Raw genomic sequence first — 125052 nt, 5'->3', positions numbered from 1 at the left:
GGAATTTAATCTGCCCAAGATCTGTCCTGCATCCAGCGTTCTTTTGGAACGTACATTTAGTGATGCTGGAGGCTTTGTAACCGATCACAGGGTGCGCCTGTCCACCGAATCGGTCAATCGGCTGACCTTCATAAAAATGAATCAGTTTTGGATCACCAGCCACCAAGCACCTGATGCTGAGTGACTATCCTGTTATGCTGAGTGACAATCCTCTTCCTCCTCAATTTTCATGCTGATAGCTTGTAAGAACATTTTTGGTTCTGGGCACCGCCACCAGTGGCCAAGGCCCAATTTTCTGCCCCTGTTTAACAGGGGCGTGTAATTACAATTTTTGATGCAATACTTTGCAGCAGGGCTCATTCCTGCACTCCAACTAGAGTATCTGTGAGGGGTTGCAGTGTTGTGGCACCAGCACCAGTGCCCAAGGCCCACATTTTCAGCCCCTGTTTAACAGGGGCATATAATTACAATTTTTGATGCAATACTTTGCAGCAGGGCTCATTTCTGCGCTCCAACTATAACATCTGTGAGGGGTTGCAGTGTTGTGGCACCAGTGCCTAAGGCCCAATTTTTCTGCCCCTGTTCAATGGAGACATGTAATTACAATTCTTGATCTAATCTTTCACAGCAGGGCCCATTGCTGTGCCCCCAAGAGTAACTGTGAGGGCTTACAGTGTTGTGGCAACACCACCACCACCGCCACCACCAAAGCCCCAATTTTTCTGCCCCTGTTTAACAAGTGCATGTAATTACAATTCTTGATATAATATTTAACAGCAGGGCCCATTCCTGCGCTCACCAAGAGTAACTGTGAGGGCTTACAGTGTTGTGGCAACACCAACACCTAAGGCCCCAATTTCTGCAGAGTATATAGGGCAGGCCCCTTATTTCAAATATCCAACTTACAAACGACTCCTAGTTGCAAACTGAAGGAGACAACAGGAAGTGAGATGAAATCTACCCCTAGGAAGGGAAATTCTCTCCTGTAAGAGTTAATATAGGAAAAACGTGTCTCCTCTTCACTGATGCTTTATCACCAATCCTTGCTTCACTAAAAACCCCAAATTTTCAAAAAACATTTGTCATTGGGACAGAAAGTGAGGTGAAATCTTCTGAAGAGGTGCACAGACAGCAAAACAAATGTTACAGGGGTGATAACCCTTCCCTATGTTTTCCAAAAAGCTTAAAAATAGATTTTTTGGCTGGAGCTACACTTTAAAAATGTACCAGTTCAAAATTACAAACAGTTTCTATTTAACAACAAACTTACAGTCCTTGTCTTGTTTGCTCCGCCTGTATACTGCTGTTCAGAGTATATAGGGCCTGGGGGCCCCATGCCTTTCCTTTTTCTAATTTGGGTGCAGGGCTCCTCTTAATATCCATACAAAACCCAAAGGGCCTGGTAATGGACTGGGGGGGGGGGGGTACCCATGCCGTTTGTCTCACTGATTTTCATCCATATTGCCGAGACCCGACATTACATTAAAGCCGCAAGCTGTTTTAAATGACTTTTATTCCTTTAAAAATGTCATTTTGTGAAGGGACTGTTTTAAGCAAAGGAAACACGCGCCACTTTACAGGCATACTATATACACCCCCCAGGTACGATATTTAAAGGAATATTTCACTTTTTTTTTCACTTTAAGCATCATTAAAATCACTGCTCCCGAAAAAACGGCCGTTTTTAAAACTTTTTTTTGCATTGATACATGTCCCCTGGGGCAGGAGACCCGGGTCCCCAAACCCTTTTTAGGACAATAACTTGCATATTAGCCTTTAAAATTAGCACTTTTGATTTTGAACGTTCGAGTCCCATAGACTTTAATGGGGTTCTAAAGTTCGGTCTGTTCGCAGGTTCTGGTGCGAATGGACCGAACTTTAGAACCCCATTAAAGTCTATGGGACTCAAACGTTCAAAATCGAAAGTGCTAATTTTAAAGGCTATTATGCAAGTTCGGTGTTCGGCTCATCCCTAGTGGTCAGTGATATAGTTCCCCTGGCATTGGCGTACGTATGAGTGCCTCAACATTAGGATTAGTAATGTAGAGTGCAAGCTATCTGAAAATTTTCAATAATATGGTACAAAAAAATTCAGCAGACTTTGGGGGCCTTGGCACTCCCCATTCATCAAGACCTGGAAATCGTGTGGACTTGAAATATGTGGAAATAAGTGATAAACATTATAATATAAATCACATACTTCAGAAGCTATGACTTTGTAATAAATTGCAAAGCAGAAGCTGCACCACAGGCATTCGACCAGTGTGATGACTCGAATGCCTGTTTCCCCCCCCGGGTGGTGGGGGTAGCGGGAATTCACACAGCCAAAAATGTTGAATACTTATGGTGGTTGTGAAACAGCATTACAATGGTGTTTCAATACACAGACCACCAGAAAGATATATATTGCTAGTTCTCCCGGTGCTTGGGTGGGTTTCTTCCATACTCCAAAGGCATGGTATGTTAACGGTTTCTTGACTAAATTGGCTCTAGTTTAAACCCTCTCCTTCAGCTTTCTGACCTGTTCGATGTGTGGAGATGCTAGCACGGCTCCGAACTATACTTATTTTTCTCCAGCCCAGCAATCCTACTCCCGCATAGACTTCTTCCTGGTCAACAGATGGACTCTGATTTATCACACGGTCAGACCATGCCCCTATCTCCATAACCAAAAACCAGGACCTCCAAGAATCTGGCATCTTATTTTTTCTCTACTGACAGAAACTGCAGTTCAACAAGAAATAGAACTAGAGCACCAAACCTTCTTTGAACTGAACAAGACCCAGGAGTCCGACAGGTTCACTGTGTGGTCAACCTACAAAGCCTATCCTCATGGGATATTTATCAAATTGAGTAAAATACTATGCCTCTCTGTTTAATCTAAAAAAATACCCTCTCACACCCCAACCCACCGAGGCCACTATTCAAAACTTCCTATCTTCTGTGACTCTGCCCTCTCTCACACCTACACGCTTTATGCTTTATCCCAATCCTTTACCGTAGAAGAGGTTCTCTCTGCGCTTAAAACCCTGCCGCTACATAAATCCCCTGGGAAAGATGGATTCTTCAACACCTTCTACAAAAAAATTTGGGAATATTCTAGCCCCAAAACTGGCTGACCTTTTCAATACTGCTGGGTCCTCTGTCTTCCTACCTACCGATATGCTACGCTCTTTGATAACCACTATGCCCAAACATGAAAAAGACCCCACTCTGGCCTCCAATTATAGACCTACAGTATTTCGCTCTTGAACATGGATAAAAAGCTGTTTGCCAAAGTGATTGCCAAAAGGTTAGTAGAACATATCCCCTCCTTGATCCATCCAGACCAGGTCAACTTCATCCCCGGTAGGCGAGCCCTGATGCTACAAGAAGGGTCATCAATCTTATCCATTCAGTTACCCACCGTTGAACACCTTCTCTGCTGCTGTTCCTAGATGCGCAGAAGGCTCTTAAAGTGGCGGCAATTGATGGGCACAGTGGCGGCAATTGATGGGCACAGTGGCAGCATTTGATGGCACAGTGGCAGCATTTGATGGGCACAATGGCAGCATTTGATGGGCACAGTGGCTGCGTTTGATGGGCACAGTGGCGGCAATTGATAGGCACAGTGGCGGCAATTGAAGGGCACAGTGGCTGCCTTTGATGGTACAGTGAGGCTGCAATTGATGAATTTTTTTTCAGAATTTTTCAGTTTGTTTGCGCCCCCCCCAAAAATTTTGATGAACCATTCGCCATTGCCTTGCCTTGTAAAGAAACTGTTGCTACACTTACTTGAAGTTTAAGAAGCTGCACCACAGCCAAATTACTTATTTCTTCTCAATAAGAAGAAAAAAGTGCATTGCAAACAATGCTGCCCATTAGACCCTACACCTCCTTCTATAACATGTTTCACCCTGGAAGAGGAGAGGCTATACTTACCAAGCATATAGTTTCTGCTCTTTTAAAATTTGGAGAGCACATTTGATATCGTCACTGAGGTCATCATCGTCAAATTCTAAAACAAACAAAAAAACACACATAACTCAACAGACAGCCATTAATGTCTAAACCCCTGGCAATAAAAGTGAGTACACCCCTAAGTGAAAATGTCCAAATTGGGCCCAATTAGCCATTTTCCCTCCCAGGTGTCATGTGACTCATTAGTGTTACAAGGTCTCAGGTGTAAATGGGGAGCAGGTGTCTTAAATTTGGTGTTATCGCTCTCACTCTCTCATACTGGTCACTGGAAGTTCAACATGGCACCTCATAGCAAAGAACTCTCTGAGGATCTGAAAAAAAGAATTTTTGCTGTACATAAAGATGGCCTAGGCTATAGGATTGCCAAGACCCTGAAACTGAGCTGCAGCACGGTGGCCAAGACCATACAGAGGTTTAACAGGACAATTTTCACTCAAAACAGCCCTCACCATGGTTGACCAAAGCAGTTGAGTGCACGTGCTCAGTGTCATATCCAGAGGTTGTCTTTGGAAAATAGACATATGAGTGCTGCAGGCATTTCTGCAGAGGTTGAAGGGGTCAAACTGTCAGTGCTCAGACCATACGCCGCACACTGCATCAAATTAGTCTGCATAGCTGTCGTCCCAGAGGAAGCCTTTTCTAAAGATGATGCACAAGAAAGCCCGCAAACAATGTGCTGAAGACAAGCAGACTAAGGACATGGATTAGTGGAACCGTGTCCTGTGGTCTGATGAGACTAGACATGTGCATTTCGTTTTGTTCTGAATCGAAATTCGGACTAATATTTCAATGATCAGAAATTCGGTTGCATCCGAATTTCCGAATTATAATAGTAACGAATTTAAACAAATCTGAAATAAAGATTCAAATCAAAAATAAGTGAACGAAATTCGAATTGACTCGAATTCAAAAACACATTAGAATCGAATTCGAAAAAAATAGAGATCAATTTTCTAAAAATAATACAATAAAATAGAATATAAAATAATAAAGCAATGGAATAAAAATAAAAGAATAGTAGAATAGAATAGAATTTAATAGAATGTAATAAAATAAAATAGAACATGACCGTCTTCTGAAATTCGAATTTCGAATAGTATAAATTCGAATTTAGATTGGAAAATAATTCAAACCAATGGAAACTAAAATAATAGAAAAGAATAGAAAAACAATAAAACAGAATAGAATAAAATATAATTTATATTATATTTTATTCTATTTTGTTCTATTATTGGGAAGTTAGGGTATTGTGAAACAATTAAGTCAGAGATGCTGTACTGAACAGTAAAGCATATGTGCAAAAACCATAAGTGAAGTGAAATGAACAAACACAGTATAAAGTGTCCACATATGGTAAATGGATGATTCCAAACTCAAATTAATAAGAGGAACTGGTATGAACCAAAAAAAATGATGAGAGACTGGAAATTAAAGTCAATAGTGCAGGATGTGGATCTGTAACTATGAGTCAACAACGGGGTACAGAACTTCCGTAGCTGTAAACCAACATCTCGATATGGGGCATCAGAATGAAAACATTATTCAATTCAATATATTGATTATTTGTAATAGATTACCTAACAGCCATGTTAATATTTTTATAATTTTTTCTTTCATTGCTATGTATATTTTGTATGTACTGGTATAGATCTATTTGGGACATCTAGTGTCCGATTTAGGTAATGCTGCTTAGTATTGTTCAGTAATGCTTTTTTTCTGTTTTGGTTTATCACCACTTGCTAGCACTATTTCACTTTAGTGCTGCCATCTAGTGTTTGCCATTATTATTGTTTATTTTCACATTGATGTCTTTAGCCATGTGACAGCACCAGATCCGATCATGTGATCGGGACTTGAGCTGAGGAGATTCGGTTTCCGTGACTACCCTCTCCCATCCTGTGCACCTTTTGGTGGTTGTTGATTGGGTCATGGAGCCGGGACACCACCCCTTCACACCACATCACATGTCTATGAAGTGATGTTCACTATTGTTTGCCATGCGGTGGGGAGGTCTCCAGGCGTCAGTCTCACTATTAGACTGCGCTATTGGGTCCTACACTCACCGGCTGTTTTATTCATGATTCTGATTGGTCTAGCGATCAACAGGATCCAGTTCCTGATTACTTGACCTTTGTAGCTCCACTGTGATTGGCTATAGGGGTTATCTTATTTGATTAGATATTTATATATAGGAGCAGCGTGAAGGGGGAAGCTCATGCCCCTGTTGAAGACCCTCTTGGTCGAAACGCGTCAGTCTATCTCCCCTTCCTTACGCTGCTTAGATTTTATTTCAATTGTGATCACTTTTATCCATTTTTTGTATGGTGTTTTTAGTAATAATAGTCCCTGGTTTACCTGCACTATCCAGAAGCTTTTTATTTTTTATTTGCATATTATCCCAATGCAAGAAACTGCCTTCCAGTAGCCCTACTTCCATCACGGGGTCTGGATCAAATCTGTCCCCGGCTTCTCCTTGGAACACATCCTTGAGGTCTATTGGCTGATATCCAGTTGGCGGCCCTTCCTGATGTTTCTTCACCCCACCAGAGAAGTTGAGAAGTGAGACAGAGGTTCCACCGTTCTGGATATCGTTTTCCAGCCTAGGTTTGGCCCCATGCACCATTGACTCCATGTCATACGACAGTGGAGTCCACGTCATCTGGTAAGAGTACCCATCTTATCTTACTTCCTTATGTTTTCATTCTGATGCCCCATATCGAGATGTTGGTTTACAGCTACGGAAGTTCTGTACCCCATTGTTGACTCATAGTTACAGATCCACATTGTGCACTATTGACTTTAATTTCCAGTCTCACATCATTTTTATTGGTTCATACCAGTTCCTCTTATTAATTTGAGTTTGGAATCATCCATTTACCATATGTGGACACTTTATACTGTGTTTGTTCATTTCACTTCACTTTTTTGCACATATGCTTTACTGTTCAGTACAGCATCTCTGACTTAATTGTTTCACTACACCCTAACTTCCCAATATTTCTTAGCGCTGCAATTTTTCCCTAGTTACCAGTTATTGTTTGTCACAATGTATGCAGCTGCTGGCTCACATATTATTTATTTTTGCTATTAGAGCACAGTGTTTTCATATTCTCCTCTATTCTGTTCTATTGCTTTTCTTTTCTATTCTTTTTTATTCTATTCTAATCTTTTCTATTTGAATTTGAATTCATTCAATCCGAAATTCAAATTTCGTATAGAATGAAATTGAAATTGAATTTGAATAGAAAAGATTAGAATAGATTTGTTTCGTATTCGAAAAATTTTTGACCGAATTCGAAAAAATTTTATCAAATTTGTAAAAATGTGATCAAATTTGAAAAAAATCAACTGCATTTAAAAAAATTTGACCGCGTTTGAAAAAAATCTACCGAATTTGAAAAAACGATTAAAACTTAACGATATATAACCGTTTTCCGAAATTCCAATTTCATATATAATGAAATCGAATTTGAATAGAAAAGATTAGAATAGAATAGAAAATTATGGAAAAGAATAAACTAGAAAAACAATAGAATAGAATAGAATAAAATATAATATATATTATTTTTTATTCTATTTTGTTCTATTGTTTTTATAGTCCATTATTTTCTATTATTTTCTATTTGAATCTTCTCTATTCAAATTCAAATTCATTCTATATGAAATTCAAATTTCTGAACATGGTTATGTATATGAATGGAATGAAATAGAATGAAATCAAATTCAAATAGAAAAGACTAGAATAGAAAAAACAATAGAAAATAGCATAGAAAACAACAAAACAGAAAAAAAATCTTATCTATCTATCTATCTATCTATCTATCTATCTATCTATCTATCTATCTATCTATCTATCTATCTATCTATCTATCTATCTATCTATCTATCTATCTATCTATCTATCTATCTATCTATCTATCTATCTAGCTGTATCTCTATCTATCTATCTATCTATCTATCTATCTATCTATCTATCTATCTATCTATCTATCTATCTATCTATCTATCTATCTATCTATCTATCTATCTATCTATCTATAAAACACCTTCTGAAATTTGAATTTCGTATAGAATGAAATCGAATTTGAATAGAAAAGATTAGAATAGAGTAGAAAAGAATAGCATAAAAAAACAATAAGGCAGAACAGAAAAAACTATATGTATATATCTATATAGATATATATCTATATGAATATATACAGTCAGGTCCAAAAATATTGGGACAGCAACACAATTCTAATCTTTTTGGCTCTATACACCACCACAATGGATTTGAAATGAAACGAACAAGATGTGCTTTAACTGCAGACTTCCAGCTTTAATTTGAGGTTATTTACATCCAAATCAGGTGAACGGTGTAGGAATTACAACAGTTTAGATATGTGCCTCCCACTTTTTAAGGGGCCAAAAGTAATGGGACAGATTAACAATCATCCATCAAACTTTCACTTTTTATAACTTGATGGCAAATCCTTTGCAGTCAATTACAGCCTGAAGTCTGGAACGCATAGACATCACCAGACGCTGGGTTTCATCCCTGGTGATGCTCTGCCAGGCCTCTACTGCAACTGTCTTCAGTTCCTGCTTGTTCTTGGGGCATTTTCCCTTCAGTTTTGTCTTCAGCAAGTGAAATGCATGCTCAATCGGATTCAGGTCAGGTGATTGATTTGGCCATTGCATAACATTCCACTTCTTTCCCTTAAAAACTATTTGGTTGCTTTCGCAGTATGCTTCGGGTCATTGTCCATCTGCACTGTGAAGCGCCTTCCAATGCGTTCTGAAGCATTTTGCTGAATATGAGCATATAATATTGTCCGAAACACTTCAGAATTCATCCTGCTGCTTTTGTCAGCAGTCACATCATCAATAAATACAAGAGAACCAGTTCCATTGGCAGCCATACATGCCCACGCCATGACACCACCACCACCATGCTTCACTGATGAGGTGGTATGCTTTGGATCATGAGCAGTTCCTTTCCTTCTCCATACTCTTCTCTTTCCATCACTCTTGTACAAGTTGCTCTTAGTCTCATCTGTCCATAGGATGTTGTTCCAGAACTGTGAAGGCTTTTTTAGATGTTGTTTGGCAAACTCTAATCTGGCCTTCCTGTTTTTGAGGCTCACCAATGGTTTACATCTTGTGGTGAACCCTCTGTATTCACTCTGGTAAAGTTTTCTCTTGAGTGTTCTTGATCTAGCCAACTGTTGTGAAGGGTGTTTTCTTCACCAGGGAAGAAAACACCTGGTCATCCACCACAGTTGTTTTCTGTGGTCTTCTGGGTCTTTTGGTGTTGCTGAGCTCACCGGTGCGTTCTCTCTTTTTAAGGATGATCGAAACAGTTGATTTGGCCACACCTAATGTTTTTGCTATCTCTCTGATGGGTTTGTTTTGTTTTTTCAGCCTAACAATGGCTTGCTTAACTGATAGTGACAGCTCTTTGGATCTCATATTGAGAGTTGACAGCAACAGATTCCAAATGCAAATCGCACACTTGAAATTAATTCTGAACCTTTTATCTGCTCCTTGTAAATGGGATAATGAGGGAATAACACACACCTGGCCATGGAACAGCTGAGCAGCCAATTGTCCCATTACTTTTGGTCCCTTAAAAAGTGGGAGGCACATATACAAACTGTTGTAATTCCTACACCGTTCACCTGATTTGGGTGCAAATACCCTCCAATTGAAGCTGAGAGTCTGCAGTTAAAGCACATCTTGTTATTTGTTATAGAGCCAAAAAGATTAGAATTGTGTCAATGCCCCAATATTTATGGACCTGAATATATTTAAAACCATCTTCCGTAATTCGAATTTCATATAGAATGAATTTGAATACAAAAGATTCGAATAGAATATAAAATAATAGAAAAGAATACTAGACTAGAAAAACATATTTTATATTTTATTCTATTATTTTCTATTCTAGTCTAATCTTTTCTATTCAAAATCATTCCATACGAAAATCGAATTTCAGAAAATGGTTATATATATATAAATATTATATATATTACCATTTTCCAAAATTTGAATTTCATATAGAATGAAATCAAATTCAAATAGAATTGAAAATGATAGAAAATAGAAAAGAATAGACTGGAAAAGCAATAGTTCTATTCTAATTCAAATTCATTCTATACAAAATTGGAATTTCAGAAGCCATCTAGCGAAATTGAAATTTCGTATAAAATGAATTTGATTAGAAAATATTAAAATAGAATAGAAAATAATAGAAAAGAATAGCATAGAAAAACAATAGAACAGAATAGAATAAAATATAATATATATTATATTTTTTTCTATTCCGTTCTATTGTTTTTCTATTCTATTCTTTTCTGTTATGTTTTATTTTATTCTAAACTTTTCTATTCTAATTTAAATTCATTCTATACGAAATTCGAATTTCGGAAGTTGGCTTCTGAAATTCAAATGTCTTTGAAACACTTTAGAAGACAATAGGTTTGGTTATATCAGTTTTGGCAAGCAACCTTTTTAGCACATTAATTATGGTGTTTATACCTTTAGAGATTGAACTAACCGATCACATTGGTTTTTTGTTTTTCTAAATCAAATAATTTTTATTTTTATTATTAAACATACATACAGATATGTCACGTTAATCCATGAAGTATCAAAAATAGGAAAACACATAATAAAAATAAACCTTGCACCTCTCGGACTAAAGTAGCTTAGCATATAGTAAATAAAACATTATAGAGACATAGATACATTTTATACAACAGGTTGGTCAATTTCAATCTTTAAATTATGGCAGATTCCTTTATACAGCATCAAGTTATATTTCTATCACGCACTAATTTAGTCTCTTCTACACCTCACTCCTGTACATTTACTATTTGCCCCCATCTATTTCTCCTACCTACTCCTCTCCACTAGGTAAACCATCATATAGTTGATTACTAGGATATATTTTACCAAACCTTTGGAGTGTACCTCTATGCTTATATGTTAATTTTTCTCTTTTGAGTGTGTAACTAAGTTTCTCAACCCATTGTTTATGGGTTGGAGGATCAGCAGATGACCATTTTGTAAAATAACTTTACGTGCTAAATATAGGGATCTTATCCACATGTGTACTTGTCTACTGGCAACGTTCCCTCAAGAATTATTCCCAGTAGTGCAAGTTTAGGTTTTCCTATTATCTCAGTGAAGCATAATAAATTAAAGGTTGCAAAAATTTTTTCCCAGTAACGATGAAGCTTTGGACATCACCAAAGCATGTGGATAAGAGAGCCATTAAATAATGAGCATCTCGGACATAATGGTGTTGTGTATTTTCCCCAAGCATAGAGTTTTTGTGGGGTATAATGAGCCCTATGTATAATAAAAAGTTGGGATAGCCTTTGGGAGGGTGAGAGGGATGTCCTGGGAAGTGTTTCCAGGGCACATGTCCAGTCCTCCTCATCCAGATCGAGAGGAGAGGGAAAGAAAGCGGCGCCTTCTAAGCGTAGTATATTAAAAATTTAATGGATTCAATGTAAAAAAATAGCGAATCCACTCACAAACAGATGAGAGAGACAGGCATGTATAATGGGTGTCATCCGCACTTATCCAGAGGATGCAGGGCTGGGACTGGTGTGTACTGAGAAGCCCTCTTCGGTAGCGAATGCAGTGGTGGAGTCCACTGCCTTCAGTATCCAGGGGAAGGGATCCGTGAACACCGGAACATCCCGCTGCAATGTCGTCACTACCAGATTAAAGTTCAGCGGGAGGGTGCGTGCGTTCGAAGCATGCATGCTTCTTCCTCAGGCTCTGATGGGGCCGTCTTAGAAGTGGTATATATTATGCTCCCAGTCACATGATAAGCCAGAGATAAACCACACTGAGCACTAACGGAGATCTGTGGGCACTGATAGGTGGCACTGTGGGCACTGATGGGTGGCACTGTGGGCACTGATGGTTGGCACTGTGGGCACTGATGGGTGGCGCTGGTGGACACTGGTAGGCGGCACTGCTGCCTATTGCTTGGTGGCACTGCCAGGGGGCACAGGTGGGCACTGAGGATCTTTAGCAGCTTGCTGTGATCGGGACTAATGTCCCTCTCACGGCCGCCGGTGAAGGACTTTTTTTTCCTCCTCACACTGTCAGTGCGAGGAGAAAAAATAGCCGATTACTGGCTCTGTTGACATCACATGATCAGCTGTCATTGGCTGACAGCTGATCATGTGGTAAGGGGTCAGGATCTACCCCTTACTCCAATCTGTGATCAAGCGAGTCTCATAGACTCACTGATCACAGAGCGTGCCACGCCACGATCACAGAGCGCTCAGGCCGCTCATGCACGGGACGATGTAAATGGACGTAGTCCCGGCAAAGCAGGTCTACGCTGTAGCCGTCATTCGGCTATAGCGCGGATCTCAGGTGGTTAATCTGGTAGTGACGACATCGCAGCAGGACGTTCCGGTGTTCACAGATCCCTTCCCCTGGATACTGAAGGCATTGGACTCCACCACTGCGTTCGCTACCGAGGACGGCTTCTCAGTACACACTGGTCCCAGCCCTGGATCCTCTGGATAAGTGCGGATGACACCCATTATACGTGCCTGTCTCTCTCATCTGTTTGTGAGTGTATTCGCTATTTTTTTACATTGAATCCATTAAATTTTTAATATACTACGCTTAGAAGGCGCTGCTTTCTTTCTCTCACTTCATTTCAGATCAACTTCTATCTGCAAGCAGGCAGCCTTCCTTCCTACTAGTTTTTATTGCTTTTATGAACATTGCCAAATGGACTTTATTTAAATCATTTATGTGCTGGTTTATCAGCTGCATCCTCACCCAGAGTGCGCTCAATCCACCTCACTTTGTCTCCTCATCCAGATCCTCTATGTCTCTTTGCCACCTTGCAAAACTAATTTCATGTTTTTCAGAGTTCTCTATTTGTAAATTAGAATAAATATCACCTATTAATCCTCGTTTTGTGCAAGAAACTAAAGTTGCAGTTGATAATATTTTAGAGTATTTATACTGTAGTTGGATTTTCGAGTTCTGAATTTGTAAAGCATGGTGTATTTGAAGATATTGGTAGAAGTTTTTGTTCGTTAACTGATAGTGGTCTTTTAATATATCAAAAGGAAGTAAAACGTCCCCTTCATATAACTGATACAGAAATATTGTACCCCCTTTTTTCCAGTCCGAAAATTCTGAAAGTTTATTCAGTTCATAGAGGTAGTAGTTGTCACATATAGGCATATGTTTCGTATAGCCCTTATGTTGAGTAGTAGTTCGGACTTCTCCCCATACCCTATGAATGAAATAAAAAGAAGGGAATTTTCTTTTATTATAAAAGTGGTGAGCTACTATTAGTTGAACTAAAGGGTGTTTTTTAACCACTTCCCGACCGGCACACACCGATGTACGTCGGCAGAATGGCACGGCTGGGCAAATGGGCGTACCTGTAAGTCCCATTGAATTCCCCTCCGTTCCATTGCGTGCGCGCCACCGGCGGCACGCGCGCGCAGGCTGGGAGCTCCATGAGTCGGGTCGTGGGTCCCGTGGACTCAATCACCGTGGGGATACCCGCAATCGCCTCACAGAGAGGATAAACGGGGAGATGCTGATGTGAACAAGCATCTCCCCATTCTGCCTAGTGACAGTGTCACTGATCTCTGCTCCCTGTCATCGGGAGCAGAGACCAGTGACGTGTCACAGCTAGTTCATTCCCCCTACAGTTAGAAATCACTCCCTAGTACTGACTTAACCCCTCCCCGCCCCCTAGTGGTTAACCCCTTCACTGCCAGTGTCATTTACACAGGAATCAGTGCATTTTTATAGCACTGATTGCTGTATAAATGACAATGGTCCCAAATATGTGTCAAAAATGTCCGATGTGTCCACCATAATGTCGCAGTCACAATAAAAATTGCTGATTGCCGCCATTACTAGTAAAAAATAAAAATATTGGGGCGTGGCCAGATGTGAAGAGGAGAAGACGTGCTGAGGCTGAGCTCCGCTCTCACATCGATCCTGTCAGCAAATCCTAGCTCTAAAAACTCACTTTTTTCTCTCCAATCCGGCATCCTTGGGTCCAAGAGGTCTTACGGCACCAAGCGGAGCCGTCACCTGGTAAGACCCGTTCATCATCTGCGGCCTGTACACGCTCCTCTTCGGCCGCCATCTTGCCCACGAGGCCCCCTATCCCTACCATGTCGGCCGGCACACAGACTCAGACTCAAACCCTGTCTGAGTTATCAGCAGCCCAGGCGGCATCTCATGCGGAACTACTGGCAGCCATAAAAGCAGGAAATGATTCTGTCATGGTTAAGATAGATCATCTAGTGACGGATGTCAGCCTAATAAGACATGACATGGATAAATTTAGGTCCCGGTTTGCAGAGGCGGAAGGCCGCATCTCTCAGCTTGAACATGACACCAGAGCTGACTCCCGGGACCTTCGGGCCTTGCAATTACAGGTAAAAGCCCTGCAAGAGAAATCCATTGACACAGAAAACAGACTGAGGAGGAATAATATCCGTGTCATAGGCCTCCCTGAGTGTGCAGAGGGCTCCAAGCCAGCAGAGTTTGCAGAATCCTTCCTTCTGTCCCTGCTGAATATTCCTGCTATGCCTCCCACATACGTAGTGGAGAGGGCACACAGGGTCCCCCCCACTCCCCCGGTTCCTGGAGCCCCTCCGCGACCCTTTCGCCTCAGACTTCTGAACTACAGGGACCGTGACAAGTTACTTGCAGCAGCCAGAGAAAAACAAGATTTACGCTTCAATAATGCCAAAATAATGCTTTTCCCTGACTATTCCCCGGAGATACAGCAAAGACGAAGATCGTTTACAGAGGCAAGACGTCGCCTAAGAGAAAAGGGATTGAAATTCAGTCTACTATACCCTAGCAAGCTTTGTGTGACAGATGGGGAACGAACACATTTTTTTCTGGATCCTGAGGCAGCACTTTCATGGCTGGACGGTCGTGGCTAATATGCAGTTTTGTGTCTTCAGGTACTGAGACTCTGAGGTTTTTTCACTGCTACTGGCTCAAGCTTCCATTTTTTTTTTCCTCTCTTCTTTTCTTTTTCAAACTTTCATATATAATTTTTTTTTTTTTTTTTTTGTGTCACACCATTTGATGCATGGCAAACTTATGCAATCCAATTAACCTATGACGACACGGAACAGGAGTATAACAGTACTACCAGCAGTCCCCTCACTTTTATATTTTTTTTCTGCCCCATTTGCCTTTCTCCTTACAGTTATCATGGCTTTACTGTGCACCCCGTATGAGTCAATGAGCATTATATAGAGAGCAGGACTTCTCACCTCTTGGTGAGCGCACGATACAGCTAAAGTCTACAGGAGCTCTACGAAACAACAGCTTCACCACCCCCTGTTACCCCCTCCACTTTGCTCCCCATTCGGAAGCGATCCCCTATCCCACAAAGTGGGTGTCCAAGTTACTAACGGCCACCTATATGGGACCCTGCTTTAAATAGCAAAAGGACCAATATACACAGACTGGTCCCTAGCAAGGTGTAGAGTGGGACAATAACGTGATATCCCCATATAGGGGTTTATCTTCAGTTACTAGTTTGGTTTTTTGGGTAAAACTATTCCCAACTCTCCTCCCCGGTTTTTTCTTTTTCTTTTCGGTGAGGAGATGGGAACTAGTAGGATAAGCACTCAGTGCTTGGGTCTATTTTGTTTAAGTTTGTTGTTTTTAACTTTAGGTTGTATAGGGTTGCTGCAGTGGTTAATCGTTGCTGTTACACGATGGTATGGCTCAGTGATTCTGCTGCCTGTGAGCTGACCTTTAACACGCCCTGTACACTTTTCCATTTTGATGCTGTTTTCTAAATTCACATGGCTACCTCCCTAACTGAGACGTTTACTGTCCTCTTGTGGAATGTTAGAGGTCTAAATTCCAAATTCAAACGAGCACTGTTGACTAGATGTCTGAAACTGCACTCCCCTCACCTTATTCTTCTCCAAGAAACGCACCACACAGGCAGCAAGGTTCTGACTTTAAAAAAACCCTGGATACAGAGGTCCATACACGCCACGTACTCCTCATATGCAAGGGGGGTCTCAATATTAATATCTAAGAAATTCCCATGTATAATTGAGGAGGTTTGCACGGACCCCCAGGGCAAATTTGCTATAGTGGTGTTTACACACTGGTCTCAAAGATACATTATTATTAATGTCTATGTGCCCCCACCTTTTTCATCAGACCTATTGTATAAGATTCTAGAAAAAGCTGCTCCCTTCTGCCCAGGGAAATTATTAATAATTGGAGACTTTAATGCCATTATCTCCCCAGACCTGGATAGACCTGCCCCCCCTAAGAATTACAGTACTGATTTATTTACCTGGGCTCAGACCATGGGGCTAGAGGAGATATGGAGATGGAGACACCCCGCTGTTAGGGCATATTCATGCTTCTCAGCCTCCCATAAGACAGCCTCAAGAATCGATCTAGCTTTCTCCAACCCCGCATTATTGGCGGATGTGGTGGAGGCTACATACTTACCTAGTGATTTGTCCGACCATAGCCCGTTGGTTATAGAGTTCCGCTCTCCTGCATACCGGGATGCAGCATTATGGAGACTGGGAGCACAGTGGATTTCCCACCCTGAGGTAGCAGACATTATTCCACCCAGACTGGCAGAATTTTGGGACCATAATAAGAGCTCTTCATCCCCACAAGTGGTGTGGGACGCCTTTAAGGCCTATACGAGAGGGCAATACATCTCCACCATAGCTAGTATCAAGAAGCAGCAGAGCCAACAATCTCAGGCACTACAGCAGTCAGTGGTTGATCATGCCGCGCTATACAGTGCTGACCCCACACCGACTCAATTTGACTTGCTAAATGCAGCCCAGCACACTTTAAATCTACATCTATCAGAGGTCACAAGGCTGGACATGCATAAAGGGAGACAACGTTTTTTTGAGCAGGGGGACAAAAACGGTCGCTTCTTGGCCATGCTGGCACAACATGAACACCCCCTCACAGTAGTCTCTAGTCTGCGTTCCACAGATGGAGACACAGTGACATCCCAGTCTGGAATACTAGAAATGTTCAATGCCTTCTACGACAAGCTATATACTTCCACTCTCCCTTCCGATTTTCAGCCTGAGTTACTACAAGATCTTTTGGATCCTCTGGCACTTGGTTGGCTCTCGGACAAGGAGAGGGAATCACTAGTCCAACCGTTCACGGCATTGGAGGTTCTAAATTTCATCCGGTCCTTTCCCACCGGTAAGGCTCCAGGACCGGATGGATTACCAATAGATTTTTACCGCACTCACAGTGAATTTTTGGCACCCATATTGCCCCAATTGTACACTGTTTGTTTGTCTAAAGGAGATTTGGCCCCATCAATGCACCAGGCTTACCTGACCCTAATACATCTAGCCCCCAAGGACCCAAAGCTGTGTGCATCCTATAGACCAATTGCCTTATTAAATAATGATCTTAAAATTCTAACCAAACTGTTAGCTTCCCGCCTTTACCCCCTATTGCCCTCGGTGATAGATCCCGACCAGACAGGATTCATGCCCAAGAGGTCCACGGATGTCAATCTTAGAAGACTCTTCACTAATATTCACGCTCAGCATCTTAATTCCGGGACAAGGGCCATAGCCTTGCTAGACATAGAGAAGGCTTTTGATACAGTTGAATGGCCCTTCTTATGGGAGACACTGCGTAGGATGGGCTTCCCACTAAAATTTATCTCATGGTTGCAAATTATATATAAATGTCCCACCTCATCGATACGCCTGGGCTCTGGGTTGTCATCTCCCTTCAGACTGTCCAGGGGAACCAGGCAGGGCTGCCTTATTTGCTATCGCTATTGAGCCAGTTACCGAGGCCTTACGTACTTCGCCCCATATTAAGGGGCTCCGTATTGGCTTGTTGGAGTAGAGGGTAGCCCTGTACGCGGATGATATGGTCCTCTTTCTGGGTGATGCTGGCCCATCATTACAGGGTGCTCTGTCAGTCCTAAACAAGTTCTCTGAGGTAACGGGCCTCCGGGTCAACTGGTCCAAACCTACATTATTCCCAATAGATCAGGCGGCAAAAACCACTTCCCCCCTGATAGTCCGCTACAATGGGTCGACACATTCAAATACCTGGGGGTCCAGGTCTCTGCCCAGGCCCAGGATTTCCTTAAACAAAATATTGATCCGATCCGGTGGTAGTAGATATGAAAGCTAGATTTAAAGCATGGAGCAATCTGCCCCTCTCTGTTTGGGGTAGAGTCAATCTCCTCAAAATGAAAATTATTCCAAAATTTACTTACCTTTTCCGTCACTCTCCGCAGTGGATTCCCAAATCATTTTTCACCAAACTCAACCAAAAATTCTCAGATTTTCTATGGAGTCCCGCCCCGCCTAGATATAAACTGTCGACCCTGATGAGGCCAACGTCTCAGGGTGGCATGGCATTCCCAGACTGTTACAAATATTTCCTGGCCACTCAGTTGGTAACGGTGGTTTGGTGGTTAAATCCCGACAAAACCAATGCAGCTTCAGCATTAGAGGCTATGGTGGTAGGTTCCTGGGAGACCCTTCAATTTTTAATATATAGGGGCCCACGCGCCACACACCCACTAACCCCCTCTATGCTTACTACCTTGCGAGCTTGGCGCATGGGTCTAAACATCGGTAAACATAAACAATCAGAAATTTCTCCTAATGCCCCTTTATGGCTAAACCCATATCTATCACATATCAACAAACTCACAGATCCCCGGGCATGGACCAAGTACGGGGTTAAATTGGTCTCACAAGTTGTATCACAGTCATCCCTGCTCTCATTCTCCCAGCTCTCCTCATTATATAATCTACCGAAACATTATCAGTTCCATTATTTCCAACTAGCACATGCATTCTCGGCCCAATTTCCGCACTCTTCTTGTATCCTGATTCAATCCGAGCTGGAGAAGATGCTTAGGTCTGGCTGCGCTGAGAAACCTACATCACGCCTTTACGCGCATCTGATCTTTGTGTCTTTACCACCTCTGGATAGGCTCTGGTCCCATTGGCAGCGAGATATCCCAGTGTTGGATAACGACGATTGGGACGATGTCTGGGATTTTCCTTTCAGATCACTGGTGTCCATACGTGACAAATTAGTACAATTCAAAATTGTGCATAGGGCATATTTTACCCCGCACAGGCTACATATGATGAACCCTAACCATACCTCAGATTGTTGAAGATGTGGTGTCTCACCAGGAGACTTCTCACACATTTTCTGGCACTGCCCAGGGATTCAACAGTACTGGAGGGAGGTGCTTAATCTAACGAACAAAGTTGCTTCCACCAACTTACCATTGTCAATGGAAATATGCATACTAGGATTAATAGAAAATGTTGTTCCATCAATAGCCAAACGCACCATGATTGGGCTATTATTATTTTATGCTAGGAAAAACATTGCAATGCAGTGGAAAAGACCCAACCCTCCTTCCAGTAAACAGTGGAAAGGCCTGGTCAACAGCAGCCTTCCGCTTTATAAAGATACGTACGCAAATAGAGGTTGCCCTTTGAAATTTGACAAAGTCTGGAGCAAGTGGTTGAAAACAATGAACATTGCACAGTGATAAATAGCTATAATAGGAATCAGGTTTCGATGACTGAATAATGGTGCACCCGCTATAGCCCACCAAATTGTTACTTTGGGCCTCTAACAGTTGCTAGATTTATTTGTATAACACAACTAGAGGAGGACAGACTTAAGAATCTTAAGCTATTCTATGTTTGGGTAACCTCACAGACCGCTACATTTATATTACTGTCGTGGTATAGATAACCTGTATACAACCAAGTGTTTTTGTACTGTTTGCTAAAAACCTGAAATAAAAAGAAATAAAAAAAAAAAAAAAAAAATATTAATAAAAATGCCATAAAACTATCCCCTATTTTGTAAAAGCTATAACTTTTGCGCAAACCAATCAATAAACCCTTATTGTGATTTTTTTTACCAAAAATATGTAGAAGAATACGTATCGGCCTAAACTGAGGAAAAAAAATGTTTTTTTAATTATTTTTTGGGGATAATTAGTATAGCAAAAAGTAAAAAATAATGCATTTTTTTCAAAATTGTTGCTATTTTTTTGTTTATAGCGCAAAAAATAAAAACCACAGAGGTGATCAAATACCACCAAAAGAAAGCTCTATTTGTGGGGAAAAAAGGACGTCAATTTTGTTTGGGAGCCACGTCGCACGACCGCGCAGTTGTCAGTTAAAGCGATGCAGTGCCGAATCGCAAAAAGTGCTCTGGTCAGGAAGGGGGTAAATTCTTCCGGGGCTGAAGCGGTTAAATTGTGATATTATTATCTTCTGTACAGGATCCTGCATGTCCACTACCTCCCAGCCATGCCAGGGTTGTAATTGTGATGCAATAAAAAATAATCTTGGATTGGGTATTGCAACTCCCCCCTTATCTATGGGCTCTTTTAATGTTTCTAATCTAATTCTAGGTTTTCCACCCCTCCACACAAAGTCCCTAAAAACTGAATCAATAGTCCTAAATAATCGCAACGTCAACCATATGGGGGAGTTGTATAATACATATAGCATCTGGGGCATCTACACCATCTTCACCAAGTTCGTCCTTCCTACCATGGACAACAGGAATTTACTCTATGTTTTGCTTAGTTGTCTAAATTTGACAATAAGAGGGAGTATATTCCTATCTGTGTATTCTGTGATATCTGATGTAATTACCACTCCCAATATATAAATGATGTAACCAGGGCTATCCGTTGAACCTGGCGTGGGTGCTCAATACGCACAGGGTCCAAAAGCAGCATTACGGATTTGTCCCAATTGATATTAAATCCTGAAAAGGATCCATATGATTCTATTAAAGACATAACTGCAACAGGGATGGGCCTGTATCCCCCAGAAACATTAATGCCGCGTACACACGGGCGGACTTTTCGACCGGACTGGTCCGACGGACATTTCGACAGACTTTCCGGCGGACTTTCCGGTGGACTTTCGAACAAACGGATCTTGCCTACACATGATCAACCAAAGTCCGACAGCTTCGTACGTGATCACGTACGACCAGACTAAAATAAGGAAGTTGATAGCCAGTAGCCAATAGCTGCCCTAGCGTCGTTTTTTGTCCGTCGGACTAGCATACAGACGAGCACATTTTTCAACCAGACTCAAGTCCGACGGAAAGATTTGAAACATGTTTTATTTCTAGGTCCATCGGACTTTTGGGAAAAAAAAGTTCGCTGGAGCCCACACACGATCGAATTGTCCGATGGAGTACGGTCCGCTGGACCAAGTCTGCCGGAAAGTCCGCTCGTGTGTACGCGGCATTAAGTGTCATCCGCATAGAGTGCTATCTTATCTTCACCTGTAGATCTACGGAATCCAGCAATATTTGTGGAGGAGCGGATAGCCTCAGCCAATGGCTCAATGGCCAGAGCAAAGAGAAGCAGGGATAGAGGACAAACCTGCCTTGTCCCTCTGGTCAATGAGAAAGAGGCCGATACACATTCGTTCACCTGTACCCTTGCACTTGGGGAGTCATACAAAAGTTGTATCCATTTGATAAATCTGGGGCCAAACCCATATCTTTTTAGACAATTGCACAAGAAGACCCACTCTATACTGTTTTGAATGCTTTAGCAGTATCAAGTGACAGTATAGCTCTATTTCCCATATTATCTGTTGGGAGTTGTAGATTTAAAAATAGACGACGGATATTGTTGGCTGTGGATCTATTAGGAATAAAACCTGATTGGTCACAATGGATTAAATTCGAAATGCATTTTGATAATCTTATCGCCAATGCCTTTGCCAGCAACTTGATATCCGTCGATAACACGATATTGGGCGATATGAGTCAGGATTACTTGGATCCTTACCAGATTTCAACAAAACAATGATTACTGCTTCAGTCATAGAGGGGGGTAATGAGCCCACCTCCATGGCATAATTAAAGACATCAAGCAAATCAGGTAACAAAATATCCCCATATTTTTTATATACTTCCCCTGGAAGGCCGTCTGGTCCTGGTGCTTTATTATTAGGTAAATTAGATAATGCTTCTCTTAACTCATCCAATGTTAATGGGGGCTCCAAAGCCACCCTTTCATCATTTGAAATACTTGGTGTCAAAAAATCTACTCAGGGACTCCTCCGGATAAGATGCCCTGCTTTTATATAGTGCCTGATAGAATTCCCTGAATACCTCCAATATCTCTGGAGTAGTATCAACCCTCTTATTTAAAGATGATTGTATTTCCACTATGTATGTTGCCAGCCTCTGAGCTTTAACAATAGTTGCCAATAGATGTCCTGTCCCCTCACCCTCCTCAAAATATGGTTGTCGTAAAATCTTTTATTTTCTGCTTTCTTCTTAGCCACTGTTGCGTAATGTAGTTGGCTATAAAGCCATTATTTTTTAGTGTCTTCTTTTGGATTAGTTATATATTGGAGTTCAGCCTTCATCATATTGTCAGCTAAAGTTTTTTCCCATTGTCTAGATTGTTACTTAATTTTTGATATCTGTGCAATAAGGAGACCTCGAAGATATGCTTTCATTGCATCCCAATATGTTAGAAGTGAAACTGAGGATCTGTTTATATTCTGATATGTAATTAATCCAGTCACAATTCTTTTGGATGAAGGAAAAAGTGACAGCCAATATGGGTTCACCTTCCATAGGACAGGAAGAGGAAGAGGCATAGACTCCCGTGGGAGGCTATGCCAGAAGTGGGTGCAAATACCTGTCTTATGCCCCGTAAACACGGTCGGACATTGATCGGACATTCCGACAACAAAATCCATGGATTTTTTCCGACGGATGTTGGCTCAAACTTGTTCTGCGTACACACGGTCGCACAAAGTTGTCGGAATTTCCGATCGCCAAGAACGCGGTCACGTACACTACGTATGACGAGACTATAAAAGGGCAGTTCAGAACCAAGCGCGGCACCCTTTGGGCTCCTTTTGCTAATCTCGTGTTAGTAAAAGTTTGCTGAGAGACGATTCGCGCTCTTTCAGACTCGTGGTTTTCAGATCGTTTTCTGCTGTTCAGTTTGCACTTGTGGGTTTGTATCTGCTCTTCAGTGCATGCAGTCAGTTCGTATTGTACTATTCATTGCGATCTTGTCCTCTCGTTACTGTTTTTCATTTCGCTCTTCATAGACCTTGCTGTTCTTCAGTGCGTTCTGTTACTTCGTTCTGAGCAGCCGACCGTTTTCTAGCCATATTTCATATACGTACTCCTCATAGAGTTCGTGCTGTGCGGGGGCTTGGTGTTGGGGTCCTGACCTTGACACAAGTCCAGTCCATGAACAGGGTGGGGAGGAGTTCATGGACCAAGAATTGGTTGCTTCAGCGTGACCAGTTCTGTCATATGCCTTTGCTCCGCGAGATCCGTGAGAATAATCCTGATGATTTCAGGAACTTTCTCCGGATGACGGACCCCGTATTTCACCGTTTGTTGGCTTTGCTGACCCCTTATATTAGCAGGCAGGATACCTGCATGAGGCAAGCCATCACTCCGGAGCAGAGGTTAGTCGCCACCCTGAGGTACTTGGCGACGGGGAGAAGCCTGGAGGACCTCAAGTTCTCAATAGGCATCTCCCCCCAGGCTCTGGGTATCATTATCCCAGAGACCTGTTCTGCCATCATCCAGGTCCTGCAGAAGGAGTATATTAAGGTAAGATTTTTATCCTTTAATATCACATTTTATTGTATTTAATGTTTGATAATATATTGTATTTCTTTCCTCATTCCCTAATTACCATGATTGTAGTATGCTGTGAATGTCCCCTTTGTCCTCATGCATGCTGGATTTTTAGGTAATTTTTTTTTGCTCCTTCATGCATATTTGCCTTCACTTACCTCCCCAGCATGCTCTCCTGGCCCTATATTCACCTCATGTAGTCACTAACAATGTATTTTAGCAGCTCCATAGTAGTGCTTTACCCCAAACACCCCTAAAATGTTTTTACATGTGATTTTTGCTTTAAATTCAGGCAGAGTGCCAGAGGCTTTTTTTGGGTGTCCCCAAATCATTTGGAACCCTCCCTCCCCCCAACTGCTAAGTCAGCTGATACCAATTCTCTATCTATCCTCAATCATCTATCTGCTGACTTTGCCAAACCCATACACACTATACCCATCTCTTTTGTGGTCAGGTTTATGGATGAATTCCCCAAAGCATGTAGTGCAAGGGCCTGCCTGTATACTTTCAAATGGTACTGTTTAAATTTTGTGTATACTATTATTATCTTGATAGGTAATAGCAGAATGTACAAATGTGCTCAAATGTGTACAATGTGTATTTATATCTTTGTATTATGACACTTCTTACCTGTCCAGTGGGCTGTCAATAATGTAATTAAGGATGGTCTGTTCAAAGTAATACACATTATATAGGCATTCATCTCTCAATGAAGTGGAGAGGGTTACCTGTCCAAGAGTCCCCCCCTATAATGTTAGAAATGGCCCATGAGAGGGGGGAGGGGGAATCTGATAGGTGTACCTTATACTTTGGTCTTTAAAATTCCCAAAAATAAATGGTATCTTGATGTTGGCCAAGAATGTTTGTGTCTATTCTGCTTTCCATGTTTATGTGCAAAAAGACTAATTTTTTTTTGTTTTACTCCACAGTTTCCTTCCACGCCACAGGAATGGCAGACTGTGGCCTCCCACTTTGCCCAGCGGTGGGACTTTCCTAACTGCGGAGGGGCAATTGATGGGAAACACGTCTACATCGTCCCACCACCCAACTCGTGGTTGTACTATTACAACTATAAGGGGTTCAATAGTATTGTGATGTTGGCGGTGGTGTCGGCTACTTATGAGTTCCTGTATGTGGACGTGGGGAAGAATGGCCGGATGTCCGATGGTGGAGTCATCGCCCAGACGGAGTTCTACAGGTGTCTCCAGAATGGCAGCTTGGACTTGCCACCCCCAGAAGACAATGTGGAAGGACTCCCATTCGTCTTCGTTGCGGAAGAAGCATTTGCGCTGGGGGACCATCTTATGCGGCCATTCCCGATGAGGACCCTCACCCCGGACCAGAGGGTTTTTAATTACCGGCTGGCCAGAGCCAGAAGAGTGGTGGAGAACAGTTGGGCCTGAGGCTGGAATTCAAAATAAAAAAACCCTGAAGGCGCTTGAAATTGTCCATCCTGGCTTGCCCCCCTAGTGCCCGTGATGTCCGGCTAAGATACCTTGAATTCTTTGCGGGTAGGGGGGCTATCAATATGCCAGACAATGTCTAAAACCTTTTTCAAAAAAAAAAAAAAAAAAAGAAAAACAATCTTTGGTGACGTTTACTGCTTGTGTTTGTTTTAGCTGACCCTGAGAGAAATGTGGTGAGTCCTGAAAATGGCATGATTGTGTAACATTACAAAGCAATGTTGGGTGTTATTTACTAAAGGCAAAGACACTTTGCACTACAAGTGCACTTGAAAATGCACTTGTAGTGCAAAGTGAATTTGCCCTTAGGAAATAACACCCATTGTCACTGAAAACAGCAATTCGAGCCCCACAAAAGTGTTGTAGCGTTGAGACAATAAGCCACACAATCTTGATTAACAATCTTTTTAATACCAGCACAATCACATGTGCATTTCTAAAAGGTTTTTAAAACAAGCCAACATGTTTGTTGTATAACAATTTTTGGGCTCACATTAGAAAAAGTAGAAATGTCCATTTGAGATAAAACAGGCAATTTTCAATCCAACTAGAAAGACACAAATCTTGAACTTACAAAGTTCACATTTGGTAGAAATTGAAGGCAATATCAGACATGAGTATTTACAAACTGTGTTTGATATTGCGTTCAGATGGGGTGAAGTCACCCCAGGAAAAGCCAAATTTTAAAGATGCACACAAATAGCCGAATGTCAACATGTGCTAGCTGACATCATGGGGGATCAAGGGACGTGTTTTGGGGGTGCAGCCCCTTCCTCACAGCTACTTTATTATTGAGGAAGGGGTTGCACCCCCAAAACGCGTCCATTGATCTCCTGTGATGGCAGATAGCACATGTTGACACACTGTGTGCATCTTCAAAATTTCGCTTTTCTACAATTTGTCAAAAATAGTTAAAAAATTGTAGCACACCAAAAACAAAGGGATTTGGAGGGCTTTTAAACTCTCCCTAAAACATCAATGATGTTCTTATTTTTTTGAAGAACATCATTGATGTTTTTCTTTATGTTTTCCAAGTCCCTATTACACCCCATGATCTCCCCGATCAGGATCTGTGCACTTTCCGAGGTGAAATGCCCTGGATCCACAACATCATGATCACCTAAAAAGATAGAAACCAAAAAACACCATGTATTATAAATATGCCAGCATCCATCTCTTACCTGAGCCTGTGGTCGCAGACACTCACCTGTTGTGGTGACAATTTCCACCACATCTCCTTCCTCTTCCTGCTCTGCTTGGCTTTGGGGGATTTCTCCTTCTTCCAGAGGTGGGGGGTCTGTGGTCTCCTTGGATGAGGGGTGTCCTCCAAGTCTTTTATCCCCTATGTAGAAAAAAATAGGTATACTTAGCACACAGATATTTGATGTCAGAACTATAACATTGCTTGGAAGTGGGGTACAATTTTTTTTGTGGGCAGAGTTCCAAGATGTAGCATTTTTCTTGTCCTTTGTCAAGCTTCAATACTTTACCTGTTTTGTACAAGCTTCACAGATGGAGACCCCCCTATAGTATACACTGGAGCACCTGTGTGGGTCCCCTAATACAAAAGGGTGTTCTTGTGTCCCACATTAGTGCTCCAGTGTCCAGATGTGTAAACTGCTGCTGAGTGTCCTCTCCTTACACAGAATCTAGTTTGCATTTCATTCTAGTTACAAACCCATCTACACAACCAAATATTTGTCAGACAAGTAGGCCCTAAAAAATGTGGAGAAATGCATATGGCCAAAACAATGGTATTTTCTAGGCCGAATGAAAAATGTTTGATACGAATGAACAATGTGCCCATGAACATGAAAGTTGACATTTTAAACTGGATAACAGTTAAGAAAAGCACATGGAGCAGCACAAACGTAATAAACATAAAGAATAGGAACACAGCACAACTACTTACTTTTTTGCAGCACTCTCCGGATCTTTCTGTACTGCTCATGCTCTCTTAATTTCAGGTCCGACCACCGCTTCCTGAGCTGATCTTTCGATCGTCGTACCCCGAAATTCTTCTGCAGACTCTTCACCACTTTTGCCATGATCTTGGCCTTTCTGACATTGGGGTTGGGGTAAGGTCCATACTTTCCATCATAGTCGTCCCTCTTCATTATGTCGACCATCTCCAACATCTCCCCAAAGGACATATTTGATGCCTTATATCGTCTCCTTCTGGATCGGGACGTTTCAGGCTCCACCATGTGCTCTTCCCCCACTGCGACGAATGAGAAGGGGCGTGGAATAGACTCGAAAGAACATCAGGGGCGGGCGGAGTTTGACGCATGCGCAGTGTCTATAAAGCGTAACAGGCGTGCGTAGTACGTACGATCTGTGAGCGGAGGAAGGAGTAACGGAGGCGCCGATCGTCATTGCGAAGGTAAGATTTAACATTGGGCCTATACTGCTTCTAGATTGAGGCCTGCATTTGCACAAGTTTAGTAGACTTTAGGCTGACATTAGGGTTTGTCTTGTGTTGTGTCTTGCAGTGAAAATGGATCTATTTAAAGATTAGGAATTTATGCCCATATTCATTGATATGTTCGGGGAGCTTCCTTGTCTATGGGAGATAAACCACCCTGAATATAAGAACCAAACATAGAGGAAGGCAGCGCTGGATAATTTGTTGGAATTTGTGAAGCAGGTGATCCCCATGGCAGACATCACCTATTTGAAGATCCTAATTGGTGGCCTGAGGAGCACTTATCTAAGAGAGCGCAAGAAGGTCCAGGATTCGGGATGAGCCAAACACCCCCCGGTTCGGTTCGCACCAGAACCTGCGAACGGACTGAAAATTCGCACGAACGTTTGAACCCCATTGACGTCTATGGAACTCGAATGTTCGAAATCAAAAGTGCTCATTTTAAAGGCTAATTTGCATGGTATTGTCCTAAAAAGGGTTTGGGGACCCGGGTCCTACCCCAGGGGACTTGTATCGATGCAAAAAAAACTTTTAAAAACGGACGTTTTTTCGGGAGCAGTGATTTTAATGATACTTAAAGTAAAAAAAAAAAAAGTGAAATATTCCTTTAAATATCGTACCTGGGGTGTGTCTATAGTATGCCTATAAAGTGGCGCGTGTTTCCCGTGTTTAGAACAGTCCCTGCACAAAATGTCATTTTTAAAGGAAAAAATCTCATTTAAAACTGCTTGCGAGTTTAATGTAATGTCGGGTCCTGGCAATATGGATGAAAATCAGTGAGACAAACGGCATGGGTACCCCCCCAGTCCATTACTAGGCCCTTTGGGTGTTGTCTTTTATCCCCTATGTAGAAAAAAATAGGTATACTTAGCACACAGATATTTGATGTCAGAACTATAACATTGCTTGGAAGTGGGGTACAATTTTTTTTGTGGGCAGAGTTCCAAGATGTAGCATTTTTCTTGTCCTTTGTCAAGCTTCAATACTTTACCTGTTTTGTACAAGCTTCACAGATGGAGACCCCCCTATAGTATACACTGGAGCACCTGTGTGGGTCCCCTAATACAAAAGGGTGTTCTTGTGTCCCACATTAGTGCTCCAGTGTCCAGATGTGTAAACTGCTGCTGAGTGTCCTCTCCTTACACAGAATCTAGTTTGCATTTCATTCTAGTTACAAACCCATCTACACAACCAAATATTTGTCAGACAAGTAGGCCCTAAAAAATGTGGAGAAATGCATATGGCCAAAACAATGGTATTTTCTAGGCCGAATGAAAAATGTTTGATACGAATGAACAATGTGCCCATGAACATGAAAGTTGACATTTTAAACTGGATAACAGTTAAGAAAAGCACATGGAGCAGCACAAACGTAATAAACATAAAGAATAGGAACACAGCACAACTACTTACTTTTTTGCAGCACTCTCCGGATCTTTCTGTACTGCTCATGCTCTCTTAATTTCAGGTCCGACCACCGCTTCCTGAGCTGATCTTTCGATCGTCGTACCCCGAAATTCTTCTGCAGACTCTTCACCACTTTTGCCATGATCTTGGCCTTTCTGACATTGGGGTTGGGGTAAGGTCCATACTTTCCATCATAGTCGTCCCTCTTCATTATGTCGACCATCTCCAACATCTCCCCAAAGGACATATTTGATGCCTTATATCGTCTCCTTCTGGATCGGGACGTTTCAGGCTCCACCATGTGCTCTTCCCCCACTGCGACGAATGAGAAGGGGCGTGGAATAGACTCGAAAGAACATCAGGGGCGGGCGGAGTTTGACGCATGCGCAGTGTCTATAAAGCGTAACAGGCGTGCGTAGTACGTACGATCTGTGAGCGGAGGAAGGAGTAACGGAGGCGCCGATCGTCATTGCGAAGGTAAGATTTAACATTGGGCCTATACTGCTTCTAGATTGAGGCCTGCATTTGCACAAGTTTAGTAGACTTTAGGCTGACATTAGGGTTTGTCTTGTGTTGTGTCTTGCAGTGAAAATGGATCTATTTAAAGATTAGGAATTTATGCCCATATTCATTGATATGTTCGGGGAGCTTCCTTGTCTATGGGAGATAAACCACCCTGAATATAAGAACCAAACATAGAGGAAGGCAGCGCTGGATAATTTGTTGGAATTTGTGAAGCAGGTGATCCCCATGGCAGACATCACCTATTTGAAGATCCTAATTGGTGGCCTGAGGAGCACTTATCTAAGAGAGCGCAAGAAGGTCCAGGATTCGGGATGAGCCAAACACCCCCCGGTTCGGTTCGCACCAGAACCTGCGAACGGACTGAAAATTCGCACGAACGTTTGAACCCCATTGACGTCTATGGAACTCGAATGTTCGAAATCAAAAGTGCTCATTTTAAAGGCTAATTTGCATGGTATTGTCCTAAAAAGGGTTTGGGGACCCGGGTCCTACCCCAGGGGACTTGTATCGATGCAAAAAAAACTTTTAAAAACGGACGTTTTTTCGGGAGCAGTGATTTTAATGATACTTAAAGTAAAAAAAAAAAAAGTGAAATATTCCTTTAAATATCGTACCTGGGGTGTGTCTATAGTATGCCTATAAAGTGGCGCGTGTTTCCCGTGTTTAGAACAGTCCCTGCACAAAATGTCATTTTTAAAGGAAAAAATCTCATTTAAAACTGCTTGCGAGTTTAATGTAATGTCGGGTCCTGGCAATATGGATGAAAATCAGTGAGACAAACGGCATGGGTACCCCCCCAGTCCATTACTAGGCCCTTTGGGTGTTGTATGGATATTAAGGGGAACCCCGCACCCAAATTAAAATAAGGAAAGGTGTGGGGCCACCAGACCCTTTATACTCTGAACAGCAGTATACAGGCGGTGCAAACAAGACAGGGACTGTAGGTTTGTTGTTAAGTAGAATTGTAATTTTTAACAGGTACATTTTTAACGGGTACATTTTTAACGTGTTTAGCTCCAGCCAAAAAATCTTTTTTAAGCTTTTTGGAAAACATAGGGAAGGGTTATCACCCCTGTGACATTTGTTTTGCTGTCTTTCCTCCTCTTCAGAAGATTTCACCTCACTTTTTGTCCCAATGACAAATGTTTTTTGAAAATTTGGGGTTTTTTGTGGAACAAGGATTGGAAAGCATCAGTGGAAAGGAGAAATATTTTTCCCATATTAACTCTTACAGGAGAGAATTTCCCTTCCTAGGGGTAGATTTCATCTCACTTCCTGTTGTCTCCTTCTGTTTGCAATTAGGAGTCGTTTGTAAGTTAGATGTTTGAAAGTAGGGGCCTGCCCTATATACTGAGCAGAAATTTGGGCCTTAGGTGTTGTTGTGGCCACAACACTGTAAGCCCTCACAGGGCCCTGCTGTGAAATATTAGATCAAGAATTGTAATTACATGCCCCTGTTGAACAAGGGCAGAAAAATTGGGCCTTTGGTGGTGGTGGTGCTGGTGCCACAACACTGTAAGTCCTCACTCGCTGTTGGTGGGTGCTGAAATGGACCCTGCTGTGAAATATTAGATCAAGAATTGTAATTACATGCCCCTGTTGAACAAGGGCAGAAAAATTGGGCCTTTGGTGGTGGTGGTGCCACAACACTGTAAGTCCTCACTCGCTCTTGGTGGGTGCAGAAATGGGCCCTGCTGTGAAATATTAGATCAAGAAATGTAATTACATGCTCCTGTTGAACAGGGGCTGAAAAATTAGGCCTTAGGCACTGGTGCTGGTGCCACAACACTGCAACCCCTCACAGATACTCTAGTTGGAACGCAGAAATGAGCCCTGCTGCAAAGTATTGCATCAAAAATTGTAATAACACGCCCCTGTTAAACAGGGGCTGAAAAATTGGGCCTTAGGCACTGGTGCTGGTGCCACAACACTGAACCCCTCACAGATACTCTAGTTGTAACGCAGAAATGAGCCCTGCTGCAAAGTATTACATCAAAAATTGTAATTACACGCCCCTGTTAAACAGGGGCTGAAAAATTGGGCCTTAGGCACTGGTGGTGGCGCCCAGAACCAAAAATGTTCTTACAAGCTATCAGCGTGATGATTGAGGAGGAAGAGGATAATTACTCAGGGATAGTCACTCAGCATCAGCATAGGCAGTCTTTGAAGGGATCTGAGATTTCAAAAAAAATTATTCGGTTACATTAGCATCAGGTGCTTGGTAGCTGGTGGTGATCCAAGACTGATTCATCTTTATGAAGGTCAGTCGATCGACCGAGTCAGTGGACAGACGCACCCTGTGATCGGTTACAAAGCCTCCAGCAGCACTGAATGTGCGTTCCGAAAGAACGCTGGATGCAGGACAGGCCAGTAGCTCAACTCATACTGTGCAAGCTCTGGCCAGTGATCCATCCTCCACACCCAGTAACCCAGAGGATTTTCGGTGGGAAAGGTGTCCAAGTCAAATCTTGCCCCTAGGTATTCCTGCACCATGTAAAACAGACGCTGGCGATGGTTGCTGGAACCGATCATACCTTGGGGCTGCAGACCAAAAAATTGTCTGAACGCATCGGTCAGACGGCCACCTTCTCCACCGCTCCTTCTTTGACTGACCGAAGCCTCAGCAACACGTTGTCCAGAAACAGGAGTTTGTAACCTCCCAGTCTCTGGGAACGCGTTGCACAGACCTTTCTGCAAGGCCTCCCGAAGATGTTTCATCCTCTGCTCCCTCTGCGATGGCAAGATAAGGTCCGCAACCTTACCCTTGTAACGTTGATCAAGGAGGGTTGCCAGCCAGTATTGGTCCTTCTCCTTGATACCACGAATACAAGGATCCTTATGCAGGCTTTGCAGGATCAGGGAGGCCATGCAGCGTAGGTTTGCTGAGGCATTCAGTCCGGAGTCCTCTGGGTCACTAAGGACGACATGGTCCGCAGCCACCTCCTCCCAGCCACGTACAAGTCCATGTGTTTCTTGGGACTGATCCCTTAAAGACTGCTGCTGATGCTGAGTGCCAGGCTCCACCTCCATACTGACACAATCTTCCTCCTCCTCCTCCTCCTCCTCCTCTTCCTGTGTGATCGGCGGGCACGCAGGAACACTGTCTAGATAAAGGGGGCCTTGAGAGCTAAGGAAGTCCTCCTCTTCCTGCCTCTGTTCTGCCTCAAGTGCCCTGTCCATTATTCCACGCAGCGTGTGCTCCAACAGGTGGACAAGGGGGACAGTGTCACTTATGCATGCACTGTCACTGCTCACCATCCTCGTGGCCTCCTCAAATGGTGACAGGACAGTGCATGCATCCCTGATCATGGCCCACTGGCGTGGGGAAAAAAAACAAGCTCCCCTGACCCTGTCCTGGTGCCATAGTCGCACAGGTACTCATTGATGGCCCTGTGCTGCGTGTGCAGCTGCTGCAGCATGGCCAACGTTAAGTTCCACCTGGTGGGCATGTCACAGATTAGGCGGTTCTGGGGCAGGTTAAACTCCTTTTGGAGGTCCGTCAGCCAAGCACTGGCATTATATGACCGGCAGAAATGCACACAGACTTTCCTGGCCTGCCTCAGGACATCCTGCAATCCCTGGTACCTGCCCAAGAACCACTGCACCACCAAGTTAAGGACGTGAGCCAAACAGGGCACATGGGTCATTTGTCCCTGTCGGAGGGCAGAGAGGAGGTTGGTGCCATTGTCACAAACCACCATTCCTGCCTTAAGTTGGCGTGGCGTCAACCACCTCTGAACCTGCCCCTGCAGAGCTGACAGAACATCTACCCCAGTGTGGCTCCTGTCCCCCAAGCACACCAGCTCAAGCACCGCATGGCATCTTTTGGCCTGCGTACTTGCGTAGCCCCTTGAACGGCTACGGAGAACCGCTGGTTCCAAGGACAAAGCACAGGAAGAGGCCATGGAGGAAGAAGAAGAGGAGGGGGTGGAGGAGAGAGGTGTGTCACAATCATTAGCATTTTGGAGGCGTGGTGGCGGAAAAACCTCCAACACTACTGCACCTTGTCCTGCATCCTTCCCAGCTGCCAGCAGTCACCCAATGCGCCGTAAAACTTAGGTAACGTCCCTGTCCATGCCTGCTGGACCATGAGTCAGCGGTAATATGCACCTTACCGCTGATCACCCTGTCCAGCGAGGCATGGACATTGCCTTCCACATGCCGGTAGAGAGCCGGAATTGCCTTCCATGAGAAAAAGTGGCGTTTGGGTACCTGCCACTGAGGAACCGCACATTCCACAAACTCACGGAAGGGGGCAGAGTCTACCAACTGAAAAGGCAGCAGTTGAAGTGCTAGCAATTTTGCCAAGCTAGCATTCAACCGCTGGGCATGTGGATGGCTGGGAGCAAACTTCTTTCGGCTGTGCAGCAGCTGGGGCAGGGAAATTTGCCTGGTACAATCTGATGTCGGTGTACCAAAAGCAGATTGCCCACAAGTACTTGGCTGTGACACACCTAATTCTACACCTTCATTCCTCTCAGTGCAGGTCTCAGAGAGGACTGAAGGTATAGTGGGGTTGGAGATCTCAGCTAATGAGGAGTAAGGAGAGGTCCTCTTTGTTCTTTGGTGTGGGTCTTTTAGATACGCTTGCCAACGAACTGCATGGCAGGTCAACATATGTCTGCTCAAGCATGTGGTACCCAAGCGGGAGATGTTTTGGCCACGCGAGATACGCTTGAGACATATGTTGCAAATAGCAGCGGTGTGATCTGATGCACTCGTCTCAAAAAAGGCCCACACCAAAGAACTTTTTGAATAACGCGCAGAGACTGCAGCGCCCTGCACATGTGGAGCTTTGGGGTGTGATGCAGTCAAGGTGCTGCCCTTAGGCTGGCCCCTGGAGGGCATCCTGCCTCTCTCCTATCAGGCACCCACGTTGAGTCAGTGACCTCATCATCCCCTCCCTCCTCATCACTGGAGCAAACCTGGCAGTATGCTGCAGCAGGGGGAGCATGACTGCCAGATTGCTGTCCTTCTTGGGCACCCCCTCTGTCCGTGCTCACGTTACTGCCTTCATCAAGCTCAGTATCATCATCAGAGCCTTCCAAACGCTGGGCATCCTCTTGGAGCATGTACCCAACACTGTGGTCAAACAGTTCGAGGGACTCCTCAGGAGGACATGGTGGGGCTAGGGAAGGAGTCACTGATGACATTGAGCCAAGGGAAGAGGCCGCTGCTTTGCCAGACAAAGTACCCTGGGCATGGGTGAGAGAGGATGAGGAGGATGAGGATGGCTTGGTCATCCACTCGACCAAGTCTTCCGCATGTTGCGGCTCAACACGGCCAGCTGCCGAAAAAAGGCCAAGCGTGTCCCACGACCACGTGCTGATGAGCATGCACCGTCTCTACGACCAGCACTAGACACAGAGCCTGCTTGCCCTCTCTTATTGGCTTGTGACTGTCTGCCTCTCCTTCTTGGCCTTCCAGACATACTAATGGCCTGTAGCTGCACTAAGCTGGGATATATATATATATATATATATATATATATATATATATATATACTGATACTGCAGCTAGCAAAATCAACTGCCTGCCTGTAGTATGAGAACACCACCAACCTTCTACGGGTAGCTTTAGCTGAACACTGTGCAGAGCTCGCAAAAAAATAACTTGTAGCTTTTTTAGCTGCCTGCGGTAGTGATAGGATCAGGAAAACACCACCAACCTTCTACAGGTAGCTTTAGCTGAACACTGTGCAGAGCTCGCAAAAAAATAACTTGTAGGTTTAGCTGGACACTGTGAGGAGGACGCACCACACTAACTTGTAGTTTTAGCTGAACACTGTGAGCAGGACGCACAGCACTAACTTGTAGTTTTAGCTGTACACTGTGAGCAGGCACTCCGCACTAACTTGTAGGTTTAGCTGAACACTGTGAGGTAGACGCACCACACTAACTTGTAGTTTTAGCTGAACACTGTGAGGTGGACGCACCGCACTAACTTGTAGGTTTAGCTGAACACTGTGAGGTGGACACACCCCACTAACTTGTAGGTTTAGCTGAACATTGTGAGCAGGACGCACCCCACTAACTTGTAGTTTTAGCTGAACACTGTGAGCAGGACGCACCGCACTAACTTGTAGGTTTAGCTGAACACTGTGAGGTGGATGCACCACACTAACTTGTAGTTTTAGCTGAACACTGTGAGCAGGACACACTGCACTAACTGTAAATAGTCTAGCTGCCTGTCTGTGGTACTAATAGGATCAAAAGAACACCAGCAATTTTCTTCAGGTAGCTGTAAATACTGTATCAAGACAAGCCTGCCTGTCAGTAAGAAGATAACAGGAACGGATCTAGCTGAACACTGTGAGCAGGACGCACTGCACTAACTTGTAGCTTTAGATGAACACTGTGCAGAGGTCTCACTATGCTAACTTGTAGGTTTAGCTGAACACTGTGAGGAGGACGCACAGCACTAACTTGTAGTTTTAGCTGAATACTGTGAGCAGGACGCACCGCACTAACTTCTAGGTTTAGCTGAACACTGTGAGGTGGACGCACCGCACTAACTTGTAGGCTTAGCTGAACACTGTGAGCAGGACGCACCACACTAACTTGTAGTTTTAGCTGAACACTGTGAGCAGGACGCACTGCACTAACTGTAAATAGTCTAGCTGCCTGACTGTGGTACTAATAGGATCAAAAGAAGACCAGCAATTTTCTTCAGGTAGCTGTAAATACTGTAACAAGACAAGCCTGCCTGTCAGTAAGAAGATAACAGGAACGGATCTAGCTGAACACTGTGAGCAGGACGCACTGCACTAACTTGTAGCTTTAGATGAACACTGTGCAGAGGTCTCACTACGCTAACTTGTAGGTTTAGCTGAACACTGTGAGGTGGACGCACCGCACTAACTTGTAGGTTTAGCTGAACACTGTGAGCAGGACGCACCACACTAACTTGTAGTTTTAGCTGAACACTGTGAGCAGGACGCACTGCACTAACTGTAAATAGTCTAGCTGCCTGACTGTGGTACTAATAGGATCAAAAGAAGACCAGCAATTTTCTTCAGGTAGCTGTAAATACTGTAACAAGACAAGCCTGCCTGTCAGTAAGAAGATAACAGGAACGGATCTAGCTGAACACTGTGAGCAGGACGCACTGCACTAACTTGTAGCTTTAGATGAACACTGTGCAGAGGTCTCACTACGCTAACTTGTAGGTTTAGCTGAACACTGTGAGGAGGACGCACAGCACTAACTTGTAGTTTTAGCTGAACACTGTGAGCAGGACGCACCGCACTAACTTCTAGGTTTAGCTGAACACTGTGAGGTGGACGCACCACACTAACTTGTAGTTTTAGCTGAACACTGTGAGCAGGACGCACCGCACTAACTTGTAGGTTTAGCTGAACACTGTGAGGTGGACGCACCACACTAACTTGTAGGTTTAGCTGAACACTGTGAGCAGGACGCACCCCACTAACTTGTAGTTTTAGCTGAACACTGTGAGCAGGACGCACTGCACTAACTGTAAATAGTCTAGCTGCCTGACTGTGGTACTAATAGGATCAAAAGAACACCAGCAATTTTCTTCAGGTAGCTGTAAATACTGTATCAAGACAAGCCTGCCTGTTAGTAAGAAGATAACAGGAACGGATCTAGCTGAACACTGTGAGCAGGACGCACTGCACTAACTTGTAGCTTTAGATGAACACTGTGCAGAGGTCTCACTACGCTAACTTGTAGGTTTAGCTGAACACTGTGAGGAGGACGCACAGCACTAACTTGTAGTTTTAGCTGAACACTGTGAGGAGGACGCACAGCACTAACTTGTAGTTTTAGCTGAACACTGTGAGCAGGACGCACCGCACTAACTTCTAGGTTTAGCTGAACACTGTGAGGTGGACGCACAGCACTAACTTGTAGTTTTAGCTGAACACTGTGAGCAGGACGCACCGCACCAACTTGTAGGTTTAGCTGAACACTGTGAGGTGGACGCACCACACTAACTTGTAGGTTTAGCTGAACACTGTGAGCAGGACGCACCCCACTAACTTGTAGTTTTAGCTGAACACTGTGAGCAGGACGCACTGCACTAACTGTAAATAGTCTAGCTGCCTGACTGTGGTACTAATAGGATCAAAAGAACACCAGCAATTTTCTTCAGGTAGCTGTAAATACTGTATCAAGACAAGCCTGCCTGTCAGTAAGAAGATAACAGGAACGGATCTAGCTGAACACTGTGAGCAGGACGCACTGCACTAACTTGTAGCTTTAGATGAACACTGTGCAGAGGTCTCACTACGCTAACTTGTAGGTTTAGCTGAACACTGTGAGGAGGACGCACAGCACTAACTTGTAGTTTTAGCTGAACACTGTGAGCAGGACGCACCGCACTAACTTCTAGGTTTAGCTGAACACTGTGAGGTGGACGCACCGCACTAACTTGTAGTTCTAGCTGAACACTGTGAGCAGGACGCACCGCACTAACTTTTAGGTTTAGCTGAACACTGTGAGGTGGACGCACCCCACTAACTTGTAGGTTTAGCTGAACACTGTGAGCAGGACGCACCACACTAACTTGTAGTTTTAGCTGAACACTGTGAGCAGGACGCACTGCACTAACTGTAAATAGTCTAGCTGCCTGACTGTGGTACTAATAGGATCAAAAGAAGACCAGCAATTTTCTTCAGGTAGCTGTAAATACTGTAACAAGACAAGCCTGCCTGTCAGTAAGAAGATAACAGGAACAGATCTAGCTGAACACTGTGAGCAGGACGCACTACACTAACTTGTAGCTTTAGATGAACACTGTGCAGAGGTCTCACTACGCTAACTTGTAGGTTTAGCTGAACACTGTGAGGAGGACGCACAGCACTAACTTGTAGTTTTAGCTGAACACTGTGAGGTGGACGCACCACACTAACTTGTAGTTTTAGCTGAACACTGTGAGGTGGACGCACCACACTAACTTGTAGGTTTAGCTGAACACTGTGAGCAGGACACACCCCACTAACTTGTAGTTTTAGATGAACACTGTGAGCAGGACGCACCGCACTAACTTGTAGGTTTAGCTGAACACTGTGAGGTGCACGCACCCCACTAACTTGTAGGTTTAGCTGAACACTGTGAGCAGGACGCACCCCACTAACTTGTAGTTTTAGCTGAACACTGTGAGCAGGACGCACTGCACTAACTGTAAATAGTCTAGCTGCCTGACTGTGGTACTAATAGGATCAAAAGAACACCAGCAATTTTCTTCAGGTAGCTGTAAATACTGTAACAAGACAAGCCTGCCTGTCAGTAAGAAGATAACAGGAACGGATCTAGCTAAACTGAATACAGTGTATATATATATATATATATATATATGCAACACCTGGGATGCATATATATACACAATACACTGTAAGTGCAGCTAACTGACTGACTGTTCTGCTTAATCTATCTAACTCAAATCAAATGACACTGTCTGTCTCTCTCTCTCTCTATCTATGAACGCCGGAACACACACTACACAGGGCCGCCGTCCAGGCGGCCTTATATAGTGTGGGGCGTGTGCTAAATCCCCTGAGCCATAATTGGCCAAAGCCTCCTTGGCTTTGGCCAATTATGGCTCTCTGGTCAGACGGCGCTGTGATTGGCCAAGCATGCGGGTCATAGTGCATGCTTGGCCAATCATCAGCCAGCAATGCACTGCGATGCCGCAGTGAATTATGGGCCGTGACGCGCCACACGAATTTGGCGCGAATGGCCCATATCGTTCGCAATTCGGCGAACGGGCGAACAGACGATGTTCGAGTCGAACATGGGTTCGACTCGAACACGAAGCTCATCCCTATCCAGGATTCCCAGAGATCCGGAGCTGCAGATGACATCTATGTCCCCAGGCTGTGGTACTATGACAGGCTGCATTTTCTGGCAGGTCAGACTGAACCAGGGCCAGCACTCTCCAGTCTTCCTTCCATGCTTCCTTCCCCCCCAGCTGAGGCTTCTGATACCCAACTTGGGCCTTCCAGGCAGCAACATGTGGAAGAGCCCAGATTGAGCCAGGTATAGCATTCTTCTAAATATTTCAGGTTGTCCAATCAATGATGTTAACTAGATGTTAGTTTGGAGTACTAATTTCTGATTGTGATTGATGAAGCAAAAACTAAAACCATGTCCCTTTTTCATACACAGGGAAGTCTCAGCCAGGAGGTGGCCGGGCCAAGCAGGCTGCCTGATATCCAGGTCCCTCCCCTACACCTGCAAAGACAAAGTGGCAGGAAGAGGAGTAACCTGGAGGAGGCTGCCATAGGTCTCTTTTTGGAAGGCTACAGAGGCCCTGAGAACCCCCCACACTGTGGAGGAGGACTTTGCTGGCAGTTCCTAATTTTGGAAGCTCTCAATAAGGGGTTGAGGGGTGAAATAACACGTGCTACACACATTTGTGACCTCACACATAGTCCTCCTCCTCCTCCTCCAGGTCCTACTCCTCCTCCTCCAGGTCCTACTCCTCCTCCTGCCACACCTCCAACACCAGAGCCACAGCGTGGAAGGAAGCATCTAAGGAAGACCAGAGAGTGATGGCCTGGGTTCAGTCTGGTCTGGCAAAAGATGCAGCATCTTGTAGTACCACAGCCTGGGGACAATACATGTCATCTGCTTTCCAGATCTCTGGGACTTCTGGACCAGACTGCACTCCCTTATATATGGACTTCTCAGGCCACCAATTTTGCTGGAAAAGAATTGATGTGTGCCCTGTGGGTCCAAGGCTTTGCTAATCTCAGCTGTTTCTCCAGCGTTGCCTCCCTCTTTGTTTGGTTCTGAGCCCTTAATAAAGGATTTTTGTTTTCAATTATACTCGCCTATGTGTGTTTTCCTTCAAAAATGACTGTTTGTGAGGAGGCAGGTACATTTCAAAAATACAATGTGAAATTAACAAGAGACTTGAAACAAATAAATAACACAAAAAAAGACAAAAACAGCATAGAATAAAACAAAAAATATTTAAAAACAACACAAAAAATATTAGGTCAGATGTGACAAATCTAAATATATTGAGGGAATCCCAATAAATAATAAAGAAATAAGTTTGTGAGAAGTCTGTGTGATTATGAGCATCAAAACTACTTCATTCTTCTCACATCTATAAAGAAGAAGAGAGTGCGCTGTATTAAACTATTTGAAACATTGCAGCGTGACGAAAGTGCTGTATCCATTCCGAACGCTAATTTTACCAGACCGAGCTATTCCGTCTCGGAATTTCTTCTGAGCATGCGTGGCACTTTGTGCGTCGGAACTGGCCACACACGGTCGGAATTGATGCGATCAGATTTTGTTGTCGGAAAATTTTATAGCCTGCTCTCAAACTTTGTGTGTCGGAAAATCCGATGGAAAATGTCCGATTGAGCCCACACACGGTCGGAATGTCCGACAACACGCTCCGATCGGACATTTTCCATCGGAAAATCCGACCGTGTGTACGGGGCATTAGACAGGTATCTGCACCCCCTCCCCCCTGAAAGGTGCCAAATGTGACACCGGAGGGGGGAGGGTTCTGAAAAACGGAGGTTCAATTTTTGTGTGAACCTCCGCTTTAATATCATGAAGATATGGAAGCAAGGAGTATGCTCCCAGTGCTAAGTCCATTCTAGAAAGGGTTTTATAACTACTGGAAAAACATGAAAATTGCCTTTTTGTTGGATTACGCTGTCTCCAGAGATCTATCAGTCCCAGTTCTGCTACATATCTAGCAAAGGCCGTAGGTCCCAATGAAATTTGCTTGTCCAATATGTTGTATTTATCCAATGTAGAATCCATATAGTTATTAAAGTCACCAACCAATAGGCATGCACAAAGACTACCTTTGAGTATGGCGGAGGAATACATATTTCCAATCACGTATGGTCCTCCTGATAATGTACAATACAGAAAAATAAATTGACCTTTACTAGCCTTCTTAATTTGTCTACATTTAAAATCAACTTCATTAAAAAGTATAGACACTCCTCTGGAGTATGATGTATATGTAGAGTGATACTGAGTGTTAAACTGGTTCCGTTTTAAATAGTGCAGCGTTTCAGAATTTAAATGGGTCTCCTGAAGACATATTATTGAGGGTGAGAATCTCCCTAGTGAGGTAAAAACTGCTTGCCGTTTAGAAGGGCTACCAAGTCCCCTGACATTCCATGAAATTAGCACTTCACTCAAAGGAGCCATGTCAAGATGATCTCAGATGAACTGACCAAGATCCAAAGTTTTTCATTCCAATCCATGTCTCCCCGCCCCCCTGCCAGTTCACCACCCTCATCATCGATCCCCCATAGGGGGGATCACATTTGGTTTTTAGTGCTACAAGTGTGCGGCTCTGTGTTCAGTACCAGTACTAATGAATACAATTTTTCCTCTGTTTGGCCAAGGTGGAGATTGTGACTTTATCTGCTCGCTCCTGCACCTTGGCCAATCAGAGGAAGCTTTGTATTTATTAAAAAATTCAAACACTTTGAGTGTGCCTCGGTGGGGTTGAAATAACAATCTACAGTATACCACAGTTTTAAAACAATGTAGAAAAACTTTATTCACCATCCACGGATGTAAACCTTAATAACAGCTTACAGTCAGAAATAGAATACAGTTTATTGTTTCTTTTGGTCCAGGGTGTGCAGATCCTGATAGAGAATGTCAGAAGTGTTCCCTACACGTTTTGCGGGAAACCCCGCTTCGTCAGGGCCTTTAAAGTAGCACAAAAAGCATATAAGTATTAAAAAATAACCTAGAGATACAGTACCAACAACATTATGGAATAATATTTAGTGAAAATTGACATTACATATACCACATATAAGAAAACTCTTTTTATATATCATAGAAGCATTGTGGCAATTGTGGAGCATTTATAATTGCCCACTAGTAAAATTCCAACACATCAGCCTAGAGCTTTAACAAAGAACGTGCAGTTACATAGCATTCTGTCTGATGTTCAGCAGTGTCTCACAAACCCAAGAATAATTGAGGGAATAGAGTAGACTAAATATACACCTAAATAGTAAATTCATTTATCTTGAGTAATAAAATTCATCCATGATTTACCTTCAGACTGTGCGGTTGGTGTGTCGATACAGGAGGAGCGAAAAGCCTGGGGAGCCCGTGGGGATAACCTCCCGAGCCTCACTGGAGATAGCGGGGTGGACCTTTATATGTGAATGGTGATATTGTAAATATTTGAATTCACACTATACTAATAAAGATGCTTAAGGGAGGAGAAACGAGTGGGCAGGGAGGGGAGAGGGAAAGAAGGGGAAGGAAAGCAGTGGGGAGGGGGAAGGGGAAAGGGGACGGGGAAAGAAAAAGGAGGGAGGAGGGAGTAGGGAAGGAAGAAGGAGTGGAGGGGGAGGGGGGAAAAAGAAAAAGGGAGAGATGGGGGGATTTGGAGGAAGAAAAAGGGGGGGGGGATGGGAGGGGGAGAGGGAAAGGGAGAACCCGAGATGGAGAGTCAGTTTAAAAAACCTCTTACCTAGTTTATAATATGGGAATGCACATACAAGTGTTTGGTGTGAATATGGGTTACCAACGCATTCAGGGTTGTATTCGATGACAAGTGATGTATGACTAAACACTATGTTTTTGAGATTCCAGGCTGGACTCAACAAGGCACTGTGCACCAAAACTCAATAAGGTTAGGTCCAAGAGCCCTAGAAAGCGCATAAGTAAACAGGGGGAAAAGGAAAAAGTGAGATTCCTTCCTTTAGAGTGGAGTGAAGTAAATAAAAGCTATAATTCAATATATAGTGAAGGGTGGAAAGTCTCACCTGTTTCCCTGTGTGTTTTTTGTCTCCCTCCAGCGTCTCCAATGTAAGGAGATGGACTGCTGAGGGCAGACTGCTGATAAGTGTGGTATTTATAGGGTGGGGGTTCTGCCATGATCTGTCTGGGTGGGCGGAGTGGCGGGATCCCTGAGGCCGCTCGCCTCGCCCGGATCGTGGATCCAGTATGGATCTAAAGGATCCAGAGGGACGGGCTCATCTGCCCACTGACGAGCCGTAGGGGAACACACGCTAGTAATCCTGCGTGTATATCTCTGGGATCCACTCCCTGGTCCTGAAGAGTTCCGGTGGGCGTGGGAGGCGGTCCCCAATCCCTCAGCTAGGAGTAGCGGCTGTAGGGAGATAGGGGCTGAGCAGAGGAGAGGGGGTGGATTTAAATTGGCGTAGTGCCGGAAGTAACGCACACGTAGTGTGCGTCATAGGCGCTGCGTTCCATCCAAGCAGGCCTGGGGGAACCGGAAGTGAGGTGACCCAGATCACTGTTTCTAGATGGAGGAAGGCCGCTTGTGGGACGCCTCTGTGGGATTCCAGTAGTAGAAAAAGGAAGGGGTTTTGGAGGTACTGCTGTGGAGATGGATAAAACCACAGGCACGGGCAGGGGCAGGGCTGAGGATCCTCAAAACCGAACACCAATCCCGCAGTTAACATCTGAAAATAATAAAGCACATATAATTACAATGAAAAAACAGTAAACATAATAAAATGGGAAAAATATAAATGGACAAAGATAACCGTAGGTTAAATTATTAATATTCTTGCGTATGAGTCACAGCTGGACATTCACATAATATATATGAGCATCAGATACATGTTTATAGATTGTATAGCAAAGTGGGTACATGATCTATTGCATGCACCCCCAAAAAAACTTGTTATAAAGGTTGTTATTAAAGTATGAGCTAATGCATTTTCAAGGGCAAGGAGTGGAAGAGGGGAAGAGGATATGAAAAAATGGCAGGGGGGAGAAAGAAGGGGGAAAGAAAGGGGGGACATGTTTATAAGAAGGGGATATAACTAAGGGCGTCGTTCAGCCCTGGTGGTTGAGTCTCGCCCTAAGCTTAAATATCCATTTAGCTTCAATTTGTAGTATTTTTTGATCAAAATTACCACCTCGAGCTGGAGGACGCACCCTGGCAAGTACCTGGAATTTTAAAGAATCTGTCTTGTAGTTGTGAAACTGCAAAATCTCTGGGTATAGGTTTTACGGTGATTCCTATTTGTATGTCTGTGATATGTTCCTTAATACGTCTCCAGAAGTTCCATTTAGTTTTGCCCACATAGTAAATTTATCCCTGTTTGGATAAATTTGCAAAAATCACATTTGCCACATTGAAAGGTGTAGAAAACCACAGGGGTCCTTATTTTAGAGGAGAAATGTTTTGACACCAAGATGTCTCGTAAAGATTGGTTACGTTTAAATACCCAATGTGGCTCAGGTTCTATGAACAATTTCAAGGCGGGATCATCATGTAACAAATGCCAATGGGTGTTTAAGATGTTTTTTATAGCCTGATGTTGGTTGTTGTACTTAATAATTGGACTTACAGTCAGGTCCATAAATATCAGGACATTGACTCAATTCTAATCTTTTTGGCTCTATACACCACCACAATGGATTTGAAATGAAACGAACAAGATGTGCTTCAACTGCAGACTTTCAGCTTTAATTTGAGGGTATTTACATCCAAATCAGGTGAACGGTGTAGGAATTACAACAGTTTGGATATGTGCCTCCCACTTTTTAAGGGACCAAAAGTAATGGGACAGATTAACAATCATCCATCAAACTTTCACCTTTTAACACTTGGTTGCAAATCCTTTGCAGTCAATAAGGCCCCTTTCACACTGGGGCGGTTTGCAGGAGGTATTGCGCTAAAAATACCGCCTGCAAACCGCCCCTAAACAGCCTCCGCTGTTTGTTCAGTGTGAAAGCCCGAGGGGGTTAAAACCGCACCGCTAGCGGCTGAATACAGCTGCAAAAACTACGGTAAAACAGCGCTAAAAATAGCGCTGTTTTACCGCCGACGCCCCCACCGCCCCAGTGTGAAAGGGGCCTTAGACCCCTTTCACACCAAGGCGTTTTTGCAGCGTTTTAGCGCTAAAAATAACGCTCATAATATGCTCCCCATGCATCTCAATGGACCCTTTCACACTGAGGCGTTGCGCTGGCGGGGCGTTGAGAAAAGTCCTGCAAGCAGCATCTTTGGAGCAGCTTTTGGGCGTTGAAAAAAGCACTTCAAAAACGACCCTCTCCATTGAAATTAATTGAAAACGCCTGAAAAACGCCTGAAAAACACCTGAAAAACGCCTATAATCCACCCTGAGCTGTAGAAAAGTCACATGATCTCACAAAAAGGTAAACATTGCAAGCAGAAATGAGAGCATCTACAACAACAGGACTGAAATTGTGGGAAGGTCAGAATGATTAAACAGACCGTCAAAGGGATTTGGGACTAGTGGGAGCGGGATTAGGGTTCTGGTTTTGGGACTAGTGGAAGTGGGGGTTAGGGTTAGGGATTTGGGACTAGTGGGAGCAGGATTAGGGTTAGGGATTTGGGACTAGTGGGAGCGGGATTAAGGTTAGGGATTTGGGACTAGTGGGAGCGGGATTAGGGACTAGTGGGAGTGGGATTAGGATATAGATACTTACGTTGCAATGCTCATCCGAGTATAATTTTTGAACTTGTCTGGGTGCACTCTCAAGTCCTTGTATAGCAATGCAAATTGTCCAATTGAGGTGTGCGCTTGGAGGATGGGATGAACCCAATAGCGACGGTGCTGCCTCTGTTGGTGGATATGCTCCCAATAGAGTAGCACAAATAACAAAAACAGCTCCATGAACTCCATCTTCTTTATTTACCCTCTTTCACCTCAACGAGATACCAGGAAGTACACAGGAAGTGATGTAGGGAGGTGGAGTTGTTCTTTGACGTCGATGCTTCAATAACGCTTGAAAAACGCTGTTAAAACGCCTGCAGCGTTGCGTTAATTTTACCGCTAACACCTCTAAAACGCTGTAAAAATGCGGTAATAATGCTATGGCGTTTTTAGGGCGTTTTTGAAGCACCTTGGTGTGAAAGGGGTCTGAAAGCCTGAAGTCTGGAACACAGACATCAACAAACGCTGGGTTTCATCACTGGTGATGCTCTGCCAGGCCTCTACTGCAACTGTCTTCAGTTCCTGCTTGTTCTTGGGGCATTTTCCCTTCAGTTTTGTCTTCAGCAAGTGAAATGCATGCTCATTCTAATTCAGGTCAGGTGATTGACTGGCCATTGCATAACATTCCACTTCTTTCCCTTAAAAAAACTCTTTGGTTGCTTTCGCAGTATGCTTCGGGTCATTGTCCATCTGCACTGTGAAGCACTATCCAATGAGTTCTGAAGCATTTTGCTGAATATGAGCAGATAATATTGCCCGAAACACTTCAGAATTCATCCTGCTGCTTTTGTCAGCAGTCACATCATCAATAAATATAAGAGAACCAGTTCCATTGGCAGCCATACATGCCCACGCCATGACACTACCACCACCATGCTTCACTGATGAGATGGTATGCTTTGGATCATGAGCAGTTCCTTTCCTTCTCCATACTCTTCTCTTCCCATCACTCTGGTACAAGTTGATCTTGGTCTCATCTGTCTTCTCTTGATTGTTGACTTTGACACACATACACCTACCTCCTGGAGAGTGTTCTTGATCTGGCCAACTGTTGTGAAGGGTGTTTTCTTCACCAGGGAAAGAATTCTTCAGTCATCCACCACAGTTGTTTTCCGTGGTCTTCTGGGTCTTTTGGTGTTGCTGAGTTCACCAGTGTGTTCTTTCTTTTTAAGGATATCCCAAACAGTTGATTTGGCCACACCTAATGTTTTTGCTATCTCTCTGATGGGTTTGTTTTGCTTTTTCTCTTTGGATCTCATATTGAGAGTTGACAGCAACAGATTCCAAATGCAAATAGCACACTTGAAATGAACTCTGGACCTTTTATCTGCTCCCTGTAAATGGGATAATGAGGGAATAACACACACCTGGCTATGGAACAGCTGAGCAGCCAATTGTCCAATTACTTTTGGTCCCCTAAAAAGTGGGAGGCACATATACAAACTGTTGTAATTCCTACACCGTTTACCTGATTTGGATGTAAATACCCTCAAATTAAAGCTGAAAATCTGCAGTTAAAGCATATCTTGTTCTTTTCAAATCCATTGTGGTAGTGTATAGAGCCAAAAAGATTAGAATTGTGTCAATGTCCCAATATTTATGGACCTGACTGTATACCCTGTGGGTTGGAGGGTGCCGATGCTTTGCCCTGAAACAATAATAGGTCTCGTGGTTTTTCTTTTGCATTTTTAAAGGCCCTTTTGAGGGATTTTTTTGCTATACCCTCGATTTAAAGTCCTCCTCACTGTAATTTAAAGTCCTCCTCACTGCTGCAGTTGAGTTTTGCCCGTAGATATTGTCCCTTAGGAATGGAATTTATCAAATGGGATGGGTGGGCACTCGTAAAGTGCAGCAAGGAATTCCCCTCTGTATCCTTTCAATGGTGGTGCAGGTACGAGTAATCCTCCGACGCAAACACCTCCTGCTCTCACCCCCCCCAGGTACAGGTTTGCATACGATGGGGCACACTTAGTCCCCATCGCTAAACCCTGTACCTGGAGGTAGTGGGAGCTGTCGAAGGTAAAAGCATTGTGAGTCAAAATGAAGTGTAGCATTTCAGTAACAAACATATTGTATGGTATGGTGTCAAGGTCTCTCTCGTTCAAGAAGAGTGATGTCATTGCGTGGGGTATGCTTGAGTAGAGGGCCTCTATATCAATGGAGGCCAGAATGGTATTGGTGGGGACCGATAGACCCTCCAACACAGTAAGCACATGAATAGTGTCTTTTAAATAAGTAGGTAGGCTCTCCACATGGGGTGTAGGTAATCGTCAATAAGGGAGCTAACCTGTTGAGTGAGGGAGCCTATTCCCAAAAGTCTTCCGGGTGGTTTATGAAGGGATTTGTGGGTTTTGGGTAGGGCACAGAAGGTGGGAGTGATGGGATGATGAACTTTCAGAAAGTCCCGTGTATTTTCTAATATCAGATTTCTAGAGAAGGCTCCATTGATGATCCTGAAGAACTCCTGTTGGTAGTCGCGGATACTGGTAACAGAGATCCTGCGATACCAAGAGGGATTCTCCAGGATCCTATAGCACATGGTCATGTAATCCTCTGTAGTTTATATAACAAGGTTGCCTCCCTTGTCAGAGGATTTAATTATTATGTCCTGTCTCTTTCATTTGATTGAGGGCTGCTCTTTGGGTGGAAGTTAAATTTGATTTTTTAGATCTAGGGTGCAATTTACGAATATCCTGAGTTGTACGATCCACAAATAATTTAAGATTGGAGTTGGAGAATGACGGGAAATTCTGGGATTTTTTCTTGTATTCAGGAGGTATAAAGGAGGAGATTTCTGGGTCCTCCGTGTTGGTTAAAACTTGATACATTTCCTTAGGATCATCCCAGACCCCCCCCCCTCCTTCTCCAACTGATCCAATATTTTTAGCATTCTGTAGTCCATATGGGACCATTTCATATCCGGATTTGCTTCACCTTTGGTGGTTTGGTTATGCCAAAACGTTCCGAAATTAAGTTTTCTAGCGAATAAATTAATGTCCTTAACAACTTCAGAAGTTGAGTCCTAACCCTAGGACTTCAAGTTCTGTCTGGGTGAATGTGTGTGGTGTAAGATTGGTGACATCAAAGGTGCATGATTGTGCTAGGTTGGGCGAACTACAAATTGATCTATGTGACTTTCTGCTGTGTTGTGTGATGGTCTTGGGGTCATTGGCATTTTGTCTTTTGAGGCTGGTGAACGAAGCTTTGACTGTCTGGGTTGTTTGGGAGTGGGGCCAGATGCAGCTCCACTTGGGTGGTGTCTGCCCCGTGTGTTTGTGGGGATGGATGCCACGTCTTCCCCATCAGAAGGTGGGAGTGTTTTACATTTTTGTGCTTGAGTGCGATTAGTATCTATATCTTCCTGTGAATTTGCAGTTTGGCCCATGGGGTGGGTGTGAGGTGTAGCAGGGTACTGGTATCCCTGGCGTGTGCGATTACTCTGGGATCTATAAGAGGATGTGGTTGAAATATTAGAGGCAATGCCATCATTGTTTTTTCTAAATCTATTAAAGTTCCCACATTTGTCATATTCCCATTTTAAATGCCACTGAGTCCTTTGCAAATTTCTTGTCTTTGTTCTGTATTAGTTGTTTATTGTACTCATCTACATAGGATTTCATTTCCTCTTCTGACGAGATGAAAATATCAGTCTCTCGGAAGGGGTGGAGTTTGTTTTGTATCCCCTGGATTTCAGCATCCAACTTTTTATTTTCTAGATCGTAGTGATCTTTTAGCATTTTCATCATATTTAATGAACATATTGTGAGGTTTTCTTCCCACTCAGTACGGAGTGGGTTAGGTGGATTTTTTAGTGTAGGAAAAATGTGGACTCTCAAGCCAATAGGGACTACTTTATTGTTAATGTAGGATTGAAAAAAATGGCTATGCCAATAGAATCTAGATTTATGTTCCAGTAGTTTTTTAAGATGGGCAAAGAGAGCTACAATTTCATTGGTTTCAATGTTATCACCTAACCCAGTTGTTTTAATTTTATTCATTTGATCAACCCATGCACTACCACAGTAGTCAGCCATTTTTAAGGAGAAAGTTACAAAGTAAAGGGAGAAGGACTGGTAGTGGGACCTTTGAGTAGAAAGGCTAATCCCCAGGGAAAGGGAATGGAGAGACAAGGGGAGGAAGCAAAAAATGTGCTTATATCGGATATCTAATCTCGATTTCTAATACAAAATGCCTACTTCATGCAACTACACAAATAATTTATTCAGCCCAAGGAGGGGTTGATCGACTGTTAATTTAATTATATTGTTAATACAAAAAAGGTATCTCACAGGTACCGCTAAAAGGAAGAGAGAGTGTATTCAAACACCTAAAAGTTACTATATGGGGGTGGGGGTAAGCATGAGAGAATTCTAACTCCACAGAGGTACTGTCCCTGAGAAATGCAAAATTCAATGTAAAGCAGCTTTTCGCTCCTCCTGGACCGACACACCAACCACGCAGTCTGAAGGTCAATCATGGATGAATTTTATGACTTAAGATAAATGAATTTACTATTTAGGTGTATACAGATGCGTAACTATAACCTTCAGGGCCCCAGTGCAAGAAACCATGAAGGGCCCCTGATCCGCAGTATGATGGGGGGTATTGTGAAAGGATGAGGGGCAGTATGATGGGGTATTTTGACAGGAGGGAGGCAGTGTGACCAAAGAAGGGTATCTGGAAAGTGTGACCAGAGGGGGGAGTGTGATAAGAGGGGGCACTGTGAAAGAAGGGGGGCAGTGTGACAAGAAGGGGCAGTACGATGGGGGCAGTGTGACAGGAGGGGGCAGTATTACGGGGGGCAGTGTGACAGGGGGATATTGTGACAAGAGGGGTGCAGTGTGACAGGAAAAGGATACCTGGGAAGTATTACAAGAGGGGCAGTGTAATGAGGGAGCACTGTGAAAGGAGGGGGGCTGTTTAACAAGAGGGGGTAGTGTGACAGGAGGGGGGTAAATATGACAGAAGGGGGCAGTGTGACGAGGGGGCAGAATGATGGAGGGGCAGTGTTACAGGAGGGGGCAGTATGACAGGAGGGTATTGTGCCAAGGGGGCAGTGTAACAAGGGACAGTGAGACATGTGGGGGCAGTATGACAGGTGGGGGGCAGTGTGATGGGGAGATAGTTTGATGTGGGCAGTGTGATAAAAGAGGGGCTATGTGGCAGGTGGGGGGGCAGTATCACAGGTGGGGGGCCAGTGTCACAGTTGACAGGTCGGGAGGCAGTGTCACAGGTGGGGGGTCAGTGTCACAGGTGGTGGGCCAGTGTCACAAGTGGGGAGGCAGTGTGACAGGTGGGGGCCAGTGTGACAGGTGACGGATGGGGGGGCCAGTGTTACAGCTGACAGGTGGGGGGCCAGTGTCACAGGAGACAGGTGGGGGGGCAGTGTCACAGGTGGAGGCAGTGTAGTGAGGGAGCACTGTGAAAGGAGGGGGCTGTGTATTAAGAGGGGGGTAAATATGACAGAAGGGGGCAGTGTGACGGGCATCATGATGGAGGGGCAGTATGACTGGAGGGTATTGTGCCAAGGGGGTAGTGTGACAGGGGACAGTGAGACAGGTGGGGGCAGTATGACAGGTGAGGGGCAGTGTGATGGGGAAATAGTATGACGTAGGCAGTGTGATAAAAGAGGGGCTATGCGGCAGGTGGGGGGCCAGAGTTGCAGGTGACAGGTCGGGAGGCAGTGTCACAGGTGGTGGGCCAGTGTCACAGGTGGGGAGGCAGTGTGACAGGTGGGGGCCAGTGTCACAGGAGACAGGTGGGGGGGCTAGTGTCACAGGTGGGGGGCCAGTGTCACAGTAGACAGGTGGGGGGGACAGTGTCACAGGTGGGGGGCCAGTGTCACAGGAGACAGGTGGGGGGCCAGTGTCACAGGAGACAGGTGGGGGGCCAGTGTCACAGGAGACAGGTGGGGGGCCAGTGTCACAGGAGACAGGTGGGGGGCCAGTGTCACAGGAGACAGGTGGGGGCCAGTGTCACAGGAGACAGGTGGGGGGGCAGTGTGACAGGAGACAGGTGGGGGGGCAGTGTGACAGGAGACAGGTGGGGGGCAGTGTGACGGGAGAGGCCACACTTCTGACATTCTCTACCAGGATCTGCACACCCTGGATCAAAAGAAACAGTAAACTGTATTCTATTTCAGACTGTAATCTGTTCTTAAGGTTTCCATCCATGGTTGGTGAATAAAGTTTTTCTACATTGTTTTAAAACTGTGGAATAGATTGTTATTTCAACCCCACCGAGGCACACTCAAAGTCCCACTCTTCTTTATTTTTAGTTTGAATTTTGCATTTCTCAGGGACTATGCCTTTGTGGAGTTATAATTCTCTCATGCTTACCCCCACCCCCATATTTGTATTTATTGGGTCCAACTTGTTCTGTATGTGCAAACTTCCAACAATACTTCATAAATACAGGTTAGATACCTGTAAGAGTCATGAAGTGTTTTCAGAGAATAGAACAATACACAATAGATAGTGAGCTTTGTATTTGACAAACATAAATATTTTACATTCTATTAGCTTTGTTTTATATTACTGAAAAATAATAACTAACAGGATAAAGTAAAAGTGAATAATTAATATTAAAGACACCTTTGATGTATACATACAGTCAGCATTTTACCATTTTTAGTTAAATTGAGGCTCCATGCACATTAGCGTTTTTTTTAAGCTCCTAGAAGCTGTTATTAGCATTTTTTCTGCTCCTAAAAGCTAAATAGTGTTATCCTATGTGTCCATGCACATTACATTAGGCTATTAGTGTTTTTCGGTGCATTTTTCCAGAAGAAAAAAATGTTGAATGCTTCAAAATGCTACTAAACACTTCTAAATGCTACTAAAATGCCAACAGATTTTTGGGAGTTTTTTTCTTTTTTTTCCTTCATGCACTGTAAAAATGCTAAGTCTAGGTTCACATCTATGCGGCTGCGCTTGATGCATTTTTCAGGCACGTTTTGCAGTGCATTTTTAAACCAGCCTTTTTTATACGTTTTGCATGCAGTTTTCATGTATTATTCATTTAACTTTTTTTGTTTTTGATGAGGTCAAGGGCCTCTTCCCAACAACCCTGGTCGGTGGTTGTCAGGGTCTGCAGGCGGGGGGCTTATCGGAATTTGAGTGGGTAACCAGCGGCGATGAAGAAGACAGCAGCAGCAAGGAGGAAGGAGAAGACGACGGTGGCAAGGAAGAAGACGACACCAGGAGATGACAGCTCGGGGGGAGAAGACAGCCCCAGGGAGAAGACGGCTAGGGAAGAATACGACAGCACCAAGAGAGACGGCGCTGCGAGAAGACAGCTCAGAGTTATTTTATTAATAAAGGACTTGTCAAAAAAAGTTTATTTTTTTATTTTTTACATTTCACTGCTTTTTCATGTGAAAGGGTAGGGATATGATGTACCCAATACCTATTCACATAGGGGGACTGGGATCTGGGGGGCCCCTTCTTAAAGGGGGGTTTCCAGATTACGATAAGCCCCTTGCCCGCAGACCCAAACAACCACTCGCCAGGGTTGTTGGGAAGAGGCCCTTGTCCTCATCAACATGAGGGCAAGGTGCTTTGGGGTGGGGTGGAGCAGAGCCCCTGCTGCCCCAAGCACCCACCTCCCCATATTGAGGGCATGTGGCCTGGTATGGTTTAGGAGGGGGGGTGCTCGCTCGTCCCTTTCCTGACCTTTCAGGCGGCATGCTCAGATAAGGGTCTGGTATGGATTTTGGGGGGACCCCCACTCCATTTTTTTTTTTAATTTGGGGGGACCCCACACCGTTTTTTTCGTAATTTTTTTCTGCCGCCAACTTTTTCTTTTTTTACGTTCAGCTGTCAGCAGGGAACCCTGCTGACAGCTGAAGACTCATCGGTTGTTAAGGACATGGCCAGCTTCCCGGCCCCCCTGCTTAGCAACCAGCTATATACAGTGTTAAATTAAAATTCGCAAAATACATAAAAAATCGCATCACAAACACGACACTTGTGTTTCTGGTGCATTGAAGTCTATTACCCGCAAATTGTGGGAAAAAAGTCCCCGACCCTTTCCAAAAACGCACCAGCCGCAAAACGCATAGATGTAAACTTGTATCATAGGAAATCATGTTAAGTGGACTGGTGCGTTTCTTCAAACTGCAAAACGCACTAAAAATGCATAGGTGTGAACCTAGGGTAGCTTCTAAAAGCTACTAAATCGCTACTACAAGCCGGCACAAAAATTCTATTATCAGCTTTCCTCATCCAGCGTTTTTGTTCTAGCGTTTTTTGAGCTTATAAAAAAGATTGTGTGCATAGAGCCTTAATATTTACCCACTGAATGGCTGTAATTAATAAACCTTGCATTCATCTTCTGCTCCTGGCTGCTGTGCTAGGTAAATACTTAGACCCCTTTCACACCAAGGCGTTTTTGCAGCGTTTTTGCGCTAAAAATAACGCTCATAAAACGCTCATAATACGCTCCCCATGCATCTCAATGGACCCTTTCACACTGAGGCGTTGCGCTGGCGGGGCGTTGAGAAAAGTCCTGCAAGCAGCATCTTTGGAGCAGCTTTTGGGCATTGAAAAAAGCGCTTCAAAAACGCCCCTCTTCATTAAAATGAATTGAAAACGCTGTAAAAATGCCTATAATCCGCCCTGAGCTGTAGAAAAGTCACATGATCTCACAAAAAGGTAAACATGCAAGCAGACATGAGAGCATCTACAACAACAGGACTGAAATTGTGGGAAGGTCAGAATGATTAAACAGACCATCAAAGGGATTTGGGACTAGTGGGAGCGGGATTAGGGTTCTGGTTTTGGGACTAGTGGAAGTGGGATTAGGGTTAGGGTTAGGGATTTGGGACTAGTGGGAGCAGGATTAGGGTTAGGGATTTGGGACTAGTGGGAGCGGGATTAGGGTTAGGGATTTGGGACTAGTGGGAGCGGGATTAGGGTTGGGATTAGGGTTAGGGATTTGGGACTAGTGGGAGCGGGATTAGGGTTGGGATTAGGGTTAGGGATTTGGGACTAGTGGGAGCGGGATTAGGGTTAGGGATTTGGGACTAGGGGGAGCGGGGTTAGGGTTAGGGATTTGGGACTAGTGGGAGCGGGGTTAGGGTTAGGGATTTTTGGACTAGTGGGAGCGGGGTTAGGGTTAGGGATTTGGTACTAGTGGGAGCGGGGTTAGGGTTAGGGATTTGGGACTAGTGGGAGCGGGGTTAGGGTTAGGGATGCGGGAATGGGATTAGGATATAGATACTTACATTGCAATGCTCATCCGAGTATAATTTTTGAACTTGTCTGGGTGCACTCTCAAGTCCTCGTATAGCAATGCAAATTGTCCAATTGAGGTGTGCGCTTGGAGGATGGGATGAACCCAATAGCGACGGTGCTGCCTCTGTTGGTGGATATACTCCCAATAGAGTAGCACAAATAACAAAAACAGCTCCATGAACTCCATCTTCTTTATTTACCCTCTTTCACCTCAACGAGATACCAGGAAGTACACAGGAAGTGATGTAGGGAGGTGGAGTTGTTCTTTGACGCCCATGCTTCAATATGCTTGAAAAACGCTGTTAAACCGCCTGCAGCGTTGCGTTAATTTTAAGGCTAACGCCCCTAAAACGCTGTAAAAACGTGGTAATAATGCTATGGTGTTTTTAGGGCGTTTTTTAAGCACCTCGGTGTGAAAGGGATCTTAGTTACATCAATCATCAGCCTCTGAATGTCCCTGAATCTCAGCCTGTCAAAATAACACTATTATCTTCTCTCCACCACGGCATTTGAAGGGTGGTTGCAAAAATAATGTGGATATAGGGTGCAGGCCCCTGAGAAATACTGTAGAAATGTACTGTATACAGAAATAATAGGATTTTCTAAAAACAGCTTACCTGTAAAATCCTTTTCTTGAGAATATATCACGGGACACAGAGCCTTTGATAATTACTTAGTGGGTTAGATAGTCACCATCAGGTGATTGGACACTGGCGACCCTAATTACAAGACGAGTTCGAGACCTAAACCCTATTGAGCATCTGTGGGGCATCCTCAAATGGAAGGTGGAAGAGCGCAAGGTCCAGAGCACCAGCTCCGTGATGTCGTCATAGAGGAGTGGAAGAAGACTCTAGTGGCAACCTGTGAAGCTCTGGTGAACTCCATGCCCAAGGGGGTTAAGGAAGTGCTGGAAAATATTGATGGCCACACAAAATATTGACACTTTTGGCCTGCCCAATTTGGACATTTTCATTTAGAGGTGAAACCGCCAGCGGTTTAGACATTGTTGGCTGTGTGTTGAGTTATTTTGAGGGGACAGCAAATTTACACTGTTATACAAGCTGTACACTCACTACTATACATTGTAGCAAAGTGTAATTTCTTCAGTGTTGTCACATGAAAAGATATAATACAATATTTACAAAAATGTGAGGGGTGTACTCACTTTTGTTAGATACTGTGTATATATGTATTTATATTAACCTCAAGAATAATAATGCGCTAACAAATAAGATAAAGTAAATTAAATATTATCAATCCATCTTTTCATACAACATATAAATGTATTTTATTGGGATTTTATATGATAAGCCAACACAAAGTGACACATTTTTGTAAAGAAAATGATAAATGGTTTTAAAAATTTGTTACAAATAAATATCTGAAAATTGTGGCATGTATTTGTATTCAGCCCCCTTTATTCGATTACCCCTACTAAAATCTAGTGGAACCAATTGCCTTCAGAAGTCACCTAATTAGTAAATAGAGTCCACCTGTGTGCAATTTAATCTCAGTATAAGTACAGACGTTCTGTGAAGCCCTCAGAGGTTTGTTAGAGCACCTTTTTGAACAAACAGCATCATGAAGTCCAAGGAACACACCAGACAGGCCAGGTATAACATTGTGGAGAAGTTTAAAGCAGGGTTAGGTTATAAAAAATATCCCAAGCTTTGAATATCTCACGGAGCACTGTTCAATCCATCATCCGAAAAGGGAAAGATTATGGCACAACTGAAAACTGACCAAGACATAGCCATCCACCTAAACTGACTGGCTGGGCAAAGAGAGTATTAATCAGAGAAGCAGCCAAGAGGTCCATGGCATCTCTGAAGAAGCTACAGAGATCCACAGCTCAGGTGGGAAAGTCTGTTAACAGGACAACTATTAGTCATGCGCTCCACAAATCTGGCCTTTATGGAAGAGTGGAAGAGTGGCAAGAAGAAAGCCATTGTTGAAAGAAAGCCATAAGAAGTCAGTCCCATTTACAGTCTGCGAGAAGCCATGTGGGGACACAGCAAACATGTGGAAGAAGGTGCTCTGGTCAGATGAGACCAAAATTGAACTTTTTGGCCTTAAAGCAAAACACTATGGAACTGATTTATGAACATGTTGTTGCATTTGCGTGAGCAGGAATAGTTATTGCGACATGGCGCATCCTTAAAGGAATAGAAACAGCTGGTGACTTGCGCCGGATGCGTGGAATCGTTGCGCGCATGGGCACAGACACATTCTTAAATACAGAACAGACATTGAGCACTTGCTCATTGTAATGCTGATCATGTTAATAAACTTTTCCTTATCACATGGAGAATATTGCTTCCAGTTTTATTCCATTCATTAATTTTTGAAACAACTCAATTATTCTAGAGATCTTCCTCCTATCAACAACTGTGCGGATATTCCCTGGATTTGGATGTGAAATGTCATAATTGTCAAAATGTAATTGTGTGCATTTTATGGTGATAATCTATAATCATTGGTGGACCTGAAACTTCCATGAAAACATCTTCTTAATACATGTCTGTGTATTATGCATTCTGGACAATTCATTTCCCCATACACTGTGCAATGTGATTGGATGACATATAAATCTTCTCATCTATCTGAGCAATTCTTTCCCCATACATTGTGCAATGTGTAAAGGGTTAATACCCAAAAAGAGAAAGCAGCTTGTGTCTGGTGCTGTAGCTGATTAGTAACTCCTATTCAGAATGTGTCAGCATAAAACCAGATGCAGTTCCGTGCGTTTTTTTTCTGATTTGCACTACAGAACATGTTCCATAGGAAACAATGTTAAATGGACTGTACTGCAAATCTGCAAAATGTAAAAAGCACTAAAACTGCATAGGTGTGATTCAGCCTCAGGGCCAGTTCACACCAGATGCAGTTCCATGCAGTTCCGTTTTTTTTGCACCAATAGAGTTCCGGTCAGTTTCTGCACCAGAAACTGACTGCATAGTGTGAACTAGAGCCATTGGAATACATGAAAAACACTGTGCATGCATTTTTAGTGCAGAAACATATATGTTCACACATATGCGATCCGATTCATGTCCAAACTGTCAGTTTGCAGTGCGATATGCAAGCTCAACTGGGGGTGTCGTTAACAATGTATTGACACTCCCCAGCGATTCGCATATGGCAGTGTGAACTGACATGCTAGTCGGTGCAATGGATTCACAGTGTTCTCGCATCGCACCAGTGTGAACTTGGCCTTATGCAGATTTTGACCATAAATATGTAATGTGTCTAGCCACTAAGGCCCGGTTCACACTGAATTTTAGCTCAGTGCTCTAAATCCGTGTTTCTCAACCCTGTCCTCAAGTACCCCCAACAGGCCATGTTTGCAGGTTTTCCTTCATCTTGCACAGGTGCTTTAAATCAGTCAATGGCTTGGTATTTTGGACAACTATTTTAGCCAAGATAAAAATCCCTAAACATGTCTTGTGGGGGTACTTGAGAACTGAGGCTGAGAACCACTGCACTAAAATGGAAAATTGAATACTTGCCTCTCTGTAATTTCTTTCCTGGTGCCTATCCATGGCAGCATACGCACAATCCATGCATATGCTACCATGAAGGCACCAGGAAAGTTTTTAACACAAAACTAAAAATAGCCTGCCCCCCCCCCCAATACATACAAGGCCATTTGGGGCTGTGAAGGCTTAAAATGAGAACCCCCACGTTAAAGATACCACCCCAAAATCTAAAAATATTGTGCCCCTCCCGGGCACTAACAAACCCCTAGCCAAACACACAGCAAGCCAGCCCATGAAAGGGGGGTGGGTGCTTAGGGGCAGGAGGGGCTCGGGCACCCCAAAAGTCAACCACCTTGTCCCCATATTCAGGGGGACAAGGGCCTCTTCCACACAACCCTAGGCTGGGGTTGTGGGGGGCTGCAGACAGGGGGGCTTTACAGAATGTGGAATGCCCCTTTAAACTAGTGGGTACAAGGTGCTTTGTGGTTGGTATTGGGCTGAGCCCAGGGCTGGACTGGGACAAAAATGTGGCCCTTCATCCAGACGGGCCCAGGGCACAACACATCAGGGTATGGTACATCAGAGCACAGCACATCAGGCCACATCAGGGTAAAGGGCACAGCACATCAGGGCACAAGGCACATCAGGATACAAGGCACATCAGTGCACAGCATATCAGGGTACAGCACACCAGGCCACATCAGGGTACAGCACACCAGGCCACATCAGGGTACAGGGCACAACACATCAGGGTACAGAGCCCAGCACATCAGCGTACAGGGCACAGCATATCAGGGCACAGCACATCAGGGCACAGTACATCAGGGCACAGGTCACAGCACAACAGGGTACAGAGCCCAGCACATCAGCGTACAGGGCACAACATATGAGGGTACAGGGCACAACACATCAGGGCACATCACATCAGGGTACAGGGCACAGCACATCAAAGTATAGCACATCAGGACACAGCACATCAGGGTACAGGACATCAGGGCACAGGTCACAGTACATCAGGGCACACGACATTGAGGCACAGGACATCGGGGCACATCAGGGCATGGGGCACAGGGCCACAAGGCACATCAAGTCACGGGGAACATCAGGGCATAGGAGATCGGGGCACAGCACACCAGGGCACGGGGCACATCAGGGCACATTATGGCACATCAGGGCACATCAGGGCACATGGCACATCAGGGCACGGGGCACATCAAGGCACATTATGGCACATCAGGGCACATCAGGGCACATTATGGCACATTAGGGCACATGGCACATAGCATATCAGGGCACGGGGCAAATCAGGGCACATTATGGCACATCTGGGCACATGGCACATTATGGGGCACATCGGGGCACATAGCACATCAGGGCATATAGAACATCAGGGCACGGGGCACGTCAGGGCACTTAGCACATCAGGGCACATAGCACGTCAGGGCACGGGGCACATCAGGGCACATGGCATATTATGGGGCACATCAGGGCACATTATAGGGCACATCAGGGCACATAGCACATTATGGGGCTCATTGGGGCACATAGCACATCAGGGCACATAGCACATCAGGGCACAGGGCACGTCAGGGCACATAGCACATCAGGGCACATAGCACATCAGGGCACATAGCACATCGGGGCACATGGCACATCGAACATGGCACATTAGGGCACATCAGGGCGCATGGCACATTATGGGGCACATACCACATCAGGGCACATAGCACATCAGGGCACGGGGCACATCAGGGCACATGGCACATTATGGGGCACATCAGGGCACATAGCACATCAGGGCACATTATGGCACATCAGGGCACATGGCACATAGCACATCAGGGCACATCAGGGCACATAGCACATCAGGGCACAGGGCACATAGCACACCAGGGCATGGGGCACCTCAGGGGGCACATGATCCGGGCACAGTATAGGGCACATCAGGGGACACATCAGGATCTTACTAGCCAGTATGCAGAGTAGCGCAGGAAGCGTGTGTAATAAGTTCTCTCTCTCTCATGTCACGCGCGGCTGCTCCCTGGCGGCCCCTCCTCTCTTCTCGTCTATCCCAGATGATCTTACAAGCCAATGGGGATAGACGAGAAGAGAGGAGGGGCCACTGGAGAGCAGCCGCACGTGACATGAGAGAGAGAACTTACTACACACGCTTCCTGCGCTACTCTGCATACTGGCTTATGATCTATCCGTCAGGCGACAGCTGTCGGCGGTTGACGGGTAGATCGCCGCGCACCGCAGATGCGGCAGAAACCAGCCACACTGAGCCATCAGCCCACCGGGAATCTCTGGCTGAGCCCAACATGCCCCAAAGGCAGCCAGCTATGTTGAGTGCATGGGACCTTGTATGGTTCGGGAGGGAGTTGGGCGATCGCTCTTCTCGCCCCTTTCCTAGCTGGCCCTGTTTGCTCCAAAAAAGGATGTGGTTTGGATTGGTGAAGGCAGCTCACAGCCTTTGGAGATTGGAGAATGGAGTGTGGCGTTCCCCTTTAAAAGCAAAAGCTAACCCAAGGAAATCATATGTTTTAGAGAGGGAAGGTTAAATGCCATTTTAGGAGGAGCTAGAGGAGTGAGAGTCTTTTTACATAATTTTAACAAGGTACATGTCACATGTTGGCAACGTAACATGCTAACATGACCTGTGTGCAAATATCCGACAAAAAAAACCCTATAAAAGTGAACCAGCGTAAAAAAAATAAAAAATGTCAAGTTTAGAGGTGCACCCGTTCAACCCCAAATGCATTTACATTACATGACATTTACTAAGATTTTGGCTGCGCAGTGAACCAACGCATTTAAACTAGCGCAAATACAGCTTGCGCATGCGCAGTGCTTAAATTGACCTCACGCAGTTCTAAGCGTACTTGCAGGCACAGCAAACTTGTTCAGAAAAAGTTACTTTCTCATTCTATTTTGGGCATATTTGTTACTTGGGCATTTATTACTATACTTCTTCACATCAGCCCACATCACCCCCATAATATTGGCACTTCCAGCTTCTTTTAATTTTGAGTTGAAGAGGTATTGTGCCATGTCCATACTGATCGCCTCCTCCCATGCACCGAGATTACTGTAGTAAATGGGGAATAGTGCTGTGTTAGGCTCCATTCACACTAATGCGTTTTTTGATGCATTTTGCATTTTGCAGAAATGCATGGGAATTTTTTAACATGGGTTCCTATGAAACATGTTCACATCAATGCATTTTTGTGCCTCTGCGTTTTTGGAAAGAGTCTGGGACTTTTTTTCATGCAAAAAGCAGCATTTTGCATGTAATAGAATTCAATGGACCCGCATCCAAAACGCAAGTACCGTGTTTTAAGGCTCGATTCACACCTATGCATGTTGCTTTTGAGCATTTTTGGAGTTTTTTTTTTCATGCTTGCCACGTTTTTGAGCAGCGTTTTTGCGGCGTTTTTGCGGCGTTTTTGCCGCGATTTGCGTTTTGCGTTTTTTTTTTTTTTACAGTTTTTTTTTACAGTCTAAAAAAAAATTTTAAAAAAAATGTAAAAAAAACAAAAACAAAAACGGCAAAAACGCATCAAAAACGCATCAAAAACGCTGCAAAAACGGTGCACTTGCGTTTTTGATGCTTGTCCATTGAATTCTATTACATGCAAAACGCTGCATTTTGCATGAAAAAAAGTCCCTGACCCTTTCCAAAAATGCAGAGAAACAAAAAGGCATTGATGTGAACATGTTCCATAGGAACCCATGTTAAAAAATTCCCGTGCATTTCTGCAAAATGCAAAATGCATCAAAAAACGCGCTAGTGTGAATGGAGCCTTACAGCGGTTTTACCGCGTTTTGCGTTTTTTCTTTTTTTTTACACTGTATACAGTATAAAAAAACACTGTAAAAAAAAAAAAAAAAAAAAAAAACGCAAAACGCTGCATAAAAGCTGCAAAAACGCATGTTCAAAAACGCGGCAAGCACCGCATAAAGGGCACTGCAGAAATGCTCAAAAGCAACATGCATAGATGTGAATCGAGCCTTACCGGCGCAAACGTTTCATAAATACCAAAACATACGTTGCACCTCAGTGTGCACCTCAACTCATGGCTCAAACGGTTCGTAAATCAGCCCCCGTGTATGGCAAATGAGTGTATTTAACCGCTTCAGCCCCGGAAGATTTTACCCCCTTCCTGACCAGAGCACTTTTTGGGATTCGGCATTGCGTCGCTTTAACTGATAATTGCGCGGTCGTGCGACGTGGCTCTCAAACAAAATTGACGTCCTTTTTTCCCCACAAATAGAGATTTCTTTTGATCGTATTTTATCACCTCTGCGATTTTTATTTTTTGCGCTATAAACAAAATAAGAGCGACAATTTTGAAAACAACGCATTATTTTTTACATTTTGCTATAATAAATATCCCCCAAAAATATATAAAAAAACATTTTTTTTCCTCAGTTTAGGCTGATCGTATTCTTCTACATATTTTTGGTAAAAAACAAAAACGCAATAAGCGTTTATTGATTGGTTTGCGCAAAAGTTATACCGTTTACAAAATAGGGGATAGTTTTATGGCATTTTTATTAATATTTTTTTTTTTTACTAGCAATGGCGGCGATCAGCAATTTTTATTGTGACTGCTACATTATGGCGGACATGTTGGACATTTTTGACACATTTTTGGGACCATTGTCATTTATACAGCAATCAGTGCAATTAAAAATGCACTGATTTCTGTGTAAATGACACTGGCAGTGAAGGGGTTAACCACTAGGGGGTGGGGAGGGGTTAAGTCAGTACTAGGGATGTGTTCTAACTGTAGGGGGGATGGGCTGTGTGTGACACGTCACTGATCTCTGCTCCTGATGACAGGGAGCAGAGATCAGTGACACTTGTCACTAGGCAGAACGGGGAGATGCTGTTTACATCAGCATCTCCTCGTTCGTCCTCTCCGTGAGGCGATCGCGGGTATCCCCACGGCGATCGAGTCTACGGGACCCGCGACCCGACTCACGAAGCTCCCAGCCGGCGTGCACGCAATGGCACGGCGGGAAATTCAAGTGGACGTACCTGTAAGTCCATTTGCCCAGCCGTGTCATTCTGCCGACGTACATCGGCGTGCGCCGGTCAGGAAGGGGTTAAACGTCATCCAATCAGATTGCACAGTGTATGGGGAAATGAATTGTCCAGAATGCACAATACACAGACATGTATTGAAAAGATGTTTTCATGGATGTTTAGGCTCCACCAATGATTATAGATTATCACCATAAAATGCACAATTACAAGTCCAGGGAATATCCGCACGGTTGTTGATAAGAGGAAGATCTCTAGAATGAATATTGAGATGTTTCAAAAAGAAGTGAATGAATGGAATAAAACTGGAAGAAATATTCTCCATGTGATAAGGAAAAGCTCATTAACATGATTAGAACTACAATGAGCAAGTGCCCGATGTATAAGCAGTTGTGCACGCTGGAGAACTCAGATGCGCCTGTGTGCAACACATATTTAACAAGCTAAAGCGTGTGCGCCCTGTCAGGCGAGGATGAAATGGTGAGCTTTGACAATGAGCATGTGCAGTTGAGAAAAGCTGAAAGAAGGGTGTAAAAAGACTTGATTAGTTGTAAGACACATCTACATGTTCTGGACAGAATTTGTGCATTTAAACAATATTATATACATACTTTTTAGCCTGGTAACAGAAGTTGGTAAACTGTAGTAAAGTTATCCACAGTATTCAGACAAAAATGTAGAAGATTACATTGGCTGCGCTTGCTAATGGTAGACGCGAAGGATTGCTCAAGTGCGCAATAGCGCTTCCTATGTAAATATGGTTTGGTGCATATAAGTGCACCATAATTTTTGATAAATGTCTTGAGTCCCGTTTTTTGTGCAATTGGTCCAATTTCTCCACTGCGCCACAGGCACGGGTCTTTAGTAAATCACCCCCTATGTGTGATGGAAAACGAATACTGCACATTACCCTGAACACACCATCCGCACCGTGAAACATGGTGGTGGCAGCATCATGTTGTGGGGATGCTTTTCTTCAGCAGGGACAGGGAAACTGGTCAGAGTTAATGGGAAGATGGAGGGAGCCAAATACAGGGCAATCTTAGAAGAAAACATGTTAGAGACTGCAAAAGACTTGAGACTGGGGCGGAGGTTCACCTTCCAGCAGGACAACTACAGAGCTACAATGGAATGGTTTAGATCAAAGCATATTCATGTGTTAGAATGGCCCAGTCAAAGTCCAGACCTAAATCCAACTTAGAATCTGTGGCAAGACTTGAAAATTGCTGTTCACAGACGCTCTCCATCCAATCTGACAGAACTTGAACTATTTTGCAAAAAAAAAAAGGGGAAAAATGTCACTCTCTAGATGTGCAAAGCTGGTAGAGACATCCCCAAAAAGACTTGCAGCTGTAATTGCAGTGAAAGGTGGTTCTACAAAGTATTGACTCAGGGGGCTGAATACAAATGCATGCACACTTTTCACATACTTATTTGTAAAAGGTTTTGAAAACCATTTATAATTTTCCTTCCACTTTATAATTATGTGCCACTTTGTGTTGGTCTATCACATAAAATCCCAATAAAATAAATTTACGTTTTTGGTTGTAACATGACAAAATGTGTAAAATTTCAAGGGGTATGAATACTTTTTCAAGGCACTGTAAACTCTATAGATATAATGAATTAAATTAGGGGACTGCTGCAACCCACCACCTATCTAGGTGTAAGATATGATAAAACTAAAAAGAACACATAAGAATGCGCTGTCCCTTTAAAAAAAAATATAGTAAATATAATGGATATAATTCCAATTCATGTGAATGATGCTAAACTACTGTGCTAAATCAATAGTGTAATATAAACATATAAACTTCAAATATAGTCCATAAATTGTAAAAAAAAGAAAATAAAAAAAAGTCCAAATAAAGGGCAAATATAGTGCCAAGTGTCCAATCCTCCATGCTCTTCCTATCCTTCAATATCCTTGTGTGGAAATCCTGAGCAGACCACACCACCATAGAAAGAATGTGCCACCAAAGCCTCTTCATCACAAAGAGTAAGACCCCTTTCACACTGGGGCGGTTTGCAGGCGGTATTGCGCTAAAAATACCGCCTGCAAACCGCCCCTAAACAGCCTCCGCTGTTTGTTCAGTGTGAAAGCCCGAGGGCTTTCACACTGAAGCGGTGCGCAGGCAGGACGGTGAAAAAAGTCCTGCAAACCGCTTTTTTGGAGCGGTGAAGGAGCAGTGTATTCACCGCTCCTTCACCGCTCCTGCCCATTGAAATCAATGGGACAGCGCGGCTATACCGCGGCTATAGCCACACTGTACGAGGGATTTTAACCCTTTTTCGGCCGCCAGCAGGGGTTAAAACCGCACCGCTAGCGGCCGAATACCGCTGCAAGAACGACGGTACAGCAGCGCTAAAAATAGCGCTGTTGTTCTGCCGACGCCCCCACCGCCCCAGTGTGAAAGGGGCCTTAATGAGCTCCTTACCAGATTGATAGATCTCACATAGAGATCAAGAAACCTTTTGCTGCTCAGCAGCCAAATAAAACCACAATCCAGGAAATTACACTCCCTTTGTTCTTAAATCAGTTCATTCAACCGAGGATTAAGGTGCAAAGGAGGCCAACATAGAGTAGTATTTTCTGCAAGCCATTTATTAATAAATAATAAAATCTCACTTACAAAATACATAAATTCAAACAGCATGTAGCTCTTTATACAGGCATCTTCAGATGGTGTGCAGAATGACATCACGTGTGAGGCCCCTCCCAATGCGTTTTTCCCGGAACAAGTGTTGTCTGGAGAACTGAGGATTGGACACTTGCCACTATATTTGCACTTTATTTGGACTTTTTTATTTATTTTTTTTTAGAGAATTCCTCTAACTCCCTATTATGTCTCTGGGATAGTAAGAGGAAGTAACCATTTCTGTAATGGTACACAGACAGCAGAAAAACAAAAAACTGGCAGAAGTTTTCTCTCCTCCCTGTTCTATTCAAAATAAAAAGAAAAAAAAGAAAAAAATGCCCTTTTGGGCTATGGGTATTTTATGAAAATATAGAAGTAAACTTAAATATTGTAATTGAAGGGCAAAAATATATGAATGTACAAATGATGACTTTGTTCGAGATTTTCAAAATTACGTTTTATTTACTTACTTGCGCAGTTTATTTTGCATAGATTTTTGCCACGACCTTCAGAATCAATACACCAATCCGAGCCAATTTGAAAGATTCCATATGAAGAATTACTTTTCGGAATGCATTTCTCATTTTTGGAGAACTGATAAACCAAGCAGAAAACTGTGAGGAAGAAAAAATAAATCCATGTCTGGTTATAAGTTAATAAGCTAATGGTTATGTATAATTGTACATAAAAAAATTTATATATATATATATATATATATATATATATATATATATATATATATATTCACACACACACAGTATATGTATTGAACTCTTAAAACTCCCCTGTCCCTCTCAGAAAATCTAAAGTTGTGTAAAAATAATTTTGCACACCAACTAAAAAAATAAATAAAGCTGAAAGCAAATAAGACCAGTGATCACTTCCATGATGTTTAAAATATATGTGTTGTGCTAAAATAAATCATGATATGTGATCAAAAGTATGTGCATAAATACAGTATATACTCATTCCAATATTAAATCCCAATATGTGGTCAAAAAATATAGTGCGTAAATTATGACATAAATTTCATAATTATTCCAACATTCAAGCAACACAAGTGCAAATGTGAAAACAGTGAAAAAAGTGTAAGTCCATGAAACATTCCAAACATCAAATGCTGTAACCAGAGAATGTGTGCTCTTGCATGAAATCTCCACTTTTCCCCTTTGGGCGTTCTTTCACCTTACATATATGACCCTGCATTTGCACTTGTGTTGTTTGAATATTGGAATGCTTATTATATTTATGTTATCATTTATGCACTATACTTTTGAGCACATATCATGATTTATTTTAGTACAGCACACATATTTTTATAACTCTCAACTTGAGGAGAGAGGGAGGTGCCATCCTAGGACAAAAAGCATGTTAGGATCACAGTGCTGTCACATTTTGAATGACAATTATTCAGTCATGCAGCACTGTACCCAAATGAATTTTATATATTTTTTGAGACAGATAGAGATTCATTTTAATGGTATTTATTCACCACTGTTGTTTCTTATTTTTTGCTATATAAAAGGAAAAAAATACTGAATATTTTGGAAAAAACCTTTTAGTTGTTCTAATGCCGCGTACACACGACCGGACTTTACGGCATACTTTGCCCCGCGGACTTTTCGATGGACTTTCCAAATGAACGGACTTGCCTACACACGATCAACCAAAATTTGACAGATTCGTACGCGATGACGTACAACTGGACTAAAACAAGGAAGTTCATAGCCAGAAGCCAATAGCTGCCCTAGTGTCGGTTTTTGTCCGTCGGACTAGCATACAGACGAGCGGACTTTTCGACCGGACTCGAGTCCATTGAAAAGATTTGAAACATAATTCATTTCTAGGTCCGTCGAACTTTTGGGGCAAAAAAGGCCGCTGGAGCCCACACACGATCGAATTGTCCGATGGACTCCAGTCCGCCGAACCAAATATGCCGTAAAGTTCAGTCGTGTGTACGCGGCATTAGTTTTCATTATAAAACCTTGCAAATAAATAATCGTTTTTAAAAGAAAAAATTTGGGCCAAAATATATTCTTCCACATTTCTTGGGTAAAAAAACTCTATATATTTATTAATCTGTATGAAAGTTATAGAGTCTTCAAACTATGGTACATCTGAAAATTAAACAATCCTGATATACTGACTGCCTATCTGAATTCTTAAGGCCCTATAAAATGACAAGACAGTACAAATACTCCCAAAATGACCCCTTTCTGGAAAGTAGACAGTTCAAGGTATTTAGTAAGAGGCATGGTGTAGTGAACAATTATAAGCTTCTCCTATAAGCAAATAATTCCTTTGTGCTGAAAAGCACAATTATAGCTCTCTTGTATAATGCCGGGAAAGCGCGCTTGTATATTTCCAAGTAACACAGACATTCTTTAGGAGCTGTTGTCTTTATTTATAGTGTAAAACATGAATAACAAAGGGAGGTGGTAGCTTCACAATCAGCCAATCAGACACTTGTATTCCTTCAAAAGAACCAATCAGACACATGTACAGTGGTGGCTGGTGCTGAAAAATTTTGAGGAGTGCAAACAAACTGAAAAATTCTGAAAAAAACCCCATCAAGTGCAGCCTCACTGTGCCCATCAAACGCAGCTACTGTGCCCATCAAATTCTGCCTCTGTGCCCATCAAATTCTGCCTCTGTGCCCATCAAACGCTGCCTCTGTGCCCATCAAACACTGCCCGCCGTCTGCCCAGTGCTTACCCTGTCTCGGTGGGGCAGCGGGTGACGGCGGCCTGTGGCTCTAATCAGGTGCAAAAAAATAAAAACCCTGCCGCTGTAATTCAGGCACCCGAAAAGGGGCCGGGAGCCTGACTAGGGGGTGGCATAGGTGGGCGTGGATAGATTCATGCAATGCATAAATCTATCTATTGGTGATAGAGGGGTGGCTGGTGAGAGGGGGCGGCGTCCGTGCGCCCTTATGGACGCACCACCACTGCACATGTATAAATTCAAATAGAATTGCAGTAGTGAGGTGTGAAAACGGTCGTGTGCAGATCCATGTGGGCAGTTTCCTGTTGAGACACAATGTGCCTCACCTTGTGAACACTACAAACATGGCTCCAATCACGGCCGTGTGCACATTCCCACTGCTACCATTGACGCGAGCCATACTCTACCATGGCTCAGTGAGCTATAATTTCGTATGGTTATTCTATTGTTCCCATGTACCCAGATCTGTTTGCTAGGAGGGTTAATGCAGTCGCCATGAGGTGGCCAGTCTCTTGGTGAGGCATAAACAAACATCCCTTAAAGGACGAACAGATCTGCCGTGTCCATGGGAAGGTTTCCACAACCAATGGTCCTCCAATGACGTCTGTATGTGCGAGTACGCTCGCATGAGCGTATTGCAGCAAAACTGAAACTGGAGGACCTCTGACCACATACATTAATAAAAATTGCCACAACAATGGCCAGTTTTTTTGAAGTTGTAGTTTTTTTTTCGTCACAATGTTGCCACTGGAGTCCTCTTCAACTCTTCCATGAACACATCATAGGGCTGGTGGATGTTAGAGAGTTTGCACTCCCCCACCTTCCGTTTGAGGATGCCCTGCAGAAGCTCAATAGGGTTTAGGTCTGGAGACATGACTGGCCAGTCCATTACCTTTACCCTCAGCTTTAATAGCAAGGCAGTGGTCATCTTGGAGGTGTGTTTGGGGTCGTTATCATGTTGGAATACTGCCCTGCGGCCCAGTCTTCAAAGGGTGGGGATCATGCTCTACTTCAGTATGTCACAGTACATGTTGGCATTCATGGTTCCCTCAATAAAATGTAGCTCCCCAGTGCAGGCAGCACTCATGCAGCCCAAGATCATGACACTCCCACCACCATGCTTGACTGTAGGCAAGACACACTTGTCTTTGTACTCCTCACCGAAAGTTGCCACCACACACACTTGACACCATCTGAACCAAATAAGTTTATCTTGGTCTCATCAGACCACAGGACAGGGTTCCAGTAATCCATGTTCTTAGTCTGCTTGTCTTCAGCAAACTATTTTCTTGTGCATCATCTTTAGAAGAGTCTTCCTTCTGGGATAACAGCCATGCAGACCATTTTGATGCAGTGTGTGGCGTATGGTCTGAGCACTGACAGGCTGACCCCCCCCACCCCTTCAACCTTTGCAGCAATGCTGGCAGCACTCATACGTCTATTTCCCAAAGACAACCTCTGTGTTTGATGCTGAGCATGTGCACTCAACTTCTTTGGTCAACCACCGTGAGGCCTGTTCTGAGTGGAACCTGTCCTGTTAAACCGCTGTATGGTCTTGGCCACCATGCTGCAGCTCAGTTTCAGGGTCTTGGCAATCTTCTTATAGCATAGGCCATCTTTATGTAGAGCAAAAATTCTTTTTTTCAGATCCTCAGAGAATTCTTTGCTATGAGGTGCCATGTTGAACTTCCAGTGACCAGTATGAGTGAGAGTGATAACACCAATTTTAACACACCTGCTTCCAATTCGCACCTGAGACCTTGTAACACTAACGAGTCACATGACATCGGGGAGGGAAAATGGCTAATTGGGCCCAATATGGACATTTTCACTTAGGGGATGTACTCACTTTTGTTGCCAGTGGTTTAGACATTAACGGCTGTGTGTGTTGAGTTATTTTGAGGGGACCGCAAATTTACACTGTTATACAAGCTGTACACTCACTACTTTACATTACACTACTTTTTGTAGCAAAGTGTCATTTCTTCAGTGTGGTCACATGAAAACATATAATAAAATTTTTACAAAAATATAAGGGGTGTACTCACTTATGTGAGATACTGTATATTTTTTAGCAGAGACCCTAGAGAATAAAATGGTGATTGCTGCAATATTTTATGTCATACTGTGTTTGCGCAGCGGTCTTTCAAGTGCATTTTTTGGGGAAAAAAGACACTTTAAAAAAAAACTAAACAGTAAAGTTAGCCCAATTTGTTTGTAAAATGTGAAAGATGATGTTACGCCAAGTAAATAGATACCTAACATGTCATGCTTTGAAATTGCACACACTAGTGGAATGGCGACAAACTACGGTACTTTAAAATCTCCATAGGCAACGCTTTAACCACTTATGGACCGCCACAAGCCGATATACGTCCTAACTTCGAAGAGGGATATCTTTGTTATGGCAGCAGGTAGCTGCCATAACCCCGGTATCCTCTTCTTCAGCTGGCGGTCTGCTTTCCGGTAATAGTGGTCTCTGCGGCAGATTCGCAGCGAGATCACTTTTATCAGCTGCAGGAGAGGGCCACCCCCCTTCTGCCACACTCCGGTGCCCTCCGCCGCTTACCGGAGCCGTCGGCAGCGGCGGAGGCGATCGTATCTTCTCCCTTGCTGGGTATGGAGACGAGTGAGGGGAAGATGGCCCCTACCCGTCTCCATACCATTGCAGGGTGGAAGCGACGTCAGAGGCCCTAGACCTCCTATGTAACTCAAAACATGCAACCTGTAGAATTTTTTAAACGTCGCCTATGGCGATTTTTAAGGGTAAAAGTTTGTCGCCATTCCACGAGCAGGCGCAATTTTGAAGAGTGACATGTTGGGTATCAATTTACTTGGCATAACATTATCTTTCACAATATAAAAAAAAATTGGGCTAACTTTACTGTTGTCGTATTTTTAATTCAAAAAAGTGTATTTTTTTCCAAAAAGAGTGAGCTTGGAAGATCGCTGCGCAAATACGTTAGAAAAAAAATCAAAGTCATTTTCTAGCTAAAAAAACTGTTTTTAAATTGTAAACAACACATCTCAAAAAGAGGCTCGGTCCTTAAGTGGTTAAAAAAACGTAACGGTTACCAGGTTAGAATTACAAAGGAGGTCTTTTGCTAGAATTATTGCTCTAATTCTGATGATCGTGGTGATACCTCACATGTGTGATTTGAACACCGTTTACATTTGTAGACGTGACTTACGTATGCATTTTCTTTGCTGCGCGAGCTCGCGGGAACGGGGGCGCTTTAAATGTATTTATTTTACATTGTCCCTGATTAATCTGAGTAATCTGATTACATTTATTGCTGTCACAAGGAATGTAAACATCCCTTGTGACAGTAATAGGCAGTGACAGGTACTCTTTTTAGTGGTCTAAAAGGCCCCAATCCCTCCTTTGCTCCTTCGCCCCAAAAACGGCGATTCTGAATACTGTCATTTTTTTATATCGGCACCATTGGCAGCCGAGTAAACCGAAACAAAGTGACGTGGTGATGTCGCTTCCAGGTTACTACATCGGAGACCCGATCAGAGCCAAATGCGGCTTTGTTCGGGTCTCAGCCTAGCCGGCAGATGCGCCAGCTTGGTGCTCAGGTCTCCCGGTGGGACGGGAGGCCCGGGAAGAGCGGCAGAAGGCATCTTTCATATTTAGGGGGGCACATGGGGGGACAGGGACAAAAGTAGGGGAGCAACTATAAAATGCAATTATACATATATATATATCCTGGGGCCCATTACTACGATCCCACAATGGCCCTTTCACATGTTCTGCAGTGAGCTCCCTTCCTACTGTATATATATGTGATATACCCAAATCAAATGAGTAAAATAATAGACCCAAGTTTGCAATAGGTTACAAAGTTCATATAAATAAGATAGAAAAGTCCTATCCAAAATCAATCATAGATAGTGGACAAAATGGGAAGCGTAGATAGGTGGAGATACAGGTAAATCAATGTGTCCTTCACCGCACCACTGTGGTATTGATAAGAATGCGCGCTTACCAAACGGCAAGCTTGAAAAAGCTTGCGACCTTAACCCGGTCGGGGCCTTTCAGGATGGAACCATCAAAGGAAAAACACACCACCTTCGCTTGGATTAAGCACGCTCATCACCAATTAACACTGTATTGTGGAGATGTACCCCTGGCTAGCGATAGACTTTAGCCGTACATGCACTGTATCGTTGTCGATCTTCATTATCAGAACCCTTCTGAATCCATGTCAGTAAACACTGCTGATGTCCCACTAAATCTATGCAATCACAGTAGTTGTGCAATTCCTTTTGGCCTTTCTTCTCTGCTTCACGACAGATAAAACATTCTTTTTAAATTGTAGAGTGTATGGAGACACAACCTCCACCCAGGAGTCTAGCTTGGGTATGCAGCAACAGTGCTGCATACCCAAGCTAGACTCCTGGGTGGAGGTTGTGTCTCCATACACTCTACAATTTAAAAAGAATGTTGTATCTGTCGTGAAGCAGAGAAGAAAGGCCAAAAGGAATTGCACAACTACTGTGATTGCATAGATTTAGTGGGACATCAGCAGTGTTTACTGACATGGATTCAGAAGGGTTCTGGTAATGAAGATCGACAACGATGCAGTGCATGTACGGCTAAAGTCTATCGCTAGCCAGGGGTACATCTCCACAATACAGTGTTAATTGGTGATGAGCGTGCTTAATCCAAGCGAAGGTGGTGTGTTTTTCCTTTGATGGTTCCATCCTGAAAGGCCCCGACCGGGTTAAGGTCGCAAGCTTTTTCAAGCTTGCCGTTTGGTAAGCGCGCATTCTTATCAATACCACAGTGGTGCGGTGAAGGACACATTGATTTACCTGTATCTCCACCTATCTACGCTTCCCATTTTGTCCACTATCTATGATTGATTTTGGATAGGACTTTTCTATCTTATTTATATGAACTTTGTAACCTATTGCAAACTTGGGTCTATTATTTTACTCATTTGATTTGGGTATATCACATATATATACTTTTTCACTTTCTTTGTCACAGCGCTGCTCTTTTTTTTTTTTGTATTTATTATGTAATGTGTGTATCCCATTTTCAGCAGCTGCTTTTGCGTTTTGTTTTTGATCAGCGAATTGTCACTTTTGTTTTTTTCAATTTTATTTTCCTCAGTATGCTTTTTATGTATTAATTTTATTATAGCGCGGTGATTTATCTTTAGTTTATTCCCTTCCTACTGTATTGGGGCCCCCCCAGGGTGGCAGAGCACAAGAGATATATGTCACCAGCACACCAAGAAAATAAAAGGGTCCAAAGCAGTGGGAAATATATCAGGGTTGCAAAGGTTGTCTTGCCACCGGGCCCTGGTGTTCTGCTACTGTGGGGTTCCCCAGCCTCCTCTTGCTGTCCTGCCCCTGCTATTGACAGCGCTGGTTTGGCATCTCTTGGAATTTACAGGCTGGTTCTCCTGTCCTAAGGATGGGAGAAATCAGTCTGTTTTTTTAGTAACTGAGTGTCCTGGTGGAGTCCTTCCCGCAACTCGCTCTTCTCCTTTCCAATGAGGATGCAGGGGAAGGAGCAGATCGGGCGGCCGTGGTTGTGTGAGTGCTCGCATTATGCAGTGTCAGCGAGCAAAGGGAGGAGGGGGAATCACCCGCAGGAGCTGACTGGGGACGCTCTCCCTCTTAGACATTGCCTTTTTGTAAAAAAAAAATTTAACTGGGGGAAACATGGTGGGGCACAGCATAATGTTGGGGGGGTCAGGGCCCCCTCTGCCCCCCCTAGTGACGCCATTGGGGAGGAGATGTTCCCCCCCCCTGCTTTAGGATAACAGCCGAGCGGCTTTTAACCGCATCAGGTGTTATCACTAAAGAGCCGACCGCTCGCTCTAAAAAACGGTACCGGGGTGATGCCTGCAGATGCATCACTCTGGTATAACCCCTTCAAGCCGAGGCCGCATATGTGCGTACGGTCGGCGTGAAGGGGTTATGCATCTAATTTCCTGACTACTCATCATATTTATTGAGTTCCTGAAGTGCCAGGACAGGAAAAACGCCCACAAAATGACCACGTTTTGGAAAGCAAGCAATCCAATGTATTTTCTGAAAGGCATAGCGAGTCCTTTGAAAATGTATTTTTTTTTTAGCACAAGTTATTGGAAAATGCAGGAAAGAAAATTAAGGCCCCTTTCACACATGCACACCGTTCAGGTCTGCCTGTCAGTTTTTTAGGTGGACCAGAATGGCAGCTCCATGTACCTCTATGGAGCGACAGATATCAGCAATGAAATGTCCGCTGACATCCGGTCCATTTTCATCCGATTCCCCATAGAGGAGAGCAGAGGTCTGACAGGTTCGTCCCTGCACAGTGAGCAGAGATGGACCGAACATCCGCCGGCTCAGCAGGGATCGATGGATCGATCCCTGCTGAGCAAGTGGAGTTAATCAAAACGGACATATATGTGTGTTCGCTTAGTTCCAAATTGAAATTCAGATGAATTTTTTGTTTTTTCAGAAATTTGGATGTATCCAAATTTTTGAATTACAATAGTACCGAATTTAAACGAATCTGAAATAACGAAAAAAAATTTGGACGGAATTTAAATAGTTTTCAAATTGTTTTCAAATAGTTTTCAAATTCAAATAGCTTTAGAATTTGAATCGTTTTTGAATTTCCAAAAAGAATAAACTAGAATAGAAAATAAAGGAATAGAATAGAAAAAAAATATAGAATAGAGAAGAATATAACAGAAAAATAAAAGAGTAGAATATAATAGTGTAAAACAGAACAAAATAGAATAGAAATAGACTAGAATATAATAGAAACAAATAGATTAGAATGACATATAAAAAATATAACCATCTTCTGAAATTCCAAATGGAAAAAATTTGAATAGAATAGAAAATAAAATAGAAAAGAATGGAATAAACTAATGGAAAAATAAAATAATTATAACCATTTCCCAAAATTCTAATAGAATCAATTCAAATTTGAATAGCATAAAAAAAAGAATAGATTAGAATAGGAAGATGGTTATATTCATTCTATTCTGTTCTATTAGGTTGCTTTTTTCCTATACTTTTGTGTTATTTTCTATTCAACTCTACTCTATTCTTTTCTATTCAAATTCAAATTGATTCTATTTGAATTTTGAAAAATGGTTATATTATTTCTATTCTATTCTATTCTAATTCTATTCTTTTCTATTCTAGTCGAATTTCAAAAGATGGTTATCATCTATTTAATTCTATTCTTTTTTTTTTTAGTCTATTCTATTCCTTTCTAATCTATTCCATTATATTCTCTTCTTTTATTTTCTATCCTATTTTGTTCTGTTTTACTATATTACAGGGGTAGGCAACCTTTTGAGCACAGTGTGCCGAAAAATGTTTTCAAAGAAATTGAGAGTGCCGATTTTATAACAAAAAAATGTCAACTTCACACTCTCAATCACGAAAAAGATTTTGTATAAAGTGAATACTGTAAACTACTTGAGTAGTAGTGAGAAATTAACATCCTGCTCTCTCACGCCCCAATTCATGCACCTTCACACCTCAGATCACTGTCTCCCCTGCACATCTGCCCCACCTCTGTACCCCCCTGCTCTTCTATCCCACCACTGTAACCCCCTGTACACCTGCCCCACCACTGTACCACCCTGCTTTTCTGTCCCACCACTGTAACCCCCTGCTCATCTTTCCCACCAATGTTCCCCCTTTCTCATCTGCCCCACCAATATTCCTCCTTTCTCATCTGCTCCAGCACTGTTCCTCCCTGCACATCTGCTCCACCGCCGTACCCCCATGCTCTTCTCTCTCACCGCAGATCCATCTTCTCATCTGTCCTAACACTGAACTTATCTGCCCCACCACTGTAACCCCCTTTCTCATCTGCCCCACCACTGAACCTCCTGCACACCTGTCCCACCTCTGTTCCCCTTGCTCTTCTGCCCCACCACTGTAAACCCCTGCTCATGTGTTTCATAGATGTAACTCCTTTCTCCTCTGCACCCCTCTGCACATCTTCCCCACCTCTGTACCTCCTGCTCCCCTGCCCCACCGCTGTGACCCCCTGCTCATCTATCCCAACAATGTACCTCCTTTCTCCTCTGCCCCGCCATTGTACCCCCCTGCACATCTGCCCCACCTCTGTACCCCATGTTCTTCTGCTCAACCACTGTAACCCCCTGCTCATATGTTCCACCGATGCACCTCCTTTCACATCAGCTCCACTGCTGTACCCTCTTCTCATCCATGATATGCGTGATATGCAGAGTGGTGAAAGGAAGCAGAGATGGGACACATCTACCTGTCCTGGCACACTCATCCTGCTGATCCACCTCTCACATCCAGCCCACGTGCTTGTATGTGATGAATGTGATTTCTGACTTTGGTAGTGGCAACCAAGCGAGTCATCATCCTCCAGATGGTGGGCAGGGCTAGCAGGACTGTGATTGGCTTTAGCAGTGGCCAGTGACAGTCCTACTACTCCTGGAAACATAACTGTACCCATTCTCTTCCCCATCACAAAAGTGGATGATCGCAGCTACAGCAAAGTTAGAGAACCAAACAATGTTTTCCATCTTTTACAATGCACAGTGCCTCCCCCTCAGTGCAGGTGCGGTGTGGGGAATTCTGAAATTGGAATGCATTAGTGTCTCACTGACACTTCCCTGCACTGCTCTGCTGATGGGGAGGGAGTCGAGTGCTGGCAAAAGAGGCTTTGTGTGCTGCTTGCGGCACCCGTGCCAAGGGTTGCCTACCCCTGCTCTATTATATTCTATTCTTTTATTTTCTGTTACATTCTTTTCTATTCTATTCCTTTATTTTCTATTCTATTTTATTCTCTTTGGAAATTGAAAAACGATTCACATTTGAAAACTATTCGAAATTGATTTGAAAACGCTTAGAATCAATCTGAATTTGAATTAGAAAATTGAATCAATTTGAATATGAATAAACAAAACAAATTTTGAAAACTGATTAACCACTTCAGCCCTGGACCATTTGGCTGGCCAAAGACCAGAGGACTTTTTACAATTCGGCACTGCTTTAACTGGTAATTGCGCAGTCATGCAATGTTGTACCCAAACTAAATTTGCGTCCTTTTTTTCCAGAGCTTTCTTTTGATGGTATTGCCTCTGTGATTTTTATTGTTTGCGATATAAATAGAAAAAGACCAAAAATTTTGAAAACAAATTATATTTTCTACATTTTGTTATAAGAAAAATCCAATAAACTCAATTTTAGTCATACATTTAGGCCAAAATGTATTCAGTCACATGTCTATGGTAAAAAATGTCAATAAGCATATATTTATTGGTTTGCGCAAAAGTTAAAGCATCTACAAACTAGGGTACATTTTCTGGAATTTACGCAGCTTTTAGTTTATGACTGCCTATCTCATTTCTTGAGGTGCTAAAATGGCAGGGCAGTACAACACCCCCCCCCCCCAATGACCCAATTTTGGAAAGTAGACACCCTAAGGAAATTGTTAAGAGGCATCTTGAGCCCATTGAATATTTTATTTTTTTGTCCCAAGTGATTGAATAATGACAAAAAAGATAATTTTTTTTAACAAAAAGTTGTCACTAAATGATATATTGCTCACACATGCCATAGTTATATGTGGAACTGCACCCCAAAATAGATTTTGCTGCTTCTCCTGAGTACGGAGATACCACATGTGTGGGACATTTTGGAAGCCTAGCCACGTACGGGACCCCGAAAACCGAGCACCGCCTTCAGGATTTCTAAGGGCGTAGATTTTTGATTTCACCCCTCACTACCTATCACAGTTTTGAAGCCCATAAAATGCCAAGATGGCACAAAACCCCCCAAATTACCCCATTTTGGAAAGTACACACCCCAAGCTACTTGCTGAGAGGCATGTTGAGTCCATGGAATATTTTATATTTTGCCACAAGTTGCGGGAAAATGACAAACTTTTTTTTTTGCACAAAGTTGTCACTAAATGATGTATTGCTCAAACATGCCATGGGCATATGTGGAATTACACCCCAAAATACATTCTGCTACTTCTCCCGAGTATGGAGATATCACATGTGTGAGACTTTTTGGGAGCCTAGCCGCGTACAGGGCCCCGAAACCTGAGCACCACCTTCAGGATTTCTAAGGGCGTACATTTTTTTTTTTTCACTCCTCACTACCTATCACATTTTCAAAGGCCATAAAATGCCAAGATAGCACAAAAACCCCCAAATGACCCCATTTTGGAAAGTAGACACCCCAAGCTATTTGCTGAGGGGCATGGTGAGTATTTTGCAGCTCTCATTTGTTTTTGAAAATGAAGAAAGAAAAGAAAACATTTTTTTTTCTTTTTTCAATTTTCAAAACTTTATGACAAAAAGTGAGATCTGCAAAATACTCACCATACCTCTCAGGAAATAGCTTGGGTGTCTACTTTCCAAAATGGGGTCATTTGGGGGGGGGAGTTGCCATCTGGGAATTCCATGGCCTCCGAAACTATGATAGGTAGTGAGGAGTGAAATAAAACAATTACACCCTTAGAAAGCCTGAAGGCGGTGCTTGGTTTTCGGGGTCCCATACGCGGCTAGGCTCCCAAAAAGTCTCACACATGTGGTATCCCTGTACTCAGGAGAAGCAACAGAATGTATTTTGGGGTGTAATTTAACATATGCCCATGGCATGTTTGAGCAATACATCATTTAGTGACAACTTTGTGCAAAAAAAAAAAAAATTGTCTTTTTCCGCAACTCAAAATATACAATATTCCATGGACTCGACATGCCTCTCAGCAAATAGCTTGGGACGTCTAAGTTCCAAAATGGGGTCATTTGGGGGGGTTTGAACTGTCCTGGAATTTTTTGCACAACAGTTAGAACAGTTAGAACATGTCACACATCACGCACTCTTCTAACCACTTAAAGACAAAGCCCTTTTTGACACTTTTTGTTTACATGAAAAAATGTTTTGTTTTTTTTTTGCAAGAAAATTACTTTGAACCCCCAAACATTATGTATTTTTTTAAAGCAAAGGACCTACAGATTAAAATGGTGGGTGTTTATTTTTTTTTTTCAAACAGTATTTGCGCAGCGATTTTTCAAACGCATTTTTTTTTAAAAAAACACACTTTTTTTCATTTTAATGCACTAAAACACAATATATTGCCCAAATGTTTGATGAGATAAAAAAGATGATCTTAGGCCGAGTACATGGATACCAAACAGGACATGCTTTAAAATTGCGCACAAACGTGCAGCGGCAACTGCATACATTTTTAAAAGCCTTTAAACGCCTTTACAGGTTACCACTTTAGATTTACGGAGGAGGTCTACTGCTAAAATTACTGCCCTCGATCTGACATTCGCGGTGATACCTCACATGCATGGTGCAATTGCTGTTTACATATGACGCCAGACGCTTGCGTTTGCCTCTGCACGAGAGCAGTGGGGGACAGGGGTGCTTTTTTTTTTTTCAATTATTTATTTTGCTTTTTTATTTTATTTTTAAACTGTTGCTTTCATTTATATATTTTTTTTATCATTTTTATTGTTATCTCAGGGAATGTAAATATCCCCTATGATAGCAATAGGTAGTGACAGGTTGTCTTTTTTGAAAAAAATGGGGTCTATTAGACCCTAGATCTCTCCTCTGCCCTCAAGACATCTGACCACACTAAGGTGTGATAAAATGCATTCCCAATTTCCCGATGGCGTTGTTTATATATACTGCAAAATCGAAGTCATGAAATGTTGTAGCTTCCGGTTTCTTAGGCCATAGAGATGATTGGAGCCATTCTGGTCTCTGATCAGCTCTATGGTCAGCTGGCAAAACCACCGGCTGCATTCTCAGGTTCCCTGTTGGGACAGGAGAGCCAGAGAAAACCATATAAGACAGTGGGGGGGGGGACATTCCCTCCCACTGCTTGTAAAAACAGTCTAGAGGCTAATCAGCCTCTAGGATTGCTTTTACATGAAAGCCGACCACTGGCTGAAAAGAATGATACCAAGATAATACCTAAACCTGCAGGCATCATTCTGGTATAACCACTCAAAGTCCAGCAACATATCAGTACGTTGCTGGTCCTTGTTGGGCATATATTGTAATTTTTTTTTCATGCAGCCTGTGGGCTGAACGAAAAAAAAGAGATTGATCGGTGGTTATGCCCACCATTAGAATACCTCCCTTCATCCACCCACTTCTAATGATGGGCATACATGCACCATTTTGTTTTAAACTGTGGTGGTGAAATCACCTCCTACAGCACTGGAGTCACGGCTTTATGTATCGTGGGAGCAAACCCTGTTGCTGTCAAGATAAATAAATCCATGCTGCACCCGAATGGCGTACCTGCTAAGTAAATGATAGTTAACAATAAAACAAAGTAACATTACAGTATAACAGTAAGACTTACCATACCTGCAAAGCAAATACAAAAAAAATAGTAAAAAATAAAACATTTTTTAATGCAACCTGTGCCTAAAATATATATATGCCGAAGCATGGGGGAATCTGCCCCAAAAGTTAGGAGCAAATCGCTCCTCCACCCCTGCTGCCCCCATGCTTTGGCATATATGCTCTTTTTTTTAACTGTGGTGGTGAAATCACCTCCGACAGCGCTGGAGTCACGGCTTTATGTATTGTGGGAGCAAACGCTGTTGCTGTCAAGATAAATAAATTCACGCTGCTGAATGGCGTACCTGAAAACAAAAAAATGGTTAACAAGAAAACACAGTAAACAGTAAAGTATAAAAAAATTACATACATGAAAAGCAAACATGATAAAACATAATAACAATAAAACATTGCAGAATAGAATACAGTAAAAAAAGAGCAGAACAATAGAGAGAGAATATATAGAGAAAGAACAATAAAACGAGAACTATTTTTGTTTTTTATTTGATATTTTTTGTGTTTTTTTTATTTTTTCCTTTTTTTAATTTTTTTACACTTTTATTTGTAACCGTAACTGTAACTGTAACAGTTCGTTTCCAGGTTTGGGCCTCTCAAAATGCGATGGCATCTTGGGAGACCCTATGAAATGGTGCCTAGTCTGTGCAATGCTGTACCCTACGCTAAAACTCCACTAATGTATGGTAGCGTTCAAAACATTCACCAATGCAAAGACCAGGATTGTCAGGACAGCAGGGACAAAAATAGCAGGTGTCGCGCCTATATCTGCGCTTTTTTTACAGACACGACATTTTCTTTGAGGGGCTCGTTGGGTAGGGTTACTCAGGAGGACATACGGAAAATGCCTCTCATGCAGCCGGCTTACTGCATTTGGATTGGGAAGGTGAGGTTGAGCACCATCTGGAAACAGAAGGACTCTGACAATCTCTTCCTGGAATTTAAGGAAGGATCCATTCCGTCATGAAGCTCTGTATAGCACATGAGCGTTCAGCAAAGCCAATTGAAATAAATAAACAGACACTTTTTTATACCAGCGTCTGGCCTTACGGGCAACTAGGTACGGCGCCAACAACTGGTCGTTGAGGTTCACCCCTCCCATATTTTGGTTATATTTGTGGACACAGAGGGGTTTCTCCACAACACCAGTCGCCGCAGTAATTTGGACCATCGTGTCTGCATGAAGGGAGGTAAGAACGAAAACATTCTTATTATCCCTCCACTTCATAGAGAGCAAGTTATTACACTTCAAGCAGGCTCTCTCCCCCAGCCTAAGATGGGAATCTACAAGCCGCTGGGGAAAGCCCTGGCGATTAGATCGCACGGTGCCACATGCTCCAATCTGAAGATCAAACAAGTGACTAAAAAGTGGCACGCTCGTGTAATAATTGTCCACATATAAATGGTACCCCTTTCCGAATAGGGGTGACACCAAGTCCCACACAATCTTGCCAGCTCTCCCTATGTAATCTGGGCAGTTCTCCGGCTCTACATGACTATCTGTTCCCTCGTAAACCATAAAACTACATGTATAGCCTGTGGCCCTGTCACAGAGCTTATACATCTTTTTTTTTTTTTTTTTTTCATGGTTTAATTGTTATTTTATTAAATACCTTCTTCCAAGGTTTCAATATAACAAAGCTATGAAGATCTACCAACATTCAGAACAAACAAACACAGGGTAATTGTTTTATTTTCTATTATCATGCAAAGATTCTGCATCAAATGCCTTTCCAAGTCCTGTTTAAAACGTGATATTTATAATATATATTATATATATGCTTACATTAGCCCCATAAGATAACAGTAACAATGCTAGAAGTGGTTTGTCAGATAATGACCATACCAAGCTAAGTTTTTTTTTAATTAACTTAAAAAGAAAAAAATCCCCAAAGACAGTGCAAAAGAAAAGAAAAAAAAATAACAGAAAAATATAAAGTTTTTTTTATTGTTCTTAGAAAGATGCACTAAATACAGAGTGATTCTCATATTTTAATCAAGTAAACAGACAGTGACAGAGCAGACCTAAAGAAGACATGCATAACTTTTCTTAACTGCATATATTTTTTGTTTGGTTTTCCCTTTTAACTTAAAAAGCCAAAAGCTTTTCTTCCCAGCTTGTTAAGATTTAGTGCTGTTTAAATAAAAACTAAAAAAAAAAAAAAAAAGAAATTCTTCCTGAAAACCATGAAAAAAAGAACCCCCCCCTATCCCCCCACCCCGTGTGCTCTTATAAATTTCACACAAGCATTCCAAACTGATTTGTATTAACCCCATTCTTGTTTACGTCAATATCTGATTTAATACTTAGCCATCTAATAATTTCTTTCCATTACAACTTGCACTGGTCATCTCAGGAATTCTGGAGAACATGCTTAGGCCATGTACAAATTTTCACAAATACAAATGTCTTCTGTAAGCCCAACATACTATTAATTTTATCACAAGTGGGGTTGACATACCATGACATGCACCTATCAAAACATTTTTTTTTTAAGTCCAAATTGTGCAACAATGGCAATTTAACAATTTCCAACAGCAAACCTTCAAAGAGCCTTCTTATTCATATTAGCTGAACTCCCATCTTTGCGTTTTATTTTTTTATGCATTTTCTATGGCAATCAATATAAACACATCAAAATTCATGCTTCAAGATGCATGTTGATGCATCATAATGCACAACAATGTGTGTTGTGACACACACACTGACATTCAATAGAAAGTGCATTGAAATGCATTTTGGAAATACAAGACTATACGCGTCAACACGCATCGTTGAGCCTTGACGTGGGTTTTGATCTGCTTCCATAGATTTCACTAGAAAACTTATTAGAAAGGAAAACACAAATTTCAATCGTATTGTAATTTTTTTTGTTTTATATGTTGTGCGTGTAATTAAGGCGACCAAAGAAATTCAAAACTCATAAAAACAGACTTTCTGTTGCAGTTCTACATCAGCGTGTATAAATGCTCAAAGTGGATTGCTGTTTATTGGACTTGTGACAAAAAAGGCAAATTACAGTTTGTGCATTTGTATGCTTAACAATGCTTCAACGCTTGATATGCAAACTCTAGATTACACATCTGCTTATTCACATAGGATACAAAGAAAGCCTAGCTCTCTATAAAGGACAACCCACAAACGAGAACATCAAGAGTTCTTTTGAATCTAAATGGCATTTTGCAAATGAGGTGAATGTCATTTTAGATACCGTTTATGAGGGAAAGTGGAGGGTTTTACAAAAAAAAAAAAAAAGACGACATCTTAAAGACTTAGTTTTCAAAAAAAAAAAAAAATGAGGGGCCATCAGAGCACACAGTTTAGAAGGTGCAGGCAAGTATAGAAAGACATGCATACATCTCTACGCATTTGAGTTCAGTGTATCGTTTCACTCATGACAGACCACACATGACTTACAAGCAGACTGTCTCCAAATCTGCTTAATATAGAGGTCTTCTTGTTTAATAGACTTTTGGCAGCTGAAAAATTTCGAGATACCAGTATTGTAGTGAGAATTGCACCTTTAAGCTTTCTCCGTGCATTGAACATCTTCAAGCATTCTACAGTCTCTTGTCTGTGCATCATTGAGGCAACTGTTGATCGTTGGCAGACCCATGGGTGCTTCAGAGCCTGATCTGCTGTGATGCATTTTGCTGGGTTTATTGTCAGCATCTGATTGATTTAATTCTTTGCTTCCGGGGTCACTGTATCCCACTCAGGTGAAGGGAAGTCATATGCTCCAGCTTTGATTTGCTGGTAGAGCTTATGCTGATCTTCATCCCAGAAAGGAGGATAACCCACTAATAATATGTACAAAATGACCCCACATGCCCATATGTCAACTGGCTTTCCATAAGGGTCTTTCCTTAATACCTCTGGTGAGAGGTATCCTGGTGTGCCAGCAAAACCAAACCATGCTTGCTGGTCTCCCTGGACTTCAATGGCAAGACCAAAATCAGTCAGTTTCACAGCAGCCCCCTTGCATTTAGGTTCTCAGGCTTAAGATCCCTGTGAACGATGTCATGTTGGTGGATGTGGTTAACACTCTCCAGAATCTGGTGAATACAATGGCTGGCATCTGCCTCACTGTAGTATTCTCTCGCTACAATGTCTTCAAACAGCTCTCCACCTGTGACCAGGTCAAAAACAAGATAATGAAAACCTTCTTCTGAAATACTTTCATGGAGGCGCACAATATTAGGATGCTTCAGAAGGCGGCAAATCCGAGCCTCGCGTTCGAGCTTCTGGTGGTCTCTAGCAGACAGCTTCTTAGTATTGATTATCTTTGCAGCATATTCCTGACTGGTGGATTTCTTCACACATCTTCGGACTACAGGAAAGGCACCCTTGCCGAGCTCCTCGTAGAGCTGGTACTCGTCGGTGAAGCGGGTGCAGGTCGCGGTGGTGGCCATGGTGTTGTATTGGAGGAGACAATGTCACATCAGGCGGGCGGGCTGTCAGAGAGGAGGGAAGAGCCGGGACGAGCTCTGTTCTGCTGCTTCTTCCTCTGCGTCTCGCCCTCCTCCGGGGCGGCTCCTGCTTCCCCTCCCTCCCGCTCACACCTTCTCCTCCTCTGGTATCTCCGGGCCTTCCGACCCTCCGTGTGTCCTCCGCTTCCCCCAGCTCACCCTGCCCAGATGACTGCTGTTAGCTTATACATCTTGACCCCGTATCTGGCACGCTTGCTGGGAAGATACTGTTTGAATGACAAGCGGCCAAAAAACTTAATCAGGGACTCATCGACACAGACAACTTAATGGGGAGTAAATAAGTCTGCAAAACGTTGGTTGAAGTGGTTTACGAGGGGCCGAATTTTGTAGAGCCGATCGTATCCAGGTTCACCATGAGGACGACAGAGTTCATTGTCATTGAAGTGCATGAACCGTAAGATCTGCCCGTATCGTGCTCTGGCCATGGAAGCAGAGAACATGGGCATATGGTAACTTGGGTCAGTGGACCAATATGACCGCATTTTACTAATATTAACTATGCCCATGTCAAGGGATAGGCCCAGAAAGGTCTTAAATTCGGGAACCGTAATTGGTTTCTAATCTCTGGCAAGGGAGGACTGGGGATTAGCGGCGATGAATTAACCAGCATACAACTTACTTTGGTCCACAATAGATCTATAGAGATCTTCGGTGAAAAACAGCGCATAAAAATCAAGTGACGTAAAATCAACTGTTTCCACCTGAATTCCGGGTTGGCCAGTGAATGGGGGAAGTATGGGTGCTGCAGAAGTGGTGGGATCCCAATTAGGATTGGCGAATTCTGCAGGAAGGACACTATGGGCACAACGGGCCTGTCTTTGTCTTATTCTTGGTGGCAGCAGGACACTACTAGTGTTTGCCACCTCACCAGCTTAAACTGCACTTATGGGACTCGCCAAAGCACCAAGTGTTACTGCAGTGCTGGATGTATGACCAGGGTGTACTAGGCCGCTGGTGCTTGCCAGGTCACCAGAAGGAATAGAGGCGCTAGTACTTCTCTGCTCCATACGAGAGCCCTGCGGTTCTTGCACCTCAACAGCAGAAGATGATCTGGGTCTGGTACGCCTGAACTTGGCAGGGACCACAACTCCGTCGTCAGAGCTATCTGTCATGAAGCCGCTGCTGTCTACAGGATCGTATTCTGAGCCTGAATCTGACAGATGAGTGACTTCCTCTTCACTATCTGTCAAGCTCAGAAACGTGTAGGCCTCTTCACTACTGTACCTTTGATTTGCCATTTTGGGCTCTAAATTTACTGGTACAGTAGTGAGACTCACAGGTAAAAAAGCTCCTAGACTGTCAGCAAATGTAACAAACACTACCCAAAAAACTGTTAGTGATCGCAGCGATCAGGCCTGACTCTGTGAACGCTGCAGTTATGTGTGTTTAGTGTTTTGTAAGTGACAGTGATCGACCGATACTGCACTTGGGTGGGCTGGGCGGAGTGGCAAAATGCAGGTGCTAGCAGGTATCTGGGCTGATCCCGCTAACACTGCATTTTTGGGAACCCTAAACTACATCTGATCAGATATCGATCCGTTCAGATACTATACCTCTAAGGGAGGTGTATGCTGGGTGCGTGGGTGTTAGTGGTACTGGCACTAACCTGACTCTGCCTGGGGCAATGCAGACCCTAACTGACACTAAAACCTAACATATCACCCGCTGGGCGATCAGGGGGTTAAACCTTTATTGGGTTATAAACGGCAGGTTTAAAAAACAAACTAACCAGCGTCACCTGTAACACTTATATGGTGATCACTGGTGAAAGGGTTAACTAGGGGGCAATCAGGGGGTTAAAACCTTTATTAGGTACTATATGGGGGTACCTGACGCTATAAAACTTACACTTATAACAGTCACAAATGACACCAATGCAGTAATCAATAAAAAAAAAAAAAACTGCTATTGGTGTCACTGTGACAGGGGGTGCAGGGGGGATCGGGGGGTGATTGGGAGTGATTGGGGGTGATTTGTGTGCCTGTGTGTTCTATTGTATGTGTAGTGTTAGTGCACTTACTTGATGTCTTACTTGATGTCTTCTCTACTCAGCGCCAGAACGAAAAGACCGACATGAGGAGAAATTACATCACTTCCTCTGTTTACAGAAGCAGAGGAAGCATTCCATTCTTCAGGATCGATTCAGAGGGGGTGGCCATGGATCGGTGGCCTCCCCCTCAGCACTGATCGCTCCTGTAATGAATCCGATCACCGCAGGCACCGGGGGGGTTAATCGGACCCCCTGCCCGCTGGGAGGCAGGGACGTACAGGTAAGCCCTTATGCCTGCCCCTGCCATTCTGCCGATGTACATCGGTGTACGGCAGTCGGCAACTGGTTAAACGGATTAAACAAATTAATGTAAATAACGAATCGAAACGAAACAAAACGAAACAAATGTTTTCATTCTGCACATGTCTAGCTACTCCTCTGGACCCTTCATTGAGACAGTTTGTCCCTGCTAGACCACTCTTCACATTCAGAAGGGCAACGTCTATCGGGGACAAAATTGTCAACAGCGAATTCAAAAATGAATCAGCACAACTTCACTGCAAATATAGAGGCACCTTTATGTGCGAGACATGCAACTACAGTAGGTTTATGTGGACCCAAAAAAATCCCACTCTCCCAAATGGAAAAATCTTTTATCCAAAACAGTTCACCAATTGTAGAACAATTGGAGTAGTATATCTGTTGCAATGTAGTTGCACTTGTTTCTACATCAAGAAAACCAAATTAGAATTCTGGAGGAGGGCGTACAGGCATATTCGTAGTATGCAGGTGTGTAACCCTGACTTACCTCTGGGACGCCATATCCAAATAGTACATGACAGAAAATTTCCAAATGTAAAAGTTCTCATATTGGATCGGATATACCCTAGCTACAGAGGAGGGGGGATTGGAACAAGACCCTCCTCCAAATGGAGCTACGGTGGATCCACCAACTCAAAGCCACACAGGCCCCTGGATTGAACGAAGCTATATGCTTCAAACCATTCCTCAAGGGTTTTTCCTAGGTAGGAATGGAAAAATAAATTTGCTTTACAATAGAAGTGAACAATGTCGATTCCAGACCTTGAACCCATTTAGCGCTTGGCTTTATTTTTAAAATCATATGGTGTCTGTAAAAATGTGGAGAGGGTGTAAAAACCTTCTCCTCTCAGACACGTGTTATGTCAACAGTGTCTTAGGCGTTTTGTTCAAAAGTTCAGTAGCCAGGCTGTCTTAAAACAAAGTGTAAGTTTATTTGGTCACACTTGGCAACAACTTGAAAATATATACAAAGTTAAATTCTTCTTACAGCTTGATGTATTAAAACAAAAATAATAGGAACAAAATCTTGTATCAAGAGAGTTCAAGAGATGCATCAGCTCTGTCTGTTCTTTTCTATGTCAGAGAGATGTCCGCTCTAGCAGCTGTTTGTGAGGTAGGCTGTATTTAGGCCTAATGTAAACGAAATGTCTTCTGTAGAGTAAGAATGCGTGTGTTCTTCTTTGTGTATGTGAAAAGGTAGTGAAGTCCTTCTGTGTGTGTGTGAAAGACATGTCTTGTGTGTGTGTGTGGTGTGTCGTGTGTGTGTAGTAAAGTGTGTGCGCCCTGAAGTGAAGTGTCACTCTGTTTTTATACTATTTCAAATCAACTAGTCAGCAGACTAAAGCCATAGCCATATACGGCTAGAACTAAATATGAAATGATCATATTCGTGATTATTCTAAATATTCTCTTTGCCAACAGCTGACACGTCTCTTAAACCTCTTTGATTGTCAGTAACACACAACAGATTCTTATAAAAAACTAAAGGTGAATGACCTTTCCAAATGGCCGAATTCTTGTAATGGATATTCTTTAAGCTACAGAAATGCAATTCTGTACCAAACCTTACAAATGCATATTAAACTATAATTGGATACATATATAAATATATACTACTTCACACAAACTCAATCTAACTAACTAATTAAATAACTATATCAAATAACTAACTATATTATGGATAATATATGTTTTTACCTTTAAAAAGATCTTTACAATAAAGTCTATGACAGATATACTGAGTATATTCTTATCTGTGAAACCACTGACCTACTGACCTTATTAACTTTGCACATGCAGAACAACTGTTACAGAAATGACATGCACACAACCTAACTATTTCAAGATTCGTCTTATGCTGAGCTGAATGAGCTTTTTCAATGTCAAAGCTTAAAAGGGACCCAGACTGCATAAATACAGATCTTGATTGTAAAGCCGAATTAATATAATTATTCTACAATCCCCCCTGAATATAATTTATTATATTAACTAAATCACGCACACTCCATTTATGGCCCTTTCATACACATTTTGAATCAGTTGCTCCAGATGTACCACAGCCAATCACAGGATCAGATAAGCCAGAAGTAATTTTCCGACTAAAAATATCTGTCATAATTTTTCACCTTTTTTCATTTCTTCCTTAATCAATTTATAAAATCGTTTCATTCTAACCATAATACAGATTTGAAATAAAATACATAATATCATGATAATAAATATAATAACTATAGGATGCAATAATATATTTCCGGCAGCAGTTGTCACTGAGGTATTTCCTCAAACTGAAACATTCCTGCTGATTACATCCTACCCATTTTTACCAATTATTTTTATTTATTTTATTACCAATTCTTTAGAAACAAAAAGTATAATTCCAATGTACCTTAAAAATAACAAAATAATCTTTCCAATTGACATCTCTGTTTGCATCCCTGGTACCTTCAGATCTTTAATTCTTAACCATAACTTTAGCTACTGGAATAAATTACTAAACATACTCATTAGAAGTAGAAATCTCATTCAAGACATGATTTCTATTCAAATTTAGCAAAGGCCTAGCCATAATTTGTGAACAAACTTCTGAAATACCTGTACCTGTTTGCAAAGTTTGCAACCACACTTCTTTCTATACAACAGATTATATAAAAATAATGGAGTATGCTGATCTCAAAAGACATCCTGTCATTAACTCAAAAAGTTAACAAACCTAATGTTTAAAAAAATAATAAAGTTTTTAAACTAAGACTATAACAGGTAAATAAGTCACCCAATCTTTACCTTATTCTTGAATCATCTTACCCTATTTAGACTTTATAATACTATTCATACGTTCTACAATACCTGAGTATTTAAGATGATAAGAAACAAAAACTTTACTAAATACCTAAAATTGCATACATATGCTGCAAAATTTTAAATCATAATCTGATTCCATGGTTTGAAATCCAACCCCAATGGAATATGACAAGTTCACAACAACTTAGCTTTTGTTAAAAATATTATTTTCTAGAATAACCTCAATTAATTTATCAAAAAGAAACATTAACTAAAAAAAACAACATCCTAATATCCTCCTTTAGTAGGTGGAAAAAAATTAATATAATCAATCTATATGGATTTGCCAAATCCCTCAATACTTTGTAGTATCAGGTTACTCTTTCCTATTGGATTGTTCAAATAAAACATTATTCAGAAGTTTGATGACAAAGTGTTCTAAAATGAGTAGTTCAGAATTTCTTTCATTAGCTTAAACAAAAAAATCAGTCAGTCAGTCAGTCAGTCAGGTACCTGGATATGCAAAAAGAAATATTTTCATTTAAAAATAACTCTATTCATTATTGTTGGAATTATTTTTTTTTTTTACAATAAATATTATCTTCATCAGTCTGTACTGATTCTAACTAAAACAAAATGTCATAGTCCCCCTTTTTATCCTGTGACTAATATTAAATCTTGCAAAAGAATAATCTTACCAGATTATTGTATTTTTTCCTTTACACTGACAATTTAGGTTGGGCTTTCCCAAATATTATATTTCTGAAAGAAATTTGATCATGTTGAACTTTCTTTTCAGAACTAAAAACATTCCTCTCATACAATATGATTGAATGAACCACACATGCCTGTCACTCTGACTGCTAAACAAACACATGGCAGTCTTAAGTTCAGCTTTTAATGCAGACACCTACAGAAAGTTTAATATTGTCATTCCATTGTGCCAATATATTTAGCGCTATTTATATAAACACAGGAAATTCTTTCCCAATAAATGTCCACTAAAAATTGAATAAGTGACTTTTTCCTTAATTTACACAACTGTGGTTCTAACCCTCACATTGCATCTATTTAATCCCCATGTATTTTTAAATACCACTACAACTGATCTTTTTAACATCCAATTGCCATTAGACAAAGCTGTTTGTGTTGACACCTTCTGTTTTCCTTATAATAACACCCTTAGTGTAACATAAGATGTTTTCAAAACAAATGGTGCAAAACCCACAATGTCTCTGATCTGTAGCATTGGACAATGCACTTCTAACACATTTTTTATACATACCAATGAAATTGTTTCATCACCCACATACACTTAAATGTAAAATGGCTGAGAGAGATCTCTATATTAATCAAAAATACTAAATTAATAAGGGCTTTCTTTAGATCTTCAAATTATTGTATATTAGTTCTCTCTTGTAATTAAAAATATTTACCCTACAGTAAGCCTATATAATTCATTAAAATTTACTCAGATACTTTGTCTAGAAAAATCTCAATGAACTCTCGAGAAAAGTTATTAGGGCCCAAAAAATCTTATTTTTAAAAACAATTACTTTAGTAAGTAATAATACCTTTTAAAAATGTATTTTTTCTCATCCATGAACCCTCTTCCAGATATTTGGAAGACTTTGATCCACAGAAGTGAAAACTGTCATGGCATGACGACTAGTCTGTGTAACTTGATCTGCATTTCTCTGTTGGTAATACACTCCTCATATGTCACAAACTCTTCAGAGAATGATCTGTTACAATCAGTTTAGCTATCATGCTTTGTATACAATACACTGTACAATTCGGTAACAATCTAGTTTTTCGTTTTTAAAATGTTTAACCTTTTTACCACTTTTTTAAACATATTTTGTTTGTACATCTGCCAAAAATCATGTACACTACGTTATATGACTTTCCTGATTATAATAATGACAAAAAAATTGTTTAGAGGACAATCTCGTGAAACTCACAGATTGGATCCTGCCCAAAAACTGTGATTGGCCATATCCCCGAGAAAACTCCTCCCTCAATCAAAGTCCTTACTTTTACCAGAAATACTCATTTACAAAGACTTTTAACAATTGCTATTTTTACAATTTTTTAGATTGAACAAAACTTTCATATTTTAATATTTTCTCTGGGTAGTTTTAAATAAATTAGAACAATCTACTACTTTTAATTTAATAACCAAATCTAAGTTTGGAATTTTTGTAAAAATTGTTCAATCCTAACTTATTATTTCTTACAACCAAATCTGTAGGATTTTTGTAAGACACTTAACACCATGTTTTTTCCATAATCTCAATTTCATACAGTTCTTTCCACAATCTTAATCAATACTTTTTTCTCTGAAAACTTTTTTCTGCCCCCTATATATGTGTTTTAAAATGACCACATGTAATAACACACATTTTCTGTTGTTCAGGGCTAAAATATTCATAAACATTTACATGCAGCATTAAACTTAGTTTCCTTATTAAATAACTTCTTTACACTCTGGCATTAATTAATTACCTTACTACTGCATGTATTCCTGATGGTACAGGAAAATACTTCTGAACCTTGAGATGTTAACCATCCCATGTTACCTTTTATATAAACAAACACACTCACCCCTTGTTAGTATGATAGTCCTGTGCGCACTTAAAAAAAACAAGAGATGAATAATGTCCTTTAAATTTGTTGTTCGTTGCCTTTTCTTTCGTTTGTTGCTTTTTCTTTCGTTTGTTGCGTTTTCTTTCTTTCGTTGCTTCTTCTTTCGTTTGTTGCCTTTTCTTGGAAGAATCATTTTCTTGTAGCTTTTTGCCTTGTTCCTTGTATTGTGTGCTGTAGTGTGCTTTAGTGTGCTTTAGTGTTCTTGCCTGTTGATTTTTCTTTGCCTGTTTCTTGGACTTTCCATCTTCAAACATTAAAATCCGACTTTCATCTTACCAAATAGTACATACATCTGCCTGTTGTACCTCAATGGTAGCTTTTCAAATAACGTGAAGTCTCAGTTCCTGATTCAACATTTTTTCTTCTTGGGCAACTACCCAATATTTTCTTATGTGAGACTTTCTCACCTTCTTAGGAACTAACCTTGGCAGAAATCTTCACGTACGTAACGTTACGTTTTCACAAACAAAGTCTTGGATTTCCAACAATAACTTGAAGCATATCGTCCAAATGGCCTTGTCAATCAACTTCGTAGGCTGGGTCTTCCTTTTTTTTTTTTTTTCTTCAAAGTTACAAACTTTGGCTAGAGGTGAGAAAACAGACATAGAAAAACTCACCCGCGACTTTTATTGAACTGTTGTCCACATCTGACGCAAACGCCTCCGTCTAGGTTCTTTACTTAGTTTCTTCTTGGAGCTTGTTGTTCCTCCATATTTGATTATTAGATGCCATATCTTATTTAGAAGAATTTCTCGTCTTTAGCTGGCTCAGTTCCTTGGACCTTGCATGCTCGTCTGATGGAACACAAACGCCGCTTTCTAGGTTCTTTGATCGTTTTTTCCCGAGACTTGATCAATCATGAAAAATGTGTGTCTCCCCCCTTTGTCAAGGAGCAGGGAAAAAAAACTGGACTGGCTGGCAATCGCCAATGTAAAAATGTGGAGAGGGTGTAAAAACCTTCTCCTCTCAGACACGTGTTATGTCAACAGTGTCTTAGGCATTTTGTTCAAAAGTTCAGTAGCCAGGCTGTCTTAAAACAAAGTGTGAGTTTATTTGGTCACACTTGGCAACAACTTGAAAATATATACAAAGTTAAATTCTTCTTACAGCTTGATGTATTAAAACAAAAATAATAGGAACAAAATCTTGTATCAAGAGAGTTCAAGAGATGCATCAGCTCTGTCTGTTCTTTTCTATGTCAGAGAGATGTCCGCTCTAGCAGCTGTTTGTGAGGTAGGCTGTATTTAGGCCTAATGTAAACGAAATGTCTTCTGTAGAGTAAGAATGCGTGTGTTCTTCTTTGTGTATGTGAAAAGGTAGTGAAGTCCTTCTGTGTGTGTGTGAAAGACATGTCTTGTGTGTGTGTGTGGTGTGTCGTGTGTGTGTAGTAAAGTGTGTGCGCCCTGAAGTGAAGTGTCACTCTGTTTTTATACTATTTCAAATCAACTAGTCAGCAGACTAAAGCCATAACCATATACGGCTAGAACTAAATATGAAATGATCATATTCGTGATTATTCTAAATATTCTCTTTGCCAACAGCTGACACGTCTCTTAAACCTCTTTGATTGTCAGTAACACACAACAGATTCTTATAAAAAACTAAAGGTGAATGACCTTTCCAAATGGCCGAATTCTTGTAATGGATATTCTTTAAGCTACAGAAATGCAATTCTGTACCAAACCTTACAAATGCATATTAAACTATAATTGGATACATATATAAATATATACTACTTCACACAAACTCAATCTAACTAACTAATTAAATAACTATATCAAATAACTAACTATATTATGGATAATATATGTTTTTACCTTTAAAAAGATCTTTACAATAAAGTCTATGACAGATATACTGAGTATATTCTTATCTGTGAAACCACTGACCTACTGACCTTATTAACTTTGCACATGCAGAACAACTGTTACAGAAATGACATGCACACAACCTAACTATTTCAAGATTCGTCTTATGCTGAGCTGAATGAGCTTTTTCAATGTCAAAGCTTAAAAGGGACCCAGACTGCATAAATACAGATCTTGATTGTAAAGCCGAATTAATATAATTATTCTACAGTGTCTCCTATTTGTTTCCCTTGTCAGTACACATATGTGTGCATGCATTTTATATGCACACACATAAATACATTTTTCCACCCCTTATCCCCTTCTCTCCCTTCCTTTTTACTTAATTCCTATCTATCATATAGTTTATTTTTTTGATTAGCACTTAAGTTATATTAATATTGATACCTGCTTTAGTCCTATACCATTCACCTGTCAATATAAGCCTTGTTCTGTATATTTGCTTTAGCAATATAATATCACTGTCTGGTAAGAATACCTATAATGTCACCATCAACCATCCATATATATGTATTTGTTTCATGTTCTGCAAATGTTATACTCTGTTTTTTGTGAGATTTAATTTGACTGTTTCTTTCTCTCCTTCTCCCCAGCTCTGTGGCTTGGATATCGGGATTGCCCGGCACGGCAAGCTGCCCGGATTCTCTGTCCGCGGCGGCGTCAGAAGGTCACGGATGGCTCTCCATCCTCGTCCTCCCTCCACATTGTCACCATGGCAGACATGCGTAGTCCGCCAGTGAGGCTGTCTGTGTCAGTGGACTGGGTGCGCATGACACCGCTCCAACGTGCAAGCGCTTTGCGAATGCGTGGTATGGGATGGAGCCGCGTGCATCCACTCCAGGGGGCCTACAGGGATCACCATACATGCCTCTCTATCCCCGTCAGCTGTTTGCAATTACTTGCGCCAGCTGATTGGGGAGAGGGCTGTATTTAAACAGTATCGGCACACCCCACACACAGCAGTAACTTGCTGAGTGTGAGGACGTGCAGCCGAACAGCTTTATAATATACTTAAGGTAAGACTCATGCCGCGTACACACAAGCAGACTTTTCGACCGGACTGGTCCGATGGACTTTCCGACGGACTTTCGACAGACTTTTGACGGACTTCCGATGGACTTTTGAACAAACGGACTTGCCTACACACGATCACACCAAAGTCTGATGGATTCGTACGTGATGACGTACGACCGGACTAAAATAAGGAAGTTGATAGCCAGTAGCCAATAGCTGACATAGCGTGGGTTTTTGTCCGTCGGACTAGCATACAGAAGAGCGGATTTTTCGACCGGACTCAAGTCCGTCTGAAAGATTTGACGCATGTTTCAAATCTAAAGTCCGTCAGATTTTCGACTGGAAAAGTCCGCTGAAGGTCCGATGAAACCCACACACGATCGGATTGTCCGTCGGACCAGTCCAATAGAAAAGTCCGCTCGTGTGTACGCTGCATTAGGATCTATATAACATTCCTATTTTCCTTACATTACTCTATTCCCTTCTAAGCTTAAATCTAATACAATAAGTATATACAATTACTTATAATGAACTCAATACAAGACATGTTCGTGCTTTACAACTATTATAGACCTTTTATTAATCTTTAATCTATATTCATCCGTACTCCTCTATACATATCTATTTATATATGTATACATTAAACATAGTAATACTACAAGTCATTCTGCAAATTTAATCATATTTGATATTTATATACAATATTTTCTACGATTTATATACAAATATATTATATTCATCTAATGATACTATATTTGATTATATAATTATAATAATATTATATATTAATTATACTATATAGAGTAGTACATACACACCACCTCCCTTTATAATTAATTACCACACATACTGTCTGAACATTGGACTTTCTTTCTGATATCAATCATTAACAAATTACCATTATATATCCTGTAGTCTTTGTCACCCCCTTCCATGCGCTGCGGCTCCTTCTGCTGTGATTATATACACCCATCTTATCCAGGTATATTTACTTATTATATTAAGGAGATTATACAATTGCTTACATATATGGAAAAGGAATACTTATACTATTATACCCCAGTTTACAATTGGGGTTAATATCTTAATTGTCCTTCATTTCAGGGTCTTCCCACTTGGGCCCCAGCACATCCCGCTGTCCAAACCCCTGCTGGGAGAGAAGTGTTCTTACCCCTCCTCCTTGGGGGCGACCTACAAGGTCCCAGTCCACTTTAATGACTGGCTATGATATCTAGATTCTATACATTGGCGACTATATAGATCCAGCTCTGACTGCTTTCTCTTGTTTTTAATGTTATGGAATGTTGAAACTCCCTCTGCTATCAAGTATTATGTAAGTGTACAGGAAAAACCCTTCTATACATATCTGCCTTTTTTGATGATAGATTTTGTACTACTAAGAAACTCATTGTTCTTTAACTATGTTATAGATGCAATTTTCTCCTCAAAAACGCGTTGGGTGCAAAGAGGACTTCATATGCATTGTTAATATGTTGATAATATACAGTCCTGTTTAAACATTCCATTCCTCCGTATTTGTAATTGTATCAATTTTAGTGACAATGTTTGAAAAAATATATTTTTGTATGATAAACACCCTATATACCTCTTTAACTTTATTACTTATGCTCTTTAATGTGCCTTTAAAAGTCCACCTTAGGGGAAACCTTTCTTTTTGTTCTCAAATACCGGATGTGGCACTAACCAGCATAATATTACCGTTCTTCCTCTTTTTTAGCTACTCCTCCCATGTCTGTCACATAGGGTCCCAAAATCCAAGGAGCACCTTCAGGCATTCTAGGGACTTAAATTACGCATTTCATTTTCTGACTACCTTTCACAATTTTGGAGACCCTGGAGCGCCGTGACAGTAAAAAACACCCACAAAATGACCACATTTTGGAGAGTACACCCTAAGGTATTAAGAGGCGTGCTGAGTCTTTTCAAGATTTAGTTTTTGTGTCACAAGCTTTTGGAAAATACGAAATGAAAATTAAAATGTAATTTTTTACTTAGAGTTGCCAGTTTAATATAATGTTTCTCACACAAAGCATGGGCATACTTAGAATTACAGCCCAAAGCATGTTCTGCTCTTCCTCCCGAGTATGGGGATACCATATGTGTGAGACTTTTTCAATGTTTGGGCTGATTATGTACCAGACATTGTATTTTGTGTATCACACAAATCAACTAATTGTATCAAAAACAGTGTACTGTGTCACGTGGGAACCTAATGCACGTTTTTTGATCACACAAAAATATCACTAGTTTTTTATGTAAAATCTTTCAAACTATTTCCGATGTTATTGGCATTCTGGTGTTTCCTACTCCATCTCTACTCCACCAATTTGGGGATTGACGATTTCCCACCTATCACACCATTGTTTCCCACATCCTGTTTGCAGCCAAAATTACCATCACAATACACTGTAATAAATAATTTATATAATAAAGACTCATTACTTCTATGAAAGAGTAATAACTCTGAGATCTAAAGCCTCTATTTAATTTGATTAAATATATGGAAACCCTGACTGAGAGGAAAAGGTCGATGACTACATGAATTCAGCCTTTCTTTACTATTGTGATCAGTTTCATTGGCCCTGTGCTGGGTCATGTAATCCAATGTCACTATGCAATAAAATACATATCTTGAGTTCAACTTTAAACTAAATACAGTAAGTCTCTTTTGGTATGGGTTCTATCCTATTTTCACTTTAGATTCCAAACTTTGCTATATCCATCCTATAGACAACTAGTGCTAGGAGCACACCTGTGGAAACACTGCTTAAAAATCAAGAAATACAGATTACAAAATGTTAATTAAAAGTAAAATAGGGAATCATTCTGACTTATACTTACGAGCAAACCTATCCTGATATGACATGCCATAGTGTTGTAATTTATCCGAAACACTCTGTAAATCAGTCACATTTTCAGCAGCCAGAGATACCAGAGGCACCAGGATAAGTATAATGATGACCTTCATCTTGAGAATAATAAGAGGGTCACTGGTGTGCTTCATATTTATAGGGCAAAGCTGTGCTGACACAATGCACTGTGTATGAGCCAAGAAGATCAATGGGCTTGACGGCCCTTAAGACAACACATGGACTGGATTAATTTTGGGTTTCTTAGTAAATATTTGGAAACATTTATTCTACAACTAGGCAAGGACAGAGTGTATTTGTAAGTTAAACAAAATAAACAACATTTCTCTTTACTTTATAGTGTTGCCAATTTTAACAAGTTTAGCCCCGGAAGGATTTGCCCCATTAATGACCAGGCCATTTTCTGTGATACAGCACTGTGTTGCTTTAACTGATATTTGCGTGGCCATTCGGCGCTGTACCCAAACAAAATTTATGTCCTTTTTTTCCCACAAATAGAGCTTTTTTTGGTGGTATTTGATCACCTCTGCGGTTTTTATTTTTTGCGCTATAAACAACAAAAAAAGTAGCTATAATAAATATCCCAAAATAAAAAAAAAACAAAAAACAAATCTCTTCATCAGTTTGGACCAATATGTTTTCTTCTACACATTTTTGGTAAAAAAAATTGCAACAAGCGTATATTGATTGGTTTGCACAAAAGTTATAGCGTTTACAAAATAGGGGATAGATTTATGGCATTTTTATTATTCATTTTTTACTAGTAATGGCGGTGATCAGCGATTTTTAGCGGGACTGTGACATTGCGGCAAACAGATTGTGCACTTTTGACACTTTTTTGAGACCAGTGACATTTATACAGCATTTAGAGCTAAAAATAGCCACTGATTACTGTATAAATGTCACTGGTAGAGAAGGGGTTATCGCTAGGGGGCGATCAAGGGGGTAACTCGGCAAGAGGTTATTTAATGTATCCTGCACAGTTGGGGTCAATTCAGGGACTTCAAAAAGGAAAATCTCCCTCGTTTAGGACTCCCAGCATCATAGCGAATGATGTGCAGAATAGGGATGAGCCGAACACCCCCCTGTTCGGTTCGCACCAGAACATTTGAACAGGAAAAAAGTTTGTTCGAACATGCGAACACCATTAAAGTCTATGGGACACGAACATGAATAATCAAAAGTGCTCATTTTAAAGGCTTATATGCAAGTTATTGTCATAAAAAGTGTTTGGGGACCTGGGTCCTGCCCCAGGGGACATGGATCAATGCAAAAAAAACTTTTAAAAACGGACGTTTTTTCAGGAGCAGTGATTTTAATAATGCTTAAAGTCAAACAATAAAAGTGTAATATCCCTTTAAATTTCATAGCTGGGGGGTGTCTATAGTATGCCTGTAAAGGGGTGCATGTTTCCTGTGTTTAGAACAGTCTGACAGCAAAATGACATTTCGAAGGAAAAAACCCATTTAAAACTACTCGCGGCTATTGCATTGCCGCTCCGACAATACATATAGAAGTTCATTGATAAAAACAGCATGGGAATTCCCCAAAGGGGAACCCCGAACCAAAATTAAAAAAAAAAAATTACGTGGGGGGTCCCCCTAAATTCCATACCAGGCCCTTCAGGTCTGGTATGGATATTAAGGGGAACCCCGGCCAAAATTTAAAAAAAAATGACGTGGGGGTCCCCCTAAATTCCATACCAGACCCTTCAGGTCTGGTATGGATTTTAAGGGGAACCCCGCGCCCAAAAAAAAAAAAAAAAAACGACGTGGGGTCCCCCCAAAAATCCATAACAGACCCTTATCCGAGCACGCAACCTGGCAGGCCTCAGGAAAAGAGGGGGGAATGAGAGTGTGGCCCCCCATCCTGAACCATACCAGGCCACATGCCCTCAACATTGGGAGGGTGCTTTGGGGTAGCCCCCAAAACACCTTGTCCCCATGTTGATGAGGACAAGGGCCTCATCCCCACAACCCTGGCCGGTGGTTGTGGGGGTCTGCGGGAGGGGGGCTTATCGGAATCTGGAAGCCCCCTTTAACAAGGGGACCCCCAGATCCCGGCCCTCCCCCCTGTGTGAAATGGTAAGGGGGTACTTACCCCTACCATTTCACTAAAAAACTGTCAAAAATGTTAAAAATGACAAGAGACAGTTTTTGAAAATTCCTTTATTTAAATGCTTCTTCTTTCTTCTATCTTCCTTCATCTTCTTCTTCTTCTGGTTCTTCCTCCGGCGTTCTCGTCCAGCATCTCCTCCGCGGCGTCTTCTATCTTCTTCTCCTCGGGCCGCTCCGCACCCATGGCATGGGGGGAGGCTCCCGCTCTTCTCTTCATCTTCTTCTCTTCTTCTTTTCTTCTCTTCTTCTCTTCTTCATTTTCTTCTCCAGGCCGCTCCGCATCCATTCTGGCATGGAGGGAGGCTCTCCTTGTCTGACGGTTCTTAAATAACGGGGGGCAGGGCCACCCGTTGACCCTGCCCCCCTCTGACGCACGGTGACTTGACGGGACTTCCCTGTGACGTCACGGGGAATGCCACAGGGAAGTCCCGTCATGTCCCGTGCCTCAGAGGGGGCGGGGTCACTGGGTGGCCCCGCCCCCCATTATTTAAGAACCGTCAGACGAGGAGATGCCGTCACACAGCGGGAGCCTCCCTCCATGCCAGCATGGATGCGGTGCGGCCCAGAGAAGAAAATGAAGAAGAGAAGAAGAGAAGAAAAGAATAAGAGAAGAAGATGAAGAAGATGAAGAGAAGAGCGGGAGCCTCCCCCCATGCCATGGGTGCGGAGCGGCCCGAGGAGAGGAAGATAGAAGACGCCGCGGAGGAGATGCTGGACGAGAACGCCGGAGGAAGAACCAGAAGAACCAGAAGAAGAAGAAGATGAAGGAAGATAGAAGAAAGAAGAAGCATTTAAATAAAGGAATTGTCAAAAACTGTCTCTTGTCATTTTTAACATTTTTGACAGTTTTTTAGTGAAATGGTAGGGGTAAGTACCCCCTTACCATTTCACACGGGGGGGGTGCGGGATCTGGGGGTCCCCTTGTTAAAGGGGGCTTCCAGATTCCGATAAGCCCCCTGCCCGCAGACCCCCACAACCACCGGCCAGGGTTGTGGAGATGAGGCCCTTGTCCTCATCAACATGGGGACAAGGTGTTTTGGGGGGCTACCTCAAAGCACCCTCCCAATGTTGAGGGCATGTGGCCTGGTACGGTTCAGGAGGGGGGGGGCGCACTCTCGTCCCCCCCTCTTTTCCTGCGGCCTGCCAGGTTGCGTGCTTGGATAAGGGTCTGGTATGGATTTTTGGGGGGACCCCACGCCGTTTTTTTTTTTTTTTGGCGCGGGGTTCCCCTTAAAATCCATACCAGACCTGAAGGGCCTGGTATGGAATTTAGGGGGACCCCCACGTCATTTTTTTTTTTAAATTTTGGTTCGGGGTTCCCCTGTGGGGAATTCCCATGCCGTTTTTATCAATGAACTTCTATGTGTATTGTTGGAGCGGCAATGCAATAGCCGCGAGTAGTTTTAAATGTGTTTTTTCCTTCGAAATGTCATTTTGCTGTCAGACTGTTCTAAACACAGGAAACATGTGCCCCTTTACAGGCATACTATAGACACCCCCCAGCTACGAAATTTAAAGGGATATTACACTTTTATTGCTTGACTTTAAGCATTATTAAAAACACTGCTCCTGAAAAAACGGCCGTTTTAAAAACTTTTTTTTGCATTGATCCATGTCCCCTGGGGCAGGACCCAGGTCCCCAAACCCTTTTTTGACAATAACTTGCATATAAGCCTTTAAAATTAGCACTTTTGATTTCTCCCATAGACTTTTAAAGGGTGTTCCGCGGCATTCGAATTTGCCGCGAACACCCCAAATTGTTCGCTGTTCGGCGAACTTGCGAACAGCCAATGTTCAAGTCAAACATGAGTTCGACTTGAACTCGAAGCTCATCCCTAGTGCAGAATACAGATGAACTGAAATTGTTCTAAAGCATCATATGAGCTCTGACATATTCAATAACAGTGTCATTGATAAAAAAAAAACTGTTTTTGTAGTGAAGATACACTTTAGACCAGGAGTTGGCCACCCGTTGATTGTAATCTACCTGTTAACCACAGGCAGGTGACAGGTAGCTTGCACAGATGAGCTCAGGTGGTCTCAGACACTAGTCCGAAGCTGCCTGAACTATCCTGATGGGAAGCTCTCAAAGCCGGCAACCAGTCACAGGTGGTAGAGGTGTTCCTGGCTATGATTAGCTGTCGGCTTTTAGAGCTTCCTTGGGGGATAGTCCTGCCTGCTTTGGACTAGTGTCTAATGCAGATTACCCACTGTGCCCTGTCACAAACTGCACACTAGGAGTAATCAACTGATCCCCCCATCACTGCAGTTTCCCACCCTACAACATGGATCCACTGAAGCTCCCCTGTAGCCTCCAGCTTTGGGTGTCATAGGGGAGCCACAGAGGATTTATCTTTGAAAGTAGATTCCCCCACATGCTTCAATCCTCCCCTACAGATCTCCCCCTGCTGCTGGCCAGCTTCCACTCTTCTCCCTCTTGCCGGCTTCAGTGGCTGCTGGGGCAGGTGATCGGTATCAGCATGGAGAGCAGGGGTGCTGATAAACATGTCATGTTTACCAGACCCTTCCTGAATTAACACAATGTGTGTTCATTCATCACTGAAGCACAGTAATTTTGTGTAGCACCCTCTAGTGTGCTAGAAGTGTACAGAGATTGTTAGAGTAGGTAAATTTCAGGTTTGGCAGCCAGCCAAGCCTGTTTGTTTTGATCTGAGTTGGGAGTGACTCAGGCAGAGCTGGGTGATGGGCAACATCACTGAGACCTCCCATTTCTTTCCAGAACGTGCTAGAATGCTCTGGAAAGGAAGGAGGAGAGGAGAGGTGGAGCTGCCTGGAGTGTTCTAAGGAGCCCTGACCAAATTCAAACCTCGATTGGCAGGGGACAGGCCTCCTTAAATACTCAGGGTCAGCCCAGCTGGGGAGGAATTGTTTGGTGTGGAAGTTGGAGATGGAGTGCTAGGCTGATGTGGCCCAGAGGGAGATCCCCATTCTGGGGGGTGACCTTGGGCCTTGGGCTTGGGTGCGGACAGGACCCTCTCAAGACACATGGAGATCTCCTGGACAGGTGACATGGAAGGAAGGAGAGGACAGCAGGAGAGCACTGCCAGGCAAGTTTCCAGGGAGGAACAACAGGTCGCAGCCAGGAGGGCTGGTGGGTGACACACAGTTGGGAGGACTGGGGAGGCACGCCTGAGAGGACTGGGAAATTGCAGTCTGGGATGGTGCAGAGCCATTGGAGTGGACTGTGGTGGCATGGGCAGTGGAGAGAGCCAGCTGCAGCCAGGGGAGCTGAGAGTGCCTGAAGAGGTGGTGCTGGGATCAGTAGCCACGTGGACAGCTAGCATTGGAACTACCTATATTTTTGCAACATCAAAGGGTCCCACAGTCTGCCTGCAAAGGACATTCGCTTTGGACCTGACTGAGTCAGTGTCAGGCCTGCAAATCAATGCTAGCTGGTCCTGGATGTGGTAGTCTGCAAGTATGTGTTGTGCTGGGGGAAGAGAGGAGGTGTTTATACTGGAGATGTATATAGTTCTTAAGTCCCTAAATCCGTTCTACAAACAACTGGGCATCTCATAATTACCCTATCCCCATCCAAGTTTATTCCTCTTAATAAACATGCTAAAAAAAGTGCAAGGACCGGTTTCTGTCTGAGGAGTGACTGAAAAATGTGTGCCTGGCTGGACAGGGTGGCAAATGGACTACAATTTCCAGCAGTCCCTACGGGGGTATTGCTGCATTTGCTTACTATGTTTAAGTTTGTGAATGAATACTGTAGGATCCTCTGTACAGGGACTTCTATTCATTTATCTGCAGTGCAGCTGAGGCTGCAAACAACTGGAATAAGCACTCTATGTCCTCAGTATCTTTCTGTGTCTGAAAAAAAGAGACGTCAGGGGACTGTTTAGACTAGGGTTGCACCGATACCACTTTTTTAAGTACAAGTACCAATACTTTTTTTCAAGTACTCGACGATACCGATTACCGATACTTTTTTTTAACCACTTAAGCCCTGGACCATCTCGCTGGCCAAAGACCAGAGCACTTTTTGCGATTCGGCACTGCGTCGCTTTAACTGACAATTGCGCGGTCATGCGAGGTGGCTCCCAAACAAAATTGATGTCCTTTTTCCCCACAAATAGAGCTTTCTTTTGGTGGTATGTGATCGCCTCTGCGGTTTTTATTTTTTGCGATATAAACAAAAAAAGAGCGACAATTTTGAAAAAAATGCATTATTTTTTACTTTTTGCTATAATAAATATCCCCCAAAAATATATATAAAAAACATTTTTTTCCTCAGTTTAGGCCAATATGTATTCTTCTACAGGGGGTCCGGAGGAGCACGGAGGGGGACAGGAGAACGGTGGGGGACCGGAAGAGCACAGAGGGGGACAAGAGAACGGAGGGGGACCGGAAGAGCACGGAGGGGGACAGGAGAACGGAGGGGGACCAGAAGAGCATGGAGGGGAACAGGGGAACTGAGGGGGACCGGAAGAGCACGGAGGAGGACACGGAGGGGCATTGGAGGAGGACACAGAGGGGCATTGGAGGAGGATACAGAGAACAGACAGGGATGATCGGTGTGGCGGTGGGGGAGTTACAAGCACCCATCTCCCTGTATAGATTTCAATAAAGCAGCTGAAAGCTGCGGGGAGGGAGAGGAGGAGAAGCAGCTGTCAGGCTTTATTGAAATCTATACAGGGAGATGGGTGCTTGTAATTTCCCCACCGCTGCACCAATCATCTCTGACTGCCCAGGTATCGGATCAAGTATTGGAGCGTTACATACATGTTATTGGCATTGATACCGATACTAGTATCGGTATCGGTGCAACCCTAGTTTAGACCCCCCGATGTTTAAGGAAAGGCCTCCTGCCCCCCCCCAAAAAATTTAAATAACATTGTAAAAAAAAGAAAAGAAAAAAGAAACATAATAAGGCCTTGTTCATATGGAACATACTACATTGCACACCCATTCTTGTCAATAGGGATGCAGCAGCTGCTCTTGATTTGAAAACCATGTGGGTGTGGATGCACGTCCCTGAACTCACACTGTAATTGGGCTGTGCACCCACATGGATGTCAGATTGGGAGCAGCAACTGCGTCCGTGCAGGTGCTGCATCGAAATTGACATGAATGGGACTGCCTGCATGGAGCTGCATGGAAAACATGTGTATCCCTGTGTTTGTAAACACAGCCCTCACAAGGGCATACACTTTAGTGCACCCCATGTGATCGAGACCCTAGTAGGAATTTAACAGGAATTTTGTAAGTTATGTTGTGTTTATGTGTGTTAATGTGTGATTTTGTGTATTTTAGTGAAAGTGATTTGCTAAACATTTGCGCAACTATCACGGGGGCCTAAAAAATACTATTACTATACTATAGTACTATAGTACTATAGTACAATACTATAACTATTGCAGGGATTGTACTGGGGAAGTTTTCTTGCTTATTTTTTTTTGTTAAAAATGGGCACCGCACCCCGATGATCTTTGATTTCTTCCATGATGTTCAGGTAGATCTCCATCTTTGAAAGGTTGTCTACCCCTGTTTTAGATTAATTTTAGAGGAAAATGTATGAAGGTCTACATATAAAGTAATAAATATGGCTGAGAACATGAAATGAAGTCCATCAAACACAATCCCATTACAACCCAGTGGTAGTATTGTCACAGCACAGCCAGGTGTCACCATGAAATGTTACTAGAAATGTGAGGGGAAAAAAGTTTTGCCATGGGGCCCATAATCTAGCATGATCTGTTATGAACATGATTTGAGACACACTTGGTGGGGATGTATCAACACTAAATTAGAACTATAGGCAATGTTTTATTCATTTTGGATGTAGCAAGGGAGGTTTATAATCCCTGTCAATTTTTTTTTGCTGTCTATGTCCTATTAAGGAGATTTCTCTTCACTTCCTGTCCCATAGCCGAACAGGAAGTGAGAGGAAAACCCTGCAAATTTTCGGAATTTCTTGGTGCCCCCCGATCACCAGAACTAGTGTCCCCATTCGAAGATTTCCCCCTCTATTACTTTTCTGGGGAAGACCCAACATTTGGAATTTTCTTTTACTTTTACTTTCAATGATAATGGTAAACAGGACAAATAGAGAGGGAGAATCTCCCTAAGGGGAGCACAGACAGTAATAAAAACTGACAGGCGTTCTAATCCTGTTCTACTCTGTCCTAAACTAAAAAAAAGTTTTGCCTTTAAATAATCATACTTTAAGTTGCATTTGAATTGTTTTTTGTCAGCTTGCCAGCCAGTGCACTATTGTTTATAATGAGTAAACATTAGTGTTGTTTTATATGATTTTAGCACATTTACAGATACAGCACCCTGATGTTTAGGCAGGGTTGCTATTAAATGCATTTGCCAAGTGATAGTTGCCTTGGCCAATTGTTAGGAGGTCAATTGATTTTGCCCTAATTCTGGAATTGCTGCACTTCTCTCTTCTGTAACTAGATGGCCGAGTATCTAGTGACTAGGGATGAGCCGAACACCCCCCTGTTCGGTCGCACCAGAACTTGCAAAAAATTTGTTAGAACACGCAAACACCGTTAAAGTCTATGGGACACGAATATGAATAATCAAAAGTGCTAATTTTAAAGGCTTATATGCAAGTTATTGTCATAAAAAGTGTTTGGGGTGCCTGGGTCCTGCCCCGGGGGACATGGATCAATGCAAAAAAGTTTTAAAAACGGCTGTTTATTCAGGAGCAGTGATTTTAATAATGCTTAAAGTGAAACAATAAAAGTGTAATATTCCTTTAAATTTCGTACCTGGGGGGTGTCTATAGTATGCCTGTAAGGGGGCGCATGTTTCCCGTGTTTAGAACAGTCTGACAGCAAAATGACATTTCAAAGGAAAAAAAGTCATTTAAAACTACTTGCGGCTATTAATGAATTGCCGGTCTGACAATACACATAAAAGTTCATTGATAAAAACAGCATGGGAATTCCCCACAGGGGGAATCAAAATTAAAAAAAAAAATGATGTGGGGGGTCCCCCTAAATTCCATACCAGACCCTTCAGGTCTGGTATGAATATTAAGGGGAACCCCGGCCAAAATTTTTTTAAAAAATGGCGTGGGGTCCCCCTCAAAATCTATACCAGACCCTTCAGGTCTGGTATGGATTTTAAGGGGAACCCCACACCAAAATTTAAAAAAAAATGGCATGGGGTCCCCCCAAAAATCAATACCAGAACCTTATCCGAGCACGCAACCTGGCAGGCCACAGGAAAAGAGGGGGGGATGAGAGAGCGCCCCCCCCTCCTGGACCATACCAGGCCACATGCCATATGCCTATCCGAATCTGGAAGCCCCCTTTAACAAGGGGACCCCAGATCCTGGCCCTCCCCCCTGTTTGAAATGGTAAGGTAACCCCACTTAGAAAAAGGTATAAAAAGGGGAAATAAAAATGTGAAGACTCCAGGATAAGGGTTAAGGTGTGCATGCAACCAATATGTTAAAGAGAGGGTGTGGTTCTAGACCTATGTATTAAGGTAAAGAGGGAGGGTAAAGTGAGAGGGTTAAAAATGGGAAAAAATTGGAAATGAACTCCTAGCGGGACGTAGATATATGTCTTGCAAGGTTTTACGATGTTTTGTCTTTTTCTTTATTTCTTTTTCTTTTTTTGGTTGGATTTTTTTACACTTTGTAATAAGATGTTTTTTATGTAGATATGAATAAAGATTATTTAAATTAAAAAAAAGAAATGGTAAGGGGTACTTACCCTACCATTTCACAAAAAAAGTGTCAAAAATGTTAAAAATGACAAGAGACAGATTTTGACAATTCCTTTATTTAAATGCTTCTTCTTTCTTCTACTGTATCTTCTATCTTCTATCTACTTTCTTTTATCTTCTATCTTCCTTCGGTTTCTTCCTCCATCTTCTTCCTCTTCTGGTTCTTCCTCCAGTGTTCCTCGTCCGGCATCTTCCTCCGCGGCGTCTTCTTTCCTTCTTCTCCTTGGGCCGCTCCGCATACATGATGGCATGATCGGAGGCTCCCACTGTGTGACGCTTCTCCTCTTCTGACGGTTCTTAAATAACGGGGAGCGGGGCCACCCGGTGACCCCACCCCCTCTGACGCACGGGACATGACGGGACTTTCCTGTGGCATTCCCCGTGACATCACAGGGAAATCCCGTCAAGTCACCGTGCGTCAGAGGGGGGCGGGGTCACCGGGTGGCCCTGCCCCCCCCGTTATTTAAGAACAGTCAGAAGAGGAGACGCGTCACATAGCGGAAGCCTCCCACCATGCCAGCATGGATGCGGAGCGGCCCGGAGAAGAAGATGAAGAAGAGAAGAAGATGAAGGAGAGAAGAAGATGAAGAGAAGAGCAGGAGCCTCCCCCCATGCCATGGGTGCGGAGCGGCCCGAGGAGAAGAAGATAGAAGACGCCGCAGGGGAGATGCTGGACGAGAACACCGGAGGAAGAACCAGAAGAGCCAGAAGAACCAGAAGAAGAAGAAGAAGATGAAGGAAGATAGAAGAAAGAAGAAAGAAGAAGCATTTAAATAAAGGAATTGTCAAAAACTGTCTCTTGTCATTTTTAACATTTTTGACAGGTCTTTAGTGAAATGGTAGGGGTACAAACCCTTACCATTTCACACAGGGGGGGGCGGGATCCCCCCTCTGACGCACGGGGACTTGACGGGGACTTCCCTGTGGCATTCCCCGTGACGTCAGGAAAGGGTGGGGTTACGTAACGGGTGACCCCGCCCCCCTCAAACTCAAAGCTCATCCCTACTGGTGACTAGGGATGAGCCGAACACCCCCCAGTTCGGTTCACAGCAGAACTTGCGAACAGGCAAAAAATTTGTTTGAACACGCGAACACCGTTAAAGTCTATGGGACACGAACATAAATAATCAAAAGTGCTCATTTTAAAGGCTTATATGCAAGTTATTGTCAAAAAAAGTGTTTGGGGACCTGGGTCCTGCCCCAGGGGACATGTATCAATGCAAAAAGATTTTTTAAAAACTGCAGTTTTTTCGGGAGCAGTGATTTTAACCACTTGACCACTGGGCACTTAAACCCCCTTAATAACCAGACCAATTTTCAGCTTTCGGTGCTCTCACACTTTGAATGACAATTACTTAGTCATGCAACACTGTACCCAAATGAAATTTTTGTCCTTTTTTTCACATCAATAGAGCTTTCTTTTGGTGGTATTTAATTACCGCTGGGTTCTTTATTTTTTGCGTTATAAAAGAAAAAAGACCGAAAATTCTGTAAAAAAAATGCATTTTTCTTCATTTCTTTTATAAAATTTTGCAAATTAGTAATTTTTTCTTCATATATTTTGGGCAAAATGTATACCGCTACATATCGTTGGTAAAAATAATCCAAATCGGTGTATATTATTTGGTCTTTGTGAAAGTTATAGAGTCCACAAGCTATGGTGCCAATCTCTGAAAATTGATCACACCTGAATTACTGGCGGCCTCTCTAATTTCTTGAGACCCTAACATGCCAGAAAAGTACAAATACCCCCCAAATGACCCCTTTTTGGAAAGAAGACATTCCAAGGTATTTAGAAAGATGCATGATGAGTTTTTAGAAGTTGTAATTTTTTCCCACAATTCTTTGCAAAATCAAGATTTTTTTTTCTTTTTTTTTTTTCACAAAATTGTCATATTAGCAGGTTATTTCTCACACACAGCATATGCATACCACAAATTACACCCCAAAACACATTCTGCTTTTACTCCCGAGTACGATGATACCACATGTGTGAGTCTTTTACACAGTGTGGCCACATACAGAGGCCCAACATGCAGGGAGCACCATCAGGCATTCTAGGAGCACCCAGGCCAATTCTGACATTTCTCTCCTACATGTAAAAATCATAATTTATTTGCTAGAAAATTACATAGAACCCCAATACATTATATATATATATATATATATATATATATATATATATATATATATATATATAGATATATTTTTTTTTTTAGCAAAGACCCTAGAGAATACAATGGCGATCGTTGCAACTTTTTATCTCGCACGGTATTTGCGCAGCAATTTTTCGAACGCGTTTTAAAAAAAAACAAAAACAGTTTTGTGCTTTAAAAAAAAAACAAAACAGTAAAGTTAGCCCAATGTTTTTGCATAATGTGAAAGATGAAGTTATGCCGAGTAAATAGATACCTAACATGTCACCCTTCGAAATTGCACACGCTCGTGGAATGGCGCCAAACTTCGCTACTTAAAATCCCCATAGGAGACGATTTTAAATTTTTTACTGGTTACATGTTGGGAGTTACAGAGGAGGTCTAGGGCCAAAATTATTGCTCTTGCTCTACTGATCGCAGCAATACCTCACATGTGTGGTTTGAACACCATTTTCATATGTGGGCGCAACTTACCTATGCGTTCGCTTCTGCATGCGAGCACACGGGGACACGGGGAAAAACATTTTTTTTTTTTTTTTTGTTCATTTTACTTTATATATTTTAGTTTGAGGCTTTTTCCAAAAAATACATTTTTTGATCACTTTTATTTCTGTTACAAGGAATGTAAACATCCCCTGTAATAGGAATATGGCATGACAGGTCCTTTTTACAGTGAGATATGGGGTCAATAAGACCCCACATCTCACCTCTAGGCTGGGAAGCCTGAAATAAAAAAAAAATTATCCTGGCTTCGATCGTAGAGGTGAGTCGGTAGAAGCACCTGAGGGCGGTGAGAGGGGGGAGACGTCCCCTCTCGCCTCCCTTAAGAACGATCAAGCAGTGGAACAGCTGCTATGATCATTCTCATGGTGTAGGGAATCGCTGGCTGAAAAAGCTGATATCTGAATGATGCCTGTAGCTGCACCCATCATTCAGATATCCCCGCACAAATTCAAGGACGTCGTATAATGGCGGGCGGGAAGTGGTTAAAACACATTTTTTTAACACAAAGTTGTCCATTTATACAATATTTCTAACACATAGCATGTACATACCAAAAATGACACCCCAAAATAGATTCTCCTACTCCTCCGGAGTACGGCGATACCACATGTGTGAGACTTCCACAGCCTAGCCACATACAGAGGCCGAGTACAGCCGAGCATGGCGGAGTATGGCTGAGTATAGCCGAGCATGGCTGAGCATGGCTGGGTATCACCGAGTATTGCAGAGTATGGCAGGGTATGGCAGAGTATGGCTGGGTATGGCGGGGTATTGCAGAGTATTGCAGGGTATTGCAGAGTATTGCAGGGTATTGTGGGGTATTGCAGAGTATTGCGGGGTATTGCAGGGCATTGCAGAGTATTGCGGGGCATTGCAGAGTATTGCAGACTATTGCGGAGCATTTCAGAGTATTGCAGGGCATTGCAGGGTATTGCGGGGCATTGCAGAGTATTGCAGAGTATTGAGGGGCATTGCAGAGTATTGCGGGGCATTGCAGAGTATTGCAGAGTATTGCGGGGCATTGCAGAGTATTGTGGGGCATTGCAGAGTATTGCGGGGCATTGCAGAGTATTGCAGAGTATTGCGGGGCATTGCAGAGTATTGCAGAGTATTGCGGGCATTGCAGAGTATTACAGGTCATTGTAGAGTATTGCGGGGTAATGCAGAGTATTGCACAGGATATTGCAGAGTATTGCACAGGGAATTGCAGAGCATGGGGGGATGGCTGAGCATGGAGGGATGGATGGATGGATGTGACTGCACATGTCACTGAGCAGCACTGTGGGCACTACACATCCAGCCCACAGCATGGCTCCCATCTGATCTCTCCCCCTCTGTACCGATTGGTACAGAGAGGGGAGGGAGGAACCAGCGTCATGACATGACGCCGGTTTGTTTACATGTGATCGCTCCGTCATTTGACGGAACGATCACATGGTAAACGGCCGTGATCCGTGATGCGCCGGGTCCTCTGGACCCGGCGGTCACGGATGTTCCCGTGTGCGTGATCCCAGAGTTATCCAACCGCCCTGCAGCCGTCATTTGGCTATGGGCCGGTTGGCAACTGGTTAATAATGCTTAAAGTGAAACATTAAAAGTATAATATTCCTTTAAATTTCATACCTGGGGGGTGTATATAGTATGCCTGTAGAGGGGCGCATGTTTCCCGTGTTTAGAACAGTCTGACAGCAAAATGACATTTCAAAGGAAAAAAGTCATTTAAAATTACTCGCGGCTATTAGGCCCCTTTCACACTGGGGCGGTAGGGGGCGTCGTTTTACCGTGGTATTCGGCCGCTAGCGGTGCGGTTTTAACCCCCCCGCTGGCAGCCGAAAAAGGGTTAAAACCACTCGTATAGCGCGGCTATAGCCGCGGTATTGCCGCGGTATAGCCGCGCTGTCCCATTGATTTCAATGGGCAGGAGCGGTTTAGGAGCGGTGAATACACCGCTCCTTCACCGCTCCAAAGATGCGGCGGACAGGAGATTTTTTCTTCTCCTGCCAGCGCACCGCTTCAGTGTGAAAGCCCTCGGGCTTTCACACTGAACAAACAGCGGAGGCTGTTTTGGGGCGGTTTGCTGCTGGTATTTTTAGCGCAATAACGCCTGCAAACCGCCACAGTGTGAAAGGGGCTTTAATGAATTGTCGGTCCGACAATACACATAAAAGTTCATTGATAAAAACTGCATTTGATTCCCCATAGGGGAACCCCGAACCAAAATTAAAAAAAAAAATGGGGTGGGGGGTCCCCCTAAATTCCATACCAGGCCCTTCAGGTCTGGTATGGATATTAAGGGGAACCCGGCGCCGAAATTTAAAAAAAAAATGGCGTGGGTGTCCCCCTCAAAATCCATACCAGACCTGAAGGGTCTGGTATGGATATTAAGGGGAACCCCGTGCCAAAATTAAAAAAAAAAAATGGCATGGGGTCCCCCCAAAAATCCATACCAGACCCTTATCCGAGCATGCAACCTGGCAGGCCGCAGGAAAAGAGGGGGGACAAGAGAGCACCCCCCCTCCTGAACCGTACCAGGCCACATGCCCTCAACATTGGGAGGGTGCTTTGAGGTAGCCCCCCAAAGCACCTTTCCCCTATGTGGATGAGGACAAGGGCCTCATCCCCACAACCCTTGGCCCGTGGTTGTGGGGGTCTGCGGGCGGGGAGCTTATCAGAATCTGGAAGCCCCCTTTAACAAGGGAACCCCTAGATCCCGGCCCCCCATGTGAATTGGTAATGGGGTACAAATATACCCCTACCATTTCACAAAAAAAAACACAAGAGACGGTTTTTGACAAGTCCTTTATTAATTTCTCCTTCTTTCCGCTTCTTCTTCCATGTTCTTTCTTCTGGTCTTCCTTCAGTGTTCTTTTTCTTCCTCCACCTTCTTCTTCTTCATCTTCTTTTTTCCTCCGCTCTTCTCGTCCCGCATCTTCCTCCAGGCTTCTTCTCCGCTCCGTCCGCACGATCCGCCTCAGTGGGAGTCTTCAGCCGCGTGACGCTTGGCTTCTTCTGACATTTCTTATATAACGGAAGCGGGGCCACCCGGTGACCCCGCCCTCCTCTGACGCATGGTGAATTCACGGGACTTCCCTGTGGCTTTCCGCTTGTTGATGTGGAATCCTCTGCTCAAAGAGGGGCTTAAACCAGAGTGCTTTTGTCTCATTACCTCCAGGAAGAGAAAAGCCCCAGGTGCTGGCTAAATGCTGATGCAAGTAGAAGAGAACAAGAAGACCTGGACAGCCGTGTTGTCAGAGGGGGGCGGGGTCCCCTGGGGCAGGACCCTGGTCCCCAAACACTTTTTGTGACAATACCATGCATATAAGCCTTTAAAGTTAGCACTTTTGATTTCTCCCATAGACTTTTCAAGGGTGTCTTGTGGCTTTCGAATTTGCCGCGAACACCCCAAATTGTTCGCTGTTCGGCGAACTGGCGAACAGCTGATGTTCGAGTCGAACATGAGTTCAACTCGAACTTGAAGCTCATCCCTACTAGTGACATTAGATAAGACAAGGGCACTTCAAGGACAGATTAGGAATGAATGGTAGATATTGAGTGCTACAGTGAAAGAGCTCAGGGGATCCAGTGGCTAGTGGATCTGAAGTCTATTGAGAGAGACTAGGAGCTCATTGAGTGAAGACCTACAGTGAGTGAGTGTGGGGTAAAGAGACCTGTTTGTGTTGCAGATAGTTGAATACCTTTACCGTTAATAACAGCTACAAGATTGTTGCCATAGGGGACAGTGTCCTCCTACCTATACAGAAGTGGTGTTTGGCTGGAGGCCTTCACCTGTGTAGCTGTCTACCTATAGAAGTCTCGGAGCCTGTCGATTAACATTGCATCTACCTAAGGGTGTCCTGGTCCTCTCCCACAGTTCTGTCTAAGAGACGATAAATCTCTTTGCATCAAAAAAGTGTCTGGCGCCCACCTGTTCATCTTGCATTACACTAACCATGCCTTATAACTCACTCTACACTGAAGGATGTCAGCTGTCCTTAACTCTGGAGATCACCATTGGACTTCAGGGGCCCCGGGACTTTGCTACATATACTATTAAGGAGAGGGGGTTTAGAGTCAGTGACATCATTGCAAGAGGGAGCTAATTGAGCATCAATGCAGTAAGGGGGTTTAGTGGGGTCACTACAACTGAGCATCAATGTGGTGGTTTGTTACTGTGGTCACCAACACCAATGTTGGTTTTTTTATTGGGCTCACTAATACCAGTGCTAGTGGTTATGATTGCATTCACTGAGAATAATGCTGGTGGTTACTCATACTATTCTATTTTATTTTAAAATATTTCATACCTCCCAATAGTCTTGAATTGCCCGGAACAGTCCCGTAATTGGCAGCTCTGTTCCGGGTCCCAGGCACATTTATTCTGGAGCAATACAGTGTCCCGGAATTGCCTCCTGGCCCTGGGCCGATCTGATCCCCCTACCTAAAATAGCCCTTGAATCGCCGCTGTCACTCACTGTGGTGGGCCCCTGGCTGGCGGAGACCCCTTTTACATTGTTCTCCGGCCCCTGGCTCACTGCCCAAACTGGTTGCTAAATGCAGCCCGCCTGGCATCTAGCAACCAGTGAGGTCATGAGGAGCAGAGAGGCAGAGGCCCGGACGCGGAGCTAGCGGTCCCAGATACGAGGATAACTTTCAGCAACTGCAGGAGAAGGATCAGTCGGTTCTCCTATATGCCGTCCCGCCGGCCCTCCTATCCAGCCTGGCACTAGTTGCATAGACAGTGTAGAGGCAAACAGTCATCCGTACCTAGGACTGCCAGCTCTGTCCTGACTCCGCCCCCTGAATCCGGGTATCGCCTGAAGGCTTTTCCTGCTGCTGGAAAGGTAGGAGAAATGCTCCCTGGCCCAAGGATGCTCATGGTCACTCCCCTCCTTCCCATACTGCCCCCCTCCAGTCATGTTGTCCCCCCATACTGCCCTCCACGACACCCCTCCCATCATACTGCCCTCCACTATCACACGGGTCATCCAAGAGTGACTATAGACATGCCTACAAGAGGACTAATGTTATTAGCTGCAATTATTCTTGATCCAATTAAAAAACACTATTCTTTAAATGTAATGTGTTATTTTTGTTTTGTGTTGCTTTGTTTTGTTGCTGCACTCTGTAAGCAGCTCATCCCAGAACCCTGCACTCTGTACGTAGCTCATCACAAAACCCTTCACTCTGTACGTAGCTCATCCCAGAACCCTGCACCATGTATATAGCTCATCCCAGAACCCTGCACCCTGTATAGAGCTCATCTCAGAACTCTGCACCCTGTATATAGCTCATCCCAGAACCCTGTACTCTGCATGCAGCTCATCGTAGAACCCTGCACTCTGTACGCAGCTCATCCAAGAACCCTGCACTCTGCATGCAGCTCATCCCAGAACCCTGCACTCTGTATGCAGCTCATCCCAGAACCCTGCACTCTGTACATAGCTCATCCCAGAACCATGCCCTCTGTACATAGCTCATCCCAGAATCCTGCACTCTGTATGCAGCTCATCCCAGAACCCTGCACTCTGAATGCAGCTCAACCCAGAATCCTGCACTCTGTACGTAGCTCATCCCAGAACCCTGCACTCTCTACATAGCTCATCCCAGAACCCTGCACTCTGAATGCAGCTCATGCCAGAACCCTGCACTCTGTATGCAGCTCATCCCAGAACCCTGCACTCTGTATGCAGCTCATGCCAGAACCCTGCACTCTGTACGCAGCTCATCCTAGCACAGCTCATCCCAGAATCCTGCACTATGTACACAGCTCATCCCAGAACCCTGCACTCTGCATGCAGCTCATCGCAGAACCCTGCACTCTGTACGCAGCTCATCCCAGATCCCTGCACTCTGTACGCAGCTCATCCCAGAACTCTGCACTCTACAAGGCTCACCCCAGAACCCTACACTCTGTACAGATCTCATCCCAGAACCCTGCACTCTGTACATAGCTCATCCTAGAACCCTGCACTCTGTATATAGCTTATCCCAGAACCCTGCACTCTGTACATAGCTTATCCCAGAACCCTGCACTTTGTAGGTAATGCACTCTAAAACCCTGCATTCTTTTATTCTTTTTTTAAATGATGCCCCTTAAGCTGCTCCCACTGTCATATGTTTGACCATATTTGCCACTGCGCTATGCAAGGTTACTTCCTTCCTCAAGTGTCCCTCATTCTGAAGTTCAAAAGAGGTATGCATATATATCTTGGAAAGACATGGACTCATTTGCAAGATACCAGGGGAATGCAGTTTGACATTTCCTGCATGGGCACCTGATGACCTTGCCCCAACATCTATGAACAAGTGTGAAAAAGAGAGTCTATGTGCTAAATATAGTATTTCTGTATACAGTACGTTTCTACAGTATTTCTCAGGGGTCTGCACCCTATATCCATATTATTTTTGCAACCACCCTTCAAATGCCATGGTGGAGAGAAGATAATGGTGTTATATTAATAGGCTTAAATTCAGGGACATTCAGAGGATGATGATTGATGTAACTAAGTATTTCCCTACATAGAAGCCAGGAGTGGAAGATGAATGCAAGGTTTGATAATTACAGCCATTCAGTGGGTAGATATTAAGGCTCCATGCACACTAGCTTTTTTATAAGCTCAAAAACGCTAGAACAAAAACGCTGGATGAAGAAAGCTGATAATAAAATTTTTGTGCCGGTTTGTAGTAGCAATTTAGTAGCTTTTAGAAGCTACCCTAGGTTCACACCTATGCATTTTTAGTGCGTATTTCAGTTTTCAGAAACGCACTAGTCCATTTAACATGATTTCCTATGGTACAAGTTTACCACTATGCGTTTTGCGGCCGGAGCGTTTTTGGAAAGGGTCGGGGACTTTTTTCCCACGATTTGTGGGGAATAGAATTCAATGTACTAGAAACACAAGTGTTGCGTTTGTGATTTGATTTTTGATGTGTTTTTAATTTAATACTGTATATAGTTGGTTGCTAAGCAGGGGGCCGGGAAGCTGGCCGCAGCATCCTTAACAACCGATGAGTCTTCAGCTGTCAGTGGGGTTCCCTGCTGACAGCTGAATGTAAAAAAAATTGGCGGCAGAAAAAAATCAAGAAAAAACAGCGTCGGGTCCCCCCCAATTTTTTAAAAAAATGGCTTGGGGGTCCCCCCAAAATCAATACCAGACCCTTATACGAGCATGCCACCCCATTAGGTATATACCAGGCCGCATGCCCTCAACATGGGGAGGTGGGTGCATGGGGCAGGAGGGCTCTGTTCCCCACCTCCCCAAAGCACCTTGCCCCCCCCATGTTGATGAGGACAAGAGCCTCTTCCTGACAACCCTGGCCGGTGGTTGTTGGGGTCTGCGGGCAGGGGGCTTATCGGAATCTGGAAGCCCCCCTGTAAGAAGGGGGCCCCCAGATCCCAACCCCCCTATGTGAATGGGTATTGGGTACATTGTATCCCTACCCATTCACATGAAAAAGCAGTGAAATGTAAAAAAAAAAAATTTTTTTTAAAAGTCCTTTATGAATAAAATAACTCTGAGCTGTCTTCTCCCCCTGCCATCTCTCCTGGTACAGTCTCTCCCAGTGCCATCGTATTCTCCCACCGCCGTCTTCTTCCTGGTGCTGTCTTCTCCCCAAGCTGTCATCTCCCAGTGCCGTCTTCTTCCTCGCCACTGCCGTATTCTTCTTCCTCCTCGCCTCCGCTGTCTTCTTCATCACCGCTGGTTACCTGATGAAAAACAAAAAAATGCTGGTCTTGTCGTGAAGTTGTCTTTCTCCATTATGATGTTCCTGCTGTCTGGCACCACTTATATAGGCAGGGGGTGTGGTCATCCAATGATGTCGCCTGGAGAGCCTGCCCCTTGTGACGACAGAAGGGGAGAGACGGCAGTGGGAGAAAACAGCTTAGACTTATTTTATTAATAAAGGACTTTTTTTTTAACATTTCTCTGCTTTTTCAGGTGAATGGGTAGGAGTACGATGTACCTGATTCTCATTCACATAGGGGGGTCAGGATCTGGGTGCCCCCTTCTTAAAGGCTTAAAGGGGGCTTCTATATTCCGATAAGCCCCCCACCTGCAGACCCTGACAACCACCGTCAGGGATGTCAGGAAGAGGCCCTTGTCCTCCTCAAAAACAAAAAAACGTTAAACGGAAAATGCATGAAAACTGTATGCAAAACCAATAAAAAACGCTGGTTTAAAAATGCACAGCAAAACGTGCCTGAAAAACGCATCAAGCGCAGCCCAACCTAGAACCGCAGCCCAACCGCAGAACCTAGACTAAGCATTTTTACAGTGCATGAAGGAAAAAAAAAGAGAAAAAACTCCAAAAAAATCTGTTGGCATTTTAGTAGCATTTAGAATTGTTTAGTAGCATTTTGAAGCATTTAGCATTTTTTTCTTCTGGAAAAACGCACCGAAAAACTCTACAAAAATATTTTTTTTCTGCTCCTAGATACTGAAGTTAAAAAAACACTAATAGCCTAATGTGGTGTGCATGGACATATAACACTATTTAGCTTTTAGGAGCAGAAAAAATGCTAATAACAGCTTCTAGGAGCTTAAAAAAAAAGCTAATGTGCATGGAGCGGCCTCAATTTAACTACAAAATGGTAAAATGCTGACTGTATGTCTACATCGAAGGTGTCTTTAATATTAATTATTCACTTTTACTTAATCCTGTTATGTATTATTTTTCAGTAATAAAAAACAAAGCTAAAGAACGTAAAATATTTATGTTTGTCAAATACAAAACTCACTATCTATTGTTAATCATTCTATTCTCTGAAAACACTTGATGACTCTTTCAGGTATCTCAATGTTCTAACCTGTATTTATGAAGTATTGTTGGAAGTTTGCAGATACAGAACAAGTTGTACTCAATAAATACATATATGAGGGTGGGGGTAAGCGTGAGAGAATTATAACGCCAAAGAGGCACTGAGAAATGCAAAATTCAAACTAAAAATAAAGTAGAGTGGGATTTTGAGTGTGCCTCGGTGGGGTTGAAATAACAATCTATACCACAGTTTTAAAACAATGTAGAAAAACTTTATTCACCATCCATGGATGGAAACCTTAAGAACAGATTACAGTCTGAAATAGAATACAATTTACTGTTTCTTTTGGTCCAGAGTGTGCAGATCCTGGTAGAGAATGTCAGAAGTGTGGCCTACACATTTTGCGGGAAACCCCGCTTCGTCAAGGCCTTTAAAGTAGCACAAAAAGTATTAAAAAATAACCTAGAGATACAGTACCAACAACATTATGGAATAATATTTAGTGAACATTGACATTGCATATATGGCATATAAAAAAACTCCTTTTATATATTATAGAATCATTGTGGCATTGTGGGGCATTTATAATTGCCCACTAGTAAAATTACAACACATCAACCTAGAGCTTTAACAAAGAACGTGCAGTTACATAACATTCTGTCTGATGTTCAGCAGTGTCTCACAAACGCAAGATTAATCAAGGGAATAGAGTAGACTAAATATACACCTAAATAGTAAATTCATTTATCTTGAGTAATAAAATTCATCCATGATTTACCTTCAGACTGTGTGGTTGTGTGTCGGTCCAGGAGTAGCGAAAAGCTCCTATAGTTTGAATTTTGCATTTCTCAGGGACGGTGCCTCTGTGGAGTTATAATTCTCTCACACTTACCCCCACCCCCATATAGTAACTTTTAGGTGTTTGAATACACACTTTCTTCCTTTTAGGAGTACCCGTGAGATAACTTTTATTTATTAATGATATATTCAAATTAAATTAACAGTCAATCAACCCCTCTTTTGGCTGAATAAATTATTTGTGTAGTTGCATGAATTAGGCATTTTGTAGTAGAAATCGAGATTAGATGTCCGATATAAGCACATTTTTTGCTTCCCTCCCCTTGTCTCTCCGTTCTCTTTCCCTTGGGATTAGCCTTTCTACTTAAAGGTCCCACTACCAGTCCTTCTCCCTTTACTTTGTAACTTTCTCCTTAAAAATGGCCGACTACTGTGGTTGTGCATGGGTTGATTTTTCAATCCTACATTGGCAATAAAGTAGTCCCTGTTGGCTTGAGAGCCCAAATTTTCCTGCACTAAAAAATCCACCTAACCCACTCTGTACTGAGTGGGAAGAAAACCTCACAATATGTTTATTAAATATGATGAAAATGCTAAAAGATCACTACGATCTAGAAAATAAAAAGTTGGATGCTGAAATCCAGGGGATGCAAAAAAAACTCCACCCCTTCCGAGAGACTGATATTTTCATGTCGTCGGAAGAGGAAATGAAATCCTATGTAGATGAATACAATAAACAACTAATACAGAACAAAGACAAAAAATTTGCAAAGGTGGCATTTAAAATGAGAAGAGCATATAAGTGGAATATGACAAATAGGGGAAATTTAATAGATTTAGACAAAACAATGATGGCAATGCCTCTGATACTTCAACCACGTCCTCTTATAGATTCCAGAGTAATCGCACACGCCAGGAATCCCAGTACCCCGCTACACCTCACACCCACCCCATGGGCCAAACTGCAAATTCACAGGAAGATATAGATACTAATCACACTCAAGCACAAAAACGTGAAACACCCCCACCGTCTGATGGGGAGCATGTGGCATCCATCCCGCAGACACACGGGGCAGACACCACCCAAGTGGAGCTGCATCTGATGCCACTCCCAAACAACTGAGACAGTCAAAGTTTCATACACCAGCCTCAAAAGACAAAATACCAATGACACATAGACCAATTTGTAGTTCACCCCACCTAGCACAATCATGGACCTTTGTTGTCATCAATTATACACCACACACATTCACCCAGACAGAACTTGAAGACCTAGGGTTAGGACTCAACTTCTGTCCAAACGAAACATAGACCACTTTGAAGTTGTTAAGGACATTAATCTATTCACTAAAAAACCTAATTTCAAAATGTATTGGCATAACCAAACCACCTAAGTTGAAGCAAATCCGGATATGAAATGGTCCCGTATCTACTACAGAATGCAAAATATATTGGATCAGTTGGAGAAGGAAGGGGGGGGGGGGGTCTGGGATGACCTTAAGGAAATGTATCAAGTTTTAACCAACACGGAGGACCCAGAAATCTCCTCCTTTATACCTCCTAAATACAAGAAAAAATCCCAGAAATTCCCGTCATTCTCCAACTCCAATCTTAAATTATTTGTTGATCGTACAACTCAGGATATTCAGAAATTGCACCCTAGATCTAAAAAATCAAATTTAACCTCCACCCAAAGAGCGGCCCTCAATCAAATGAAAGAGAGACAGGACATAATAATTAAACCCTCTGACAAGGGAGGCAACCTTGTTAAACAAACTACAGAGGATTACATGGCCATGTGCTATAGGATCCTGGAGAATCCCTCTTGGTATCGCAGGATCTCTGTTACCAGGATGCACGACTACCAACAGGAATTCTTCAGGATCATCGATGGAGCCTTCTCTAGAAATCTGATATCAAAAAATACACGGGACTTTCTGAAAAATCATCATCCCATCACTCCCACCTTCTATGCCCTACCCAAGACCCACAAATCCCTTCATAAACCACCCGGAAGACCTATTATTTCAGGAATAGGCTCCCTCACTCAACAAGCTAGCCCCCTTATTGACGATTACCTGTGCCCCCATGTGGAGAGCCTACCTACTTATTTAAAAGACACTATTCATGTGCTTACTGTGTTGGAGGGTCTATCGGTCCCCACCAACAGCATTCTAGCCTCCAGTGATGTAGAAGCCCTCTACTCAAGCATACCATATGTATTATAATTTTCCCGTTTTAATATGTTTACTGTTTTTTTATTTTAATTATATGTGCTTTATTATTTTCAGATGTTAACTGCAGGATTGGTGTTCAGTTTGGAGGATGCTCAGCCCTGCCCGTGTCTGCCCACTGCCTGTGGGATTCGGAGCTCCGCTGTGCTTTTATCCATCTCCACAGAGGTTCCTCCGACACCCCTTCCTTTTTCTACTACTGGGATCTCACAGAGGCGTGCCACAAGTGGCCTTTCTCCATCTAGAAACAGTGATCTGGGGCAACTTCTGAGTTGCCTCACTTCCGGTTCCTGCAGGCCTGCCTGGTTGGAACGCAGCACCTATGATGCACACTACGCGTGTGTCACTTCCGGCGCCACGCTGTTTTGAATCCACCCCCTCTCCGCTGCTCAGCCCTCATCTCCCTACAGCCGCTACTCCTAGCTGAGGGATTGGGGACCGCCTCCCACGCCAACTAGAACTCTGCAGGACCAGGGAGTGGATCCCAGAGATATACAAGCAGGATGTTCTAGGGCTGGGAGATTTTCTAAAAAAAAAAAATCTTCGATTCTCTTACAAAAAACTCGATTCGCGATTCGAATCGAGTTTTTTTTTCTTTGGAAACTGCACCGGTCCCGAGGCCCTGCGGGCATGAGTTTTTAGGCGAGGCCGCGGCTTCAGCCTAGTCCACGGCATCCGGCCGTAGCCGCGGACTAGGCCGAAGCCGCGGCCTCGCCTAAAAATTCACGCCTTGGGACCGGCGCTGTGAAAAAAAAAATCTAAAAAAATTGATTTGCTTAAATTTTGAATAGATTTGACCTCTCAACTCAATTCAAGATTAAATCGATTTTTTCCCCAGCCCTAGGATGTTCCCCAACGGCTCATTAGTGGGCTGATGAGCCTGCCCCCATCCCTCTGGATCCTTTAGATCAATTCTGGATCCATGATCCAGGCGATGCGGGCGGCCTCAGGAATCCCTCCCCTCCGCCCACCCAGACAGATCATGGCGGACTCCCCACCCTATAAATACCACACTTATCACCAGTCTGCCCTCAGCGGTCCATCTCCTTACATTGGAGACGCTGGAGGGAGACAAAAAACACACAGGGAAACAGGTGAGACTTTTCTCCGTTCACTATATATTGAATTATAGCTTTTATTTACTTCACTCCACTCTAAAGGAAGGAATCTCTCCTTTTCCTTTTCCCCCTGTTTATTTATGTGCTTTCCAGGGCCCCTGCACCTAACCTTATTTAAGTTTTGGTGCACATTGCCTAGTTGAGTCCAGCCTGGAATCTCAAAAGCATAGTGTTTAGTCCTACATCAAAAGGAAGAAAAGCAGCGCCGACCTAAGTGTAGTACTGTAGCATAAACATTTATTACAGGTTAAAATGCACTCACTCAGAGTAAGGTAGATACAGGC

At 43.0% G+C, this 125052-nt stretch overlaps 1 long non-coding RNA gene and 1 pseudogene across 1 annotated transcript; both read right to left on the bottom strand.

Moving 5' to 3' along the window:
* Positions 1-3913: 3913 nt before the first annotated feature.
* Positions 3914-99477, bottom strand: LOC141113757 (uncharacterized). Its single transcript, XR_012236816.1, has 3 exons — positions 99336-99477; positions 66764-66907; positions 3914-3997 (listed from the first exon to the last, which is right to left on the bottom strand). It is a non-coding gene; the product is annotated as an uncharacterized lncRNA (long non-coding RNA).
* LOC141114260 (calcium/calmodulin-dependent protein kinase type II subunit gamma pseudogene) lies at positions 84953-85860 on the bottom strand (annotated as a pseudogene).
* Positions 99478-125052: the final 25575 nt, after the last annotated feature.

Source organism: Aquarana catesbeiana, linkage group LG12 (assembly GCF_042186555.1).
Source record: "Aquarana catesbeiana isolate 2022-GZ linkage group LG12, ASM4218655v1, whole genome shotgun sequence".
Lineage (NCBI taxonomy): Eukaryota > Metazoa > Chordata > Amphibia > Anura > Ranidae > Aquarana > Aquarana catesbeiana.
The sequence above is the reverse complement of the archived record's forward strand: the minus strand, read 5'-3'. Positions and strand labels throughout refer to the sequence as shown.